The sequence below is a fragment of the Culex quinquefasciatus genome, chromosome 2 (assembly GCF_015732765.1).
Source record: "Culex quinquefasciatus strain JHB chromosome 2, VPISU_Cqui_1.0_pri_paternal, whole genome shotgun sequence".
NCBI classification, from domain to species: Eukaryota; Metazoa; Arthropoda; class Insecta; order Diptera; family Culicidae; genus Culex; species Culex quinquefasciatus.
In genome coordinates, this window is record NC_051862.1 from 88,323,647 (window position 1) to 88,467,825 (window position 144,179).

Consider the following 144,179-nt stretch of genomic DNA (forward strand, 5'->3'; position numbering starts at 1 on the left):
TCTTTAATCGCTCTCTATCCGAAGGTGTTTTTCCTGACGAATGGAAACTAGCAGCAATCACGCCCATTCACAAATCTGGTAGTACCATGGCTGCGGATAACTATAGGCCAATCTCTATCCTGTCCTGTCTACCCAAGGTTTTTGAGGTGCTTATCCACGAGGGAATGTACTCTGCCGCACAGGTAGTAATTTCCGAGTTCCAGCACGGTTTTGTCAAAAAACGGTCCACGGTATCCAACCTGATGGCGTACGTCAGCGCACTGAATGAAAACCTCGAAAAGTTCAAGCAAACTGACGCGATCTACTTCGACTTCGCCAAAGCGTTCGACAAGGTACCCCACACGCTTATTATCGCTAAGCTAGACCGGCTGGGGTTCCCAAGGTGGCTTACAGCATGGATCCGTTCGTACCTTTCGGGACGGTTTGGCTACGTCCGCCTCGGTGGCGCTCAATCAAGGAAATTCCCCATTCCATCCGGTGTCCCCCAAGGCAGCCATCTGGGTCCGCTGATTTTCATTCTTTTCGTCAACGATATTTGTCAACAACTCCAGTCACAAAAATTGTTGTACGCGGATGACTTGAAGATCTTTCGTACCGTAACCTCCGCCATTGATTGCGTGGCGCTTCAGCAGGACATCGACAAAATTCTGGAGTGGTGTAGCCTTAACGGAATGAAAGTTAATCCTAGCAAGTGCAAATGCATTTCGTTCACACGGTCGTCCGCCCCAATTCGTTACAATTACAGTTTCGACCGTCACGAACTGGACCGCGTCAGTTCCATCAGGGATCTCGGTTTGTTGATCGACAGAAAACTAAACTTTTCCGAGCACGTTTCTGCGACGGCGGCGAAGGCGTTTGCAATGCTTGGGTTTCTCCGCCGTAATACTGCTGAGTTTGAGAACATCAACGCACTGAAAACACTCTACATCACAATGGTTAGAAGCATATTGGAGTACGCTGTACAGGTGTGGGCGCCTCACCACGCTAATCAACGTGACCGTTTGGAGAAAGTCCAACGTCGTTTCACCCTCTTCGCCCTTCGTCGTCTACCTTGGAGAAATGGTGTTTGGTGGTCAAGCTACAGCGACAGGTGTGCACTACTTCGGATGCAATCGCTCGAACAACGCCGTGTCTTACTTCAGCGAATGTTTGTCTTTGATGTCCTCTCGGATCGCATCGACTCCCAGCAGATCCGCGATGAAATCAACGTGTACAGACCAGTGCGACAGCTGAGGAACCTGCCCATGCTGAGAATTCCAGTCCATCGCACGCTCTACGGCCACAATCGACCAATTGACAGGTGTTGCCGCTTTTTCAACGAGGTGTCCAACGAGTTCTCACCTGGCCTGCCGAGGAAGAATTTAAAGCTGAAAATCATCAATCTGTGATATATTTGTTGTCAATGTTTTGTATGATTTTATTTTTTAAGTTTAGTTTTAAGGTATTCAGTCTGTGCGATTAACTCGAAGACGGTGTAATAAAAACCGGATCGAGTTGGATCAGGTAGGAATCGTTCATCATTGAGCGAATTCTTTGTGTCAGAATTATAACTGTAATTACTTTTGAATCAAACTCAAATCAAATAAGGCATTCAAAAAAAATCAAACAAACATTAAAACTGTCAACAAGTGCCCCATCCAATTAACAACAGTTACCTGTGATGGAATGTCAGCAATGATGATTAGTGACAGTGATTGCTAACTAATGGGAAGGGTACCCTTGAAAAGCAGTTGAGACAGAGATGATCACGTGGGTTGGGTTGAGGCGCGTGTAGATCATTCAGAGTGTCTGTCAGCTGGACTGATTTGGTCACCTGAGATGTGACTTTTACTCCAAAATGGCGAGCTTTAGCACACAGATTAAAAAAGTAAAAGGCCTGGGTGTACACAGCAAAAAATCCGATGGTAAAATCGCATGCAAAAGCATGCACATCACCTTCGTCAAAATAAACACTTAATATTACACACTGCATGTACATTTTTTGCAAACACAAAAAAAAGTTGCAACCGATGGGATTCAAACCCAGCACCAACAGTAAGGACTGGTGCCTTAGCCCGGTCGGCCATCAGACCGATGAAAATCTGTAAGGATAAACGCATATATGAGCTTGACATTTCGGTCAAGTAGGTTTCCCATACTGATGGGCTACATATTTCAGGGTGTAAAATCACATAAAATTGCATAAAATAATGCAACATTTATTTTACACCCGTGCCTTTTACACGCAGCTGGATTACTACTTTATTTGCTGTGTAAAATAAATATTGCATTATTTTATGCAATTTAATGTCAAGTTCATATATGCGTTTATCCTTACAACTTTTCATCGGTCTGATGGCCGAGTGGACTAAGGCGCCAGTCCTTACTGTTGGTGCTGAGTTTGAATCCCGTCGGTTGCAACTTTTTTTTGTGTTTGCAAAAATTGTACATGTAGTGTGTAATTTTAAGTGTTTATTTTGACGAAGGGGATGTGCATGCTTTTGCATGCGATTTCACTATCGGATTTTTTGCTGTGCAAAAATTCTGTTAAGCTTTAAAATAAATTCATTTAAATTTTGTTGACCACATTTTCAATAATTTTCAAAAATTAGTGGGAAAGTTAATAAAACAAACAAGTATTTTTTGTTTTCTTTTTTAAGATATGTTGAACACAAACTTTTGAAGATGTTGATCCCAATGTAGATCAATAACCAAGAGTTCTTTAACACAACAAAAATTAAAAATATTTTTTAAACCATCTCGTTTACCTCCAGTCCTGCAAAATATTGCTCACATGATTAGCTCTATTTTGTTATTCCTTCGCCTCCAAGGAGGGATCTTTTCATTATCACCTCAACGCGTCTTTCCTAGTCACTACCCAACATCTGCAAATCGTCATCCGACGTCATATCTTTGACTTTTGCGACGACAACAACAGCAGCATCATCTGGGCAACGCTTCGGCGCTCGACGCCAAATAGCGGAACAACTACCAACGACGTACCGAAATGTAATCGTCATCGTCACCAGCCAACGTGGTGTGGCTCAAGGCCATGTGCTAAAGTGGTATTTGTTGGGGTAAGGTGACCTGTTTTGGGTCAAGCAGGTCTGATGTTTTGATTTTATAAGAAACGTCAAAGCAGGAGTTTTGCGAAAACTTTTCAGAGCGAAAATTTTAGGTAGCGGGTCCGATACAAGCTTTAAATGTCCGCTAATTGACACTTTATTATCACGTCCAGCTCACCCAGCTTCGGCACATGTGTGTGAGTGAGATCACTTGTCACCGAGCCGCCTCACCGTGAGCACGGAAACGACTGGAAATTTTTGCAAGCAAGTTTACGCTTCGCACACAATGCTTCCGCAGACCTGCTGCAACTCCCCTGCGTTGTCCCCCGGCCTCGTCTCGGGGAAGCTGCCTGACCGTAACGGCGGCGGCGGCGGCTCCACGGTGGCTGATCTGTTCGTCATTGAGGGGCAAATTATAGACCAGCCGCGACAAAACGGTGGTTTTTGCGAGGGAATTGAGGTGGTGTTTTTTCTCGGTTTTTCTACTACTATTAACTAGTTTAGCAATGAAGTATGAACTTAGTTGATCAAGTGGAGCAAAGAAGACCGAAGTTCTAAATTAATTTCATTCGTTATTTAAAAGCTAAACAAAGGAGAAATTAACACAACCAGCCTAATCATCTGATGTCACGCAAAAAATTCCACAACGTAGTATTTCTAACCCCCCAGAAATCAGATGTGTTCAAAGATGCGATGGAAAGATACGGCAAAAATATTTCCAGTGCAACTTTCTCCGAGTGCGCATGCTTCGTAATTTTGTGAATGTGGATCTGAAACGTAAAGGGACCTGAATGTGACGTTTTCCGGTTTTAGTGGAATTTTCCCCGTTCTTGTCCTTGTGCGACTTTAGTGTCAGTTCCGGAAAAGAATTCTAGGAGGAAAAATATAAAATTTGTCTCAAATAATTAATTTTTTAGCTTAACCAAAAGAACACAGAAGTTTGAAAATAGTAGTTTATGCAACAAGTTGCAAAAAGAGGATTTTTTCAGCACGAGTCGTACATTTATCCAACGAGGTTCACCGAGTTGGATAAATACGAAGAGTGCTGCAAAAATCAAGTTTTGCAGCGAGTTCCATACAACATTTTTTGCAATTCCAAAAAACACACACTGAGTGAAATTTTAAGTCAAATTTTCATGTATTTTGTCAATAAATCGTTTCAATCAAAAAAATGTTGAAAAGTGTTACTTTTCGAAATAAGTACTGAAAAGTGTTGCTATTCAATTCTGTTATTTTTGGTACAGAAAAGTAGGCTATTTCGTCGTTCAAGAATGACAGGAAAAGTGAGTAGTTTCACGACGGAATTGCAAAAATATATTTTTTAACCATCCTTGTCGTTGATTTTTAATAACTTTTTATTCTAAATGTATCAATATCTCTTGGCAGTGTGTCCAGAGTTTCAGAATGTCTTCCAAAAATTCAACTTTTATCAATAAGGTTTACACGTAATTATCTTAAATGTTTTCAATAACATCCAACACTACTGATTACAGATTGTAGATTATCCAAATACATATCCAACGACAAACAATAAAATAGTTCTAAAAAATCATTCAAATTTGTAACATCCGAGTTAAAACCCAATTATGTGACGATAAATAACTGATCGGAAAGGTACACTCTTATCCTTACAAGTACAGGAAAACAATTTTTCAAAAACTCTATGACACATCCATTTTCTACACAGCAAGAAAAGTAGTAATCCAGCTGCGTGTAAAAGGCCTGAATGTAAAATAAACATTGCATTATTTTATGAAATTCCGTGTAATATTACACCCTGAAACATGTAGCCCACCAGTATGGGAAACCTACTTGACTGAAATGTCAAGCTCGTATATGCGTTTATCCTTACAGTTTTTCATCGGTATGATGGCCGAGCGGGCTAAGGCGCCAGTCTTTACTGTTGGTGCTGAGTTTGATCCCGGCGGTTGCAACTTTTTTTTGTGTTTGCAAAAAAATGTACATGCAGTGTGTAATATTAAGTGTTTATTTTGACGAAGGTGATGTGCATGCTTTTGTATGCGATTTTACCATCGTATGTTTTGCTGTGTAAGCAATGATAAAAGTCAATAGAGGAAATCAGAACATCCATATCACTTGGGGACTGTTTTACAATATGAATTTTGTGAAAAGTAACAAAACAATTTAAACTGTCAAAATGCATATCCGCCCTTTTCCAGTGTTGCTCCAGATTTGAAGGCAAAAATTTTGGATTTTTTTCTTGGGATTCACAGAAAAAAAAATTCATTGTAATATTACATCTGGAAAGGGGTACATCTTTTATGTCAGAAAAAATGTGTAATTTTACCTCAGAAAATATGTAATTTTACCACTATTCTGGTGTAATGTGGCATTTTCAGTCAAAATTGAGGTAAAATTACATCATAAAAGAGGTAATTTTCAACCTTCTAAAATTACACCTTCCATTTTTTTTGCAGTGTATTTCTACATCTAGAGCAACAGATTTGTTCTGATGAATATTTTCTAAAGGGTTTTATATATTTATCTATTTTTAATGCCTTTTTATAGTTATTAGTCAAATAAGTAACTTTTTTAAAAAGATGTTAGACCACATATTGGAAAAGACGTGAAACTTCAAAGCGAATCTCCAAGAAATCTGTTGATTTTATGACAATCTTTTTTTTGTAGTTTTTTATTTCACTAAAACTTTCAATGCCCATACAATCTCCATACAATTTTGATAAAAAAAAAACTGCTATGTAAATAGCACTGTATTTGGCAACACTCGATCTTGGCAACAATTTCTTTTAAGTATTCCGTTTTTGGCAACATCTGAATTAATTTGATATTTTTGGTCTTCTTATACTTTCAAAACATAAATTAATTAGACAAGAATTTCAATCTATTATCACAAATCATTTTTTTTACAGTCAAAGATTCATCTAATTCGTTCTAACTCGACGTTTTTTTATGTTGCCAAACAGGAAATCTTGATTAAAATCAGTTTCAAGAAAAAAACTCATTACTAATATCTATTATTTTTTAAGATTTCCCTGTTGAACATCCTGTTTGGCAACATAAAAATTACGTCGAGTTGCCAAAAAAATTTATGTAAATAATCGAAAATCTGTGTCCCTGGAAGAAATTTACTGATCGAGTCGGTGTCTTTGGCAAAGCTGTGGGTATTGGTTAGAACTATTCAGAAAAAAGCTACAATCTGAGAAAAAATACCCATTGCTTAAAGTATTTTTTCATCACAAAAAGTTCAAATCCCAAAATCCATTTTGTTATTCAATTTTGTTTTATTTCTTAGGAGACAAAAAAATCATCTTTTGAGTATGACTACAAAATATTTTTTTAAGAAAGTGCAATGACCTTACACATAACATAAACATTAATTTTCAAGTTATGTCCCCCAAGCATCAATTTTCAAATGCTTGTATATCAAAAAGTAATTTTTTGCAATTCCACTGTGAAACTGTCAACTTTTCCTGACCTTCTGGAAAACCGAAACGGCCTACTTTTCCCTACCAAAAATAACAGAATGGAAAATTAATACCTTTCAATAACAGTGCTGAAAAGTTCTACTTTTCAGCACTAAAATGGGTGCTGAAAAGTTGAACTTTTCAACACTAGTATTGAAAAGTAACATTTTTCAATATTTTTTTGTTTTGAACGACGAATTTAATCAACACATGAATGTTTGACATATAATTCCGCGTTTTTCGAAATTGCAAAAAAATGTTGTAAGCAACTCGTTGCAAAACTTGATTTTTTCAGCACTCGTCGTATTTATCCAACTCGGTAAACCTCGTTGGATAAATGTACAACTCGTGCTGAAAAAATCTTCTTTTTGCAACTTGTTGCATAAACTACTATTTCGATTTTTATAGTTTTTTTGTATCCTCAAAATTTTTACATCAATTTTAAAGTTTATATATTAAAAAAAATATTTCTAATGTTTTAATATGAAATTAATTTGAATTATAATAAACCTTTTCAACGACATTCAATGATTCATCATTAAATAAATACAAGAAAGATCACCTAAAAAAACAAAAAAAAATAAGTAAAAGAAATAGAAAATATGGGAACACTTCCCCTTTATTTGTTTTGTTTTTCATTGCATTCTTATTGGATGTAGTAAATCTGAGTGATATCAATGTGTTTAACAAATCCAATGTAGACTGCCTGACTGAAGCCTTAACCCACATACACACTGATGAATGCTCAATCCTAGAGAATCCTTCAATCTTTCTGCCAAAAGATAGCGATTCTATGACTCAATTTTCAAATCAAAAATACATTTAATCACATAAAGCCCCGAAAGCCGTTGCACTTACCTACAAAATACCGAAGCTAATCCTTCCCGACACAAATACATCAGGGTAGAGGGTTCAATCACTCGACTTCCTTGTCTCCGAATCCGACGAGATATATTCACTGCGCGCGCGGCTTGGCTTTGTGTTTCAGGGCTTTGAAACTCTTATCACCCCGAACCGAACTCCGTGTAAACACTTTCGCCAAAACAACGCACAAAAAAATAACTCAGACGATAACACAAATTTCGCAAGCCTTCGTTAACTATGCATAGCAACCAATTTCTTTTCCAAGATTAAACACACTGTTGTCTTCCTCGAGATTTGCTTCAAAAACAAATGAAAACACACTATCGGTAGGTATCGCCAACGTCACATATTACGGTGCTGGCAACCCTGCTGACTGCACTTGACGGATTTGACGGCTTGATGACGACGACGCACTGACAGGTGATTTGCACAAAGCTATGTTTTGGTTTCCTTCTTCTTCTCCCTTCTTCGCTGATGTTTCCTAATACACACAGGTGATTTTTAGAGACTTGCGCTGCTCTCCTTCAGGTGCAATACATAACACAACCGTGTCGAGGGGCTTGCCAATTCGGTTGCTTTGACCAAAACTGGCTGCACACTTGCTGCGGGCTGCACTCACACACCGCCACTGACGCAACCAAGCTGTCACCACTACACGCGAGCGCTTTGCTCAGAGATTTTGCAATGCCGTGCTGTGCACAACACTATGAAGGCGCCCTCCTCCTTCACACCAACACACACAGACAAACACACGCTCCACTGCTGACTGACTGACTGACACTGACACTCTCCGACGAGGGGGGTTGCGCGCTTGTGTAAGAAAGTGAAGGATGAAAAAAAGACGGAGAGACTTTAAACAATGGCTGACTTGGCTGCAAGAGCGATATCGCGCAGTCCCGACCAGGGTGAAGTCGACCTGGTCGAAACTTTCCAGCGGGATTTGGGGACCTTCCCGGTCACTCCCGGCGCTCTAATAAGAATCTTTCGAACGCGCTGCGGACGCACTATCGAATGGGCCGACTCTCGGGTCGATAGCCGCTGGTACGAAATTCAGACTATCGAACGACACGGGATCCGCTTCGAAAAGCTACTTTTCATTCGTGCTTCTAGAAAAAGACTGAACCAGTTCGATTCTCAGCTGAATGGCCAGACCGTAGTCGTCGTCGTCGTCATGTATATGTACGGACGGGAGAGACCAGACCATAAGCATAAGCAAACCAAGGGGTTGCCCCACGGTTGTGTGGTGGTATGCATCCATTTGCCGAGGGTGTGTGAGTGCGTCGAGTGTACGCGCATGACACTGCAGGACGCAGCCACAAATATGGTGGCCTGTCAGAAAGCCGGATAGCAACAGTGTTGCCAATTTTTAGCGGTGAAACTTGTCAATAGATGGCGGAACTTCGTCTTTCCACGACTGCTCCCGATTTACAAATTATGCACTGAGGAAAAAGAGTGTAAGATTTTCATAAGTCTACATCTTATGTGCTGCCTGATTTGAGTATCCACTAGCCTCTCGCGATTTTCATAGACAATCTTATGACCGTCATTATAAATTCATATGGTTATAACTAAACTTTACTTATGTATTTGGTCCACTGTTGATAGACTATGGATTTCATAAGAAATTCTTATGGAATTCATCTGTAATTTTTCAATGGTTTTCGCGTAAGATGCTAGTGTGAAATTTTTTGATATTTCAAGATGGCGAAAGGACGGATCGAGCAGACAATTTTGAACGCTCGCGAGTCCAAATCGCCCCGTAATTCTTTCCGGTAACTACTTCACAAAGCTGCCGCCGCTGCTATGAGTTTCCCAGACCTCCAAGACTCAGATAAGTTCTGTGGCGGGTGTTTCGTGGGTTTTGATTCGAAGTTGAATATTTTGTTTTGGTATTTTAGGTAACATCAATGGCTGTTGGTTCCGTCGGCGGCCCTCCTCAGCATCCTCCAGAAGGATCCGGAGAATAGCATCGGTGAGGACAGTTCCGAGCAGCGGTCGAAGGGGTTTAAGTTTGATTGACGCGGTCATGCCGAAGGTGTTGGCCATCCGGCAGAACATGCCGAATCACCAGCATGAGACGATTAAACCGGAAGCATCGGAAACCAATGGGACGACGAGCAGCGGAGGAACAATGAGGCGACCACGAATAAGAACGGAGAAAACATCTCCTCGAAGCAAAAATTAAATGAAGTTAAAAAATAAAACACATTAAAAATTTAAATAAACTTTTGTTTTCATTCAATTAAAAATCAGAAAAAATGGGTATAAAAAACAATGTATGTTAATATGCTCTCCATGAGCATTGGCATATATTCTGTACACAATTCCATCTATGAATGTCATAAGATAACTCAATGGAAATCTTAATTGACGGCTTTGTCAAATTTTCCCTCCCAGCCATAAGAAAATCTTATGAAATCCGAATAAAATCCTGATGTCGAAAGGTCATAAGACGTTCTTATGGATTTTGCCAGTACTTTTTTCTGAGTGTGATTTTATTGTCTACACAATAAATCAGAAGTAAAGGTAAGAACAAGATTGTCCGTCAGGCCTGAACGCAAACGCAAAATTTTGCGCCTGTCATCATAGCCTGCCAGTCATCGACCATTGAACAAAGCAACCCCAGCAGATTGTTCGACTGACAGTTGATGGAAAAATCGAACTGGCACAGCGTTCTGCGTTCACCACTGCGTCGAACGGACAATCTTGTTCTTAGCTTAAGTCTCAAAAAGGGTTCTACCCTTTATCTGTCAACACAAGGTAAACAAACCCTTTTTGAAGTAACCTTCTACCCTTTTTTCAAGTTTACCGGTGGCAACCATTTGCAAAAGCGTAACGACGGGTAAACTTAGTCACCACTAGATGACACCGCTGTTCTCACAGCAGTGCATTTTGCCCCGACCACGCTTATTGAATAACATTCAATTAAATTTTTTTTTTTTAATGTTTTTGGACTCATTTATTTATAGAATAATCAACATTGCACAGTAGTCCAGATCGCAAAATTAAGTGGAAAATGGATTTTCCGAAAAATGGTGACGTTTTGGAGCTTTGGTGTCTTCAGAAGATTTGTTGCAAATGGAAAGGGGCAACTTTTGGTTTGATTCCAAATAAGGGACCATCCATAAACCACGTGGACACTTTTTGGGAATCTCTTACCCCCTTCGTGGACAATTGTCCATACAAAAAAACTTTTTTGTATGGATCGTGGACAATCGCCAAGTATCATTGTAAATTTCTAAAACTTATGAATAAACATTTTTATACTCTCATTGTGTCATAAATTTTTCATCGAAATTAACTTGAATCGGAAAAGGAACTGCATTTCCGGATTCTGTAAATATTTTTTTTACCTAGGAAAAGAAAAAAATATTTAAAAAATATGAAAAGAGAATTCAAAGATTTCTTTCCAATTTATATGTTTAGTTATTTTTACATTTCTAGTATAATCAATTTCTAAGAAAAGTTTGAAATGGAAATTGGAATATAATGAATATTTTTGAAAAATTCAAAGTGCACGTGTTTCTGGGACCTCAAACTTCATGCTTCTCCTCGAGTTGTGCCTGTGCAGAAATTTAGTTGGTTGGTGTTAAAGATCTCTTTTAAGGTTATTAAAGTATATTTTTTCAACAGCTCCAAATTCAAATTAGGTGACATTTGGTCAAAAGTTGGCTGACATATGCCAATTACGCCAATGAAGATAACGAGTTCACAGCAATTGAAAACAAGTAACAGTAAGTTGCTTAATTAAAATACAGAAAAAAAAATCTAAAATGGGTGCAATTACGATAATTCTTCAAACAAAACCCCTTATTCAAGTTCCATAAGTAATAAAATTTCCAGATTTGTCACTCTTATCAAACCCATCACTGTCCGTTCAAGCACCTGTTCACGCCCGTCTAACGGGGTGGAAGAATACCAAAAATCCGAAATTGCACTCTAAATAACCGATTATAGGCAGGTTTATAAATCAGCTGATAGCCCATTTCATTCCGAAAAAAGGTAGATAAGTTTCGTTATTAATCAGTATTGAAATGCGGCGTGCACCGATCAGACGCATTTGAAGGTTAGTTCTCGTGTTCGGTTTTTGGTGAAAAGTTTGCCTCGTTACTTTTATCAATCGGATAACAATTTATAAATTCAGGTAAGATATTCAAATGCCCCTAGGGACATAAATTTTCATTTATTTTTCAAATATTTAAATAATAATAAACCATGCGTTCGCTCTGACTCATTCGATTTAAAGTATTATGATGGAGACGCACAGTTGTTCAGACATGGAACGAATTTACAAAAATATGAAAAAAAAATCATGCTAATTTCAGTTTTGCATTGACCCAGATTCTACGTTCAATCACAAAACAAACTCTAACTGTTCAAGTATCAAGTGTTTGCGAATTGCAAAAAAAAGATAAGGGATTGAATTGATCCAGCAATTGACACTGTACTTCATATCAGTGAGTAATTTTAAAGGCGTTTTTAAACTTGTCGGTATTGTTGACCATGGCAATGTGTCAAAATGGAAATTGGTAAAATATTTTCTGATTTTTTTATGCTCATCACTATGACAATCTTAATTTGCTGTGACTGGCGACCGATTAACTAATCTTATCAGCACTGCTAGTGTTTTGAGCAATGTAATCTTATCGTTATCATTTCCATTTGCATTGATATTATAACCAATTCATTGATAGTAAAGTTCGTTTACATTTGAATGAATACTTTAATACAACTATTATAATTATAAAATCCACAATCTCAAATCACGTGTTGTGTCCTATGTTAATTATTTATTAAATTTATAAAAAAAACTCTCTTGTTAAGAGAAATTCATTCCCGATTCACTTTTACAAACAATCATCATTGTGCTACTGAGGCTCCCAAATGGGCTACTGATTGCCGCTGACAATTGGTTTGTTGATTGAGATATCGAGTGCCTCTGCTGGCAATAGAAGGAGTAAGTGCGGTTGCACCATGTACTTGGTACTTGAGGCCAGAGTGTGTCGTCGGTCCTCAAAAGTTAAGACGCGGACATGGTCGTGGCTTCCGAAGGGACGACGACGCCTTCTTAAGAAGGTAAACACACGTTTCACTAATTGAAAACGAGAGCAGTAGATTGTAGGTGTCAGATTATGCAATGATTTGGTAAAGCAATTAGGTGAGTTTGAGTTGAATTCAATTAAATTTTAATGAATAAAAAAAATTAATAATGCAAATAAAAATAATGCTCAAGATTTTTATTTGCATTATTAATCTTTTTTATTCATCAAAATTTAATTGAAATCAACTCAAACTCACCTAATTGCCCTAATGGAATCGGTAAATTTATTGGTGAATAATATTTATTTCTATTTTCAAAAACGTTACTTAATCCACCGGAAGGTGGTTGCTGCCTTCCTCCTAAAAGCCTTGCAACCACACACTACGAAAGCTTTGGCTAACGCTTACTTAGTAGAGACACTATACATCTGAGTGCTGCCATCTAGGTATGATAAATTTAATGAACCATTTGAAAGCACTGCAGTGTTTGTGTGCGTGCACTGAGCGTAAAGTTCCGACAGCTATCCGCCGGAGCTTTCAAATTATGTAAATAATGACCCTTTTTAGTATCAACCAAAACAGTTTTTCGAACATATCTTTTAAAGTACTGCACAAAGCCGGATGAAATTTAAAAAAGACTTAAAGAACCTGAAGGCAAATCCAAAAACATAGATCCGGACAAAATCGGTCGAGCCAGTTCCGAGAAAAGTGAGTGAGAAAAAAATTCTACGTCCATCCACACGCACAGACATTTGCTCAGAATTTGATTCTGAGTCGATATGTATACGTAAAGGTATATCTGGGAGGCTTATTTAAAAAGTTCAATTTTTGAGTGATTTTATAGCCTTGCCTCAGTGAGGTGAGGAAGGCAAAAATAGAAAATTTACGTAAAAACTTGGTCGTCTTCAAAAAGCAAAAAGGAAAATAAGGTTGTCTTCCAAATAGCATAGAATTTTCAAATGCCGTTACATTTAAATATTAGAGGGGGTCATCCATAAACTACGGGACACTTTTTAAATTTCAGTCAGCTACCTTTGAACATTGTTACACTCTAAAAAGTTAGAAAAAAAAACAGTAAATTTTAAAATGATTTTTTTTTCTAGATGAAAAATTGACCCTTATGGTTTAATACAAGTTTGAACAGTACATTAAATCTCCCTTATAATGACATGTTCCAGATTTTTTGAACAGGCAGAGCTTTTAATTTTTTTTTAGTGTTTTGTCGATGCAAATATTGTTTTTTTCGGAATTTTGAGTAGATGGAAATTCTCGTATGTTTGGCAGATTAAACACTCGCTCCTAACTCGGTCCAAATAGCTGATTTGCAAAACCATGTATAGAAACAAGCGTGCTCACTTCCTATTGAGCTATTAATCACTCGATTTCAGTTGAAAGCGATTTTTTGGAGCTGTAATTATACGTCAAAGTGCTGATATGGCAACATTAGAGGCACGATTTATTTAGATGCTGTTCCCCTACGCCATCAAATTGAGCGTCCAATTTTCCATAAAAGTCCTTTTAACACCTAATTGCCACCTCATCACCTTTTCAGGCTGTAAATTATTGAAAAACATAACAAAAAAATGGACCTCGGATTCGTGATCAGGGACAAAATTTACCCCATAGGACAAAGCTTCACGCAAATCGAAGAGAGGTCGGGGCAACGGCTGCGTCAGTTGGCGGAGAAATACCCAAAAATACAATTACAATGTTAAAACTATTGAAAGTTAAAACTAAATATTTAATCGAAATAAAATCAAAGATTAGAAATTTCTCGATTGAAGATTGCTAATGTTTTTATTTTTGTTAAGAATACATGTTTTAATATCTAGTAACCAATCAAGTTTCAATTTCTACACTAACAAGTTTTTTAAAGATTTTAATAACCTTCCTGAAGTAAATTCATGCACAGTTTTGGAGCTCCTCAGCCGTGCGCAAAGTTTACATTGTTATATTTTTTGTTGCAAAAAAAAAAAATAAAATAAAGAAAAAGATCAGCATTCAATACCAACATAAAATAAACTATGTGCGTGATTTCAAACACATGATGAATCAGTGACCAATTTAAATATGTCTTGTCATGCTAAAAAAAATAGAATCACATAAGCGAATGTACTGTTTACGTACATGCAAACACAGTTATAAAAATCAGGAAAATGTTTCCATGAAAAAAAAGTTATTGATTATGACACGAGTTAATAACAGATAATAGAAAATAAATAATAAACAAACATTCTATAATCAAAAATATGAATTATCGATCTTTGACAACTATTTTTTAACAGTGTCAAGCCGATTTTATGGATGAATGATATTTAATTTTCATCTGATCTTCACCGGATTGCTTGCTGTGCTTGTCGAAAGTCAGTTTATAGTAACACTTTGTGTGTACTGGACGTTTATAGACATCAAATGTAAGTTTGGTTTGGTATACCAATGTGATAATTTTCAGTTAACGGTGCACACCAACCTGAGTCTAGTTTTTTTTAGTATTTTTTGTAAACGGTAAACGTCAGTATGTTTTTTTTACTCATCACCCAAATAACAATCAACCAAATGATTTATAACAAAATTTTACTATTGAACCCAGATTAAAATTCAAAAATGTTTTTAGCTAAACGTATAGCGTGTTAATAAAATCAGCTAGTTTTATACGAAGAGGTATACACTCAACCCCGGTGGTTGGTCACTTTTTCGGTTGTCACTTTTTTAGTTTGTACCTCGTTGGTCTAAGTCAAACTAAAAAGTGACGAACTGTCACTTTTACACGGCGCCTACGAACACTATCAAAACAAACGTTTGGTAGTGTGTGTGTGAACTCCGTATAAAAGGGTGTCAAACTAAAAGTGACCCCGTTCGTTTGACAACAGTTGATGTCAAACCATCGGGGTTTTAGTGTACTGCACTGCCCATGTTCACATAAATGTCCCATATGCAAAAACAGCAAGCTGAGAAAAACGCAAGGGAAGTTTGTCCCACACATAAGGCTACGTGTTAAGTTTTCGCGAAAAAACTGGATTTCCTCTTGATTTCTAAAACAAAGTACTGGATGTTATAGGCGCTTCTGAAAAAGGACGCGATTTTGTACTAAACTGAATCAATAACTCAAAAGTGATGAAAATGCATAGGGGAAATTTATGCGATCATGGGCAGTGCAGAACGTTCATTTCAAGATATAATAAGTGTCAAGGGTTGTAGTTCAAAGCGTCAACAGTCGATAGAAACCTTGTTTTCGAGGAAAATGCCAAGCAAATAATGCCAATCTTGCTTGATAAACTTAACAAAACAAACAAGTTTATTTACATAAAAGAACAGTATATAAATTACACGACTCATTATGAAAGTTTTTTCCATGTTCCAAGTTCTTGAAAAAATGTGAACCTTGAAACTATATAATTGCCAGAATTACATTTTAGTTCATAGCTGTCTAGTTTGAGTATAAATGCCACGGTCCCTTTTCAAGGAGCCAGGCGCCTCCATGTAATCATTATAAGCCAGAGAGATTCAATGGAGGCGCTCGGTTTTGCCTTCCTCACCTTACTGAGGAAAGGCTATAAAATCACTCGAAAAATGAACTTCTTAATTCGACCTCGTAGACCTACCTTCACGTATATCTATCGATTCAGAATCAATATCTGAGCAAATGTCTGTGCGTGTGTATGTCTGTAAGTCCGTGCACCGAAAAAAATGCACTCGATTATCTCCGGAATGGCTGAACCGATTTGAGCCGTTCTGGTCTCATTCGATTCGTCTTAGGTTCCCACAATACCTATATTAACTATTATGAAGTTTTGTTAAGTATTTCAAAAGTTATGCTAAAAAAACGATTCTGGATAAAGTTTGAAAGATTGTAAAAAGGGTGGTTTTTGTAAGGAAACCCGTCTGATCATACATTTTTAGAAAGGTATTTGAAAGACCTTTCCAACAAGCCCAAAAGATTGAAGATCTGACAACCCTATCAAAAGTTATGAGCACCTAAGTGCTCGTTTGTACACATTTCAGAGGCCGGATCTCAAATATGTTGATGAAAAAGTTGTTCGGATCGATCCGAGATCTGGCTCCCGGGATTTTGTTGATTTGAAACTCCCGGGAAAAATGAACAGGTATATTTTTTTACTGCCTTAAGGCTTAAAAAACTTTAAAGTAATATAACTATTGAAAGTGAACAATTTTCATGAAACAGCCCCCTCTAAAGGTGTTGTTCTAATATTACGTTTTTGGGATTCTAGACCCCATTTTTTTTCTGTCTGAGTAATCTACCACTGAAACCTGATTATAGGTCTATTGTAGGATTGCCCAATGTTACTGGTGTTGAGCCTTTCTGTTGACTTCGCACGCAAACACCATTGTATTGGGTGAACGCGTGTGTCGACCAGCCGAAAAGCCGTAACTCTTGTAGACCACCTTCCATGCGTTTTTTCTTTATATTGTGCATCGCTAGAACCAGAGCAGTATTGTATTGCTATATAAGCTCTTCTCAGCGCGCGGTCAAGTTTCTTACACAGCACCGCTAGGTTCTGAGCACAACCTTTGCACCGGGCGATAAATGCTAGGCGATTATTTGCACTCGAAAAACGCTTGGAAGGTTGGGCCGGGGGAGCCAAGGATTTGAACCCGAGTTTTTTTCACAAGCAGGAATTTGCGTTGTAAAGCAACCGCCTTACTCGCACGGCTGCGGACCCCATACTCCATGTAGATATGTTGTAAGAAGTAAAATTTAGATAAAATTTGTAGGTTTGACATTCTTACTACAGAAACAAATATGTACATAATTGTGAGGAAGGCACCAACCACCATCGGTGGATTAAGTAACGTTTTGCCTTCCTCACTGAGGTAAGGCTATAATCCTGCTCTAAAAATGAACTTCGTATAAAAACGTCGTAGACCCACCTTCATGTATACATATCGACTCAGAATTGAAAACTGAACAAATGTCTGTGTGTATGTGTGTGTGTGTGTGTGTGTGTGTGTGTGTGTGTGTGTGTGTGTGTGTGTATGTATGTATGTGACCAACAAACTAGCTCATGTTTCTCGGCACTGGCTGAACCGATTTGACCCGAACTTGTTGCATTCGACTTGGTTTAGGGTCCCATAGATCGAGTTTTATACAGATTGAAGTTTCGATAAGTAGTTCAAAAGTTATGTATAAAAATGTGTTTTCACATATATTTGGATCTCACTTAAATGTATGTAAACGATGTCCGGGCCCATCATCCGACCCATCGTTGGTTAGGTTATCAAAAGACCTTTCCAACGAGTCCAAAACATTGAAGATCTGGCAACCCTGTCTCGAGATATGGCCACTTAAGTGATATTGATATACTTTTTTGAAGCCGGATCTCACTTAAATGTATGTAAACTATGTCCGGGTCCGTCATCCGACCCATCGTTGGTTAGATTATCAAAAGACCTTTCCAACGAGTCTAAAACATTGAAGATCTGGCAACCCTGTCTCGAGATATAGCCCCTTAAGTGATATTGATGTACTTTTTTGAAGCCGGATCTCACTTAAATGTATGTAAACTATGTCCGGCTCCACTATACGACCCGACTTTAGTTAGGTTATCAAAATACCTTTCCAACGAGTCTAAAACATTGAAGATCTGGCAACCCTGTCTCGAGATATGGCCTCTTAAGTGATATTGATGTACTTTTTTGAAGCCGGATCTCACTTAAATGTATGTAAACTATGTCCGGATCCACCATCCGACCCATTGTTGGTTAGGTTATCAAAATACCTTTCCAACGAGTGTAAAACATTGAAGATCTGGCAACCCTGTCTCGAGATATGGCCACTTAAGTGATATCGATGTACTTTTGGAAGCCGGATCTAAAAAATAGATGAAACTTGTGTACAGCCATTGTTGTGAGGAAGGCTCCAACCACATAGGTGGATTAAGTTAGTTTTTGAATGATGCTATAGCATTTATACCCAAAATAAGCTTTGTTCACTACTTGCATTAAACTGAAATGTAATTCTGTAGATTAGAGCTTGATCAGGGAGCCCAACTCTTAACAATCGTGGCGAGCGATCAAGAGAGAAAAAATGACTTTCACAATGTAGAGTTGTGTTATAACTTATTTCTAATATTACCAATGTCATCTTTTTTCAGGTCTGGCAGCTAATAAAATAAAATTTAAAAATGGACTCGGAAGAACAGAAGGACATCGAAATTATCAAAACATGGCTCACTACTCAACCTCATCTTCCAGAAGTTAGCGGTAATTAAGCATAAGCATAAGCATAAGCATAGGTGCCCACCCGCAGTTGCTACTCCGTTATTGACCAGGACCTCCAGAAGTTACATCCACGAGCCGTGGAAGATGAGTGGGTGCTATCTTTCCTCGCTTCGCAACTTCTCAAAGGCCCCTATCATGCTGATCAATACCGGCGCCGGCCACGACCAGTGGTAGAGTCACGGGGAAGTGGATGGGAATGTTAGTCCGATACTTGAGTGATAGAGACCGCCCAATCGACTGCTTCTCCGACAAAGTATCACATGAGTTTTGAGGGGTTAGTAGATGGGTATGAGGTCAGGATTCACGAGTGGCAGTGATGTGACCATGAGCATTTTGTTTATCGGTTAAAAAATTTAAATCTTAGGCAGCCGGCTGCGGAAAGATAAATTATTGATTAGTTAGAAAGTTTTTTTAATCGAACGCGTGCCAACCGAGCAGTAGTGCTATGGACTGGACTTATTAGTATATTTTTAATAATTGTACAATTTAGATAACGCGTGCAAATTTCAAAAATAGTAAAAAAAAACGCTTTACTCTTCATAAAATCGATAGTTTGATGAGTTAATACTAGAACTGCCAGTTGGAATAAATTATTACGATCCACGATTATCAACAAAAAGAAAACAGGACACTACGTAACCGATTCTAATGAAATTAAAACAATAACTTAAACGAACTAAACCGGCGGCGTGCCTTCCAATCAACGATGATAAAAAAGGACTTATGAAAAATAAAATATCAAATGAAAGGTTCGGAAAACACGTTGCAGAGTAACCGCGAGGTCTCGCTACTCACAATCGAATAAAAAAAATGCAAATACGCGCGCTAATGGTCTATCCTATATGTCAGCGCGAAAAAAAAAGCAAACCAAAAAAAGAACATTTTAATCGCGCGATTCTTTTTCAACTGACGACGATTCTGTTTTCGCTCCACTTTGTGTGCCTCTGCGGCGCACACACACACCGCTGAAACCTAAAGAGAAGGAAAAAAATTGATAAACTATGAATAATGCGAAGAATACAGACGGAGTTTTTTTATTTATATTTTAGTTGTTTGATGTATTTTATTCTCACAGCGTGCAATCGGATGCTGCTGTCAAGAAAATTAATAATAAATTTAAAAAAGAAGTTAAAGGATTAGTTAATGGTATGTAAATCAAAGACAGGCGACTGAGGAATAATTTAACTCACTAACAAATCACTAACAAATCAACGAATAATTTGAAACAAGACTGATTGAAGATCTACATGTATTTTATGCTTCCTGTCCAGTGCAAAATTTAGTTACTTAATTTTCAAGTTAAATATATTATGATTGAGTTATCGAATTTTAAAGTTAAATGCATGATGAATGACACCAAAAGAACAAACTTTTTCTTGGAACAAACTCACCGGGATTCTGCGAAGAAGGCATCACTGAATTAGTTCCGCCACCGACCACCGTCAAATGTAATGGCGTGGTGGATGAAACACTGGCACAAAGCGTCTATGAACTGTCACCTTTCGTCACACCGGCACAGCTGATTCCAGTTTTCAAGCCCGCGGTAATCCAAGACGCACGCACTCACACAGACACAAGCCAAGTAGATCGAGAGCATAAAAAAACACTGCTTCCCTTCTCTTTGGCTACACCAACACACACGGCTTGCAACATAACCGAGGCTCAAAATTCTGCAATTTATGTTTTCTTGCTTAGCTCTCCCTCTCCCTCTCTCTCTCAATTATGTTTCGCTCACACACACTGACACAACTCTTCTGAGAAACATTTCCATTTTTCTCTTTGTGGCCACTGGTAAACCTGCTTGTGGAGTTTTTATGCTCCGCTCTCGCAAAAATTATATCTCTCTCTCTCTTCCGAAATTTTCATCCGCCGAGGTACTGCTTCTCGTACCGCCATCTTGGAAATAACAAATCAAATTTCACAATTTTGCAATAAAACACCAGAAACTCTAGAAAATTTTCACTTCCATTATGTTATTCCGATTTATAAGCCACTCCGAACTTCGTTGTCTGGTGCCGTTCGTCGAACACTCAGTAAATAGCCCCGATACCCCTTTCGAAAAACAAGTTTGCACTGCAGAAAAAGAACACTTCACAACGTTCTGATACACCAAAAACACTTCAAAATAATTAAATTTCACGATCAACTCAACGACACAACAAAACTAATCGTCCCGTGAACCAATTTGACCAAAAATCCCGAAAAATCACTTCAAAAAACGAAAATATTCACGACGCCAAGACCGTGTCCCGAAAATGCGTGCTCTCTCGGCCGATGCAAAACTCGCTCTCCTCTTCCAGAAGTTAGCGGTAATTGAAAAAAAAAAACAATTTTTTAAACACCTAAAAAATGGAAAATGTCTCTAAATTAAGTCAGGTACCAATTTGCGAACCCAAGCTACGTAAATTTGAATATTCTGTACAAAATAGATCCCTATAGGACGTGCTTAAATTGTTTCCTGGGTCTTGATCACTCTTTCGTTTCATTCGTAGAACAACCCAGATCGACAACGCGATTGCACTTATCTTAAAATAATGTTTAGCTATTATACAAACGATTTTGAAAGTATGTTTATAAAAAAATACTTTGGATATATTTTAGTACCAACAGCTCACTACTGCAAACCGCTTTCAGAAAGCCAAAAATCTACAGAACTTTCTATAGTTTCTTAAGGGATTAGTTTTTTTTACAATTTCTAAATTACTAATTAAAAACTTTCATCCCAAACAGACATCGACGTGCTCCGATTCCTGCACTCCAACTATTACGATGTGGAGGAAACCAAGGTGACCATCGAGAACTTTTACACGATGCGAACGCGCTTCCGGGACCTGTTTAGGAATCCGGACCTGCTCTGCGACGAGCTGCAGAACGCGATGGCCATCGCGGACTTTACTCCCCTGCCGCAGGCCACCCCCGAGGGCTACAAGGTGGTCATATTCCGGCTGGCAGACACCGATCCGAGCCACTTTTCCCAGAAGAACCTGCTGAGATTGTGAGACCAGATTTTGTTTTGTTCAAAGTATCAATACTAATTTTTGTAACTTTTGCCAGTTTCTCAATCTGCATGCAGCAATTTCTCAAGGAGGACGGAATGGCCAAGGGTCACGTCACCATCAACGACATGACCGGGTTCAGTTTGGGTCACATGAAACGGTTGTCTCTGTTTCCCACGAAGAACTACATGACCTTTATCCAGGAGGCGGCACCGATTCGTCTCAAAGGGATGCACATGGTCAACATTGTGCCGTTTGTGGACAAGGTTATGACCCTGGTGAAACCCCTCATGAAACGAGAGCTGTACGAAATGGTCCACCTGCATCAGCACAAGGAATCGCTGTTTCCGTTCGTACCGCAGGAATGCCTGCCGGCAGAGTACGGAGGGAAGGCTGGGACGTTCAAGGAGTTGAGAGGTTAGTACAAAAGTCAAGTTCCATAAATATGTTTATTACAAACATTACGCTTTTAGATAACTTCTACGCAAAGCTACTAGCAAATCGAGAGAATTACATTCGTTACGAACTGGAAAATCGTGTGGATGATAGTAAACGTCCCGCTCAACGAGGGTGGTTCAGTATGTTCCGAAGATAGGACAACTTATTAAATTATTGGACTTTTGGCGGTAAATTTGGAAGGAAAAAAATGGCAATTTAAATCTATTCTGGTATTTTACAATAAAACGATACGAGCAGGGTTCACTGAAAAAATTTGACCCCCTTCGATTACACTGACCTTTTTTTTATTCTTTGTCCTCTATACCTATACCCTAACTGGCTCAATCGGCCTTGCCATCACGGAGCCGTGCGTCTACCCAAGTAACATTTTTTCCAGGAGTTCTACAAGAGCTCTTCAAGATAGCTACAGCATAGCAGTTTGGACCGCGGTAGGATAAGATTCTCTTCAAAACTTCTTCAGGAGTTTGGAAGAGTACTTGAAGAAAGTGTTACTTGGGTATTTATAGATCCGAGATCTATTGTTCTTCGTCTTGATGGATGTTGATGATCTCCTGGAGGTCTTGTTGGAAGAGTCTTCCTTCCTTCCTTCACGCGTTGTGGTGTGGTTGGTTGGTCATCTTCCCGTCCATTCCCCACTCACCCACCGCTAGTTGTTGTAGTGGGGGGAGTGGCATGAGTGTGTGTGTGTGGTAATTAATTACCGTGTATCTGTTGCTCCCAGAGGGAGCAGGGGGTTCTGGTTACCACCGAAAAATCGGTGGCGAGGTGACCGGGCGGGATTCGATCCCTGATCGTCTGCTTGAAAGGCAGATCGCTTAACCATTCGGCTAAGTACCCGGACAATTACACTGACCTACAAACATTGAAAAAAACACTGCGCAGGCTCAAGTCGAGGGGAAGCATGGGGTCCCAGAAACACCTGTATTTTTATTTTTTCAAAAATATTGAAACAGGGCCGAATGGTTTTTCTCCAAAGTTTGTATGAAGAAATAGTGCTGTTCGCTACTCCCACATATTGCATGCAATTTTTGGTTGTATGCAACAACGACGAACCGCCACAATTCTCCGTACAAACATTGCATAAAAACCATTCGGCCTTGTCTATTTTTTTTTAAATTCAAGGTGCACGTGTTTCTGGGGACCCCAAAGTTCATGCTACCTCTCGAGTTGAACCTGCGCAAAAATTGTTTGTTCGGTGTTATAATTCGTTTTTTTACTTGTTTTAATTGACACAAAATTCCCCTTTTTAGCAACAATTTTGAAAAAATAGTTTTTCTCAGTGTAACTCCTTTAGCTATTATTCATTTTTTCGAAGATATCTTAAAATGTATTGATCTAATTTTCAATGTCAAAATGTGTTATGTATAAAAAATCAAGATTCTTATGTTTCTGTAAAACCATCCACCTGCAAATGATAGCATATTTGATGAAGGTTGATGTAAATCGATGCCAACGAGTGGAAATAATCCGATTACCGATTTAGCTCTTTTGTTGACTCTTTTCAAAGCAAGAAAAGACAAAACTAACAATAACTATTACAATAACTTAACTTTTATTAGAACTTAAGTGTTTGTATTACTATACTAAAAAGACCAATTCGAAGGCCGTAAACTATACCGATAACTAAAATAATGATGACAATCGTGTCCTTCGAAAAACGTTTTATGATTTCTAAGTGAGAAACATGCAATGTGAATACATTCTCAGATTCCTTGTTTGCCTCCCGTAATAATTATTGTTGGTTAAACCAATTATCAACCAATCGACAAATCTAAATTAAGTAGCCCCGCAAATCAGCCAATCCAGAACGCTACGTCACAAAGCAGACATGGTCACCAACTGAAGTTATCTAATTAGCGGACCAACAGATTGATAGAGCTGCAGCCTGAAGGTAAGGTGCTGATCGGCCTCGCGCACCTCCACTGATCATACCCAATTCAAATAGCTAGGTGTTGCTTGTTGCAAAATCTAAATCCAAAATAAAGAAAAAAGTTTTGCCGTAGCCTTATCTCTGCTCGCGCGACAACAGCCGCTGCGCTACTAATCGCCAAGTCGAACTGAAATCACATGTGTTCTCGACGAGGTGTCAACTCAAACCAGAACAGCTAAATTCTTTACCCAAAGTAACATTTTTTCCAGGAGTTCTACAAGAGCTCTTCAAGATAGCTACAGCATAGCAGTTTGGACCGCGGTAGGATAAAACTCTCTTCAAGTACTCTTCCAAACTCCTGAAGAAGTTTTATCAATTTACTAACATCAATTTACAAACATTGAGTCCAAAACCTCCCTACAAACATCTATACCACTAGGTGACGTAGAGATCTCCGCGCATTCTAGATAGATGTTTACTAACATACCTTCCCATCCCCGAGGTTAGCCAGGTACCGGCCAGGAGCCCCTTATCTTACTGGATTGTATTACACACTCATCTAAAGATGAAAACATGGTAACTCCCGTGTTGGAATATTATAACCGGATGAGAGTTTAGTGCTATCATACGTTTAATTACAGTTAAACAGCAAGATAAGCGTTGTGCAGCCATCCGAAATTGTGCGACCTTTACTGCTAGTGCTAAAAAATTTAAAAAAAAAACTAAAAATTGCTCACATTTGCGAGAACCGTGACTTGGTTTGACTTTTCTCATAGGTTTTGCAAATTACTGTTAAAAAATTGATATTTTTAAAATCCTAATGCATATCTTTTCGCAACAGCCTAAAACACCAAAATTTCCAGAGGATTTCGAACATGTCAAAATTAAGCCCAAAAATTGCTGTCTTGTTGGTCTACAGGGCAAAAGTTAAGTCATTTGATGTACTATAAGCCTACGGAATTAATCTGGCAACCCTGTCTCAAGTTATGGCCACTTAAAAGATTTTTATGCACTTTTTTGAAATTGTATTTAAAATATGTCCGGATCCATCATCCGGCACACCGTTTAATAGGTAATCGAAATACATCTCCAACGAGCCCAAATCATTGAGAATCGGTTGTCTCAAGTTTTGGTCACTTAAGTGATATTTATGCACTTTTTTCTTGCTGATCTTAAGAAAAACTAGATAAAAATTGTGTCCGATCTCATCGAATCGCCAATTGTTGGAAGGAAGGCATCAACCACATAAGTGGATTAAGTTAGTTTTTTTTCTAATTGGCAGTTTTTTTTCTATCAAATTCACAACACCAACACTTCAAACTTACGTGGAATTTGGCCAAAAAGGCTTATTGTTCATGGAAATCCCTAACTTTTGACCAATAGCAGTATGGATGTTTAAGCCTGTTGCAAAAAGATATTGAAACGCATCTTAAAGTGCTTCAAAATACCTTTCGAATGCAAATTAAAAAAGTTTGAATTGATGAAATTTTACGGAAATGCGAGTAATTTTAAGATTTTCTTTTATGTTTTTTTGGACCTCAAACTTCATAGCCCGTTTTTGTCGTAGAGGGCTCATATTTGGCACGAATTAATCTCATATATAGACAAACAAACGCTGAAAGATTCACCCAAATCGAACCACCTCGATACGACCTCTAGAACAAACCCAGCAAAATCTATTTTTTGATCGAGTTGGTGTCTTCGGCGAAGTGGTAATTCTTGCTTAGGAATTGTTAGAAAAAATATTTTAAATAATCTAAACAAAATACCAATTTTTTCGACTTTTCACACGAGATAGAAATTTCTCCAAAAAAAATATGTATGTTTTAGGTGGCAAAATATGCCAGCTTTGAGCTATGACACAAGATGGTCAAAACTCATTGGACAGTGTTGTCAATTTTTCGAATAAAAATTATTTCTTTCATTTAAAGATGCCAATTGATTGAATGTAACTGGTCCAATCTTCAACGTCTTTGAAGCAGAGTTATAGGAGTGCTTTTTTTGAATATTTATTTTTTATATCCCCACGTTTCTTCCTCCCCTGTAGATTTAGAAATGTATTGCTGTTTCTCAAACTCAATCCAATTCAACGAATCATCTTTGCGGTTAAATTATGGCGCACTGCAAATGATGATAATGACAAGAAGATGCTAGGCGTCAATCAACCTGAAGCATTCGCCATGATGTTCTCGAAAGACTGGCTGCGGTAGGGTTAGATTAGATTAGATTAGATTATTTTCTGTGAAGGTTTGTTTGTTTTTTTAACGTTTTTTATCTGTAGAAGTCATGTCAAGTGAAGCAAAATTGGACGTAGAATCAAATGGTGTTATTAATCTCTAACATTCAAAATAAATATCTTGAGAACTAAAAATAAAACATTGAATAAAACTGGAAAACCTATGTAATTTTTTGAGGAAAGCGATGGTGAGGTCAAACCTTTAATTAAAATTGGCGATCAACGTGAAAATTAACAATAAAGTTTTCATTGGCACAACAAACACTGACAAAAATTGATTATTGGAAAATACGCTACACCCATTGATTCTACGTCCAAATTTCTTTAAAATGATTCCTTGCTCGACTTTGTACGGCTTGCGGTTTCAGAGTAATTGCAGTTTGAAAATCGAAGTGGTCCGACTTGCACTAAAATCAAGATTCGTGCTTGATTTGATGGTATCAACAGCCCCATTAAATTTGATCTTGATCCGAAAACTTTGGTTTCGTAAGCTGTGTAAGTTTGAGGTGGAATGACCCATATTGGCAAGTGACATTTCAAATTACCAAACGTCCTTTCCATAACACGATAGCTTGGAAGGCACACCGTCGAGTAGTCTTCTTTGCGTCTATGCGTGACTTCTTTCCTGCAGTCCGTCGAGTGTAACGGCCATTTTAAGTAGCCACCCTGTCCGCATGCAACAAACTCAATCGCGCGCGCGCGGACTTTACAATCCGCACAATCAGCCTCGCGCTTGCTGGCTGGAGTTCCGCACAGATAAGTTTCCCACCGATGTGTAATCGATGCGGATTCCTCTTGGACGGAATACTACCTACCAGAAGGTAATGAACATGTGCCACACGTCAGAATTCGACAGCCGCAGCAGCTTATCAGTTATTAGTTTATCGGGCTGTGCGAATCCATCGATCGAACCAGTCGAGTTCGGATATTCGCCTGGAGCGGATTCAGTCAGTTGTGGCAGGAGTTTAGCGTCGAGCAGTTGTTCAAAAATGGGATCTCAGTACAGGATGTTCGCGCTGGTCGCGGCGGTTCTTGCGCTGTCCGGAAGTGTCGTTCTCGGTGGTAGTGTATTCGAAGGAAGTCAACAGGAAGTGGACGTCAAGGTGAGGGACTCCGTCAATCAATCGCTGAAGACAGCGGAAATCGTTATCTTGTCGAAATGTGACCGAGTTGTAATTTGGACTTGGCTTCTTCTTGCAGACGTTCCTGGCGGAAATTTGCGACAGCGGGTCGCCGTTGATGTCCGTGACGGTCAAGTCGTTCAGTGTGGATCACATCGATCGTACCTTGGCGCACATCTGCAAGGAAGGCGTCCACGGGAGTTTGCTGCTGTGGGTAACGGCGGAGAACTTTGCCAACGCGCCCGAGCTGGACACCGCGGTGAAGTACGTTGGCAGGGCAGCTGCGGCGGAAGAGTTTGCCGGATATTGTGCGTACGATGTCGTCAGTGGGAATTGCACAAACGAGCAAGGAGTTGCGGTGAGTCATGCGTGGTGGGAATTTCGGGTTGAGTAGTGTTTTTTTTTCTTATCAAATTTCCATGGTTGTGTATAATCACAATTTGGTTCAACATTACACATGCAATTTAACATTGCGACACAAATAATGATTATTTTATTTAAAGCTTTATCGATATCTGTTCCTCCGATAAAATCCAAAATATAGATAACAGTGCTGAAATACTGCAATGCAACAAAATTGAAAAACCTTCTTTGCTTACAATTGTTCAAGGTTTATCATTTTAATTTATTTTTGTAAATAACGAAATAAATGTCTAAATTCGTGAAGCCAGAAAAAAAACTTTTTTGCAAACAAAAAAACTATTGTTTTTTTATGAAGGCTTGTATTCAATAGAACGAGTTGTGGCGCTATAACCACGGCAAATAGTGTCCAGGGTATTCGTGGAAACATAATGTCCCATTAGGGTGTAATATCAAAATCGATTTTCCAGCACAGCACTTTTTCAGTTCCTTTCGGGGTCCTAAACAACTCCCCAAAGTTTGGGACCGATTGGTTTAGTCCTCACTTTGCGCAAAGCGATTCAATTTTCCATATAAATTTGCATGGAACATTTTTTTTTTTTGCATTTTGATATTTACCAAATCCACGTTTCATGCTGTGTCAAAACTGGACTCATATTCGGATGCTCTGGAATGTGCTCAACAACTTTGCCGAAGAGAGTTTGGTGCTAACTTGCTCTTGAAAGAAGATATAGCTTCCTCAAAACTCGTCTAAAACGTGATTTTCGAGCAAAAAACACGTTTTAGACGAGTTTTGAACATGCTGTATCTTTTTTTAGGGCACTAAACCAATCGGTCCCAAACTTTGGGGAGTTGTTTAGGACCCCAAAAGCAACTAAAAAAGTGCTGTGCTCAATAAATTTGGACAATTTTATTTTTTTTCCATACAACCATATTACACCCTAATGTCCCATCCCAGAGGGTCCCGGAGTACCAAACCTTCTTAGCATGGTGCTCCCTACGAATACTACCAAAATCTCGGAGCGTATGGTGGTGTGCCCCACGCTTCTTCTTCCCCTGTCGATTCAGAATTGTGTTGTTGTTCGAACACTTAGTGCTCAAACTCAACCCAATTACGAGTCATCTCTGCGATACGGCTTTACGCAGTAGGCCTGGCCGCTTTAACGCTTGTGATGTTTCAACGCATTCCGGTGCAATGGAGCACTACAAATGTTAATAAATGACAAGAAGAGTGCTAGGCGTCATCTAACCTAAGGCACTCTCCAGGATCCCTTCGAAAGATTGGCAGCGCTAGGGTCTGATTAGATTAGATTAGATTAGGATCAAAGGCTTGTATTCAATATTTTAGCAAAAATCGAAGACAGCCTAAGCAAAAAAAATAGACTCTGAAATATAATGAAAGTACATAACAAATAATAGTTAATCTGGCCTCTACAAATTTAGTTTTTTTTTTTTTAAAAACGAAAAAAAAATTAACAAAAATTATATTTTAAAAGCATTGGCAATACCTAGTTATTTTCGAAAACCAAGTTTTGCATGAAACTTCGAGTCTTGACAGGTAAACTTGTGCAACTTTCATACTAAGCAAAAACAATTATGTTGTGCTTTGGTTTGCATTACTTTGAATGCAAAAAAGACAAGTGTTCCTTGTAATTCCGCATTTTTTTTATTTTTAGGCCCTTTTGAAACAGTAGCCTCGATTTTAAAATTTGCAAAATATTTTTTTTCCAAAGAGATCAGAAAATTTTACAATTTTTTCATTGTTTAATATCAAATTATCCAACCCGTTATTAGTTGGACAATTGAAAGACCTAAAACATCCAAATGAGCATAAAACATCGCAGATCTGGTACCCCTATCAGAAGTTATGAGCTAAATGCTCAGTGATATTTTATTAGTTGTCAGATTGTTTAAAAAAGAAATTAAAAATTGATTTTCTGGTTAAAACAATTCTGTACATACAATCTAATATTGTTTTGAATGAGAAAAAAGCGGGGGACATTGATAGGATTTTCATTTATTTTTGGAATATTTTCCAACTGTTAAGGGTTTTCTCAAGACAATTATTCTTTAAACATGTACTAGGGTAGAGGACCCAGTTTTCGCCCTGCTCCAGTTTTCGCCCACCTACTGGATTTAATCTGTATTTAGCAAACTCATACCGTTTTTTGGTTGAATTTATAATGCAGGTTTACATATTCATTCATTTCTAGTACTAATTGAAACTTTCCTAATGAATATCTTTTGTTTATTATGTTTTATAAGCTTTTCAAAAAGCCTTACTGCAGCCGCCATATTTTTGTCAATTTAGACTACAGCGGGTAATAATGTTAATGAGGAAAACAACTCATTTTGTCCGAAAATAATGCAAATGAATAATTAATTAGTTCACTGTATGTCTGAATTTCATGAAAATCTAGTGATTTACCTGTTTTAAACGTTTACCAAAGGTTATTTCAATAAAATAAAGAGGGCGATTTCTGGGGTCATGAAAAAACATGAGATCCAATTTTCGCCCAGGGCGAAATCTAGTATTGTGTTTTCAGATTTTATCTAGAACCAGTTTTCGTTTACCATAAAAACGAATCTGATCGCAGTGAAATGTGCTTGAAAATATATTTGGAACATTCTAGATTATTTTTAAAGGTTAAATAATCATTTTAATTACTTTCATTCATAAGGGGTTTTGGTTCAAATGTTGTAAAAGTTTACTGGTACATAGGAGAACAAATTAAGCAGAGGATGGAGAAGTAGTTACACATGTGCTTTAATATTTTTATTAAGAGGTACTCGATGTTTTATATTGAGTCAATTCGAGAGCAAATGACCCATAAGGTTAAAGCTCCCCTAACAAAATCCACAACAACATGGAGCTAATTGTAACTGTGTGCCCTTATCTTGGGTGAACAGGGACACATGAGTTCTATCACAAATTTTGATTCAGTCATATTTTTTAATGAGAGTGAGAACATGTTTTGGTTTTAGTTGTAATAGACAGAGAATCTCAAAATAAGTAGGATAATATCTGAAAAAAAACTCCTAGGATTTTTTGAACCTCAATTTATAATATGTACGTCAAAATATGTGCACATCAATGAAATTTAGCTTCGGGAACATGTTGTGTATCAATAAGTGACCATATTTGCTTAGCTTTGTGTCATAATTTCATTTGATTTATTGATTTTTGTCGTGGGCGAAAACTGGTTCCAAGGGTGGGCGAAAATTGGATTTAGGGGGGCGAAAATAGGCTCTTCAGAGCACTTTATTAAAACGCAAAATTTTATAAAAAATGAACATGTAATTGTAAAAACCTTGTGGAAACTTAAAATCAAATAGTTTATGAACGTTCTACAACAAATAGAACCAAAAACCATAAATTGTCATCAAATTCTCATCAAATTTCCTAGATTGCCACTATAAAGTGGGCGATTTCTGGGTCCTCTACCCTATTAGGGTGGGCCACACAAAAGAAAAAAAAAACGATTTTTCAATAGTGTTTAAAAAAATAGTTGCATTGAAAGTTCTTATTTTAAATACCGGGGTGACTTTGATAGTCAAATTTTTGAAAAATCAGGTTAAAGGTGTTCAAATTTTATTTTTACGGCAAATGTACCATCGCTAAGGTGGCTGATATAGTTTTAACACAAAAAAATCAAGTTTATATTTAGTTAACCAAGTTTATAATCTTTTTAACAAAATGCTTATAAATTTTAAGTAAAATTGCTAAAAAGTCAGAATTTTGCCTGAAATTTGTTAAAAAATAGTTTTGGTTATACAATTATCAATTAAGGGTGCACAGCAACCAAGGAAGTGGTTGTCTTATTATTCCGAAATTGTCAAACTTACGGACCCAATCCTGTAAGAATCTGATAGTAAAAATAGTAAAACTTTGTTGTAAATAACTACGAAGACAGTAATTTAGGGGATGAATAAATAATTATATCGATAGTTCCCGTAGTATTGAAGATACTAAAATGTCTGTAACAGAAATCTGGGTTCAAAAGCTATGGTTGATGTGTACCGTTAATATTGCATTTTAAACTGAATTCGAAGCACAAGTCAAAAGTTTTCACATTTTGTATAAAATTAGTTTTACTGAAAATGCCTTCAAATTTGGAAATTTTATTTAATTATGTTTCTAAAACATACAATTTTTATGATTTACTAACTTCGTTGACCTTCTCCTAGTGAAAAATTGTGCGAAGAATCCGAAAATGCATTCCGTTTTTTCCGATTTAAAATCATGTTCATTGAGAAAATCATGACACTTTGAGAATATGAAAATAATGGTATTCATCAACATTTTCTTAATTATAGTAAACTAATTTTTATACTTTTCAAAATTTAATGAAAACTTCTTCTAGGAGTACCTTGAACCTTTCTCTGCCCGGTCAGTATGATTCCATACAATTCCGTATGTTTTTTATTTGTACTCTTCATTTTGCGAAAAAATCTCAAACCCTGGCTGTCAAAGTCACCCCGTTTTACGGTAACGTTTTTAATTAAAATCAAAAAACAGTATTTTTGAAAACCTTTCATTTATAATAAATAACTTTATATCTTTGGTTAAGGTGTAACGTGCCATCATCAAATATGGCGAATTAAACATGGTTGTTGAACTGTCCTGTTTTACCTTCAAAATGATGGGTTTTTTGTTCCCCCTTTAAACAAATTTAAGACTCGATAAATGTGCAAAAAAAAAACACTTAAACTTCATGTTTCGGAAGATTGCCATGGATTTTGAACAGTTTAACACTTGTAGCCCCAACGGGATCAAAAAAGTTGGAAATGCCTTTTTTATTATAACTTAGAGCAATTCTCTACGAAATCGGTCTTTTTTCTTCAATTTTAATTTTTGTATTTTTTAATCCGGCTGAAACTTTTTTGGTGCCTTCGGTATGCCCAAAGAAGCCATTTTGCATCATTAGTTTGTCCATATAATTTTCCATACAAATTCGGCAGCTGTCCATACAAAAATGATGTATGAAAATTCAAAAATCTGTATCTTTTGAAGGAATTTTTGATCGATTTGGTGTCTTCGGCAAAGTTGTAGGTATGGATACGGACTACACTGGAAAAAATAATACACGGTAAAAAAATTTGGTGATTTTTTATTTAACTTTATCACTAAAACTTAATTTACAAAAAACACTATTTTTAATTTTTTTATTTTTGATATGTTTTAGAAGACATAAAATGCCAACTTTTCAGAAATTTCCAGGTTGTGCAAAAATCACTGACCGAGTTATGAATTTTTAATCAATACTGATTTTTCAAAAATCGAAATTTTGGTCGTAAAATTTTCAACTTCATTTTCGATGTAAAATCAAATTTGCAATCAAAAGTACTTTACTAAAATTTTGATAAAGTGCACCGTTTTCAAGTTATAGCCATATTTAAGTGACTTTTTGAAAATAGTCGCAGTTTTTCAAATTAGTGCACATGTTTGCCCAGTTTTGAAAAAATATTTTTGAAAAGCTGAGAAAATTCTCTATATTTTGCTTATTCGGACTATGTTGATACGACCTTTAGTTGCTGAGATATTGCAATGCAAAGGTTTAAAAACAGGAAAATTGATGTTTTCTAAGTTTCACCCAAACAACCCATCATTTTCTATCGTCAATATCTCAGCAACTAATGGTCCGATTTTCAATGTTAATATATGAAACAATTGTGAAATTTTCCGATCTTTTCGAAAAAATATTTTTGAATTTTCAAATCAAGACAAACATTTTAAAAGGGCGTAATATTGAATGTTTGGCCTTTGTGAAATGTTAGTCTTGATTTGAAAATTCCAAAATATTTTTTCGAAGAGATCGGAAAATTTCACAAATGTTTCATATATTAACATTGAAAATCGGACCATTAGTTGCTGAGATATTGACGATAGAAAATGGTGGGTTGTTTGGGTGAAACTTAGAAAACATCAATTTTCCTGTTTTTAAACCTTTGCATTGCAATATCTCAGCAACTAAAGGTCGTATCAACAAAGTCCAAATAAGCAAAATATAGAGAATTTTCTCAGCTTTTCAAAAATATTTTTCAAAACTGGGCAAACATGTGCACTAATTTAAAAATGAAAACTGCGACTATTTTCAAAAAGTCACTTAAATATGGCTATAACTTGAAAACGGTGCACTTTATCAAAATTTCAGTAAAGTACTTTTTGATTGCAAATTTGATTTTACATCGAAAATGAAGTTGAAAATTTTACGACCAAAATTTCGATTTTTGAAAAATCAGTATTGATTAAAAAATTCATAACTCGGTCAGTGATTTTTTGCACAACCTGGAAATTTCTGAAAAGTTGGCATTTTATGCCTTCTAAAACATATCAAAAAATAAAAAAAATTAAAAATAGTGTTTTTTTGTAAATCAAGTTTTAGTGATAAAAAGTTAAATAAAAAAATCACGACTGGCGTGCAAGTGAAATCGGGTAGTGTTTGTTTTACGGGGCGTGATTATTTTTGCCAAATTTCAGTTGTTTTTTGAGACGAGATTACCTTAAAAGTGGTTCAAAGTTTAATTATGTTGTGTTTTTTGCCCAGCGCGATGTAGATTCAGAGATACTTGATCTCTTTTTCGAGTTATTTATGCGAAAAGTTTTGCAAATATCGAAGTAGTTTTTGCTCAGGCATCTTGTTTTCCGGGCGCGTTGAAAAAAAGATCAGTTTTGCATCATTTGTGCTCGTGTCAGTTGCAACTTGCATGCAAGTTGCGAATATTCATAATCACCATTTCCCGCAGGGATTGTCAGATGCTTCAAAGATTTGACACTGCAGACGCTTGAATTGCTTTAGTGGTGTTGGTGGTGATCCGTGGTGAAGAATCAGCTGTTGACAGTTTAGAAATAGAGTTATCTAAGACCGCTCTCACGCACACTTCCACACCATTTGTTTTGCTGACGGGTACAAAATTTAACCTCAATCTTTTTCGTGTACGTATACGCAATACATGCGCACGTAGATAACTCTATTGCGGAATTAGATTGGACAGAAATTCCAATTGGAATAAAAAGTTCCGTTATCAGAAAACTGTACATACTCTGGAGTATTAGTAGTGAGTTTGTATGTAATGAGTAATTGTCCTTTGATAGCGTGAATGCTATTGTGTAAAGAATTTAAAGTCCATTCAGGGAATTTGAAACTGTAGTTTTGAAGTGCAAATTGTGAATTGTGAAAGCCTGAGGTGTTCCTTTTTAAACGGCTGAAGAGTACAGAAGAAACTAAAATTGGCCCTAGATGTGTTGCTTCGATCTAAGGGCGGATATATGTTATTGTTTATCGACAAGGCTACATGGCATAATGTCTGGATGGCGTCAAAATTAAGTCCCTGTTAAAGAAATGAGTGTTGTGCAGGGTCTGAAACATCAAATTGGTGAGTTCGTTCCATGTCTGTCTTCTTTTTATTGTTATTCCCGTTTCTTCTCTGTGAACTCACTGCTGCTCACTTTCAATAATTCAAAGACTTCTGATTAGTTGTTTTATGGTTCATTCATCGTCCGTTTCTGTAACAAGAGGAGAGGTTAAATTTTTAACCTAACTCAAATTAAACATCAATTACCCCAGCTGCTGTTATCCGACTCGTCCTTCTCGTAAATCTTTTGAAGCTCCATATTGAATCTTTCCTTATCGTGGGACAGCTCACACCAGGTTCTGTAGTTGTGACTATTGTATCGCGCAATGTTCTGCTTAATCATATCCCACATAGTAAAAGATGGGCGGCATGAGCGTAGGCGAGTTGCTCTGAATCGCGAGGCTACTCTTAGTGGGTGGTGGTAAGGTCGACGCTGCACGTGTCCCAACCAGCGCATCTGATACACCCTGATCTTTTTAGTAATTCTTTTTTTCTTTAGTAGTGAGTTCACAGATAGGAATAGGTGTTGAGTATCCCTGCAAAGTTTAGCCATTGACTGAACAATCTGTCTCTCGTAACCTCTAATCGAGTTTCTGCTGTATTTTGTTAACACCGCAATCTGGGTGCCATACAGCATAGAAGGGGCGACAACCGCCTCGTATATTACACGTGCAACCTCCCAACTAGGTTTGTACTTCCTAAGGAATCCCAAAATCATTTTGGACACCCGCACAGCTGTGCGGCAGCGCGTCCTTATGGTCATCGGTCGGTCCAGCTTTGGTGTTAGGTAAACCCCAAGGTACTTAATGGTACTTAAATTCAGAGACCATTAAGTACCTTGGGGTTTACCTAACACCAAAGCTGGACCGACCGATGACCATAAGGACGCGCTGCCGCACAGCTGTGCGGGTGTCCAAAATGATTTTGGGATTCCTTAGGAAGTACAAACCTAGTTGGGAGGTTGCACGTGTAATATACGAGGCGGTTGTCGCCCCTTCTATGCTGTATGGCACCCAGATTGCGGTGTTAACAAAATACAGCAGAAACTCGATTAGAGGTTACGAGAGACAGATTGTTCAGTCAATGGCTAAACTTTACGTCCGCCCTAATATGGTCACTTCCGGCACAGCGTCTCCAGTAGGCTGTCGTATCAATACTTTACACTTGTTTTCATTAAGGTTCAGTCCAACACAGTCAAGGTACTCGACCAACTTCTCCAGCAGAATCTCCAGATCAGGTAGCGTTTTAGATACTAGCATCAGATCGTCAGCGAAGGCAAGCAACATGGGGAAGCTGAGGAATCTCTCTTGATTGAGCCTTAACTGCGGTACTTCATCCTCCACGGACTCGAGGACGGCTTCCATTATGAGGTTGAAGATGTATGGGGAAAGGGGGCACCCCTGTTTTATACCGCGCTTCCGCACAACGGCCCTTGACAGCTGCCCCTGCCATAGTACCTGCTGTTCCTCATTCTGGAAGCACTCCAACACCCGATTAATAACTCTCACGGGGACGCCTTTGCCTACAATGAGGGAAGATGATGTGAAAGATGAATCAAACTAGTTTGGGGGTAAAAGAGGCGGAGAGAGGGTTTATTTATCGAATCTTAACTACATACCCTTGAGTATAGCAGGCAGGGAAGTCAGTGAGACCCGGTCAAACGCCTTTTTAAGGTCGAGAGACATCAGCAGCAGCGGATCTCCTTGGTTCCACGTCTCTTGCATAACCCTTTGCAGTACATGTAAATGGTCAATCGTAGATCGCTCTGGGAGGAAGGCGGACTGGTGTACTCCAAGTGGACCAACGTAGCTTTGCAGCTTCTTGAGTAGCCAAATGGCGTATATTTTGTACGCGGTGCTGCTGAGACAAATCCGGCGGTAGTCATCAACACTGGTAGGCGAGGATATCTTCGGGATGGGCACTACAACAGTCTTCTTCCAGTCAGCGGGATGCTCGTTTTCTCTCCATATCTGGCATAGTAACTGGTGCAGGTCTTCGAGGGTTTGTTGGTCGGCGTATTTATAAAACTCGGAATGGATGCCATCAAGGCCGGGAGACTTGCCATTCTTTGCACTAAGCACGATGCTCTCAATCTCGTTGAGAGTAGGTGGATCCGGTAGCGGCTCGTTTGAGTCCTCGCTTAGGAGTGGTGGGATCATGCAGGGCTCATTTGTTTCTTCTACCCATTGATTGATGTGGATCTTTGGTGCTCGGCGTCGGTTCGTTTTTCTCACTTTGTACCTTTTCAAAAACTGGTAAGTCTTGTTGATCCTTTCTCCGGCGGGTACTCGTGAGAGATTCTCAAAGAATTCGATTATCTGCCTCTCTTCGTAGTCTCGTACTCTCCTCCTAAGTTCTTCTTTGGCTTCTTCTAATTTGAATGCCCACTTAGGGTGCGCTGATCTACCTGCACGAAACGAGTAACGTTTAACCTCTCCTAGCGCTACCCGACAGTCCCGATCTGGTGGTATGGAGCTTTTACACTTTAGAACGGCAGTAGCGCTTCTGCGAATTTTGTCGCACATCTTTATCCAAGAGTGTTCAATAGGTGAGTCAGGTGGGGAAGGGGCATGGTTTTTTATCAGCTGTTCATGAAACATTTTCTTGATGTTCTCATTTTTCAACGTTGTGACTTCGAGGCGGGTTTTTTTAGCTGGTTGAGGCGAGGAAAGCGGAGCAGAAATTGAAGGTGTTTTACGATCTAGAATATCACAGGAGAGGATTTTGTGGTCCGTCGCCACTTCCGGCACCAAGCACTGCAGTCTTGTCAAAAACAATTGGCTTCTTAGGGAGGTTAAAACATGGTCCACTTGGCTGCTAGTCTTCCCGTTTGTCCACGTCGTTTTGAAAGCAGGATTAGCGTTAACTTGAGTATTCCGCACACACAGATCGTGGAGGTTGATAAAAAGTCTCATCTGCTGGCCATTTTCATTAAATGTGTTGTGTCCGGCGTATTTCCCAATGAGTAGCTTTTCGTTGTCGACCAAACCTGTGCTACTTAAATGGCTGTTAAAGTCGCCCGCAATCAGCAAACGTCGTACATCAGGAAGTTCGCTCATTAATGCCCCCAATTTGGCAAAAAATTTGTCGTTCCGTTGGTTTGGTCCATGCACATTCATCAGAAACAGCTCTTTTTTTGTGCCTGATTCCTGTTAGGTAGAACAAAGTTATGTTAAGGTTAGTCATCAAAATCCAGTTTTCTTTCCTTTTTACTCTCTGTCCTTACCGTAAACCCAACTTTGTGCATCTGGACATACGGCGATCGAGTGGATATTGCAGATAGAGTTATGGATGTCCCCTTCCTCACTAGCACGGCTAGTCCCCGACGACGATTTGTTGCAGTTTTGCCCAGGTGCCAATCGTAGTTCTTCGTTGCAGTTCTTTCACACTCTAAATTAACTTCCTGTACGGCTGCTATGTGGATACGGCGCGACGACAGGTAGCTATCCAGGGAATCCCGCTTAGCAGAAAGGCGGCACCCATTCAGATTGAGGGTCGCGAATCGTAGGCCTCTACTCCGGTCAATTTGTATTTCCTCTGCAATGGTACTCTGAGTCGCACTAAATCCGCCACGTACAACTGCGCGAGCGAGATCGTAGGGATCTGGAGGAGGGCAAGTGTGTGTCGGGTCAGTTTTGGGCAGTACAGTGGAAGAGGCAGCCGTATTCCCCGTCACGCTTATAGCAGCAAGATGTCCTTCTTCGGCGGGATCGTACCGTAAGGAGTCACCGTTAGGATAGCGCACGTAAATTCTCAACCGTAGAAGGGCCGCCAGCGAAACGAAGGTCACAGCATCTCCTTCGATACTTCCAAGTCGGATTCGGAAAGTGAAATTCTTCCGCTCGGTGGTACCGACACCGCATTCCGCCAAGAACGGGGGGCCACGTGTATCCGCATCCTCCGCCACCAGCCATCGGAACACGTTCAGCTCAGTCTCAGTCGGGATCGCTCCGGTAAGCTGAATGATGATTGATTGGAGTAGGGACGGTCCTGCTGGTCCGCAGATTGGAATGGCTTGGATGGGTTTAACTAGGTTTCGTGGCCGGACGCAGATGATACTGTCGTAATGATTTGGGGTGCCATTACCACCGCGGTAAAATACCCGGAGTACGGGTGGTTCGGTGGGCGATCCGAGGGGCGAAAAAGTGACCCTGCCGGTGCCCTGATACACTTGTATTTTCACCTTGTAGCGGTTCGAGATTGCGGATAGGCATTCTGCTCCACCCCAGTAGCCCGGAGTCTCCAGGTTGGTCAAGTAGGTTTCCACCTTCTCAGCGGCAGGCGCGTCACCGGAAACAAGTTCAACAGCGTAACGCGAGAGATGCTCTTCATAAAAAACGAAGTTTTCGCGGATCTCGTCAACCGCGTCCTGCCGAAGGTTACCGCAGTAGATGTTAAACAACGGATTAGCGGGAGTCATCCCGTTCAGCTGGTGCACTAGGGCTCCAAACAAACAGTTCCCATCTGGTGGTATACAAAGCAACCAGTGGAGGTTGCCGTCAGCGTCGTGATCTTGATCCACCTGAAGCTAAATTGGACAGGATAGTGTAAATTCGGTCAGAAATTAGGAACGCGTACATACCGTCATAATCTGCGAGTTAAATTGTAATTTTCGTAAATTTTGCAATATTTTTCTCCGCGCGGCCCTAATTCGTCGTACTTTTTCTTATAATCACGTGACAACTTCCAAGTTTTTGGTTATGTAAGTGAAAGGACCTGATGCCATTGATTTCGGACGTATGAATCATACTAATACACGCGAAAATTTCCTATTAGAATTGTGAAGGAACATTCAAGTAGGGATGTCGTAGTCGTTGTGAGTGTGTATTTGTTGGAATGAATATGTCAGAATGAATAGGATAGGGTTTCCTGTGCAGGTGATTCGATAACAGCCGATCATGGGAGTTTAGACGTCGCGCGTCCAAGTAGCCATCGCCATATTGTGTGCCGTCGCGGGTGTATGGTACCGATCATCTTAACCATCGTAATGGACTTATTTCCGGTGAGAAAATTCCAATCGTTATCCTTATTTCTATTTCAAATACAATCAAGTTTTTGCTGCTTGATGTACGTCGCGATCTCGTTCGTATACTTTTCTCGGTCGTCCTGATCGGTCGTTAGTTTGAGTATTTGCGTGTTTATCGGTGTAAGAGAAGGACCATCCGGTAATGTTTGTTGAGATAAGTCGTTTGAGGTTTCAAGACACTCCTCCCTGTGATTATACAAATTCCCACCTAATGTTTAAAGTATGGCCTGATAAATCATTCATATACGTAAATCATTTAGCATCAACTCGTGTTACCAGTGTTACGCGGAGTTTAATATCTTTCTAAATAATTAAACATAACATTGGTTTTATCTTTCCACAGCCGGCTGCCTAAGATATATACCATTTATATAACTCCATATCAAATAAACGGGAATTGTCTCAACAGCAGCATCCGATTGCTTGCCTTGAGAATAATATATAAACTAATAAAACTATACGATTATTTGGGTCACATCATCATCTTCTATGATGAATCCTGACCATTACCCTTCCCTACTAACAAAATCCCAAGTAGAAGTAGTTTTCCGGCACACGCGGGGGTGTGGATATCGTATAGAACCCACCCTTGGTAGCAGCCTGTGCTAACTAACATTCCCGTCCCGTTCCCTCGAGATCTACAAACTGACATGGCGGGCGCCGTTGGTGGCCAACGACTGTGTCCTATTCGCACCAGCTCTAGTTTTGATGATCGTGATGTTTTATCTTTTCGGCGCATTCATGCATGCTGTTGATAAGGGAAACACCACTAGATCGTTGAAGCGTATGATTGGTTGTGCTGATAGCATATAACGGTCCTGTTCAGCAACGGAGAAGGACAACCATGGGTGGTCTCTCATGCTCATGCTCATGCTCAAAAAGTTAAATAAAAAAAATCACCAAATTTTTTTTACCGTGTATTATTGTTTTTCCAGTGTAGTCCGTATCCATACCTACAACTTTGCCGAAGACACCAAATCGATCAAAAAATTCCTTCAAAAGATACAGATTTTTGAATTTTCATACATCATTTTTGTATGGACAGCTGCCGAATTTGTATGGAAAATTATATGGACAAACTAATGATGCAAAATGGCTTCTTTGGGCATACCGAAGGCACCAAAAAAGTTTCAGTCAGATTAAAAAATACAAAAAAAAATCGAATGACCGAAATCCTAGAGAACTGCTCTTAAGGTAGACGCCTCTGTTTTGGATCTACCTTGTTGGAGGTGATTCTTGACATTCTTCCGGATCGAATGCAACAAGAATCATCCTAATCGGTTGAGTTTTTGCCGAGATACAGCCGGTTGAAGTTGCATTTCCAACTTTTTTGACCCCCTTGGTGCTTCGTGTAAGTTTTGACCCCGTTGGTGCTACAAGTGTTAATGAAGAAAAATCGAAGTACAGTCATCCCACATATTCGGAACGGTTTCCAGATCGGCCAATGTTCAAAAAATCATAGCAAATCGATAATTGAACTTAATGATTCGTTTTTACCTTCATTTGAAAGCTTTTCTTGCGATCTTTCGAATGCTGTATCGAACATCTGCAAATTTTAACTTTTATATGATGTTTTTGAAGAATTACTTTGACCCTTGAAATCCACAAATTCGGAACACTTTTTTCTTACGAATGTAAACAAACTTTGGATCTCTCCAGGAGTACATATTTGTAACAAAATAATGACTTCACACACTGAAACCAATGAAACTCAAGCTTAGTGATGTTTTAACCATGGTCTGATAACTTTTTTTTGTGAAAATAACAGTTAAATTCAGGTGTTCCACAATTGTGGGAGGCACAATAACATCCCACAATCATGGAACAGGCAATTTGGAGACAGTGTTTCGCCGCTCTGGACAAAATAGTCTTGAAATGAGGTTTTTCGTTCAAAAAGTACTACTTTTACTAGTGAAATAGTAAGAGAATGTCCAAATGAAGGTCCTAAAAATAGTAGGGTCGACAGAAAAGCTGCATTTGGCATGTTATTGACAAATTATCACAAAAGTGTTCCGAATTTGTGGGTGTTCCGAATATGTGGGATGACTGTATCTTATTGTTACCCATGGCTGAAAAGAGAGGGGAACAATGAGACAGCTCTGGATTCTGGGTGTATTCTAAAATTTGGTCAAATCTAATGAAAGGACATTGTAGCCCAATTCATGCTCTACGAAATGACGAAAGAAATTTGGAGAAAATAGGCAGCCTATGAGCGAAAGTGTAATTTTTAATCATAAATTTCATTAAAAAATGGTTCCTCAAATCATTAATTTATGTTCATTCCTTACAGCCAACCTCCACGGTCATCCTGGGCGAAAAATACCCCGAACGGTACGAGCTGCGCGACATGATGTACAAAAAGTGGACCAACACCACCCGGCTGGGTTCTCCCATTCTCGCGTACGCAACCCTCAAGAATCGGGACGCCACCTACAAGTACATCGATCAGGACATTTCCTACCTGGAGGATACCCGCATCGAGTACCAACTTCCGGCCACCGTCATGACTGGCCTTCCGTTGGCCGTTTTCCGGGGCAAAACGCTGGCCTACAAATCCATTTCCGGTGAAACGTACTACGGCAGGTCTTTTAAGGTAAGTTTGCCCATAACTTTTGGCAGGGTTGCCAGATCTTCATTGTGATAAACAAAGATGTTATTTTAAAATGTTTGTTTTTACGTGAAGATTAATTTTCAAACTAACAAAATTGCTTCGCAAAAAACTAATTGGTCAATTTCGCCGGAGGATGTTTGCGCGGCGCGTTCGTCACTTCTTATCATAATCACCGGCTGTCACAAATGTAGCACGCGAGTGCTAATTCTATTGTGGGTGGTGAAATATCTCGGGTGGAGCTGACTCGTCGTTTGATCAAAACCGGTGCAATCGACAGGTCAATAAAAAAAGTACCCAAGTGTGACAAGATTGATAGCACCTTGCTCGAGGCTTTGGGGGTGCCATCAATTAGCACGTGGCACGATCGCTGGTGACGATTTTGGGTCAACAATTGGGTTTTTGGAATTGCCAAGATACGACGTGTTTCTAACCAACAAGAGCTTGTTGACATCGTTCCTGGTCGGATTTCTTTCAACGAGGACAACAACAACAACAGCTGACGTGGGAATTTCGTCACAAGCGGGGGTTCAAAGTTCCCGAATCAACTGAGGGAATTAGCACATTTCGGAAAGGTGTTACTTGTCCGCTCAATTTTGCGATCAAATAAATACAGAATAGGTTTGGGATAGTCTAGACATAACAAGATTGAAATTATTCTTAATATCTTAATTTTAATTTGATTGAGTGAATCAAAAGGAGCTTATAGATTGAATACCCATCAGGCGAAATAATGATGAAATATGTTATTGACTTTAATAATTTGCCGCAAAAAGCTTGCTGGTGAAACAAATTCAAAAGCATTCCAGATGACTCTAAGAACTTACTAAGCATTAGGATCAGGAACCCCTTCAAAACTCAGATGATACTTTATCGGAGATGTAGTCGATTGGGCGGTCTCTACCACTCAAGTATCGGACTAACATTCACTTTCACTTTCCGGGACCCTACCTTTGGTCGTAGCCGGCGCCGGTAATGACTTTTTCACTTTAAAGCAATAACATGACATGACATAACATACCATAATTGAATATAGTACTTTTAGAATAAGAAAAGCTAGAATTTGTCGATAGAAATAATTTGTTTTGTTTCATATCAAGCTTAACGTTTCAAAAGAGCTAAAACACTTATTTTGCACATTTAAAAGTGTTAAGCCTGATTCCAAATTTATTTTTATTTCAAAAAACTTAAAATGTCACAATAGTTTATTAGTTTTAATATCAAAAACAAATTTATAATTTCCTAGAGCCAGTTTAAAAATGATTCATGCCTTCGGAGACAATGAAAACACTCTTTTTCCTTATGTTTTAAATTTTAGAATGCTGTATTCAAGCAACCCGCAATCCGATCCACTAAGTCTAAAAAGGAAAATTTTCGAAGCTTTTCGCAAAAACAAAAACTATATAAAAAACGTATTTTGGAAATTTTAATGATATTTTTTTATCATTTTTTTTTTTCAAGATACAGATTTTCTAATTGTATGACCAGTACGTAAATTGTATGGAGGGAGACTTGTATTAAAATTATTAAAAAATTAAAATTAATGGTGCAGTAACTAATAAAACTTGTGTGAAATTTTCTGAACTTTTTGACATATTTTTTTCAGATTTAAAACACGACTTTCATTTTAAAAGGGATTAAATCCAAGCTTGAATCATATTATTTGGCGCTACAAAAATATCAGTCGTGATTTAAAACATCGGAACATATTTCTTTAAAAAAAAATTGAGATAATAATACACAAGTTTAACTTTTTAACATAAAAACCCTGGTCAATTGTTTCCAAGATATCATCGATTGCTGATTGAGTGTTTTGGTAGAAATTAGAACACGCAGGGTGACGACTCAAATCCCTTTTTCAATTTCTCGATTTTTTTCTGACTTTTCCAGAAACTCAAATAATTAGGCATTTCTCGTTTCGTTTCGTTTTACGGAGCAAGGTGGGGGACGCGGCCTCAAGTCAGTCCAAGTCCGGTTTCTTGTGGAAAAAAGGGTAGTGGCCGAACTAGTATTGCATACCAAATGAACACCACCGGAAGATATAGGGATCGGGAGGGGGGAGGTGAAAGAAAATTAGTGTTGATGTGAGTAGTAAGAACTTGGATGATTTGAGCAGTTACGGTAATCTAAGTTTAACACTGAATAAAGACAATCTGAAATTGTGATTCAAAGTAAGAAGGCCCGGAATAAATTAAATTATTAGTTAATTAAATAAGAAAATGTAACTAATCGGAGATCTATACAAAGGACACCTATGATGTATTTCAAATTTAAAGGAAATTTAAAAAAAAAAACTGGAAACCGAAAGATGAAAACTAACTTGTCTATGGAATATAAATCTTGATGCTTTTTTTCTGGGCCCCGTCCTGTCGCGTATGTCAGTAGTCTTATCGTACATTACAACTAGAAGCAGATGTGCAAATGAAATAGTACACTTCGACCAGTTTAACCATTGATTAAAGTCCAATCTATTATTTACGGAAAACAAACATTTATGAACAACCTAAACTAAACTTTCTGAAAGAAACTTGAATCTCAAACTCCCAAATGCCAAACATTCCTTTACCTTGTTTTTAACCCAATAAACATAAATGAACAGTTCATACTTTACAAGTTGAACACTCGTTGTTAAGACGACTATTTCCGTAGTAACAGTTCAATAGGGCGAATCTGCATTTGTAAACAAGCAGTCTATCCCCTCTTACTTGACGTGAACTGTCACTTGAGCGAAAGGGATAGACTGTCTGTCCACAAATGCAGACGCGCTCCATTGAACTGTTATTACGGATTTCGTGCCTTCCATTTCATTAGGGCACAGAAGCTCTGCAAACAAGAGTGTATCCCTATCATACATTATGTAAACTGTCATTTGAGTGAGAGAGATGCATCCCTGTTCACAAAAACCATGTGTCCCTTTGAAATGTTAGGCTCCATTTGATCGTCAAAACTCCAGTAGATCCTCGATTCGCAACAATGGTCGATACAACCATAATCCGAAAACCGTTAGTTCAACAGATTAACGAATTTTGTCCGATATCATTTCATTACTGATTGATCGAGGCTCTATGGATTTTTGACTATTCCGAATGGTTAGCATACCACATAAATTGAAATCAGAGATTCTGAAAGCATTACTTAACTCACTTACACACAGATGGAGTCTGGAACTATTAAACAACCTAAAGTTACAAAAAATACTAACTATTCTGAGTGCCTTGCAACAAAACTAATTTATCAAAATACCAAATCCTAACCTAACACCCACTTTGAAAAAAACGAAAAAAATCACAGTGCCTAGAAGAGACCTCTCTTACTGTTTTGTGTAAGCGTTGCTGTGCTTTATGAATTTCTACCTAAGCTAACGACGTATCAAAAAGATTAAAACCTGTTCAAAGCAGATTTTACAAACAAGAATATTGAGATGCAAATAAAAAAAAATCAATATCTTGCAATTTTACATAGTACAATAGTTGTGATTTCTATCAACACAAGTATATAAATATAAAATAAATGTGTGATATATATCAACATCGGAAACCATCTTTGCAAATAGCCCTGAAACGACGGCAACGTGTGGCTCCATCTCCAGGGAACTCAAATAATTAGGCATTTCTTATCTAAAAAAATATTTGAAATTAAAAAATCTTTATAAAAAAAAAACAATATTAACCATTGAAAAAATATCTAAATGAATTATAACAATTTTAGTAAAATAAAAACCTTTATTAATTTTGTTGAGTGATTAGTGCGCTGGAAGTAGGGACGCGAAGTCGTGATTATGCAGGTTAATTTTTTTGTGTGCTTTTGTGTCGCTGTTCGTATGGGGTGAGTGATTGTGGTAATCGAATAATAGCATGACTTACTGAATTATTTGTGTCTTGAGCGTAATTTTCGTTGAGTAATTGGTGTTTTTTATGATTTTTTTTGGTGATCTTAATTAATTGTTTTGTGATTTTCAAAGCCCTTCCTATATCATCGTTGATCGGAAGGCACAGCGTCGGGTAAATTGTGTATAATTTTTTGAATAAGGTTTTATTTTTTATGGTGAAAAAGCCATCTCTATATAATGATCGAAAGACGCACTGACATTTTGGATTAATTAATAGTGGAGTGAAATAATTGTGTGTGAGTGACTTTGTGTATTAACCAAAAAGACCTTCCCATAGCATCGTTGCTCGGAAGGCTCGCCGACGGGTCTGTCATGAAAGTCCTCCCCATAGCATCGTGGCTCGGGAGGCATCGAAAAGCCAATACCTTATCCTACTAACCCAAAAAATAATAATAATCACGTGATGCTTGAAGGAGATGCTGTGGATTCAACGGTCTCAAGCGGTATCAACAAGTATATAGCGAAAAACTGTGTGCTTGATGAGTCTGCAACTTCAACTATCGGACTAACATTCCTCCCTTTCGTTGAACTGCAGGCTTCTTGGGAGGGCGCCGGTATTGACTAATAAAGTAGGGATCTTCAGAGGTTAAACAGTGAACGGATGGTTGGCTCCCACTGATCATTTTTGATTCATTGTTTAACTTCAGCTGATCTGTCAATAACGGAGTAGCAGCTCATTGGCAGTCAACCATGCTCATGCTCAACCTTTATTAATTTTGTTCAGTTGGTTAAACATTATTTTACAAAGTTCCATTTTTTCCAAGGAATATTGTAAATTTTTATACTGGATTTTTAATCAATGTAGATTTAAATAGTTGTCAGTATTAAACGGTTTTTCAATTAAAAATTCAGTTTGGATAGTTACCATGTTTTACCACTTATTTTATGCGAAATTCTTTAAACATATTTGCAATGGCTTAAATTTAAATCACCTGATTTTTTTTTTGAAATTTCAATATTTTTTTATGTTTTCAAAAGGAAAATAACGAACAACGATTGAATTTCATTCGATATTTAACTTTTCCAATAACTAAATTCAAGCTATATCTAAAGTAATTTACCCATACTCACAGAAAGTTCAAGGGAAACAATTGTAAAAATATATATATATATATATTGGAAATTACTAAATTAATTTAGTGTGGATCAATCGGACCGCGCACTGTACTCACAATCCAGAGGTCGCCGGTTCGAATCCCGCGGAGGGCGCTCTAAAATTCTTTGTGTAAATATGGGTATTCGGCACCGTCGCTTCGTGCCATACTATCATACACTTAGGAGCCCAGGGCGGCGAAGTCCTTGTAGATTAAAAGGAAGAATAATTTTCTGAATAATTGGCTGAATTGGCTAATTTGGGGTCGCTGTTTTTAGATTTGATATCAAAGCTCTTAAAATAGACACTATTTGAATTGATAAACTTAACAAAAGTAGCCCCAACCTTGAAATACATACAATTACCAACCCCACTTCACTTCATTGATAACACATAATCAGGTAGAAAAAGGAACGACGTCACGCGTCAAGTATTTCGCATCGCCCGATGATCCAGTTTGCGCCATGTGAGTGTCACACACAAATCATGGAAGAGTTTTTTTTATCGGTTTCGTTTTCTTCATACTTTTACTGCAGTCATTATTTGCGGATCGAAATGCTGGTTATAGATAAGATAACAGCAACAAAAAAGAAGTCAAACGACGTCAACCCCTTCCACTGACCTACTCGGAACCGTTTTGTGAAATTTCTTGTCGTGATTGATGGGTAACGAAGATAAAATTGGGTGGAAAAATACAAGGGAGTCGGAAGCAAAACAATTGATGTCACGTTATTAAAGTGACAGTGAAGTGCTGTCACTTTTTATACCACTTTTACTCTTTTTTACATTTTGGTCAATAACGACGCCTACCTTGTCAGAGAGTAGAATGTTAGTAACGCTTACCGTTTCTCCTTTTCGCAACCCATCTGCAGACCATCAACGCTGTCCGCTACATGAGCCCCCACACGGTCATCAACGTAACGGTCGTGGGCAGCGAGGATCGCGCCTACCGGGAGTTCCGCGGCAAGCTGGTCACCGTGTACACCGACGAGGAGGGTTACAGCTGGGCCAAGTCGCTAGCGTCCATCGAGGGAGCGGTAAGATTCCATCAAAATCATGAAATTTGTAAGAGATTTTTAACGTCTGTCATCACTTCCAGTCGATCGAAACGTCACTGACGGAGACCCACCCGGAGTACGGCGTGGTCACCAGCCTGTACGACGAATCTCAGCTGCTCCCGGGCGTTCCGACCCTGTCGCCCAACAAACCCCACACGGACCACAAGTACAACGACCAGCTGGTGACGAAAACCGAAAATCTGCACATCCACATCAACGACCGCGAGCTGAACCAGGTCTACCCGGAGTTCCGTAATGTGGCCATCGGTGCCGCCATCTTGTTCTTTTCCGTCGTCGGAATCGCCCTGCTGGACATTGTCCGTCGGATCATCAGTATGCGTCGGGCGAAAAAGTTGAAAACCGGAAAGTACAGTCGGGTCAACGGAATGTAGGAAGGGAGACGTCAAAAGGGACTTTCTTTTGGGTTCTACCGAGAGTAAACATGCGGTTAGGATACTCTGGCGCCAGGTGGCGCATGTGTGACCAAAATTAGAATTTAATTACAAACGAATATTATTGCCATTTGCTCATCCCACAAAGAAAAACTTACTTCATTAGGTTTAGCTTGTAATAAATATTTGCACATTCAAGGTTATTTAACGCCATCCCTTCGACAATAACTGACTCGTTGTTTTATTCTACCGAAAGAAACCCAGTCGTTTGACAGTTTTTAACTGAAAAGGGTAATTTTTAGCAATGCGCTCACAAACACTACAAATCCTCTCAGAGCATCCACCGATATCTTCAACCCCATACAAAATTTGCGTAATTTATGCGTGTCGAACCGACGTCAACTAAAAATGGATCGATGTTGAGCAAACTAGTATAAATTAGGCCAAAAAGTTAAAAATATTATCAATAAATTGGAACTTGACCTCTTTTTATCAGAACGAAGTAAAAAAAACTGTCGAACCACCGGGGTTCTACCTTTATCCCAAAAACATCCCAACTTAACCCTGCTTGCTCAACGGCTGAAACACGCCCTCCTTAACCCACGAAAGCCCCGACGAGGGTGGCGTCGTGCCGACCTCATTCACCCGGCCCTGCTTCATCGATTCCAGCACCGGCCCATGCACAGCCCCGTCAAACTGCTCGAACACAATGTAGTTCCGGTCCTGAACCGGTGCCGGATCGTACACCTTGGCCTGACTCAACCGCACGCACTCCTCGACCCGCTGCAAAAAGTCCGCCCGGCTCTGCTGGAAGAGTTCGTGGGCCACGTTGTTGGCCGTCAGTTCCGCCACCGCCATGTACTCCTCAAAGTGGGCGAACACGTACTGGATGAACTTGAGCACCTGCCACAGGTGGTTTTCGCCCGATTTCCACTTGGCGAACGCCTCGGACAGTTCGAGCGTGCCGTTGTACGGGCACACCAGCGGGTGGAAGGTTTCGCTCTGGAAGACGACGGTCTGGCGGTGTGGTAAAAAAAAAATATCGGTTGTTCAGAGAAGTCGAAACAATACCGTATTTCATTTGTAAATTCATTGTTTTGCCCATAGTTGTTTAGTTATTCAGAGTAGTTAAGTTCGCAATTCCTATTTGTAATATTCAGTATAAGAACGGGCCTTGGCCTATTTTATGCACCAGGTTCGCGACGAACACGCACTGTCCTTACACCTACATCTCACCCTTGCTCTGAGTCAGTACGAGCAACACGCTAGAACACGCTTTGAGTGTAGAAAACCTAGATGTTCGGGTATCAAAAGATCGGAAATTGTATGCCCTTTCCGATGACATAGGATGACTTGTCAAACGTGGACCGGTTCGGATGCCGACGGATTTTTTTTTACGTGATTACGGGTTGGTACGAAATTTCAACGAAAAATCAATTTTATCGACCACCAAAACGGTGTAATATCGTTTCCAAAATGTTCATTTAGCAATTTTATGGTAATAGACTGGGTGATGAATAGAGAGAATGCGTAACGTGATTTTCGAATGATCCCACTTTGTTTACATCTACAAAATAGGAGGCTGTTCAAGCACAAGCATGACTTTTTTTCTTACTGGCAAATGAGCTTTATAATCAGTTTTATAATCAGTAGTAGGTATGTGTTTTACTTTGTCTAGTTTGAGACATTTTTTGATGGAAAATGGTCGCGTTTCGACCGGTTAGAAGAGATTTTTCTTTTTTAATGGTGACGAGGCACTGCGCGAGAGTTTCATTCTGCGATGTCGCAGATAATTCGTGCTTGCCATTTCATTATGGCACATAACTTTTTTAACCAAGAGTGTGTCCCTTTCACACCTTAGGGCTTTTGTTAATTTGATTTGGTTAACCGCGGTGGATTTTCTTGAAATAATTCGAACTGTCAAAAATCCACCAAAGCATCTACCACATTGATCGCACAAAAATCTGTGGTAGAAAAGTATCCACCGGTAGATGCTTTGGTGCATTTTTGACAGTTCGAATTATTTCAAGAAAATCCACCGCGGTTAACCAAATCAAATTAGCAAAAGCCCTCTTATGTAAACTGTCATTTGAGTGAAAGGGATACACTATTGTTTACAAAAGTTATGTGCCCTTTTGAAATGTTAGGCTCCAAATTCCCTGGCTGATTCCTGGAGCTCTTCCTGGTCCAGCGAAAAAAAATATTGCTAATTCTAGCGAAGCTGATCAATTAAACATAGAAGATTTTCACTAAACCAGGTTTTCAAACGGAATCAAACAATAAAAAATAAAAGCTTTTGGATGGATACAACCGCATCGACTGCATGAACATCTTCCATTCATAATTTTAAAAAATACGATCTCGCCTTCAACTTTCTTAAAATTTCTCACGGCGTGTTTTCTGGGCAACCTTAAGGAGAAAAAATAGTCATCGCTATTTTCAAATGTGTCTTATATGAAATTTACTCAGCTTTCCAATGCTTCTAAGAGCGAAATGTTTCATCGGGAAATTTCTGAGATATCTCTATTTTAAGTTTTTTGGTTTTAAATTTCTATATTATTTATTAGAAACTTTATACTAACAGTTCAGAAAACTTATCAAATGATGTGTTTTATTTGTCATTTACTCATCAAAATGTGCAAAATAAGACAAGAAACAACTTTGTGGAAGGTTGCAAACCGCTAAACATTTTGAAAATGAAGTTTTAACCGATTTTTTGAATATGTGGGATTATTCAGAAATTAAAACTCGAAATTGAACTGCAAACTACTGTTGCAAGCTTTAGGAGAAATACTTTTCATTTGTATAAAATGATTGTTTTAGTTTTTCATATAAGACACATTTGAAAGCAGCGATGACTATTCCTGAAAAGTTTGTTCTAGAAATCACGCCGTGATTCTTGACATCTACTCCATGTCCTCAAAAGCCACTCATTTATTATTGCTGCAAAAAAACATAATGATCGATAACAATACTCCCGAGAATACTTCCTACTTTTAGCGAACAATAAATTGGCTCCACTTTGACAGTTCAAAATTGAGGCCGTTTTGCAAACCACTATTCAGCGCCCAGGTAGTATATTGACACTTACACAGAAAAAAAAGTTTAATTTCAGAAGGTTGAAACTTTGGTTGGTTGAATAATATCTATTTTTATGATTAAATTTAATAAAAAATGTATAAAAATTTGAAACTAATGAATATTCACCAATTCTTGATGTAAAATTACACATTTTTTACACAAAATCTGTCACCACTTCCTGATGAATATTACCCCCATTTTTTCTGTGTAGTTGAAATTACAGTTTGCTAAATTAGGTTTAGATAAGTTTTGTATAGAATTTTCAAAGTCATATAACTCTTTTACTAAGTAATTAGTAAATTTTATATTCATTGCATTACTTGTTTTTGTTGGATTTTTTTTATTTTTTAAGTATATGTTATAGAAATCATGTTTTCATGAGCATTTTGATGCAAAATGTTCGGCATGAGTTTCTGAACAGATTATACACAGCAAAAAAAGTTGAATTTTGGAATGTTCAAATTTTGGTATGTTCAATATTACCTCTTTTTAAAGTAATATTAATTTAAAAATGTGTAAAAATGTGATCCTGACGAATATTCACCAGAAACTGATCAAAACTCATCATTGTTTTATGCAAGATTACACATTTTTGCCACAAAATCTGTCACCATTTCCTGATGAATATTACCATCATTTCTTTTTCTGTGTAGTACAGTCCAGACTCGATTATCGGAAGGCCTTGGCAAAATTTCACTTCAGATAATCAAAGCTTTGAAAAATCGAATCACCGTTCACGTTGTCGTATCTTTGAATGTAGATCTTATGTATGACCCCTAAACTACTTTAAAATGATTTAGAATTTTTGAATCCAAGATGGCGGTGATGAAATGTTGAAAAAAATTGACTAAAATGGGGTCGCCGAATTCGAATTTGATGTTAAAAATTAGAAAATTAAAAAATACGAAAAAATAAATTTGATTATCCGAAGGAACTTCGGATAATCGAGGATTCGGATAATCGGTCTGGACTGTGGTTGGTCACTTTTTCGTTTGACACTTTTTTAGTTTGGTTGGTCAAAGTCAAACTGACAAACTGTCACTTTTTATACGGCGCTCACGCACACTATCAAAACAAACGTTTGGTAGTGTGTGTGAACTCCGTGTAAATGGGGTGTCAAACTAAAAAGTGACCCCGTACGTTTGACAAGAGTTGGTGTCAAACCATCGGGGTTTGAGTGTACAAACTATATATTATATAAAGAATAAACAGTAAAAGACAAATAATAACTGTATGTTGAAGAATAAATTAGAAACGCGATGGAGTAGATGAAAAAATAAACAAAAGTTATTGAATAGAGATAATGTAACAAAATAGCTTAAATGATATAAATGACAGCTTATAGGACAGATGCAAAAATATTCAATTAAATAAATAAATGAAGAAGTTAATCAACAAAGAATAGGAAAATGATAAATGAGATTTGACATCGATGCCACATTGAAGGAAATTATTTGTTTAGGAAAACACACATTTTTTAAATCAGTATTAATTGGAAAAATAGAGTGAAAAATCAAAATAAAATGATGGAAACAGAAGCCGTATTAGAAGAGCAGTAAAACAAAAAAAAACAGAGGATATATGGTAACTGAAAGTGGAAAGGAGATATTCAGCGATGTTTCTGATACTTCTGGTACTTCCACAACAGTTGACTCCAAATGCTGCGAATCAAAACAATACCATCTACAATCACAAATTACTTGATTTTTTGTGGTTCATACCAAGTTGGGGTATCATCCACCCTAGGTCAGCTAGAAACCTGAGGCGAAAGGATCTAAGTGCAAAATATGTTAGATGCCCGGTCATGGCCCCTCTTAAAAAAATGAAGAGTTATAAGTTTGAGATCCAACATACATTAAAAATTTTAATATTTCCAGTACACTCAAACCCCGATGGTTTGACACCAACTGTTGTCAAACGAATCTATGACATTTCCCCGAAACCCATATTACCGAAGGGACATTTCCCCGAATGCCACTTCCCCGAAAAGACACTTCCCCTAATAGTCATTTCCCCGAATTCCATTTACCCGAATTTCCCATTTCCCCTAATCGTTCACATCCCCGAAAGTCATTTTCCCGAATAGGCCACAATCCCGAATGCCACTTACCCGATTAGTCATATCCCTGAATAGTCATTTCCCTGAATGCCATTTCCCCGAACGCGGTCAAGCGGAAATGCCCGGTGCCCAGGAGCGCGCGCGCATATTATAAGAAAATAAATGATAACAATTTTTATCACATCAAACCACATACAATATTTCTGGAAAGGTTCGTATTGGCCTTGAATGATCAACTTTCTTTTTGAATTCACTCAGAACAGACGTAGCATTTTAGGGGGGAAAGAGTGTTGAAAGGATTGGTACTATTCATTCATATACAATGAATATTGTTACAGACTTTTTGTTATATATTCTCAAACCAAATACTTTTTACTTATAGACATGATAATAATAATGCAATAGAAGTTTTGTTATTTTTTATGATTCAGAAAACATAACGTGCGATTTCCGTAGTACAGAACCCCGTTCACACTGATCATTTTATTCACATTGCTAGTTTTGGATTTGGCGAAAAGTATAATCAACAAAAACATTAACTAAAATTTGTACCAGCCTGAACCTATTTGTTCGATTTTTGGGTTCTTGAACACACAACAACTCGATTATCCGAAGGCCTCGGAAAAATTTCGCTTCGGATAATCGAACTTCGGATAATCGAAACTTCGGACAATCGAGGCTTCGGATAATCGAGTCTGGACTGTAATTGGGTCCTAAAATTAAGCTGATATTACTGTTCACAATGATAAAGCTTATTTTTAAAGTACAATGACCCTTTTAACGACCACAAAAGATTTAACATGGATTTTTAATTCAATTTTTAAAAATTCACTTCCCGGCCCTTCTTGGCAGAAAAGCTCCTGCTTGACAGATCGTTCCAAGGGGACCATAGTTGATCCATCGAAAAAATGTTGTCTTGTTAATAACTTTTTTTTTTTAAATAAACGTCATCAGAAATGGTTTTTAATCGTGTTTCTTACCGTTGCTCAAAAAAATTTACAAAGGGCTTTACTACCCAATTTACAACATTTAATCAACAGAATACCCGAAAAAGCTGTTTGTTCGGTAAAATTGAGAGAGAAAATAACTGTTAGTCATGGAAAAAGGCTTTAGCGAAAATAAAGATTAGGGAATATGAAATTCGGGAAAATTTAAATTTAAATAAACGGCAATTAGCGTAAGTGTCACATCGGGGAAATGGCATTCGGGGAAATGGCCGATTAGGGGAAATGGCATTCGGGGATAAAGCCGATTAGGGGAAATGATATTCGGGGAAATGGCATTCGGGGATGTGGCTGATGAGGGGAAGTGGTATTCGGGGATGTGGTCAATTAGGGGAAATGATTTTCGGGAAAATGGCATTCTGGGAAATGTCATTCGGGGAAATGAGCTAGACCCTGTCAAACGAACGGGGTCACGTTTTAGTTTGACACCCCTTTTACACGGAGTTCACACACACACTACCAAACGTTTGTTTTGATAGTGTGCGTGAGCGCCGTGTAACAAGTGACAGTTCGTCACTTTTTATTTTGACTTTGACCAACCAACGGGGTACAAACTAAAAAAGTGTCAAACGAAAAAGTGACCAACCACCGGGGGTTGAGTGTATTTTCGTAAATGTTGATAAAATCCAATTCCCTTTGCCGCTTTTAAAAGGTCTTTAGATTCACTTCAAAATATAGCATAAAGGACCGGGATTGGTTTGACCCTTGTTCATAGCTTTTGCAAATTACTGTTTAAAACAAATATGTTTAAACCCCAATAACTTTTTGCTACTGCTCAATAAGGAAAAACTCTCAAAGATACTGCGATAATTGACAAAGAAAGAAAAATGTAAAAATGATTGATCAAACTTACCGGCACCGCCGAATCGTTGGGAAATTTATCCGGCAACGTAAGCGTAAATCTGAACACCCCGTTTTTGTACGGACCACTCCGCACAAAGAGCACTCCGAACCAAACTGGAATGAGATACAGAAGATTGTTGGGAATCAGAAGTTGAAATTCCCTGGGAAGGAGTATCCATTCTTACCGAAGCTGTTCTCATGCGACGGAATAACGTAGATTCCTCCGAGATCTTCACTTTGCAGTCGCTTGCTGAAAGAAGGAATAAAATTACCAAATTTCAACTAAATACAAAATTGGTTCCGAGAAACTTACTATTCTGTAAGAATTTTGTACTCTTGCAGGACGGTGCCAAGCAGTTTGTCGTAAGAATCAAGCGTCATTTTAGATTTTGTTGAAATTCTTATTACAACACTTTACTAAAACATGTAACTATACTTAGTTTTAACAATCTTTTCACAAGATTTTAGGATTAAAATTAAAAATTTGCTAAGCAGCAAAAGATTTCATGCAAAATATTGAAACCAAAACATAAACAAATATGACAGCTCCTGGATTACACCGCAGTTACACTCTTATGTGAAATCAGTCAGGTTTGATTAAACCCAAATTTGGAAAACGGCTTTCAGTTGATTTCAACTTTAATTTGTTAAGGTGAAGCCGTTGATCATTTTCGAAGAGAATTGATCATCACTCTAAAATCTAGGGGTTTTTGCCTTCCTCACCTCACTGAGGCAAGGCTATAAAATCACTCGAAAAATGAACTTCTTAAATACGACTCTAGATATACCTTCACGTATACCTATCGACTCAGAATCAAATTCTGAACAAATGTCTGTGGGGATGTGTGTAGACTTGATTTTTTTTCCACACGATTATCTCAGAACTGGCTGAACCGATTTTGGCCAGATCCGCCTTATTTTGTTCGTTTTGGAGTCCCCTAAGACCCTATTAAATTTTATTCTGTTTAGTGAAGAACTTTTAAAGTTATGCCAAGAAAAAGTTTTTTTGTAGCTACAAAAAAGGGTGATTTTTGCATAACCTCAAAGGCCGGGTCTTTTTGCTTTTTTGACTTTTTGACCACGCAGGTGATTTGCAGCCACATTCCCTTGCATGCGTATCGCCCGGTTGCCACATTGCTTAAGCAGTGTCTGCGTCTCTTCTGGAAAAAATCTGTATTAATTATGTTGCTGCATCATTTTGTCTCGACAAAGATTTACACGAACTTTTTACTGAAATATATAACTCATGAGACTTTTCACCTTTATTTTGAAGAGTTGGTAAAAAAAAGAATTGAAAATTGCTGTTCAAGTAAAATCAATAATTAAAAAAAAAAACAAATGAAAAAAAAAATAAAAAAAACTTTTAAATTAATTTGTAAATACCACCTAAAATACAACATGAATGCGAGGAAGGCACCAACCACCTTAAGGTGCATTAAGTAACGTTTTTTTAGGTCCTATAAACATATGAAAGACAATAGTTTATTGGTCCTTTTCAAAAAAAACTCTGGAAATGCTCTGTATCTCATTAAATTTAACGAATTTCTGCACCAAAATGAATCAGCATGTACCGGTTGTTACCTTCTTGAAGCCACTGAAAGAGTGTTTGGTCTAAATCAAATGTGTTTCAAAATTTATATACCGTAAACTGGGGTCAATCGGGACACATGGGGCGAATTGGGACAGCAGTTTTAACCATGTTGGAGCACAATATTGTGATTTTTCTGGTTGGTTTCGGTTAGAACAGACTCAGACCAACAAAATGTGTACATCCATTTCCATATTTAAAAGCTTTAAGTGCTCAAAAAATGCTGTCCCTATTCAGACTGTAGTCCCGATTCGCCCCAGATTACGGTACCTAATTTTGTGATACAATCATTAACGTCCTAGTTGGCAATCATTGATTTATGACGATTTCCATAACTTTGCAAGGAATGGGATAATCGTTACCAAAAGGTATCAGCATGTGTAGTGCACTATTCTAAACAACTTGTAGAAGGAATTTTGTCAAAATATTGATAGGGGCGCAAATTTTATATCTTTGAACGAAAAATCATGGCAATGATAGAAGTCTTCACGAATTTGATTTTTTTTTTTCAAATGACAATTCTGGAGTTTTTTTTTTAAATAAATCAAATTTTCCAATCATAATAAACAATAAATCAAATTTTCAGTTTTTGCTTTTTGGGTGTTTTAAAACCCCCTTGAGTCAGGGGTATTAAAAACACCCAAAAAGCAAAAACTGTAAGTTTGGTTTATTCGACCTTTTAAAAAAAAACTCTTGAATTAAATTTGCTTATTGATTTAAAAAAATGATTTTCAACTAATTTTAATGCTCAGTTTAATATGATTCTGATGAAACATGAGTAAAAATAACTCATAAATGTGTGTTACTTCGGCTCAGAGTGTACCGCTACCAACCGCACGAAACCAAAAGATCGCAAAGTGACGTCCCAAAAAGTTGTTTTGTCATTGCTCGTGAGTCGCCGAAAAAGTTGCATTGTCCGCACGAATTTGAGGCCAAAACCCCGCCGGAATCTGTGAGAACCTGTTCCGACCGACCGAGGAAACTAACCCGCAACCAGGATGCCGTCGGAAACGAGCGTCACCAAGGTGATTGTGCACCCGCTGGTGCTGCTGAGCGTGGTGGACCACTTTAACCGGATGGGCAAGATCGGGAACCAGAAGCGCGTCGTCGGAGTGCTGCTCGGCTGCTGGAGGGCCAAGGGCGTGCTGGACGTGTCGAACAGCTTTGCCGGTAGGTTGTTGGGGTTGGTTTTGGAAGGTTGTAATGTTTGTTGAAACGAGGGCTAAAAATGCATCAAGTGCCCAGCGGTGTTGAGCTTGCTGTGGGGAAGTTGGGTGACAACCCCGAGCAGAAAAAGTTTGAAATGAAAATTTCTCATTGCAGTTCCGTTCGACGAGGACGACAAGGACAAATCGGTGTGGTTCCTGGACCACGACTACCTGGAAAACATGTACGGCATGTTCAAGAAGGTGAACGCCCGCGAGCGCGTCGTCGGCTGGTACCACACGGGCCCGAAGCTGTGCCAGAACGACATCGCCATCAACGAGCTGATCCGGCGCTACTGCCCCAACTCGGTGCTCGTCATAATCGACGCCAAGCCGAAGGATCTGGGTCTGCCGACGGAGGCGTACATCGCGGTGGAGGAGGTGCATGACGACGGCAGTCCCACGTCCAAGACCTTCGAGCACGTACCGAGCGAGATTGGCGCGGAGGAAGCGGAAGAGGTGGGCGTGGAGCACCTGCTGCGGGACATTAAGGACACGACGGTCGGAAGTTTGTCGCAGAAGATCACCAACCAGCTGCTCGGGCTGAAGGGACTGAACTCACAGCTGCGCGAAATCAAGAACTACCTGCTGAAGGTCGGCAACGGGCAGCTGCCGGTGAACCACCAGATCGTGTACCAGCTGCAGGACATCCTGAACCTGCTGCCGGACATTGCCCAGGAGAACTTTACCGACACGCTGTACGTGAAGACGAACGACCAGATGTTGGTGGTTTATCTGGCCTCGCTGGTGCGGTCCATCATCGCGTTGCACAACCTGATCAACAACAAGCTCACGAATCGGGACGCGGAAGAGGGCAAGAAGGGCGACGACGGAAAGGACAAGAAGAAGGAGGGAAAGGACGGCGAAAAGGAGGACAAGGATAAGAAAAAGGACGACAAGAAGGAGGAGAAAGAGAAGAAGTAAAAAGAGAGAGTGAGTGTCTGTGGAGTTGCTTTTTGGCTGCAAATCAAGTGTAACGTTTATTAATTACATACGAATCGTATAAATACTAATACTAATTCTCAAATCTGTCTCACCGGCTTGAAATGCTTGAAAGAAAAAAACATTCCATCTTCCTAAACGCCATTCAAATTGAGCTGCTCGGAGACGGACAGTTCCGGCGCCAGCGAGGACAGCGCCAGGTCGGTCCACTTTTGCTCCTGCTCGGACAGGGTGAGGTGCGAGTCGCCGTTGTCCGCCTCGGGGTCGGGCAGCTTCTCCGAGGGAACCATAATCTGGTCGTTGGGCAGTTCGTCGGTGAGCCTGAGGTGGAACAAGCAAAAGACGTGAAACAAGCAAACGAGGTGAAACAAGCACAAAACACCCACCAGGTATCGTCGATCAGATCGATGAGGTAGCCGTCGGATGGAGGCTGAAAAAAAATGGTTTATTTTGTTTAGGATTGTCAGTTTGTGGTCACCTCTCTCATTCAAGGCTTTGGACCGCTAGGTTCAAGCACAAACTTGCAATAGAGACTCTAAAACTAAACATTATTTTCTCAATCTAATTTAGTTTAAAACTAGTTAAATGATTAGGAAAATGATTCTCTTTTTGGTACAGGACCATCTTGGGACCATTCATTAACCACGTGGACACATATTTTAGAAATCACAATATTTTTTTATTCTCTGAGTGTTTTTGAAACCTTTTGAGTAAGGGGAAAACAATTCCCAGAAAAGTTTCTTTTGAGAAAAATATTTGGAATTCCCATAAAATTTCAATATAAATGAAACCTAAAAATTTAAAATTCAAAAATCAAAATTAAAAGTGAATAGAAATTTCATTAACTGCAAAAAAGTGTAGCCTTTAAAATTTTGAATTCTTTAGAATTTGTATTTTTTGAAAGTTTAGAATTTTTTGGAAATTTTGACATTTTTTTATTTTAATCTTTACTTATTTTTAAATTTTAGATTTTTTTTATATATTGGGAATTTTAGGAGTTTGGAAGCGTTGTAAAATTCCTTTTTGTTTTTTTTTTATTTTTGAAGTGTCGTTAAGGGAATTTTATTTCCTAAGATGACGATGAAATATGCTACAGGAGAGCAGTTCTCTCAGATTTCGGTCATTCGATTTTTTTTTTGTATTTTTTAATCCGGCTGAAACTTTTTTTGTGACTTCGGCATACCCAAAGAAGCCATTTTGCATCATTAGTTTGTCCATATAATTTTCCATACAAACTTGGCAGCTGGCCATACAAATATGATGTATGAAAATTCAAAAATCTGTATCTTTTGAAGGAATTTTTTGATCGATTTGGTGTCTTCGGCAAAGTTGCAGGTATGGATATGGACTACACTGGAAAAAAATGATACAAGGTAACAAATTTTTTGGTGATTTTTTATTTAACTTTTTGTCACTAAAACTTGATTTGCAAAAAAAAACACTATTTTTTATGTTTTAGAGGACATCAAATGCCAACTTTTCAGAAATTTCCAGGTTGTGCAAAAAATCTTTGAGCGAGTTATGAATTTTTGAATCAATGCTGTTTTTTCAAATAATCGAAAAATTGGTCGCAAAAATTGTTCAACTTCATTTTTCGATGTAAAATTAAATTTGCAATCAAAAAGTACTTCAGTGAAATTTTGATAAAGTGCACCGTTTTCAAGTTAAATCCATTTTTAGGTGACTTTTTTGAAACTAGTCGAAGTTTTTAATTTTTTTTAATAAGTGCACATGTTTGCCCACTTTTGAAAAAATATTTGGAAAGCTGAGAAAATTCTCTATATTTTGCACTTTTGAACTTTGTTGATACGACCCTTAGTTTCTAAGATATTGCCATGCAAGTGTTTAAAAACAGGAAAATTGATGTTTTCTAAGTCTCACTCAAACAACCCACCGATCTTTTCAAAAAAAAATATTTTCAAGATTTTTAAACCAAGACTAACATTTCAAAAGGGCCAAACATTCGATATTACGCCCTTTTAAAATGTTAGTCTTGATTTAAAAATTTTGAAAATATTTTTTTCGAAAAGATCGGAAAATTTCACGAATGTTTCATATTTTAACATAGAAAATCGGACCATTAGTTGCTGAGATATCGACATTAGAAAATGGTGTGTTGTTTGGGTGGGACTTAAAAAACATCAAATTCTTGTTTTTAAACCTTTGCATGGCAAAATCTCAGCAACTAAGGGTCGTATCAAAAAAGTTCAAAAGTGCAAAATATAGAGAATTTTCTCAGCTTTTCAAAATATTTTTTTCAAAAGAGGGCAAACATGTGCACTAATTAAAAAAAAAATAAAAACTTCGACTAGTTTCAAAAAAGTCACCTAAAAATGGATTTAACTTGAAAACGGTGCACTTTATCAAAATTTCATTAAAGTACTTTTTGATTGCAAATTTGATTTTACATCGAAAAATGAAGTTGAAAAATTGTTGCGACCAATATTTCGATTTTTTGAAAAAATTAGTATTGATTCAAAAATTCATAACTCGCTCAAAGATTTTTTGCACAATCTGGAAATTTCTGAAAAGTTGGCATTTGATGTCCTCTAAAACATATCAAAAATTCAAAACAAATTAAAAATAGTGTTTTTTTGCCTATCATGTTTTAGTGACAAAAATTTAAATAAAAAATCACCAAAAAATGTTTTACCGTGTATCATTTTTTTCAGTGTAGTCCATATCCATACTTACAACTTTGCCGAAGACACCAACTCGATCAAAAAATTCCTTCAAAAGATACAGATTTTTGAATTTTCATACATCATTTTTGTATGGACAGCTGCCGAATTTGTATGGAAAATTATATGGACAAACTAATGATGCAAAATGGCTTCTTTGGGCATACCGAAGGCACCAAAAAAGTTTCAGTCGGATTAAAAAATACAAAAAAAAATGGAATGACCGAAATCTGAGAGAACTGCTCTTTTGCGAAAAATATTTGGAATTCCCATAAAGTTTCAAAATAAATGATAACTAAAAATTCAAAAATCAAAATTAAAAATGAATAGAAATTTCATTAACTGCAAAAAAAATGTAGCCGTCAAAATTTTGGATTCTTTAGAATTTGTATTTTTTTAAATTTTAGAATTTTTTGTAAATTATGACATTTTTTTTTTCATTTTGATCTTTAATTTTAGATTTTATTTAAATTGTTGAGAATTTTAGGAGTTTGGAAATGTTGTAAAATTTCGATTTGTTTTTTTTTTTAATTTTTGAAGTGTAAAGGGAATTTTATTTCCTAAGATGACGATGAAATATGCTTGCAAATAATGTATAATACAGGAGTGGCCAACCTTTTGGCCCTGCGGGCCTGATTTGATTTTTCTGAAGCTGTGTCGGGCCGGAAGTAATGTTCGATTATTGTTGAAAAAGTAAACAATTTTTTCTCATAAAATTAATTGAGTTTTTTTAGTAAACAAATTAATAAATAGTGCTGCAAGTATGATTAATTGTTGAGTAGAAGACTGCGCGCAATCAAGAAGGCACTGTGTGTCGGCAGCTTGGTTACATTTTATTAGTTGAATAAACTTACTACCGATTGGACGTGTTTATAATTCACTGCGTTCTCATTACTCCAACAAGATTAATATATTTTGATTAAAAAAAAAATAACTTTCGAAAATTGGTGTTGATTATTTTTTATTTGTTCAAAATTAAATTTAATTAAATACTCTGATATCATTAACTTTTTTGAAACTTTAAAATTTAATTAGTCGTTGCAAGTTTCTTAAGTTTAATTTCCTTAACACAAAAATATAAAAAAAAATAATGAGGCATGATCAAATTAATTGAACCGAAATTTGGATGCAAATCTTCTTTAAAAATAAACTTTTAGCGTTGTTGTGCACCTTTGCTCAATTTTTAAGTTATTCTATAAACACAAACATTTAAACAGTGTAGAGAAATATACATTGAATAGTTTTTAATTCGTTATTCCTTGAATTTCAAAGTTTATGAAAAATTCCAGGGTGGCCACTCAAGTCGAGAAAGTCGGGAAAAAGTCGGAAATTCGCTTAAATTCGCCAAAAATCGGGAAAAAGTCGGGAATTTATGATTTTTTGTCAAGAAGTCGGGAAAAGTCGGGAATTCTGAGCATCCTTGTTTGAAAATTGTTTGTTAACTCTTGAATAATTTTGTAATATTTTGTACAATTTTCAAAATTAATTCACTTTTTTTCTGTTTTAGTAACTTACATTAAATTTAAGGTATATTTGAGTATGGAAAAGCTGTTTAATACATTCAAAATCTTTCTGAATATTGTTCATCAAACAAGAGGTAAAGTTCGCAATTCGCAATTCGCAATTTTCAGTGTAAGAACGGGCCTTGACCGATCTTATGCACTAGGTTCCCGACGAACACGCACTGCCCTTACACCTACATCTCACCCTTGCTCTGAGTCAGTACGAGCAACACGCTAGAACACGCTTTGAGTGTTCGTGCCAGGCATGCACACCTTCTTTTCCGGTTACGCATTTTAACTCGGCCGGGGGTGGTACATTACGTAGGGTTTGATGTAAGTATAAGCGCCTAACCATTTATAGTGTGCCTATCAATTTTCATTAAAGCAAGTACTGTTTTATTTTTAGTTTGAATTCAAAAACTAGTTGTTATTCTACTGTGTACTGTTTTCTCCTGATATCTTCCCTAATGTTGAATCGTGTTAATCTGTTGCTATTTCTTCTGTCGCGGTGTTTTGTTACAATTTTTGGTCCTAAGCATGTTATAAAAGTTTATCAAAAATACAATAGCAATATTTGTGTTAATCCTTTAACCATTCCATAAATTGAGTAAGGGCTCAAACCTCACTTGTTTGAAAAAAGGTGAAGATTGAAAACAATAGTCAGTAAAAGAGAATTTATTTTATAAAAATCAAGTATCAATAGTAAGAGAATGATGAGCGTATTTTGAAGAATAAAAATGAGAAGCTAGATGTATTAGATGTAAAATTAGACAATAGTTAATAAATAGAGATGCAAAACAAGCTTAGATTATAGTAATGATAATTTATAGGACAGATAAAGAATTATTCAAACAAATAAATTCGCAATAAAATCAAAAAAGATTAGGCAAATGAACAATAGACTTGATATTACTAGTACATTAAGGAAAAGTATATATTTAATGAAAAACACAAAGTTTTTACAGCAGTATCAATTGATAGAAAAGAGTGGAAAAGCTTTGAGAGATAAGAGAATCAAAAGTTAGTAACATTAAAATCAAATGTTGGATATTAAATAGAAGAATCAGTGAAGAATTGGGAATCAGAAGAGCAAAACAAAAATAGGAGATAGGTGGTAGCTGAGAATGAAGAGAAGAGAAACCCCGTTGTGCGATGTTTCAGGTACATCCACAGCAGTTGACTCAACATACAGCGAATCAAAACAAAACCGTCTACAATCACAAATTACTTCCCTTTCCCACATTGTCGCGCCCTTTTTTTTTAGCCGTCTCGACTCTGACCCGCGGTGGTCAAAGGTTTACGATCCGTTTCCACAGGCCACCAGCTAGGTCATCATGAAAACCAAGCCAACGTGGAGGTAAGAAAATAGGACACTCGCAAGGAACCAGAGCTATACTGTTCTGATCAAGATAATTAGGATGATCTAACAGAACTACGGATGTAGTTAGTTACGCTCCTTCCAGGATGTTCCTTACGTGGACGTCAACAGAAGAGCACGCAACAAGGTCAAAACTTCAAAATAGAAGTCTAATCAACTGAAAACAATCTTAAATGCATTTTTCTGCATTGATAATCATATTTAGCATGTTTGGGCTTGTTTAAAATTGTTTTGATTTTTTATGAAATTCCTATGTACAGCAGCGCAATTTTTTTTTTCGCAAAAAATTAAATTATCGTCAATATTTAATTTTTTGGAAACTAATGATGGCAAAACAACTGGACAATACACCTGTCCTGCATGCATTTGCATTGCATTTTATGCATTTTAAAACAATTTTTTCATTAAAATGTTGAAAACTTGGCTCAAAATTTCAATTGTTTATACTTTTATTGTTTTACCCCCATCGATAAAAAATTGCATCGGCCTAAGTAATTTAAACTATGTTTTTTTTCAAATGTTGCTCTTGACCTTACTTACCATAGATAAAGCTTGATTTTCAGTTTCGGAATGTCGAATAAAATCCAACATTGAAAACCTTTTTTATCGTTTTGAAAACATAAAGAAAATTTTGCAAAAAAAATTCCTAGAAATTTTGAGTTATTGCAATTTGCAAAATTGTTTAAAAAAAAATGTCTTTTCAATCATTTTGCTTAAAATAAGTGGGAAAACATAAAATCATATCAAACTGAATTTTCCTTGAAAAAAATCAGTTAAATGCTGACCACTAGATAAATTAACATTGATTAAAAAATTCAATGTCGAAAATTTCAAAATTAAAAAGGGAAATTGGCAAAAACATGTCTTTCTGTACATTTTTAGACATTAATCTAAGTTTTTTCATATAGACATTTCACATTTTTACATTTGTTTTTTATTTTGTCAAACATCCATGTACTCACAATGTGCTCCATAAACTCACCGTTCAAAACCAAAAAAATAAAAAATAAAAATGATGCTTTTCGATAATAGTGTCGAAAAGTTCAACTTTTTTTTCAGCACTCATTTCAGTGCCGAAAAGTAGAACTTTTCTGCCCTGGTTTTTAAAGGTTTTAATTTCCATTCTATTATTTTTGGTGAGGGAAAAGTAGGCCGTTTCGTTGCTCGAGAATGTCAGGAAAAGTAAATAGTTTCCAACGGAATTGCAAAAATGTTTATTTAGAAATGATACGAAATTCATAACGAATGTTTGAATTTGAAAAAAAAATCATTTTTAAAAAATACAAAGGCTAAATCAAAATAATGAGCTAAATAAGCAAATTTTTTTTCTGAAGTGGCTGTGACTTTGGCAAATTTCAATAGATGTTCGTTACGTTTCAGCCAGGATATATTTTTTTTTTTCCAAAAATTATGCAATGTTGGAAAATTTTCTCCGTTTTGAATGAAGGTTTGCAAATCGTTTTCCGCAAATTTCTTTTGCCAGGAATGGGCTACGGGGAAGATTTTCAATAGGTTTCACTAGAAGCTCAGATGGATCAAACGCGACCGGAAGTGTCGGAATTCGTTCAGTAATTTCCGAGAAAATGTAGTGACATTTTTTGGCCATTATTCAAGTGAATTTATATGGCATTCCTCATAGCAGCAAAGCTGGTTCTGCCGAAATCCGGCTAGAACAGTGGAACATTTCTGCTAGAATGCTGTAAGAATATCCACCTCTGTCAAGCTCAGAACAATCTTGTTCTCAGTTTAAGAACTCTGCTAGAATCTTGCTAGAACGTCGTGACCCTCTTAGGTCGTAACTGGGTGCTTGGGACGTGAGATTCAAGTGCCTAAAAACAGTCACGCCAGAAAGCTTGCGATGGTAGCGCGCGACATCATTGCAAAATATTGGATTGACACCGCAGACAGAGCCCTCAATATGAAGTTCTGATTTGATACGTTGAAAACTTTAGAAAATTGATTAAATATGCAAAAATCTTACTTCACTATCCATTTCACAGGAAATTTGGTAAAAATTAGCTCCGAAACCGAGAAAATTTAATTCACCAAGCGACTTCAAATCCAATCAAAAACAAACTTTCAAAAGTGACGTTTCTCTCGAAGAACAGAGAGGAGTTGGCTTAACAGGTCGAATGATGATAAATTGCGGTGTAACGTTTGACAAGCCCCGTTGCGTCAAATATTTGAGGTTCTTCAACAAGTTCATCCACTGTCAACAAATCAAAAATCGATGAAACAGCTCAAAACATCAACAAACGTGCTCTTACGCACAAGTTTTTTTTTTTGAAATCGTGCATTTAAAACCTATAAATCGCTGTTTAATCCATTTTTTTTTTGATACTTTAACCTACCAAACTATTTTGAAAAGTTAGCGACAAAGTTTTCCTCCCAATCGGGGTCAATTTCTGCCGGATAGCTTTTGTTTCTGTTACAAAACCTCAACCAAAAATGCCGTTCATGAAGGGAAAAGCCCCGGTTCGCCGGTCCATCCAGTATCTGACCGCGGGCCGGTTGGCGCTCAAGGAGAAGATCAAAGTCTTTAGCGTAAACTACAACACGTACGGCGATCACCACGAGGGCGCGAGGTAGGTTGCAAGATCTATGGTGGCCCACGAGAGACCTCCCGGTTGATTACGTAACTCAATTCCGAATCTTTCTTCTTGCAGGGACTTTGTGTTTTGGAACATTCCCCAGATTCAGTACAAAAATCCGAATGTGCAGGTTGTGACGTTCAAGAACATGACCCCGTCGCCGTTTATTCGGTGCTATTATGGTAAGGGTTTCTTTCAGTAACTGAGATAAATGTAAAGTTTTAAATATTATTAATTTTGTAGAGAATGGCAAGCAGATTCTCATCGATGTCGACAGCAAAAACCGTGACGAGATCATGCAGCACCTGATACAGGTCGTGGGGAAATCTTTGTATGCATTCAACAGACACAACATTAGCAGTAACAACTAAACAATTTTCTTTTTCCACAGCGAAACCCTCAAGGCGGAATCAAAGCTCGCGGAAAAGCAGGACAACCCGGCCAACTTTGGCATCGGTTGCGCCAAGCACTGTATCTGCGAAGTGCCCGGCCAGTTGCCCTGCCCGGGAGTCGTTCCGGTGCCGCAGCACATGCGCGGCAAGTACAAGTTCCAGAAGGAGTAGAAGTTCTTTTCCGTTCTAGATTGATTGAGAGAGTTAAAAAATTCGTTTTAGTTCACGTTGCTTGAGAGTAGTTTGTAATTCCAGCAACCTTAAGTTTGTCTCAGAGTAAAAAAAAGTCGTCACACACGCAGATCTTGAAAAGTTGTATAAAACCGCCGGAAAGAAACTCCCCCCGCGCTCACTACTTGAACCGCGTCGACTTGTACGGTCCAGGGCGCGACCCTCCCCGACCCGGCCCATGATGCCGATGTTTCATCGAATCCGACCGCTGCTGCTGCTGGTTCGGCGCGTTCTTATTATACTGATATCGCTCGATGATCGGTCTCTCCCCAACCACGCTCTTATTGATGATCAGATCGTCCGACCTGCTCTCCATCATCTTCAGCTTCGCCTCCAACGCTTGAATCTTGGTCTGCTGACTCACAGGTCCCCCGGCGCCCGCCTTTGACCCCCCGGCCAGCGCCGGAATCTGTATCTTTGGCTTCGCCCGCTCCATCTCGTCCCGGTTGACGTTCTTGGCCCAGCGCACCACCATGTGTTTGTCCCCGATCTGCTTGCCGTTCAGCATCTCCAGCGCCCGTTCCGAGTCCTGCTGCCGGTCGTACGTCACGAAGGCGTACCCCCGCGGATAGCCGGCCATCGGTCCGGACCGGTGGAACAGCATGTCGAACTTCTCAATTTTGCCGCATTTTTGCGCAATTTTCAATAGTTGGTACCGATTGGGGCGGAACGAAAAAAGCGGGAAAAGGCGGTTAATATTCCTCTTCTAGGGAAGTTGAAAGTGAGAGGGGAAGAAAGAAAAGCAACTTACTCGGTAATGCGACTGTCCAGGTTGCCCAGCCAAAGCCGTCGGTCGTCCTGCGCTGGAGGTTGCTGAAGGACAAAGAGTGAAAGTGAGTTACAGTTATTTTGAGTTTGACGATTTTAAGACGCAATTAGGCGACTTACCTCGGTCATTTTCAGGTTTTTAATAGATTTATAAATTAGTGAACACAACTAGTTGGTATAAAACGGTATTTTGTACAGTTTTCCGATTAAAAAACGGATTTTTCGCAAATTTGATACAAATTTCTGTTGATATGAGTGAAAATTTTCGCGTAAATAATTAACTTTGACAGTTGGACTGACAGTTCATTCTTCGAGTGGGATTCTACCCTGTGGTCGAAATCGGCTACACCGCAATTGAAAAAGTCGAGATTTTTACAAGGGGAAAGACACATTAATTTTATTGAAGTTCTGAGCAATCGTATATACAATAGGGTGTAATACACGGGGTTGGGCACAAGGTGGATCCGTAGCGCATTGGATTTACCTCGGGATTTACTTCCGTAAATATTCCGTAAATATCGTAAATATAGGTAAATATTATTCACCTGCACGATATTAGGCACAACATTTTGTTCAGTGTGGATAATGACAGTTAAGAACTGTCACTTGTTTGTTTCCTTCGTTAACAAACTGTCACCGCTCCAATATTTTTCGAGCTTGAGGAATTTTTTTTTTTCACTTGCGGAACCGATCCTCGCAACATCTCGCAACAACCTACCCCGCAATCCACCAGCAATCTGTGCGAGAAGCCCAGTGCGGATCTGCGCTCCGACCCAGAAATTGCCGACAAGACCATCGACTGCCTCGGACTTGGGGTGAGTAATCCTCACGAGGTGGTCACTTTACATATATTGCTTATATCGCATATGTTAATCCGTATGTGCATCCATATTTACGGAGATACGCGATTCGTTCATAAAATTTATTTCAGTGTGGTCACGAGCCGTGGTTGTCAATGCAGAAGCGCACGCTGCGGTTTGTTTACAAACAAAGTTCATAACATAACCAATCTTCATCAACTCTGGTAAACAAGTTGGCTCGTTATTTTGTGACAATCGTCAATCACCTGTACTCGGACGTGCAAATCCGTACCGGTAGCAACCCGGTGATCCGCGGGAACAAGATTTGGGGTGGTCAAAACGGTGGAGTTCTGGTGAGAATCAGAGGTCTGGGCCTGCTAAAACAGAACGAGATCTTTGACAATGCTATGGCCTGCATGTTGATCAAGACTAGGTAATCGAACGCAATGCGAAACGTGACGGAAACAAGGTCTTTTGCGGTCGGGACGGCGGTATCTGCATCTTGGAATGTGATTTCAACCCAGAGCTTGACGGATTGGCTACCGGCGTCGAGATTACTAACAATGCAACCGCTATGATAGAGTTCAACCAGATCTTTAACAACAAATTCGGTGGCCTGTGTCTGGCCAGTGGTGTCCAGCCGATCACCCGTGGCAACAACCAAGTAAGTTCAGTGCAAAACCGATCAAAGAAACCCAACTCATCATTTGTTTCGATTTTACAGGACGAGGTGGAAAAGGCTGTATCCGGGAGGTAATTTCTGTACAAGATCAGTTCGCACACGTCCTTTCCGATGTACGACTTTTACCGGTGCCACACGTGCAACACGACCGACCGGAACGCGATCTTCGTCAGCTTTACCAGGACGTGTCACGCGGCTTTTAATGTTTGTATTTTAAGTTTTTTTTTTGTTTTTTTATTGTTATTTTTAATGAAATACATAAAATAAAACCCCCCTCTGCCTCCACCCTCCTGCGGCTGCGCGTTAAACGTTAGGTACGGTTCCACCGCAAACGGCACTAGTGAGTTTTGACGGGGTCATGCGTTTTGAAATGTGTATACGGTTCACGGTGGCCAGCGCAGGAAGCTTGTTGAAATCCTTGAAAAAAGGGTATACATTTAGGTTGTTAAATTTATATTTTTTGATACAAACATTCAACCGAGATCCGTCGTAGCAGAATCTCCTTTTGCTCAAAACAACGGGAAGTTGCGGTAATGTTGCAATGGTAACTACAAATTGGACGGATTTCTCCTACAGTTTATTGTTGTATACATAACCACCCTTGATCGGGCCCAAAACGGAAGCCGCGTTGGGCACCATATATAACGGGCGGGGATTGTCTAGAGGTTTTGCCAAGAACCAAGTCCACTTATAAGAGCCAGGCCGATGACGGCCGCGGACCGGCAAGATCTAAATTCATTAAAGCCCGACCCGGCTGCTCAACTCAGGGCAGGTGGAAAAGGTAAGGGTGCCACCGAGTCACCGTCAGCAACCGACACGTGGTATGAACCGAGATGGTAAAAGATTTCCCGGAACATTAACTGGTGACCGTCATCGGCCTGGCGCATATAAGTGGACTTGGTTCTTGGCATAACCTCTAGACAACCCCACCCGTTACAGCCTTTAGGTTTTCTGTTGTTCCTGTGACGCTCCACTGAACTCTTGTAACTGAAATTCATTCGCCCGCTGCGGTCGTTTCCCGGCAAACGTGAAAGCCGTGCTGACACTAGGCGAGGCCGCGGGAGTTTAGACTCGATTCGGTGGCACCAAAATCCTTGACGTATTCGGCGGTTGTATCAATTACGACACTAACTGCGTTTGATTCTTGCCTCAGGTGCTGTCGATTCTGGTCCAACCTTCGAAGAGCACCGGAAATTTTCCTCGAGCCAGAAAAATAAATGTGGAACAGTGACAGTTTGTAAATGAAGCAAACCAAAAAGTGACATTTCATTTCTGTCATTATCCACACTGAACAAAATTTCGTTCCAGTTGTCGTGCATGTATTCAGATCAACCATATTTACCTGTATTTACCAATATTTACCAATATTTACGGTAGTTGATCCAATGCGCTACGGATCAACCTTGTGCCCAACCCCGTGTAAATCATGCAGAACTTGGTTTTTCAAAACTTCAGAACCGATCAAACTGGCAACACTTCCGCTACACCGCAAAAATGTTCATCCGCACGCATGCAAGCGGTGCAAGCAAATAATCGACGAAGGGGTTCATTCTGGAAAACGTTCTCTCGCTTCGCGGATGACAGCTCCTGTCAAAACTGGTCGCGCGAGGTGAAAGCAGGCTCCTAATCATTTTCCATCGCGTGTGCGTGTTGCTCGCGTTTCGCAGATTTAAAACGCAAAAAAGTCCCCGAAAACAATCCGTTCGCGATCCGGTCCATCGTTCCGGCGCTACTTCCGCGGGTCGGGCATCGATTACGGGCGTTTGTGAGTTTGGACGGTCGTCGGTTGTGGGGGAAAAGTGCGTGCAAAGTTCGTCGCAACTTTTCTTCTTTTTCGGCGGGGTGTTCCGAAGAAGAACACGAAGAGTTGCTAGAAGTTGAGGTTAAGGACTCGCTCTCTCGCGGGAGAAGAGGTGTCACTTTCGTCCGGAGGTTTTGGACGTTTTGTTATGCGTAAAAGTGCGTAGATTTTGTTGATCTACTGGTAGCAGCTGGCAGTGCAAGAAGTGAAAGGTTCGTGAAAGTTGTACGGATTGCTAAGAAAAATTATTTAACGTGGTTTGTTTTGATTGTAGGACATACACCACACTCAGGATGGCTTCCCCGCTGGACCAGGCGGAAGTGCTCCGAGGACGCGACTTGGCCAAAATCTTCCAGGTGTGGGAAGAGCGGCACAGCGTACCCGGCTATGATCCGGAACCGGTTGTGACGCGGTAAGTGAAGTGGTGAAATTGAGCATCATATTATTAGCCTTTTTTGGGAAAACTTTTCGTTTCCATTTGCGTTTGCTTGCACGGACATGATAAAACAAGAACAAACGCGCACGCGAACGTCACACGTTGCTCGAAATTTGTGATTTCCTCGTTTTGATTAGATTTGGCGAAGAAGACTTTCAAGGTAAAGATTACCTCTTGGAACGACTCTAGAATAGGGCTTCTCCACTTCTACGAAGGAAATAACAATAAGGAGCAATCTGTTGTAACGCAAAAAATTACATTTATTTTTTTTAAATTCCGATACATCCTTGCCCTGATAAAAAGTCTAACTAACAAGATATCATTGCCAAATAAAATAACTATTACGATTACTAATATCACTATCTTTGGATATATAACAAATTAATTTTGAAATTTAAAAAATCATCTATTCTAATAATTTAGAATTATAAAATTCAATCATTTTTAAATTCCGGTTTTCTTCAAATTAAAAAAAAAATGATTCCAAAATTCTAATAAATATTCTAAAAAAAAAGAAAACATTATTTTATAATTTAAACTTTAACATTTTAAAATTCTAAAACACTTAAACTGTAAAATTTAAAAAATCTGGAATTCCATAATTTTGAAAGTTTTAAATTTAAAAATTCGGAAATAGAAAAATTGAATGTATTTTTTTAAAATTATCTGCAATTTATTTTATTTTCTAATTCCATTTATAAAATTCTTCAATTTGAAGAATTGAAAAATTATATTCTATTTTTTGTGATCTTAAAATTTCAGAATAATCTAAAAAATTTAGATTAAAAAAAAAATTGAGACTCTAGAATATTTAAATTTTTAAGATTTTTAGAAGCCTGGATTTTTAAAAATTTAAAACTACAAAATTTTAAATACGTATTTTCCTTGGGCATGAGTAAGGACCTCGACGCCGTTAGCAATGTTGGCTTTAAAATAAAATTTCGTGATAATATCACTTCCCCCCAGCCAACATTTTTGCCATGCGAAGCGGGCCTCGACGCTGTGTCTAGGTTTAATTCCTAGCTAGGAGCCATCAGTGTCTTAAGAGGTGGTCCCAAGGCCGAGTAGGAGTTCATGAAGCAAATTAGTCGTCTCCCACCCCTTTTAAATTGAAAAATGAACTCTGAAACCAGCGCTTACTCACAACAGAAACAGAGGCCTCTTCTAGGCATTGTAGGATAGAATAGATTTTGAAATTTATTTAAAAAAATATTATTACGTAGCATTTTGATATGTCAAAATTTCCATAGAGTCTCGGTCAATCAATAGTGCGATGATATCGGACAAAATTCGTTAATCTGTTGAACTAACGGTTTTCGGATTATGGTTGTATCGACCATTGTTGCGAATCGAGGGTCTACTGGAGCCTTGACGATCAAATGGAGCCTAACATTTCAAAAGGGCGCATGGGTTTTGTGAACAGGAGTGTGTCTCCTTCACTCAAATGACAGTTTACATAAGGTATAATAGAGATGCACTCTTGTTTGCAAAGCTCTATGCCCTAATGAAATGAATGGCATGAAATAGTCGTCTTAATTACTAGTGTTCAACTTATGAACTGTTCATTTATGTTTATTGGTTTTGGAAGCGGCAAGACTGGTTTAAAAACAAGATCCTTTACCTTATTTGGCGTTATAATAAAACATTCGGGGATTTGAGATTAAATTTACTTTCAGACAGTTTAGTTTAGGTTGTTGATTAAAGTTAGATAGTTTTCCGTCGATGAATAATTGGACTGAAATGATTAGTTGATTTGAACGAAGTGTAACATTTCATTGGCAGATCTGTTTCTAGTTGTAATGTACGACAAGACTATTGACGGACGTGACAGGTCGGCAGTTAGTTTTCATCTTTTTTTCTGTAGTATTTTTTATTTCCTTTAAATTTAGAATACATCATAGGTTTCTTTTGTATAGATCTCCGATTAGTTACATTTTCTTATTTAATTAACTAATAATTTAATTTATTCCGGGCCTTCTTACTTTGAATCACTATTTCAGATTTTCTTTATTCAGTGTTAAACTTAGATTACCGTAACTTCTCAAATCATCCAAGTTCTTACTACTCACATCAACACTAATTTTCTTTCACCTCCCCCCTCCCGATCCCCTATATCTTCCGGTGGTGTTCATTTGGTATGCAATACTAGTTCGGCCACTACCCTTTTTTCCACAAGAAACCGGACTTGGACTGACTTGAGGCCGCGTCCCCCACCTTGCTCCGTAAAATGAAATGAAATGAAAATTTTAAATACGTATTTTAAAATTCCAAAATAAAAAAAAATATTTAAAAATTCTTGAATTTTACTTTTAAAAAATCCACTCTAAAAAAACTTAATAAGGAATTATATATAAACTTAAACGTTTGGAATGTTAGAGTTTTAGAACTTAAGATTTTCAGAAGCTTATAATTTTTTAATTTTAAAACTACAGGATTTTAAAAATTTCAAATAAAATTTCTGAATTTTAAAATTTTTGATTCTTAGAAACTACGGAATTAAGAATAATTTTAGATTTTTTAGTGTTGTGAGGTCTTCTAAGTAGAATTTTTGAACCCTAGATTTAATTTTTTTTAGATAAAATTCAAGAATTTTAAATTTTTTTTTAAATTTTTGAATTTTAAAATATTTTTTTTATTTTAAAATTCTTAGATTTTAAAAATCATAAAAATTTTAATATTCTAAAAAAAAATATTTTCTAGAAGGCCAAAATTTTTAAATTCTGAAATTCTAAGATTACAAAAAATAGGATATAATTTTTCAAAAAGTTTAGATATTCAATTTTCTAATTTATAAAATATCTAAAATCTTAAACTATGAAATTCAATTCTAAAATTTAAAGATTCAGAAATTTTAAGATTTTTAAATTCAAAAATTCTTAAACTCTAAAATTTTATGGTTCCAAACTTATAACTTACTTTTAAATTTCTTAAATTCTAAATTTAAGAATTTAGGATATAAGAATTTTAGAATGTAAGAATTTTACAATAAATACAGACTTTAAAAACATAATTATAAAAAAAATAACTTTAAAACTTGTGAATTTATTAAAAAATAATCCTAAATTTTATAATTTCAGAATTTTAAAATCTTCAGATTTTTTTTAAATATTTTATTTTTTAATCTGTAGGAGAAATTCTCGTATGTTTGGCAGGTTAAGCACTCGCTCCTAATTCCATCCAATTTGCTGATTTTCACTATTTTAGAAACTTGCTTGTTCACTTCCTATTTTTATCACTCGATTTCTGTTGAAAACGCTTTTTATGAGCTGTAATTGAACGTCAAAGAGCTGTTATGCCAACATTAGAGGCACAATGGAATTAGATGCTGTTCCCCTAGTTTTAAAATTCTAAAACTTCTTAATATCTTAAGTATACAAAATTATAAATCTTTAAAATTCTAAGATCTAGCAATTCTGAAATTTTAAAATTTTAAATATGAAAAATATAAATGTTTTTTTTTTTAATTTCAAAACTTCAAAATAGGGGAACAGCATCCGATTTCAGCGTGCCTCCAATGTTGGCAGGTCAAAACTTTGACATTCAATTAAAGCTAATTAAAAGCGTTTTCAACTGAAATCGAGCGATAGCTCAATAAGAATTGAGCAAGCAAGTTTCTATCAAAAGTTTTGCAAAATTAGTTGTTTAAATTCTGAAAATCAGCAAATTTGATGGAGTTAGGAGCGAGTGCTTAACCTGCCAAGCATACGAGAATTTCCCAGAAATTTTACAACGCTAGTTTTTGACCTGTAGGCCTTCTGAACTTTTTGGTCTCAATTTTGTCATATTTGGAATCCTCCTAAAATTTCACGTTTGTTAGAAGTATTCTGCCGTTCTACGCATAATCGTCCCATCAAGTATTTTCTCACATAGAATCATTAGTTTAACGAAGCATTATGCCTTGTTTACCTGTTGTATAGCAAGAGGATCACAAATAAGGGTGATAAACTGCTAACTGGGGCGATTAGGGACACATAGGGCGAATAGGAACCCATGGGACAATTATGCGTAGAAACACAGAAATCGGTCGAAAAATTTCAATCGCGTTTTTTTTCAGTTGCACTTTTTTGAACATGGGACAATTATGCGTAGAACGGCAGTATTGGAGTTGTAAATTTGATTGGAAAAATTGCCATTTAGAATGAATTAAAATATTTTTTAATAATTTCTTGGGTTAGGGGTAAACAGGTTTTCGCCTACTTGATACAGCATTTGACGCATTGATCACAGAGTAAATCTGGAGCAACATTTGAAAGGGGCGGTACGACATTGCTCTTACGGCTTACTTGTAATGAAAGGCCGTAAGTGCAATGTCGTACCGCCCCTTATTCAAATCAAATTTACATCTCTAATACTTCTAACAAACGTAAAATTTTCGGAGGATTCCAAATATGACAAAATTGAGACCAAAAAGTGCAGCTATGTAGGCCTACACGTCAAAAACTAGCGTTGTAAAATGTTTTTTGTAGAAAAATCGAAAAACTATGAGAAAAACTGCGATTGGCCAAAAAGTTATTACCGTAGTCTTATACTGCCGTTCTACGCATAATTGTCCCATGTTCAAAAAAGTGCAAATGAGAAAAACACGATTGAAATTTTTCGACCGATTTCTGTGTTTCTACGCATAATTGTCCCGTGGGTTCCTATTCGCCCTATGTGTCCCTAATCGCCCCAGTTAGCAGTTTATCGCCCTTATTTGTGATTCTCTTGCTATACAACAGGTAAACAAGACATAATGCTTAGTAAAACTAATGATTCCGTGTAAGAAAATTCTTGGTGGGACAATTATGCGTAGAAGTTCAACGATGGGACAAACAGACTTGGTGTTGTTTTTGATGAATTTCCGAACAAAGTACCAGATTTTATGTGTTTTTCTTAAAGTACACATCAGACTAAACTTAAAAATGTTATAAAGTCAAAATCGTCCAAAACTGACATGGGACAATTATGCGTAGAACGGCAGTATAGTCCATATAATTACATATCTTTTGACCTATGGAAGTATGGGTGTTGGAGGCTGTTGCAAAAAAAAATATTAAGGTTTAAAAAAAACAATTTTTAACAGTCATTTGCAAAAGCTATGAGAAAAAGTCAAACCGATCCTGGATGTCTATGGCCCATTTTGAAGTGCTTCAAAAGACCTTTCAAATGCATCTACGAAAGTTGGAATTGATGAAGTTTTATGGAAATGCGAGCAATTTTATGATTTTTTAGGTTTTTTGGACCTCAAACTTCGAAGCCCCACTTCCCTTTGTCGTAGAGGGCTCATATTTGGCATGAGTTCATCTCATGTATAGACAAACAAACGCTGAAAGTTTCATCCAAATTGGAGCACCTCGATACGACCTGTTACACATTGGTGAAAAACTCGCTCTTAAGTTTTAAAATTCCAAAATTCTGAAATTTTAAATTTGTTTAATTCTAAAATGCTGCTCTAGAATTTCAAATATAATGCTACGAAATTCGGAAATTTTTAAATTCGGCAATTCTAATTTAAAAATTTGAAAATTCTACAATTCTTAATTTTTAAATTCTTTATTTTTAAATTATTATTCCAGAGTTCAAACACCCTGGGCCTTGTCAAGTCAAGGGGCATGATTTGATCCTAGTGCATTAGTTAAAATTTGGGTATAAATTCTTTCTTATAAGCACTATGGACACCACTTCATGCTACGAGAACTCGCTTTGCCGCAGCCCCAGGGCTTAAGCGTTGACCGATAAGCTGTCTTCGTGAACTAGGTAGTTCTCCGATAGTGAAAATATCACAATTGCACAAGACACCGCTGCTTCAGTGACTTTTTCACTATCACAATGTGGGATTTAGGTCGGGACTTCAGGATAGTACAATTGATTTGTTGCTTAGCATTAGCATTCATATAAATCTGTATTCTTTCAAAATCTATTTAAAGTTAAAGTTAGTTGCAATTTTCAAGTAAGAGTAATGTTGTCAATAAACTTTGATTGATATAGAATACTAGGCATTCTTTTATGTCAAATTGTCCATAGAGTCTCGATCAATCAATAATGTAATGATATCGGACAAAATTCGTTGATCTGTTGAACTAACGGTTTTCGGATTATGGTTGTATCGACCATTGTTGCGAATCGAGGAACTACGGATCTTTTGACGTAAATGGTCATTTCTTTTTCGAATCGCGATTTCTATCCTATTTGTATATCAGTTCATAAATTTTTATTGTTTTTGATAGAAGTAGTACTACAACAGTTAAAGGAATGTTTAGTTTTGAACATCAAGTTTAGAGGATTTTAGATTAAAGTTTAGATTTTTAATCCAAAGTAGTTAGCAAATGAATATTTGGACTTATATGAATAATTGAATAAGTTGGACTTATGAATAACACACAACTGTGCATTTATTCTAGGGTCAGATCCATACAGCGTCAGTGTTTATTTGGTCGAAGTGTACTTATTCATTGGCAGATCTGATTCTAGTTGTAATGTACGACAAGACTACTGACGGACGTGACAGGACGAGGGCCCAGTTTAGAGGTTTCAACATCAACGATGTGCGGCTAGACCACCCTCCCAAAAAAAAAAAATATATATATAAAAATAATAATAATAATAATTATTCCAGAGTTCAAACAAACACTTTGACAGCTCTGAGTGCGGCACTCGGTTTGGAACTAGCCCTCAAACGAACGTACCATTAATTTTAATTTGGTTTTTAACCCTTACAGTCCGAACGTCTGATGCGAGATACCGAAAAAAACATTAAAAATGCTGTATCTTTGGCATCTTTTGACCAAATAAGTTCGTTCACCCTTCAAAAGAACCGGACAAATCTCTTTTTTCAGAATCTACAAAGAAATCCGGAATCGGTCACTTGGCCACGGAGATATTCCGGAACCTAGTGGGGTAGGTTTTTGTCCGGGTATGCAACCCAATCTACAAATCATGATTATTATCATAAATTCTTCAAAAAAACCATCCCAATTTGCTCCAAGACCTGTTCTGGACATATAAGGCATATTCCTTTGATCCCGGACCATCGGATATGAATTGGCCACCCTTCCGGAACCGACTACACAGGAACGGATGTCGAATTCTACATCAAGTCTAATATGGCTTCCGACATGTCAAACGGCACTAAATTTGGCTCAGGAAATCAAATTTGACATCCTCAGTACGTTCTGGTGCCATTTGGCTACCCTTCCACCAACCCGGAATATCCGTAACATGGTTCCGATGGACCAATTTCGGTAATTTCACGAGCACACTTTCCGACATGTCAAACAACACTGAATTTTGCTCAGGAACTCAAATTTGACATCCTCATTACGATCTGGTGCCATTTGGCCAGCCTGCCATCAACCCGGAATATCCGTAACATGGTTCCGGTGGACCAATTTCGGTAATTTCACAAGTACACTTTCCGACATGTCAAACAACACTGATTTTTGCTCAGGAACTCAAATTTGACATCCTCATGACGATTTGGTGCCATTTGGCCACTCTGCCACCAAACCGGAATATCCGTAACATGGTTCCGGTGGACCAATTTCGGTAATTTCACGAGCACACTTTCCGACATGTCAAACAACACTGATTTTGGCTCAGGAACTCGAATTTGACATCCTCATTACGATCTGGTGCCATTTGGCCACCCTGCCACCAACCCGGAATATCCGTAACATGATTCCGGTGGACCAATTTCGGTAATTTCACGAGCACACTTTCCGACATGTCAAACAACACTGATTTTGGCTCAGGAACTCAAATTTGACATCCTCATTACGATCTGGTGCCATTTGGCCACCCTGCCACCAACCCGGAATATCCGTAACATGGTTCCGGTGGACCAATTTCGGTAATTTCACGAGCACACTTTCCGACTTGTCAAACGGCACTGATTTTTGCTCAAGAACTCAAATTTGACATCCTTATTACGATCTGGTGCCATTTGGCCACCCTGCCACCAACCCGGAATATCCGTAACATGATTCCGGTGGACCAATTTCGGTAATTTCACGAGCACACTTTCCGACATGTCAAACAACACTGATTTTTGCTCAGGAACTCGAATTTGACATCCTCATTACGATCTGGTGCCATTTGGCCACCCTGCCACCAACCCGGAATATCCGTAACATGATTCCGGTGGACCAATTTCGGTAATTTCACGAGCACACTTTCCGACATGTCAAACAACACTGATTTTTGCTCAGGAACTCGAATTTGACATCCTCATTACGATCTGGTGCCATTTGGCCACCCTGCCACCAACCCGGAATATCCGTAACATGATTCCGGTGGACCAATTTCGGTAATTTCACGAGCACACTTTCCGACTTGTCAAACGGCACTGATTTTTGCTCAAGAACTCAAATTTGACATCCTTATTACGATCTGGTGCCATTTGGCCACCCTGCCACCAACCCGGAATATCCGTAACATGATTCCGGTGGACCAATTTCGGTAATTTCACGAGCACACTTTCCGACATGTCAAACAACACTGATTTTGGCTCAGGAACTCAAATTTGACATCCTCATTACGATCTGGTGCCATTTGGCCACCCTGCCACCAACCCGGAATATCCGTAACATGGTTCTGATGGACCAATTTCGGTAATTTCACGAGCACACTTTCCGACTTGTCAAACGGCACTGATTTTTGCTCAAGAACTCAAATTTGACATCCTCATTACGATCTGGTGCCATTTGGCCACCCTGCCATCAACCCGGAATATCCGTAACATGGTTCCGGTGGACCAATTTCGGTAATTTCACGAGCACACTTTCCGACATGCCAAACAACACTGATTTTTGCTCAGAAACTCAAATTTGACATCCTCATTACGATTTAGTGCCATTTGGCCACTCTGCCACCAAACCGGAATATCCGTAACATGGTTCCGGTGGACCAATTTCGGTAATTTCACGAGCACACTTTCCGACATGCCAAACAACACTGATTTTTGCTCAGAAACTCAAATTTGACATCCTCATTACGATTTAGTGCCATTTGGCCACTCTGCCACCAAACCGGAATATCCGTAACATGGTTCCGGTGGACCAATTTCGGTAATTTCACGAGCACACTTTCCGACATGTCAAACAACACTGATTTTTGCTCAGGAACTCGAATTTGACATCCTCATGACGATCTGGTGCCATTTGGCCACCCTGCCACCAACCCGGAATATCCGTAACATGATTCCGGTGGACCAATTTCGGTAATTTCACGAGCACACTTTCCGACATGTCAAACAACACTGATTTTTGCTCAGGAACTCAAATTTGACATCCTCATTACGATCTGGTGCCATTTGGCTACCCTGTCACCAACCCGGAATATCCGTAACATGGTTCCGATGGACCAATTTCGGTAATTTCACAAGGGTACTTTCCGATATGTCAAACAACACTGTTTTTTGCTCAGGAACTCAAATTTGACATCCACATTACGATCTGGTGCCATTTGGCCACCCTGCCATCAACCCGGAATATCCGGAAAAAATGGTTCCGGTGGACCAATTTCGGTAATTGACAAATCGGAAAGTATCCGTAAATTGGTCCATTAGAACCTTGTTACGGACAATCCGGGTTGGTGGCAGGGTGGCCAAATGGCACCAGAACGTACTGAGGATGTCAAATTTGAGTTCCTGAGCCAAATTCAGTGTTGTTTGACATGTCGGAAAGTGTACTTGAAAAATTACCGAAATTGGTCCATCGGAACCATGTTACGGATATTCCGGGTTGATGGCAGGGTGGCCTAATGGCATCAGAACATACTGAGGATGTTAAATTTGAGTTTCTGGGCAAAAATCAGTGTTGTTTGACATATCGGAAGGTACACTTTGAAATTACCGCAAATGGTCCATCGGAACCATGTTACGGATATTCCGGGTTGGTGGCAGGGTGGCCAAATGGCACCAGATCGTAATGAGGATGTCAAATTTGAGTTCCTGAGCAAAAATCAGTGTTGTTTGACATGTCGGAAAGTGTGCTCGTGAAATTACCGAAATTGGTCCACCGGAATCATGTTACGGATATTCCGGTTTGGTCGCAGAGGCCAAATGGCACCAGATCGTAATGAGGATGTCAAATTCGAGTTCCTGAGCAAAAATCAGTGTTGTTTGACATGTCGGAAAGTATGCTCGTAAAATTACCGAAATTGGTCCACCGGAACCATGTTACGGATATTCCGGTTTGGTCGCAGAGTGGCCAAATGGCACCAAATCGTCATGAGTATGTCAAATTTGAGTTCCTGAGCAAAAATCAGTGTTGTTTGACATGTCGGAAAGTGTACTTGTGAAATTACTGAAATTGGTCCACCGGAACCATGTTACGGATATTCCGGTTGATGGCAGGGTGGCCAAATGGCACCAGATCGTAATGAGGATGTCAAATTTGAGTTCCTGAGCCAAAATCAGTGTTGTTTGACATGTCGGAAAGTGTGCTCGTGAAATTACCGAAATTGGTCCACCGGAATCATGTTACGGATATTCCGGTTTGGTCGCAGAGTGGCCAAATGGCACCAGATCGTAATGAGGATGTCAAATTCGAGTTCCTGAGCAAATATCAGTGTTGTTTGACATGTCGGAAAGTATGCTCGTAAAATTACCGAAATTGGTCCACCGGAACCATGTTACGGATATTCCGGTTTGGTCGCAGAGTGGCCAAATGGCACCAAATCGTCATGAGTATGTCAAATTTGAGTTCCTGAGCAAAAATCAGTGTTGTTTGACATGTCGGAAAGTGTACTTGTGAAATTACTGAAATTGGTCCACCGGAACCATGTTACGGATATTCCGGGTTGATGGCAGGGTGGCCAAATGGCACCAGATCGTAATGAGGATGTCAAATTTGAGTTCCTGAGCCAAAATCAGTGTTGTTTGACATGTCGGAAAGTGTGCTCGTGAAATTACCGAAATTGGTCCACCGGAATCATGTTACGGATATTCCGGTTTGGTCGCAGAGTGGCCAAATGGCACCAGATCGTAATGAGGATGTCAAATTCGAGTTCCTGAGCAAAAATCAGTGTTGTTTGACATGTCGGAAAGTATGCTCGTAAAATTACCGAAATTGGTCCACCGGAACCATGTTACGGATATTCCGGTTTGGTCGCAGAGTGGCCAAATGGCACCAAATCGTCATGAGTATGTCAAATTTGAGTTCCTGAGCAAAAATCAGTGTTGTTTGACATGTCGGAAAGTGTACTTGTGAAATTACCGAAATTGGTCCACCGGAACCATGTTACGGATATTCCGGGTTGGTGGCAGGGTGGCCAAATGGCACCAGATCGTAATGAAGATGTCAAATTTGAGTTCCTGAGCAAATATCAGTGTTGTTTGACATGTCGGAAAGTGTACTTGAAAAATTACCGAAATTGGTCCATCGGAACCATGTTACGGATATTCCGGGTTGATGGCAGGGTGGCCTAATGGCATCAGAACATACTGAGGATGTTAAATTTGAGTTTCTGGGCAAAAATCAGTGTTGTTTGACATATCGGAAGGTACACTTGTGAAATTACCGCAAATGGTCCATCGGAACCATGTTACGGATATTCCGGGTTGGTGGCAGGGTGGCCAAATGGCACCAGATCGTAATGAGGATGTCAAATTTGAGTTCCTGAGCAAAAATCAGTGTTGTTTGACATGTCGGAAAGTGTGCTCGTGAAATTACCGAAATTGGTCCACCGGAATCATGTTACGGATATTCCGGTTTGGTCGCAGAGTGGCCAAATGGCACCAGATCGTAATGAGGATGTCAAATTCGAGTTCCTGAGCAAAAATCAGTGTTGTTTGACATGTCGGAAAGTATGCTCGTAAAATTACCGAAATTGGTCCACCGGAACCATGTTACGGATATTCCGGTTTGGTCGCAGAGTGGCCAAATGGCACCAAATCGTCATGAGTATGTCAAATTTGAGTTCCTGAGCAAAAATCAGTGTTGTTTGACATGTCGGAAAGTGTACTTGTGAAATTACTGAAATTGGTCCACCGGAACCATGTTACGGATATTCCGGGTTGATGGCAGGGTGGCCAAATGGCACCAGATCGTAATGAGGATGTCAAATTTGAGTTCCTGAGCCAAAATCAGTGTTGTTTGACATGTCGGAAAGTGTGCTCGTGAAATTACCGAAATTGGTCCATCGGAACCATGTTACGGATATTCCGGGTTGGTGGCAGGGTGGCCAAATGGCACCACAACGTACTGAGGATGTCAAATTTGATTTCCTGAGCCAAATTTAGTGCCGTTTGACATGTCGGAAGCCATATTAGACTTGATGTAGAATTCGACATCCGTTCCTGTGTAGTCGGTTCCGGAAGGGTGGCCAATTCATATCCGATGGTCCGGGATCAAAGGAATATGCCTTATATGTCCAGAACAGGTCTTGGAGCAAATTGGGATGGTTTTTTTGAAGAATTTATGATAATAATCATGATTTGTAGATTGGGTTGCATACCCGGACAAAAACCTACCCCACTAGGTTCCGGAATATCTCCGTGGTCAAGTGACCGATTCTGGATTTCTTTGTTGATTCTGAAAATAGAGATTTGTCCGGTTCTTTTGAGGGGTGAACGAACTTATTTGGTCAAAAGAGGCCAAAGATACAGCATTTTTAAGGTTTTTTCGGTATCTCGCATCAGACGTTCGGACTGTACACTCCATTCTTGTTCATGGTACAACCGCAATTCGGTAAATTTTTGTTCATTTTGACAGGTTTAACGATTTTTCAAAAATAAAAAAAAAATAAATAAATGTTAAAATTTTAAATTTGACATTCAAAATTATTTTTTTAAATTCACAAATTATAAAATTCCAAATATTCTTTTTATTAGGTCCTTTTCGGTGTTTGGACCTGGAAAAATGAGTCACGATAAGATCATAGATCCTCATATCTTTAAATTTCTTGAAAAATGTTAGAGTTTTTGCATATTCTTGAAGCGGCCACCGGAAGCCGGTTCCGTAATGGCCAGATTGGGTCTGAACACAACGGCATGTCCTTAGAATGTAATACCTTATTAATTCGTGAAAATTCAAGTACAACAGCCCCACCAGAAAAATGAAAAGAAAATCGCTTTACGTCTTTAGTGCACTGCGGAACACAATTTTGAACAAAACTGTCCTTTTCAGAGCTGCAAAATACATCACGGATGAGTTCACTGAAATCACTCAAAGCTAATAAAACGCTCTTCTCCCAACTTCCAGGTTAGCGGAAATCTTCGAGGAGGAAACCGAGGTGTACATGCGCAAGGATCCGGACCCGTTCGACGAGCGGCACCCCTCCCGGACGGACCCCAACAGCGAGCTGGGTCGCATGCTGAAAACCCTCTTCCGGAAGGACCACTTTATGACCCGGCTGGTGAACGACTACCTGCGCGACAACTTCTTCACCCGCCAAAACATCCAGCAGTGCTCGCAACCGCTGAACATCGCCGCCTGTCGGTTGATCCTGGTCATCATGCCGGGGCTGGAGACGTCGGCGGTGTTCCAGGCGGAGTTTGACCACCTGATCAGCCGGTTGTACGGGTGGGCCGAGTCGAGTCCGGAACCGTTGCAGAGTTACGCGACGGGACTGCTGGGCGCGGCGATGGAGGTGCAGGAGATTGCCGTTAGCTTCCGGGAGCAGAACATCCGGCTGTTGCCGATCATGCTGCGGCGGTTGCACGTGCTCCAGCTGGCGCACAGGAATCGAGACAGGTTGGCGGAAGCTGGGGAGGGCGTGAGTAGTACGGCTTTTCATCGGATGTTCCAGGGAGAGGCCACGCTAATTTCGCAAAAGTCTTCCGGGGAGATTAAGGAGGAAGCGCCGCCGATGGAGGACGAGGAGGGGGAAGAGAAGCGACCTTTCGCGCATTTGGGACCGTCCAGCTCGAGCGAGACGACGGTGGCAGCGCCGTCCAACGGCGCATCTCCCACGGCGAACCTAAACACGCTGTTCCAGAACGAAAACAGTCAAACTACGCAGGATAACCGCGCCACCCACCGGAACATGATCCCGATCTTCCCGGCCACGATCGCCACAAGTCAGATGTTGATCCTGCGATACCTCACCCCAATGGGCGAGTACCAGGAGTTCCTCCCGCACGTCTTCGAGCACAACGCGATGGCCCTCATCTTCCGCTACATTGAAAACCTCGAAGCCCGAGACACCTGTCTAGCGTTCGAAGCCCTGAAGTACCTGGCCTCCCTGCTCTGCCACAAAAAGTTCTCCCTCGAGTTCATCGCCAACGGCGGCCTCGAACGCCTCCTCAAAGTCCCACGCCCCAGCCTCGCCGCAACCGGAGTCTCCATCGCGTTCTACTATCTCGCGTACTGCGAAGACGCCATGGAGCGAATCTGCCTGATGCCGCAGAAAATCATCACCGAACTCGTAACGTACGCCCTCTGGCTGCTCGGTTGTGCCCACGACTCGGGTCGCTGCCACGCCACCATGTTCTTCGGGCTCAGCTGCCAGTTCAAAACCATGATGGACGAGTTCGACAAGCAGGACGGCCTCCGCAAGCTCTACAACGTCATCTCCGTGCTCCCGATCCTGCTCCCAAACGACGATTACAACCTGAACGACGACGAAGAGTGTGCCGCCCGGCAGGTCGTACGGCACGTTTGCGTCGCGCTCAAAAAGTACTTCGAGAACCATCTCTACTACAAGTACAGTCAGGTTACGCGCCAGCAGTGCCCCACGGGGACGTTGGCGGGACCGGTGTTCAAGTCGGTGAAGAACTCGCCCGAGGTGATTAGCGATCAGATCAAGACGCTGCAGGAGCTGTTGCCGATGAAGGCGCGCTGGTCACCGGTGGATGAGTTTTTGGACTTGGGCGGGGTTAACTTGCTGTTGAGGATCATCGCGCTGGCGTACGAGTGGAACTACAGTGGACGGTGAGTTGATGGTGGGGTGCGGGGTGGCTACTCGGTTTTGCGGTTTGCAATTTTTAGGAACGACGCTTAGCATGAAAACTCGGAACATGGAATGTACTGGCACTTGATTGTCCCTAAATTTGTACTATTACAGCGGAATTTTCTAATGTCTGCATTCCAGGACATTTGGGATGACCCAGAATTTCATAAAAATGGATACATGTATTACCAAAGGTTCCCAAGTGACTTTTTGTACTACTCTAAAAAAATGCGTGCACATGGTTTATGGATGGCAAACAATTCAAAAAATTTCAATAATTATTAAAAAAAAAACAAGAAATTTTGTAAATTATAAGAAATAAAAAAAATCAAGAGCTTTATAAAAAAATAAATCAAATAAAATTTAAAAAAGGACCGGAAAAATATTTTTTCAGGAAAATACAACAAATTTAAAAAATTATAAAGTTAAAAATCAGCACAACAATAAAAATTAAAAAAAAAAACAAAAAAATAAAATACTCTTAAAAAAAATAGAAATCTAGATTATTTTAAAGGGCCTTTAGGCTATTGTGTTTCATATGATAATGGGACCTTATTTTTTAAACTCAAGAAATAGAAAAAGAATAAATAAATTAAAAAAAATATTAAAGATCAAGAAATAAATAAAAAAAAATATTTAAATTCAATAAATGAAATAATTTTTAGATTTAAAACTGAAGAAATTAAAAAACTTAGGAAATTAAAAAAAAGAAATTCAAAAACTTCTAAAAATTTAAGGAATTCAAGAATTTTTACCATTTTAAATTTGATTAAATAAAAGAAATTAAAAAAAATCAAGCAATTAAGGCATTACAGAAAATAAAGAAATCCAAATTCAATAATTTTAACAGTTTTGGCATTTTAATCAAAAACAATAAAAAAGCAAGAAAATTTAACCATTGATGAATTAATAAATTAATAAAATTACAGAAAATAAAAAAAACTGCAAGTTCAGATAAGAAATTTTCAATAAAAATTCAGGAAATTCAAGAAATTAAACAAATTTAAAAAATTTAATAAGTTCGATATGTTTGAAAATTCCAAGAAATTAAAAATATAAGAAATTAAAAATATTTAGGAAGTTACAGAAAATCATGTTAAAGCTAAAAATAATGACAAATGAAAGAAATTTATAAAATTCTAGAAATTCGGAAGCTAAAAAATCACAGAAATTTAAGAAAAATCAAGAATTTAAAGAAATTAATGAATTTTACGTATTTTAAGAAGAAATTAATGAATTTTACGTATTTTAAGAAGTCAAGTAATTTAAGAAATTCAAAAAACATTTAAAAATATTATTTTTGAGAATTTTAAGAATATCTAGAAAGTAAAGATTATGGAATACTTAAAAAATCAAGAAATTTATGAAAAAGCCTAAAACAATGACTAATAAAAAAAATATAAAGTTCTAGAAATTCGGAAAATTTAACAAAAAAAGAATATACAGAAATTCAAGAAACTCAAGTAGCTAAAAATACCAAAGAATAAAAGAAATTCAAGAAAATTAAAGAATCAAATTAATAATTAATAAAAAAAATTTAAGGGATTAAATAATTTTAAGAATTTGAAGAATTAGAAGCTAATCAATACTTTTAAGAAAATCAAACAATTAGGTTTTACACCGTGACGTCATTTGACAGCTCGTGTGCACTGTTTACATGGTCTTCGTCGATTGTCGAAAAATTAATGGTGCTCTGGTGCAACCATGGGCGTTAGAGGGTTAATGAACTTCTTAAAATTCAATTGCTTTTATTTTTTTGAATTTCTGTGTTTTTTTTATTTTCTTGAGTTTATTTTTAAATTTTTTGAAATTTCATATTTTTTTTTAATTTCTGGAATCAAGTCCATGTAAACAGTGCACTCCTTTCTAACCTCCAAATCGAGTCGACGTAAAACCTAATTAAAAGTATTTCAAAAAATCAAGAAATTAAAAAAATGAAGAAATTTTTTTTAAAGAAATTCAGGAAATCACAAAAAGATCATGAAACTAAAAAATTCTGAAATAATAAAAAAAGAATAAAATTTTTCAGGAATTCAAGATTTTTAAGTAATTAAAAAATAAAAGCAGCAAATTAGAATAAAATCAATAAATTCATAAAATGCCAGAAACATATATTTAATTTAAAATTTAATCAGAGATTGAGTTAGGGAATTTTGAGTAATTAAAAATAATCAAGAAATCTATGAAATCCAACAAATGCAAAGTAAAAAAAAACAAGAAATTTAAGAAATTCCATAATATCTAAATTTTTTAGAAATTACAGAAATTCTAAAAAATTACTCAATTCAAGAAATTCCAGAAATTTTAAAAAAATTATGAAATTTCAAAAAATTAAATAAAAACTCAAGAAAATAAAAAAATTAAAGAAATTCAAAAAATAAAAGCAATTAAATTTTAAAAAGTTCATTAACCGTCTTATGCCCATGGTTGCACCAAATTTACATCAAATTTACATTTCTCGAAAACTATTGAGTGAAATGAACTAATTCTTCCTGCACAGTGTTTATTAGGATGTTTACTACATCCAATTCAAAATTTTATCCAATTTGGTCAAGTCTGTAAAAAATGGCAAGGAAAACGTAAAATATCTTGATTTCGCTCTGGGCGAAGAAGATTGAAAAAACAAAATAAAAAACGTTACTTAATCCACCTTCAGGTGGTTGGTGTCTTCCTCTCATTTATAGTGATTTTGCAGTTTGCAGCACCTAAGAAGTCCTAATAAAAATAAGTGATGAGTAAAAAAACTGACTACCTACAGACTTTTTGTCAAGATTATACAGACACGGCCTTTGAGGAAAATGGCATCCCTCTACACGGCTTTTTCGTGGCGATCAGATCCGACCAGTTGAGGTTATGTGAATTCAGACCATTTTTTAAACTGCTTGTAATTTAAGATAGGTAAGTCAGATTTTGTAAATTCTTACTCCACCTAAAAGGTCTTCTCATATGCTTTCTAAAAATATGTAACATGTGAGGGTTTCATGAAAAACCACCTTTTTACCATAATTTTAATTTAATATGAAACAGTTTTTTAACATAACTTTTTAAATACAGTATTTGTTCGGTAACTGGGCTGAGAAAGTAGCCCAGTCACCGAATGCTGCTCGCTAACTGGGCTGAACGAAATATTACGACGGGACCACAATGCATAATATTTTCTTGATGAAATATAAAAATAAATGTTACTCAAATTTATTTACAATGCTTACTTTTCATATTTCTTTAATTGTGACTTGAAATCAAATAAAAGTTTGAAAAACGTTGTATATTTATTGAACACGATTTTTGCATCCATTAACCCCTCGGTCATTTTGGTTTGTTTTGGTATTTTGACGTTTGTCTGCTTTTTAACTGGGCTACAGCCCAGTTATCGAGCGCCCAGTTAAAAAGCAGCCCAGTTAAACAACGCTCAGTTACCGAACAACTACTGTACATGATAAAACTGCATGAATTTAAATTACAACTTAGGGGACGTTAAGACGGATCGATTAAAACCATTCCGGCCAAAATCGGTTGAGCCTGTGATGACATATTCCGGTGACATTGATTTGGTACACATGCTGGTGATTCTGAGTCGATATGTACAAATGAAGGTAGGTCTAGGAGGTCTATTGGAAAAGTTCATTTTCCGAGTGATTTTATAGCCTTTCCTCAGTAAGGTGAGGAAGGCAAAAAAACTCAGAATTTAAAAAAAAATAATAAATTATAGAATATTGAGATTTTTTTTAAAATTATTAAAGAAATCGAAGAAAATTTTAAATCCTAGAATGCATTTTTTAAAATACTGAAATAAAAAAAATCAAATTCCAAAATTCGAATTTTTTTTGCGTAGGCCATAAACAGTCAACTTTCAGTAGATGCGACCAATTTCTCCCGAAATACGCTGGGCAAAAATTGGGAAACCAATAAGTTTGAACCAGTTTTGCTCTTTGGCCACTTTTGAGTCACAAAGATCAACTTCCGGTCATTTAGAACCGATAGCGGTTGTTCCTTATATCGGTTCCGCAAGTTCAAGAACTTAAACTGATTTAAACATTTTTGCAATCATCAACCATTACTGCAAACATGATAAAAATGCTTCTTGGTCACCAAAAAACCCGAGCCGCTGCCCAGTGCGGCCGACCCGGATGTTCTGGATACCGATTCCCATGAGGACACTTTTCAGAACCAATCACATGTGTCACACGACACTTTGAACATCGTGGAATTGGCCACATATTTAATTTACAAGTCTTGTCAAGTATCTTCGACAAGGTTCTGTTGAAATTAGGTCACTACGAATGCTACGGGTACACGGATTACCGGTGGCCGAATCCGGAACCGTATTTGCAAAACTATTCGTGCGGCATATCAAATTTATTGATTTTGAATGGGGAGAATCTTTGAGATGTTCATTAGTCCTCTGAATCGATCTCACGATTTTCAAGTAGATTTATGATTTGTTTCCGACGACGTGCCATCTGAGCTAACATGCTAAGGGGTGGGCTTAGTTTAGCATTATTTCAGAGTTCTTACCATATAATACAAAAATCCTTTGTTCATAAATTGAAAAAAGTAGCCACCCCGCAATTTTATTCAATGCTTTCCACTAATCGCAACTTAGTTCTTGCAGCGGCGAGACGGTACGGGCGGCGCTGGACGTGCTCAACATTGCGTGCGTAATCCCCCGGGTGCACGCCGTGTTCTGCGAGCGGATCGAGTTCCCGGAGGAGGGTTCCGCTGCGGGCATCAACATCGTACTGGGAGCGGCCGAAGGCGAGATTGTGGCGGACGCCGAGGTGCAGAAGTCTGCGCTGGCAGTGCTGGTGCACACGGTTTGTGCGCCGCTGCACAGGCCTAGCGGATCGTTGGCGCGGTTTGGCTCGGCGAAGAAGCGGATGCCAAACAAGAACTCCGAGGAGCTGCTGCAGAAGGTTTGGGAGAGTGTGCGTTCGAACAACGGGATTATTGTGCTGCTGTCGTTGATGTGCGTCAAGACGCCGATTACGGACGCGGATTGTATCCGGGGGATGGCGTGTCGGGCGTTGGCGGGGTTGGCGAGGTCGGAGACGGTGCAGCAGATCATCGGGAAGTTGCCACTGTTTGTTAATGGGCAGCTGCAGAGTTTGATGCGGGATCCGATTCTGCAGGAGAAGCGAGCCGAGCACGTTCAGTTCCAGAAGTACGCGCTGGAGTTGATGGAGCGGGTGTCGGGGAAGACGAAAAACTTTAGCAACCAGATGGACACCTCGCTGGCGGACATTCACAAGGCGAATGTGGTCGCCCAGACGAAGATTCAGTTCAACGAGCAGCAGCTGTACCAGCTGATCCATCAGCACTTGGTGGCCCGGGGGTTGAGCGAGACGGCTTCGACATTGGTGAAGGAGACGGGAATTACGATACCTACGCCGATTCAGCAGCAACACCAGCAGGTCGCCAGTCTGGCCAGAAACCTCCACCACTCTCCGTTTACGTTCCGATCGCCGAACGCCTCCATCATCCAGCGATCCCGAATTCGAAGCAAAACAACCGAAGCTACCTTCAATCACTCCACGGCCCAAGCAAACCTACAAGCGGCCCTAGCCGCGGCCAGTATAGAATCCGCCTCAGGAACAACACCATCTACGGAAGCGCCCTCAACGGAACTACCCCAAGAACCAACCCCAACCGAACCCTTCACCCCGATCCGCCTGATCAAGAAGACCAACGCGGGAAGCGTCAGCGCCGGCGGTCCAAGTTCCTCATCCGCCACCAACACAACCCCCTTCGCCTCATCCTGCTCCGCCTCAGCAAGTCGGTCCCTCCAGAAGCAAATTTCCGCCACCGTCGACACGGCCTCCTTCCTCGTCCCCGCCTCAACCTCGTCCAAACCCCCCGGTCCGGAACCCCTCGCCGTCACCCTGGACACGATCATTACCGAGTACCTCACCAACCAGCACGCCCTCTGCAAGCATCCGATGTCGACGTGTCCGCAGTTTGACCTGTTTGTGCCGCACAAGTGTCCGGATCCGAGGCCGAACCGGGCTTCGGGGATGAGTCAGAACTTTGCGGCGCGGTTCTTCAAGCGGCACGCCGGGTATAGTTCGAGGAGGTTCGACCGGAGACTGGTGCATTCGAACTTTTCGGCGTCGAGGGTGCTGAGGCCGCAGGATTCGGAGTTTTTCTTTACGTGTTGCGATTTTACGGTAAGTTGTGTGTGTGTTTGCTTATTTTTTTATGCTTAAATTTAAAAACTTGCGCGTTTTTAATTTTTTCTTATTTTGTAATGAATTTTCCAAATCTTAAAATTGGTAAGGTTTTCCGTAGGTCTAATGAATCTTGTATTCCGTGTATTCCGAAATTACAAAGAATTACAGAATTACAGAAAATTCCCAAATCATAAAATTACCTATCAGATTTTCTTATTCTTAAATTTTAAAATGTTTACATTTTTTCATAATGCTTATTAGTATTGGAATTAGAATAATTAGAATTTGACAAACTTTTTGATTTTTGGACCAACGAAATTACTATTATTTCCAATTTTGAAATTCAGTTTACAATCAGTCTGTAATCACTGGTTCTCAAAATTTCAAAATGTGCAAATTTCGACCAAAAAAAAATCATTCGAAAAAAAAAATCTAAATTCGCTACATTCCAAAACTGGGAGCTATGGATTTTTTATCTCAACAAAAAGTTTGAAAAGTATACTAGAAATTAGAAAATCTCTGTTTTTTTAATTAATGCAATTTTAAAATTTAACATTTTGAAATTTATTAATACTACACTTTACCATTAGATTAGAAAAATAAATAAAATATATTTTTGTGATTCTGTGTTTTTGAATAGTTGATTAGGAATTTTAAAATTCGGTATTCAATTACTAAATCATATTTTTCTAATGATTGAATTTTAAAATTCTTAAATTACGGAGTTTCTCAAAAAGCAAAAACTGATAAGTTTGTAGTCTAGTTAAAACTTCAGAATTTTAAAATTATCGTATCAAAAAACTTTTCAATTTTTAAATCTGCAAGTTTAATTTTTTTAATTGTAGAGTTTTCGATATTTTTTTTGCATTTTTAGAATATTTTGAAATTTTTGTGTCTTAAATTTTCAATCTTGTTTTCAATTTAATTTTCGAAGTTTATTAATTTATTTTAGAAACTTCTCCATTCTACAGTAAACATTTTTTTTCAAGGTATTTTTAGATGTTTGAATCTAATTTTTGCAATTTAAGAAATTAAATTTTTCGTATCTTGGCGTTTATGAATTTGAAATTCTAATTCTGATATGTATTTCAAAAAATTAAAAACAATTTAATTTTTCATGCTGAAATTACTTTGATTTACAGAATATGAACTTATTCTTAACCTTTTTTAAATGTTCCTTTTTTGAATTTTGGAGATTTAAATTTTAAATTTACGTTTCTCAAAAAAACATTCTCAATTTCTGATTTTTTATTGTTTTTAGTCTTATATATTATTTAATAAATCCAACACTTAAAAAAATTGAATTTTTGGATCTTTGAAACTTAAAAACCTCCATTTTTTAAATTTTGACTTTTTTTTGGTCTTTAAATTTTTGAACTCTGGAAACCTCAAAAAATATAAATTTACAAAATTTAAGTCAAGGTTAATTCTAAATAGTTCAAAAGTTTAAAAAAAATCATGATTGGTAAGTTTATGAGTAAAAACATTTCCAAAATATATAAAATTAGAAAAAAAATGAGGATTCAAAAAATCAAAACCTAAAAAAAAATCATTAAAATATTTAAAATTCTATTATTTTTCTGTTTTTTTTCATTTTGATGATTTTGTTCATTTTAAATTTAAACTTAAAAAAAATATTTAAAATTTTTTTTTGGTTTTTTTGTTTCTATTTTTTTGTATTTTCGAATATTATTAAAATCAATGTTAATGTTTTCTAATTGTTGGATTTTTTTGAATATTTGAATTTACTTTAAAATTTCAAAGCTAAAATTATTAGAATTTTTCATATTTTAATTTGTGTGTTTTTTGAGTTTTTTTTTAAATATTCTATGATTTTTGAGCTCCCAAATTTTCAATTTATAAAAACAACCAGTTATAAATTTTTGAACTGTCTAATTTTTGGATCTCAAAATTAGAAAATTTCCAAAATATCTAAATTTTAGATTTTTTATATTATTTATTGAGGTTTTGCAGCGCGACTGTGTTCAAATGTAGGTGTCGCCAAAATGAGGTTACTTGCCAAAAATCGTATTTCTTTCTGCCGAATTGAAGAACAAAATCGCTTATTTCTCATGATTCCCTGCATCAATCTTAATGAAACTGGTTGCAAAAGACGAGAAAAAATTTTGCTTTAAAATAATGAACATCAATTTTTTGGCGCGCAAAAATTCGTGAACTTTTTCTATTAAAAACATGTTTTGGAACACGAAAAAATGAGTTTCCCCGTATATATAAATGAAATAAACAGTTATATAGTTGATAACAGATGTGGTGACATATATCCAACAATTTTCATTGATTTTTGACAGACTTTCTTGCCAAACAGTCCAAATTACTATCTTTTTCTAAATATACAGTTTTCTCATAAAAAATCAAACAAATGTTGGAAAGTTATACACCAAATTGTTGGAAATAATTTTTCTCAACCGAATCCTGCATAAGTTTTATAAAAATGTTGATTATGAAGGAAAAAACACATTTTTTCAAAAAATCATATGTTTACGCTATTTGTTCATAGGTGGCGACATGTGTCTTTGAGCTTTGCTGCAAATCCTCTATAAACTTTCTAGTTTATTTGATTTTTTGAACATATTAACCTTAAAAACCTTTTTTTATTTTTCCAATTCTCCAGATTCAATATTTAAAATTCCTCAGATCGACATAGAGAATTTGCAGCAAAGCTAAAATGCACATGTCGTCACCTATGAACAAATAGCGTAAACTTATGTTTTTTTGAAAAAAAATGTGTTTTCAGCTTCAAAATCAACATTTTTTTAAACTTATGCCGGATTCGGATAACAAAAATTATTTCCAACAATTTGGTGTACAACTTTCAAATATTTGTTTGATTTTTCTATGAGAAAACTGGAAATTTAGAAAAAGATAGTAATTTGGACTATTTGACAAGAAAGTCTGTCAAAAATCAATGAAAATTGTTGACTGTACGTTAACACATCTGTTATCAACTATATAACTGTTTAAACTCATTTTTTCGTGTTCCAAAACATGTTTTTAAAGAAAAAGTTCACAAATTTTTGCGCGTCCAAAAACTGATGTTCATCGATTTAAAGCAAATTTTTTTTTCTCATCTTTTGTAACTAGTTTCATTAAGATTGATGCAGGTAATCATGAGAAATAAGCGATTTTGTTCTTCAATCCAGCAGAAAGGAATACGATTTTTGGCAAGTAACCTTATTTTGGCGCCACCTACATTTGAAACACAGTCGCGCTGCAAAACCTCAATCCTCTTTGAGGACTGTTCTCTCTGTGTAACACTATAGACCAACAGCCGTTCCTTTTCGGAGAGAAAAGTCTCTTTCACGGAAATACGTCGATTTTTACTCATCAATCATTAAAACAAGTTTTCTCGCAACCCTGAACATGACGAAATCCAGGCCGCTAAAATCAAATCTCCAAGCAAACCCCTAATTAAACACAATTTCTCATCTTCACGTTCGTAGCCCTGCGCCACCAAGCTGATAACCGGCTCGCACAGCGGCGAGGTCAAGATCTTCAACCTGAGCGACAGCAACGAGGAGTTCAGCTACTCCTGCCACGAGTCGTACGTCAACTCGATCAAGTGCAGCAAGGACGGGCGGCTGCTGCTGACGTCGTGTGCGTGGCGATCCCCCATGTCTGCGCTGTGGAACATTGAGAATGCACGCTTCACCCAGAAGCTGCAGTGGGACGAGGAGGAGTACATGGAGTTTCCGAACGTGCGGCAGGACAAGGTGCTGGCGACGACCGGGGAGGTGAGTGTGCTTGGCGACGATGTGCCTTCCGAGCTGGGATGCTAAGACGATTGTTTTTTGTTCTTTGCAGGTCGCCTCAATCTACGACATCAACACGGGTCAGAAGATTCTGTCGCTGGTGCCGAACATCTACAACCAGTACACCAAGAACCGGGCCACGTTCTGCCCGTCGGACGAGCTGATCCTGTCGGACGGCGTCCTGTGGGACGTGTCCTCCGGCAAGGAGATTCACAAGTTTGACAAACTCAACCAAACCATTTCCGGCGTGTTCCACCCGAACGGACTGGAGATCGTGTCCAACACGGAGGTGTGGGACCTGCGGACATTCCACCTGCTGCGGACGGTTTCCGCGCTCGACCAGTGCCAGGTCAAGTTCTCCCAGCAGAACGTCATCTACGGGATCTGTCCGGAGGTGGAAACCGAACCCCACTCGGACAATGTGTTCTTCGAGTCGAGCTTCAAGGTGCTGGACGGGTACGACTACTCGAGCATTTCGACGGTGGACGTGAAGCGGAACATTTACGATCTGGCCATCAATGGGTACGGGTCGCAGATTGCGATCGTGGAGAACCAGGGCGGGTTCAACTCGGTGCAGGAGTCGGTGGTGCGGATCTACAGCGTCGGCAGGAAGAAGAACACCGAGGACGACGCCGAGGAGGAGGAGGAAGAGATGGAAAACTCCGAGGACAACTCGATGTCGGAGACGGAGTCTGTCGGTGAGTGTGGCTAGAGCTGCTTCTTTTCATGATTCATCTTGCGTGTGATTGTGTCTGTTTGTATGTGTGTGTAATTGACTGTTTGTTTTTTGCTTTTGGACGGACGACAGTTTCTTCTCTCTTTCTTTTGCTTGTAGGTCGAACCGCCGTGCGAATGTTCCGACAAATGTTAAGACTATTTGAAGACTGATGAGTTTTTATTTTTTCAATCATTGTTAGAGCGGGTCTAACTGATAACGTTTTGTTACGATGCTTTAGAGTGTAATATATTTCAAAACCAGTGCTCTAACTCGGTGGTGGTTTATTTGTTGTTTTTTTTTAAATGCAAAATTATAGATTAACTATAATGAAAATATGAATTGCGAAATAATTGAAGAGCTAAATGAACTGTAAAAGAAATGTTGTCTTCTAGAAAAGTGCGAAAGGAGTCATCAATGAAGAATTGTTGAAGTGTGTTTCAGATCGTATAGTTGGAGAAAGACACTCCCCGCTGAGAAATTTAGCGCCCCGATAGGCCTTTGTAAGACCGATTTTACTCAACCATCAGAGTAATCGGGTCGTTACATTTCTCAGTGGGTCACGGTCATCGTTGCGTGCCTCGAGTTGTTTGACGGACGAAGGTGGAAGAGACCTCCGAGACGGAAGATTTTCATCTCATCTCCGGAAATCGGAAGCGGAAGAAGTCCCCTGAGGTCACCGGAGCTGTCGTCGTACAAGGAAAAGTGGTGCAGAATCTGCTCAACAACAACAAGTTCAGCCCGCTAGTGGAAAACAAAATCAACAACAATGCCAGTTCAGTAGGAGGAGGAGACGCCCCGGTGGTTCCACCACCGGGCCAGTCGGCAAGTAAACAAAAGCAGGCTTGTGAAGATAACATCGTTGATTACACGGTTTGGAACCAAGGTAACCAGCTTCTCTGTCGAAGACTTTTGCAAGTTGCAAGTGCACTTCAAGCAGTACAAAGTGTAATTCTACACCTACCAACGACGAAGTGGACGATCGCAGCGGGTCGTTCTCCGCGGTCTCCCGGATGTGGATCCGAAACAAGTCAAAAAGTTGCGGAAAAGGGACTGGACGCTTTGGAAGTGAGTGCCATCAAGCAGAACGAGCAAACCACCGTGGACGAAATTCCGTACATCATCGTCTTCCCAAGGGATACACTACGCTGAAAAAGCTTTCTGCTATGAAAATTATAGCAAGCACTATCAATCAATCCATCAATCGAAGCGTCGAAACCGAAATCGCCAGTACGGAGTTTGCTCTGCTGCCGGGCACAGTTCCGAAGGATCGCTCTTGACCCGCAAGAAGCAGTAAAGGAAGCAGTGGCTCCCGAGATGGTGGTGCCTCGAAGGAGGAAGCCGGGGAGGTGCTCTACAGTTAGGCTGAGCTGGTGGCGCATTTTCTCCGAGTACATCTGCAGGTTCAAGACCTTTAAAACCCGCTTGGACCAAGTAACCCTCGTCAGTTACATGATTTCGAAGTACGAGAGTACAGTAGTTCAGGGTTGTTACGGACGGCGCGGATCGCGCGGATGGCGCGTTTCGCGCGGATAGCGCGGATTTGGCGCGGATTTGTTGACTAATTTTGTTTAGGCGCGGATTTCGCGCGGATGGAAATTTTGATAAATAAATAGATAAATAGATTGAATTACTTTGAAGTTAATAAGAAAAATATTATCAAGAATTACGAGAATTTGTTTTTTCCCTTGAGTGCAATTTCAATTTCTTATTAATAGATTTTTTTGAAAACTAAAAGAAGATTTTTTAAATATTAAATTTAAAACAATTTTGCAAACAAATAAAACGGAAACCTCAAAAATTTCAAATAAAATTTAAATTCTTAGATTCTTAAATTCCTAAATTCTTAAATTCTTAAATTCTTAAATTCTTAAATTCTTAAATTCTTAAATTCTTAAATTCTTAAATTCTTAAATCCTTAAATTCTTAAATTCTTAAATTCTTAAATTCTAAAATTCTAAAATTCTAAAATTCTTAAATTCTTAAATTCTTAAATTCTTAAATTGCAGGCCAAGTGCGAATGATGCTGATGATACCTCTTCAGTTGACGCTCAGGCGAGGAACATCCTGGAAGGAGCGTCACTGACTACGTCCGTAGTCCTGTTAGATCATACTTGATCAAGACAGTATAGCTCTGGTTCCTTGCAAGTGTCCTATTTTCTTACCTCCACGTTGGCTTGGTTTTCATGATGACCTAGCTGGTGGCCTGTGGAAACGGATCGTAAACCTTTGACCAAAGTCAAAGTCGAGACGGCTAAAAGAAAGGGGCGCGACAATGTGGGAAAGGGAAGTAATTTGTGATTGTAGACGGTATTGTTTTGATTCGCAGTATGTTGAGTCAACTGCTGTGGATGTACCTGAAACATCGCACAACGGGGTTTCTCTTCTCTTCATTCTCAGCTACCACCTATCTTCTGTTTATTTTGTTTCACTGATTTTCTAACGCGGCTTCTGTTTACTATCCTCCATTTGATTTCGATTTTACTCATTTGATTCTCTTATTTCTCAACGCTTTTTCACTCTATTTTACCAATTGATGCTGCTGTAACATACTTTCTGCTTTCCCTTAATTTGGCAGCGATGTCAATTTTGTTATCATCTGCCTTTTCTTTATTTATCTATTTGAATAATTTTTCATTTGCCCTATAAATTGCCCTCAATACAATCTAAGCTTGTTTGTTACCTCTATTTATTAATTATTGTTAATTTATTTATCTACTTCATAAATTACTATCTTTCTTTTACTATTGATTCTTCAAATAGTATATTTCTTTCACTGTCCATTGTTTTCAATCTTCACCCTTTTCTTCAAACAAATGAGGTTCGAGCCCTTACTCAATTTTTGGAGTGATCAAAGAATTAACACAAATATTACTATTGTACTTTTGAAAACTTTTATAAAATGCTTAGGACCAAAGTTGTAACAAAACACCGCGACAAAAGAAATAGCAACATAAAAACACGACTCAACACTAGGAAAGATTTCAGGAGAAAACAAAACACAGTAAAATAACAACTAGTTTTTGAATTCAAACTAAAAATAAAACAGTTTTTGCTTTAATGAAAGTTGATAGGCACACTATAAATGGTTCGGCGCTTATACTTACATCAAACCCTACGTAATGTACCACCCCCGGCCGAGTTAAAATGCGTAACCGGAAAAGAAGGTGTGCATGCCTGGCACGAACACTCAAAGCGTGTTCTAGCGTGCTGCTCGTACTGACTCAGAGCAAGGGTGAGATGTAGGTGTAAGGGCAGTGCGTGTTCGTCGGGAACCTAGTGCATAAGATCGGTCAAGGCCCGTTCTTACACTGAAAATTGCGAATTGCGAAATTCTTAAATTCTTAAATTCTTAAATTCTTAAATTCTTAAATTCTTAAATTCTTAAATTCTTAAATTCTTAAATTCTTAAATTCTTAAATTCTTAAATTCTTAAATTCTTAAATTCTTAAATTCTTAAATTCTTAAATTCTTAAATTCTTAAATTCTTAAATTCTTAAATTCTTAAATTCTTCAATTCTTAAATTCTTAAATTCTTAAATTCTTCAATTCTTCAATTCTTCAATTCTTCAATTCTTCAATTCTTCAATTCTTAAATTCTTAAATTCTTAAATTCTTAAATTCTTAAATTCTTAAATTCTTAAATTCTTAAATTCTTCAATTCTTCAATTCTTCAATTCTTCAATTCTTCAATTCTTCAATTCTTCAATTCTTCAATTCTTCAATTCTTAAATTCTTAAGTTCTTAAATTTTTAGAAGAAAATATTTTAAATGAAATTTGTTTCGGAATGAAATCTTAGTGAGGAATTTGGAATACAATCTGTATTAAAATTCATAGATATTGAATTTTTAGAATTTCGAAATCTAAAATTTAATCATATTAAAATTTTGAATTTAAAATTCATTTATTGAATTTTTAAATTTTGTTTATATTGGTTCATAATTTTCTATTTTGTTTATATTGATCATAATTATTGTAGTGTCCCTCTGATTTGCAAGAAGATTTTTTTGTGACACTTTTCTTGAAGTATCTTGAGGTATTTTTTAAAAGGATTTTTTGCTTTCATTTCTTCAAACATAAAACGAGTTTCAGTATTCTATTAATACTTTCCGTATTAGTTTTTTTCTTTGGAAATAACATTTCTTGAATTTTGGTCTTAATTTTTTTATATGGCGCGGATTTCGCGCGGATTGAGGTTTCGGTCGGCGCGGATTTGGCGCGGATTTTTTTCGACTTTCCCGTAACAACCCTGGTAGTTGTTCGGCAACTGGGCGTTGTTTAACAGGGCTGCTTTTTAACTGGACGCTCGAAAACTGGGCCGTAGCCCAGTTAAAAAGCAGACAAACGTCAAAAAATCAAAACAAACCGAAAAAATCGAGGGGTTAATGGATGCAAAAATTATGTTAAAAACCCGATTTAATCCCACCAGGGGTGAGATAGAGCCTTTCTTACTAAAGAATTTAACTTCTTTCAATTCATAACATCGTCTTGATACAAAAAACCTGATGATGAAAGCAAGGTATTATTAATGATGTGTTTTCCAAAAGAAATTGAAAACGCAATTTTCACCAAAACAATATTTTTAATCGTACAAATTCTCAATCAAACAAGCGTTTATGACAAACGCGAGCATAGCCAGCTTCCCATGCGCCAGTGACGACGCACACCGCGGTTTTGGTTTTCTAGTTTCGGTACGAGCCCATAAACCAAACAAAGCAGGGGCAAAGCAAAAACGAGGTACAAGTGAACCGCGTATGACGCACGGTGCAGGGAAGCTTGCCATTTAGCTTCTACGAAAGTGAGAGGATCAGAGATAGCTATTTTTACAACCGCACCACTACACACTCAATCGCAAGGACCTTAGGTAGAAAGCCATTGGCGTCGCAAGCATTGAAAACATTGAAAACGATATAAACGATACAAAAGAGTATATCTCGAGCCACAAAATATATGCGCCAGAAGCTCAACTTGACAACTTGTCGACTTGGCGACAAGGCGTCGAAAATCGATGCAGTGTGATTTTTTAGCGATTTTTCCGATTAAAATTCATGCTGAATCGTAATATTTACGAAGATGAAAATGATGTCCAGCCATAAAGTAAGTATTTTAAAAATGTCATAAAGTCAAAATCGTCCAAAACTGACACGGGACAATAATGCGTACAACGGCAGTTTAGGACCTCAAAATCTGAAGAATAACTGAGGTGGGTTAAGTAAGGTTTTTAAAGTTATCGTTTGATCGTACGTGCGTGTGTGCTTTGTGAGCGTGTTAGGCTTTTTTCTCTCGCTCTCTCTCTCTCTTTTTGTTGCCATTACATCAAACTAGGACCCCTCTGGATCACCTCCTCGATGGGTGGTTTCGTTTGCACAAAGAATCTTTCCGCATCCATTCCATTCCATTCTGCCCATTCCAGTGTTTCACGGCGCTCGCGGAGAGAACGGCGGACAGCGACGCCGGCGGAGACGGGGCATGCGTATCAATGTACTCGATGATGATGAAGATGATATTTTCCAACCAGGTTCGAGCGGCTCGTCCAGCGACGACGATGACGACGACGACGATGATGACCAGGACCAGGACGGGGACGATCAGGAGAACGAGGAAAATGATGGCGAGGAGAGCGACGGCGGGGCCAACAATAACGACGACGAGGATGACGCCTCCTCGTGGACCACGACCTCCGACCTGGAGGACTTTCTAATGATGTAAGAAGAAGGTGCCGTAAGTGTCGTGTAGATAAGCGGAAGCAAACCCCTCCCCCCTAATTAAACACTAAGCAGAGCTTTAAGTTTGAAATGTGCTGTGTGTCATGCGCTCGAGTCCAACCCGCACACGTCGGTAATCCTTTTTGCGTGTATCGACCCACTTTCTTAGAGAGAGAATTGCCCTCTGCAAACGGTTAGAAGAAAGCAAACACAGAATTTCTTTGTTTCGAAATTGCACCAGCGAAAAAAACCCTTGTTTTACCTTCTCGAGCGAGCAAAGACCACTGCCGGTTAAGTGAAGTCCAAAACGAGTTTGTACCTATTGGAGAAGTAAAAGTTTTTGTACATTTCTTATAGTTTTTCTTTTTTAAATGAATGAATAAATTATATCGTATTTAAGCTTGACTGGTTGGTGTTATTGATCCGAAAAATAAATAGAACGTAGAATTCTAAATGTCCAAGACCAGCAGCTGCCCATGTTCGCATAAATGTCTCACAGCAAGCTGAGATAAATGCAAGGCAAGTTTGTCCCACACGATTTTGAACAATACTGCATCATTAACTAAAAAACGACGAAAATGCATATGGGACATTTATGCGATCCGGGGCAGAGCATCAGGGTAAAATAAGGTAAGTATAACGTCTCAGCTCAAATTAAATTCATGAGCTGATTCCGTTTGGTATCAAAACTATGTGTACCTACGAGGTCCATTTTGAAACCATGCAGGCCCATTTGATTGAGAGTCAAATAGACTTGTTCACTGCAATAAATTTGTTTTGAGCATTTAACATAAATTTTAAGGTTCCTTTCTCTTTTCGTATCTTTATGAGAGTAAAAGGCTTTTTTGTTGGAAATATTTTAAATCGTGATCTAAATTTATTGAGTCATGTTTTGACATTTTTTTACTCTCATAAACTTTTTTATAAGGAATTTAGTATAGGTTAATTTGCATTATCACAACAGCCCAGGCTCGATTATCCGAAGGCCTCGGAAAAATTAAACTTCGAATAATCGAAATTTCAGATAAACGAATCAAGAAAAAAAAAAACGTCTAAATTTTGATTGTTGAGCATTAGTATGACCCCTAAAATACAGTCATCCCACATATTCGGAACACCCACAAATTCGGAACACTTTTATGATAATTTGTTGTCAATAGCATGCCAAAAGTAGCTTTTCTGTCGACCTTACTATTTTTAGAACCTTCATTTGGACATTATCTTGCTATTTTACTAGTAAAAGTAGGACTTTTTGAACAAAAAACTTCATTCCAAGACTATTCTGTGCAGAGCAGCAAAACACTGCCTCCAAATGGCCTGTTTCATAATTGTGGGATGTTATTGTGCCTCCCACAATTGTGGAACACCTGAATTTAACTGATATTTTCACAAAAAAAAAGTTATCAAACCATGTTTAAAACATCACTGAGCTTGAGTTTCATTGGTTTCAGTATGTGAAGTCATTATTTGGTAATAAAGATATACTGCTGGAGAGATCCAAAGTTTGTTTACATTCGTAAGAAAAAAGTGTTCCGAATTAGTGGATTTCAAGGGTCAAAGCAATTCTTCAAAAACTTCATATAAAAGTTAAAATTTGCAGATGTTCGATACAGCATTCGAAAGATCGCAAGAAAAGTTTCAAATGAAGGTAAAAGCGAATCATTAAGTTCAATTATCGATTTGCTATGATTTTTTGAACATTGGCCGATCTGGAAACCGTTCCGAATATGTGGGATGACTGTACGCTAAAGTGATTTAGAAATTTTTAATCCAAGATGGCGGCCTATATGGCGGTGACGAACTATTGAAAAAATGCATTTTAATATTTAATAGGTAATCAACTATTCAAATTTGACTAAAATGGGGTCGCAGAACTCGAATTTGATGTTTAAAACAAGAAAAAGAAAAAAAAAGAAAAAAAAAAGGTTTTGTTGGTGATTTGATTATCCGAAGTCCCACACAAACCTTCGGATAATCGAACTTCGAATAATCGAGTCTGGGCTGTCAAATATATAGTAAATTTTCAAAACAACCTTTGAGTCATAGGTTTCCTATGCAGACCTCTTGAAATTTAATCTAACATCCAATCATTTTTCGGAGTAAATAAGAAAAAAATCAAGATTTTGTTTCTTCAAAGCATTTGCATTAAATGAGAGGCAAAGCTTTAATTCTATTGAAATCATTGATAAAAATGATTATTTAAAAATACTGATCACATGATAAATGAACATTGATTTTAGGAACTAAACAAAGAAATCCACAAAATTTAAAAGGAAACTAACTCTCTGGTTGTCAATCTTCTCGATCTCAACATTTCTCCATCTACCGATGAATTCTTCAGTGTCTTCAAACTGCACTTCGATTCTTCATTCGTCGATATTTTCTCTTGCTTGAAGGTTAATAATTTCACTTTTTTATGGCATGCAGAGGCATTTCTCCCCTGTTTGAAAAATGTCGCACGTCGTACGAGCTGTCGCGCGGTTTTGATTTTACCGTTTCGATATCGATTGGTCGAAAGGACGACAAACGTACGACAAACACTTGACATGACCGACATTGTTTTTCCATCGATTTTCCTTCAATTTGAAGTCAAGATTTTCGTCGACGCAGTTTGACAGTTCTCTCCACCCTGACTGAAAAGTCCGTCAGACGTCCGTCGTTTGTCGTCCGTGCAACCGTACGACGTCACACGACAATGTCGTGCGACTTTCGCGCGAATGTCATACGTTTTTGCACCAAAATGTCGTATTTGTCGTGCGATCGATGATCGAAATTGTACGACATTGTCGTACGACATTCGACCGACGTCGCACGGTTTTGTTATTTAGGATGTCGTGCCATTGTCGTGTGATGTCATTTCGGGTTTTTAGGTTATGTTGCAGTAAAAAATTGATATTTGTTTTATTTTTATTTATTTTTAGTTGCATTTTTACTGTAAATTGTACTTTTTCACTCGATTTAAAATACATTCATTAATTTTTCTTGTGTGTCGCGACCTCCACGTAGTTTTTGGCGTTGTCTTCCGGTTGGTCTTTCATCTTGGCCGGAAGTTTTTGGCGTTGTCTTCCAGGTCCGGAATTTGCCAGCCATCTTTTCGAGCCGACGCCAGCGTGCGAGGCAGCATCTTGATCAAGATGGACTATTGCTCCTCGACTAGTCGCAGATACGGCGGGGTGCGGCGCCACAGTTTATGTCCCATGGATTGATGGCCACCGGAGTACGGGACAACGTCGGTTTACGCACTTCCGGAGCAGGTGTTTTTGCGGTCGTCACAGCTTCCGTTCAACAAACTGCGTGGGACAACACGGAGACGCTGGGTTGTTAGCAGGATCAGGATTGGAATATTTTTGGTTACCTGAAAAAAGATAACGTCATTCGGCTGAATTCATATCCAAATCATATCTAGAGTTTTGTTGTTGAAACAAAGGGAATCTCAGGACAGATATCATACTCAAAAAATCTGTGAAAATTCATAAATAATTAATTAGGGATATTCAAAAATTTAACTTTCAATGTAAAATTTTGAAAAAAAAAAAATTAAGTTAAAATAGTAGTTAATTAAAACTTATAAATTTTTAAGAAAATAAAGATAAAAGAAAGTTTAAGACAACAAAAATTCTAACATTTTAAATTTCAAATTGAAAATCAACATCAAAGCATGGTTTTTCTCCAAAGTTTTATGGAGAAAATCCATCTGGACCTGTTTAAATATATTTGATTTTTTTTTTAAATTTAAAGTGCCTGTGTTTCTTTAGACCCCAAAGTCCATGCTTTGAGGAAGCTAAGAACTTAAAAGACTTTAAACAATTTTAAAATGTTCGAATGTTTAAATTAATCGTACAAATTTAAAATATCTGAATAATTTAAAAATTTAATTTAAATTTAATTTAATCTTTGATATTTTTGAAATTAACAAATATCAAGAATTATAAGAATACACTCATAACCCGATGGTTTGACACCAACTGTTGTCAAACGAAAGGGGTCACTTTTTAGTTTGACACCCATTTTACAACAGAAAAAGTGACCAACCACCGGGGGCTGAGTGTAATACAATATAAAAATTTAAGAGATTAAAAATTGTAGAACCTAAGTATTTCAAAATCATAAAAATTAAAATTTTTAGAATTTAGAGTTTAAGATCTTTAAAATTATGAAATAGAATTCTTAAATTCTAAAAATCTTTAATTCTAAAATTTTAAAATCCTAAAATTCTAAAATTATTTTTTTTAAATCCTAAAATTCTAAAAGATTCTGAAATAAAAAAATTTGAATTTTAGAACTTGAGAATTTTGAAATTTTAGTATTTTGGAATTTTGGAGTTTTGGAATTTTGGAATTTTTAAATTTTGGAATTTTTGAATTTTAGAATTTAAGAATTTTAGAATCTAAGAATTTTAGTTTAGAATTTTAGAATTTTAGAATTCTAGAATTTTAGAATTTTAGAATTTTAGAATTTTAGAATTTTAGAATTTTAGAATTTTAGAATTTTAGAATTTTAGAATTTTAGAATTTTAGAATTTTAGAATTTTAGAATTTTAGAATTTTAGAATTTTAAATTTTAGAATTTTAGAATTTTAGAATTTTAGAATTTTAGAATTTTAGAATTTTAGAATTTTAAATTTTAGAATTTTAGAATTTTAGAATTTTAAATTTTAGAATTTTAAATTTTAGAATTTTAGAATTTTAGAATTTTAGAATTTTAGAATTTTAGAATTTTAGAATTTTAGAATTTTAGAATTTTAAATTTTAGAATTTTAGAATTTTAGAATTTTAGAATTTTAGAATTTTAGAATTTTAGAATTTTAGAATTTTAGAATTTTAGAATTTTAGAATTTTAGAATTTTAGAATTTTAGAATTTTAGAATTTTAGAATTTTAGAATTTTAGAATTTTAGAATTTTAGAATTTTAGAATTTTAGAATTTTAGAATTTTAGAATTTTAGAATTTTAGAATTTTAGAATTTTAGAATTTTAGAATTTTAGAATTTTAGAATTTTAGAATTTTAAATTTTAGAATTTTAGAATTTTAGAATTTTAGAATTTTAGAATTTTAGAATTTTAGAATTTTAGAATTTTAGAATTTTAGAATTTTAGAATTTTAGAATTTTAGAATTTTAGAATTTTAGAATTTTAGAATTTTAGAATTTTAGAATTTTAGAATTTTAGAATTTTAGAATTTTAGAATTTTAGAATTTTAGAATTTTAGAATTTTAGAATTTTAGAATTTTAGAATTTTAGAATTTTAGAATTTTAGAATTTTAGAATTTTAGAATTTTAGAATTTTGGAATTTTGGAATTTTAGAATTTTAGAATTTTAGAATTTTAGAATTTTAGAATTTTAGAATTTTAGAATTTTAGAATTTTAGAATTTTAGAATTTTAGAATTTTAGAATTTTAGAATTTTAGAATTTTAGAATTTTAGAATTTTAGAATTTTAGAATTTTAGAATTTTAGAATTTTAGAATTTTAGAATTTTAGAATTTTAGAATTTTAGAATTTTAGAATTTTAGAATTTTAGAATTTTAGAATTTTAGAATTTTAAATTTTAGAATTTTAGAATTTTAGAATTTTAGAATTTTGAATTTTAGAATTTTAGAATTTTAGAATTTTAGAATTTTAGAATTTTAGAATTTTAGAATTTTAGAATTTTAGAATTTTAGAATTTTAGAATTTTAGAATTTTAGAATTTTAGAATTTTAGAATTTTAGAATTTTAGAATTTTAGAATTTTAGAATTTTAGAATTTTAGAATTTTAGAATTTTAGAATTTTAGAATTTTAGAATTTTAGAATTTTAGAATTTTAGAATTTTAGAATTTTAGAATTTTATAATTTTATAATTTTAGAATTTTAGAATTTTAGAATTTTGGAATTTTAGAAGCTTAGAATTTATTTTTTTTAGAATTTTAGAATTTAAAAATTATTTTTCCTAAGTGTTTGAAATAAAAAAAATGCTTCTACCTTTTTGTAATCATTTTTTCAAGAGTTTTTTTTTTATACAATTCTGAAGTCCAATAATCATAACACCCAATATTAGCCCTCATACTTTCCGTCTTCCAAGCTCATTCCCGATACTTTGAAATGCTCCTCTTCCATCATTTCAATGACTTGAAGCAACAGTTCTATTGATAAAAACTTCCGGTGGATCAGAAACACCGTCAAGAGATGATTATTCTGTACCCCTTTTTCTCTTACCTTGGGTAGAACTTTTGACACTCGGTGTTTCATCCTCCTTCTCCTTTGGAATGAACCATATCCTCCATAAGCTCGGTTCCTTCCGATCCCGTCTTCCGCCACGAAGACCTGGCTCGCCGGATTCATGCGTCTCGTCCTCCTCCTCCACCGCCACGAAGACCGAATTCCGAATATCTGGAACATAAGAAGCTATAATTTGGCCACTTGACCACTCCGGCCGGAACTTTCCGACAGAAAAAGAAGCACAACTTACCTATCAACCGGTCAAAATCCTTCCGAAGCCCAACATCAACAATAACTGGTTCGATTCGGTTGCAATCAAGTCCAAACAAGATCAGCTGAAGAGAACTGTCAAACTGTTTGCGTCGACGAAAATCGTGACGTCGAATTGAAGGAAAATCGATGGAAAAAACAATGTCGGGCATGTCGAGTGTTTGTCGTACGTTTGTCGTCCTTTCGACGAATCGATATCGAAACGGTAAAATCAAAACCGCGCGACAGCTTGTACGACGTGCGACATTTTTCAAACAGGGCAGTTGGACTTGTTTGGACTTGATCAAATCAGAGAAACTTTGAATCGATTCGAACCAGTTTTACGTTGCAGTAAGGTTTCGTGTGGATTTTGGCCGGTTGATTGGTAAGTTGTGTCCCTTTTTTAACGGAAAGTTTCGGTCGGAGTGGGCGAGCGGCTTTATCATAACAATATATTCCAGATTTCCTGATTTCGGCCTTCGTGATGGTGGAGGAGGAGGAGAACGGGTCCCATCGTTGCTCCAGCGGGCCTTGCCGGAAGATGGGAGGGAAAGGAACCGGTCTGCGATCGAGGAAGCGGATTCCGCTGGAGGTGGCGGTGCGTGCCATACCCAAGGGGGAGGATCAAACGGCATGTAATGGATGAGGCGGCGTTTCTGATCCGCCGGAGGTTTTTATACGGTGAGTTGTTTTTGAAACGATAGAGGGGGCAAGAGTATCGAATTCCTTTCTCTATGGAGGGGTGTGCCTCTCATTTGAAAAATAAATGAGGACGATGAAAATGTGCGTGGGGGAGGGGAGGGGGGTTGAATTATCAAAAATTCTAAACAACAAAATTCTTTTTCTTTCATTTCTCAAACTTTTTAATTGTACAAATAAAGTATGATTTCGTTTGAAAAATAAATAAAATTAAAATAATATACTTATTACATTTCATTAATACAATTCAATTCTGTTTATTTCTTTAGTTATCTTGGTTATCTTTTAACAATAGTTTTTATAATAAATTATAAAATTATAAAAGTATAAAATTATAAAACTATAAAATTATAAAATTAAGAATTATAAAATGATTAAATTATAAAATTATAAAATGATTAAATTATAAAATTATAAAATTATAAAATTAGATTCTACAAATCTTGAACTCCTAAAATTTCAAACTAATTATTCTTTAAATTCTTGATTTTGTAAACTATTTTTAAAAATATCAAAGAATTTATTTTTATTATAAAATTATTCTGAAATTTTAAATTTTAACGATTCTAACATTCAAACATTTCAAAATTGTTCAAAAGTTTTAAAATTTATTGCTTAATTACAAGGACTTAAGTGTCCCAAGAAACACATGTACTTTAAATTAAAAAATAAACAAGATTCTCCATACATATGTTGATTTTTATCTGAAATTTAAAATGCTTGATTATTTTTGTCTTGAAGTATTTTTTTTGTCTTTTTTCCTAAAAATTTTCATGTTTAAATTGGCTACATTTTTTATTTTTATTTTTTAACATTGAAAGTTGAATTTTACAATTAACGTTATTAAATTTACAGTTCTTCAGAGGTTTTTGAATATTCCACATTTACATAATTTATGAATTTTCGCAGAATTTTTGAGTATGATATCTGTCATGAGATTTCTTTTTTTAACAAAACTTTAGTTATGTTTTGGATGATTCAGCCGAATGACGTAATCTTTTTTCAGGTAACCAAAAATATTCCAATCAGATCCTGCTGACAACCCAGCGTCTCCGTTTTGTCCCACGGAACGGAAGCTGTAACGATCGCAAAACACCTGCACCGGACACTTCCGGTAAACTGATGTTGTCCCGTACTCCGGTGGCCATCAATCCGTGGGAAATAAACGGAAGCAAACTCGAAAAGATGGCTGACAAAGTCCGGCCAAAATGCCGAAGTGACGAGATGAGCTGAAAGGCCAACCGGAAGACAACGCCAAAAACCACTTAAAGATCGCGATACACAACATCTAAAATTAATGAATGTATATGAAATTTAGTGAAAAAGTTTAATTTACAGAAAATATACAATACATCTAAAAATAATTTAAAAATAAAAAAAATGTCTATTTTTACTGCTACCTAACCTAATAAAAACGAAAAAACAGCACACGACAAAGGCACGACAACCTAAATAACAAAACCGTGCGACGTCGGTCGAATGTCGTACGACAATGTCGAACAAGTTCGATGATCGATCGCACGACAAATACGACATTTTGGTGCAAAAACGTATGACATTCGCGCGAAAGTCGCACGACATTGTCGTGCGACGTCGTACGATTGCACGGACGACAAACGACGGACGTCCGACGGACTTTTCAGTCAGGGTCTTTGCAAAACGAAGCTTTGAAGGATGTTTGACATTTATTTGTTTTTGTTTGCTGGACTTTTCTATGATTCTCACCCATAGTATAACGAAAAACAAATATTCAATCGAGACTTCATTTTGCATCGTTCTGTGAAATGATGATTCTATTCTTCGATGGTCGATGGAATATTGAATTGTTTTTTTACGTTATTGTTTTTTTAAGGAACGCAACGTTCATAATTTTCAAACGTTTGTTGATGATAAAAATGAAGTAAAATCAAAATTAGATTATTTTCAACTGGTTGCCATCCTTGTATTTTCAAATAAAACTGAGGACAAAATCTTTATGTTTGGCAAATAAAAACAATGCCCTGAAATTTTATGCATTGCTTTTAAGGCCGTTGCAAATATTTTAGTTTATGTCCCTCGGCTCTGACCAAAATCGAGGGGGAGGGGCAAAAAATAAAAAATTGAAATTACAAGCCCAGGTTTTAACATTTGGGCGAAAAATTGTTTTAAAATGCATTTTACACTCGTCCTGTTGCTTTCCAAACATTACTTTTCAAAATATCAATGCATTGATGGATTTTTTTCGCAAGAAAAAAAACATTTCGTGGGACTGTACATTGGTTTATTTCATGAAAATGTAATAAACTTTGACAAATGTTTTTGCAACGGCCTAAATACCGATTGATTAAGTTTTCTTTCTGAATCGAAATTGTAGGTCCTTTTTCCAAGTATTTTTATAAATATTTAGTTCAGTTCTTTTTGCCTTCCTCACCTTACTGAGGAAAGGCTATAAAATCACTCGAAAAATGAACTTCTGAATTAGACCTCCTAAACCCACCTTCATGTATACCTATCGACTCAGAATCAAATTCTGAGCAAATGTCTGTGTGTGTGGTGGGATGTTGATCAAAAAATTGTCACTCGATTATCTCGGAACTAGCTGAACCGATTTTGTCCGTTTTGGTCTCATTCGATTCGCCTTTGGGTCCCATAAGTCGCTATTAAAAATTATGCAGTTTAGTTAAGTACTTCAAAAGTTATGATAAAAAACGGTTTTGACTAAAGTTCGGAAGATTGTAAAAAGGGTGGTTTTTGTAAGAAAATCCATCGTATTATACATTTTTAGAAAGGTATTTGAAAGACCTTTCCAACGCGTCCAAGACATTGAAGATCTGACAACCCTATCAAAAGTTATAAGCACTTAAGTGTTATTTATGCACTTTTTATAGGCCGGATCTCAGATATTTTGACACATAAGTGTCCTGCAATATAAAGATCTCACTTCCTGTTCAACTTTCGTTGGGTTTGGTCGTCTTTCGAGCTAGTTTTGCGCGTTTTTGACGGTGTTTTGTTAACTTTCGCCGACGGCCATGGCGGCGGCCGCGACGGTGGAGAGTGAGTGGACGGAGCACAGGGCTGAGAATGGAAGGTCGTTCTACTGGAACGCGGCCTTGAGGAAAAGTGTGTGGGAGAAACCGGACGGGTTTCAACCCAAGCCGCAGGCGGCGACGGGTATGGAAGTGAAAGACTCCGAAGGAGGAGGAGAGGACGGGGGCGAATTTCGTCCCGTGGTCAAGGTTCGCCGCAAGAAGGCTAAGGAGGAGATCAACGTCGGCGATGGCGGCAACGACGGCGATGTGGAGAAACTGCTCAGCAACAACAAGTTCAGCCCGCTAGCAGCGGAGAGCAACAACAACAACAATGCGTACCCAGCAGCAGAAAAAACCATCCCCGTGGTACCAGCAACTGGCAAGTCGGCCGGGGAGAAGAAGCAGCCCCCGCTGGTGGTGAAAGAAACGAGCTTCGCCCGCCTTGCGAAGGTGATGGCGACATGTGATGTCCAGCCGGAACACAAACTGACGCGGTACGGCACAAAAATTACGTGCTTCTCGAGCGACGACTTCGACACGGTGCAAGCCCACCTGAAGAAGAACAAGGTGCAGTTCTACACGCACGGAAGGCGCAGTGCGAGACCGCACCGGGTAGTAATGCGAGGTCTCCCGAACGTGGAACCGGATTACATCAAGGAGCTGCTCAAGACGGAACATCAGCTGGACGTCTTGGCAGTACACGCCATCAGGCGGAAGCAGCAGCTTCCCGCCATCGATGAGACGCTAAGGGGCACACCAGTCTGAAGGAGTTGAGTAGCAAGGTAAAGAAAGTGGGACCAGTCGTCGTCCGGTGGGTGGCCTACCGGAACAAAGAACCGCACGTGACCCAGTGCAAGAACTGCTTGCAGTTCGGTCACGGAACCAGTAACTGCCATCTCAAGCCCAGGTGCAGCAGCTGTGGGGGTGCCCACAGCACGGATAAGTGCAAAGCAGAAGAAACCGAAGCCAAGAAGTGTGTCAACTGCTCTGGATCTCACGAGGGTCTGGACCGCAGCTGTCCCAAACGTGCGCAGTTCATCCAGTCGAGGCAGCAGGCGTCCACGCCGAAGCTGCCAGCATGGAAGAAGAACAAACAGACTCCGGCAGGAGCTGCGTTCACCGCGGCGGATTTTCCTCCGCTACCTGGAACGGTGCCGTCCGTTGCACCGGAAAATAAACATCCTCGTCCCGCAGGAAGAAGTCTAGAAGATACTGGCGCCGGCGCCGGTGCAACCCCGAAGGAGCAACAAGGCGAACGGAAGCTGTACAGCGAGTCGGAGCTGTGGGCCATTTACCGAGAATACAGAGTACGCTTGAGGCAGTGCAAGACACCCGAAGAACAGATTGATGTGATCGCACACTTGTTGACACATGGCGGAGGAAAATGATCATCTTCTTCAGTTACTTTTTTTTTCTTTTATAATTTTGGTACCATTGACCCTCGGTCCTAACCTGGTCACAGCACCTAAAAGGACCTAATGAAAATAAGTTATGAAAAAAAAATATAAAGATCTGACTACCCAGTCTAGTGGTATGATAGCACCCTTTAAATGTGAGGAAGGCACCAACCACCTAAGTAAGGTTTTTATATATTTTTTTATTTATATTTTTATTGAATTTGTTGAAAATTGTTTTTTTTTTACAATTTATTAAGAAGTTTGGTTTGATGGACTTTTTTTCAACAGTTTTTTTTTCACATTTTTGAGTAAGAAATGCCTATTATTTGAGGAACCAAAGAAGTAGGAATTCGAAAATGCGATTTGAATGGCGACCCTGTTTAATCAATTTTGGATGATTATAATAACGATTAGGGTAGAGTAGTCATCAATGAGACACGGGGAACAATGATAAAATGGCTCTCACAAGACGTAGTTTCAATCAATCAGGCTCATATTTGGGGGAAAGGTGTGTCTACTAGATACACGTCTGCTATAATTGTGGCTTTGGTTATGGATGCTCCCTTGTAAAGTTATTCATACATGTTTGATTCTGGGGTGTAAAAGTAAATTATGACTAAAAATTACATTTTCGTTCATAGGCTGCCATTAACACAAAAACAAATGTTTCTCGAAATTTCTTTCGTCAATGTCCTTTTATTGGGTTTGACCAAAATTTAGAATATACCCAGAATCCAGGGCTGTCTCATTGTTCCCCACTCTTTTCTACCCATGGGTAACAATGAGACACTTTGATTTTTCTTCATTAAACTTTTCAAAATCTGTGGAAATCTTTCAAAACATGAATTAGAAGTGATTTTTGGCATATTTATTGAGTTTGAACTTCATTTAACCAAACATATAAAGTTATTTGATAAAATATATGGATTTTACAAAATTTTAATACTTTTTAGCATAACTTTTGTAAATTGAAGTTTCATGTTGACAAAATTGCTTGAAAATATTCAAAGCAAGTCACCTGCAATGGAACAATATAAAAGCATGATGTTTTACTAGAAAAGTATTGATTTTTGTAGAGTGTCTCATTGATCCTGCCAAGTGCGTCTACAATGAGACAGTTGAATAACTCTGACTGTAGACGTCAGATCGATCTCATATTTTGGTCAATGTTAGAACAAACTAAAAGAAAGAAAATGCAACAAAAAGTTCTTTGAAATATGCTAAAGAAAAAAAAATACAAAAATCGTTGAAGTTTAAAAACCAAAAGTGTCTCATTGATGACTACCCTACCCTATCTTAGATTTTCATAAGAGTCATTTCGCGCCAACTAGCACATCACTCGAAATGCACTTTCTATGATCATGCTTGAATTTGGTGGAGCTATTGATACTATCAAAACATGTAAGAATACCGATTTTGAACTAAATTAGACTACCCCTTCTTTTTTGGCACCGCCACAAAGTTTTGCGATTTTGAAAAAAAATCGCCAGCTCCTGTAACGTCCAATCAAGCTCATATTTTGGATTTGGGCTTTGTATACCCACCGAAACAAACCCTTGAATGCCCACCAAAAAGTCATTTTTGTTACATCGTAGCGTTCGTAATAAATCCTTCTCTTTGTAATAAATTGTAACAGGTTGAGAATCGCTGCTCTACAGAGAATCCTATAGAGATTTGTTGAAAGCCGGCCATAAAAGTTTTGAGTAAAACTCATGGCATATTCTTATCTAAAAGTTTCGAAATGATTTAATTTTGTTTAACATTTATATTTTCTATTGAAACTTTGGTTTTGTTTCTTCAGTGAATATTGGAATGAAAATGGTTCTCAATTTGGCTAATATAAGTTTAGGTGAATCTGAGTCAAGAGCATATTTTATGTAGTGTGAGTTTTATGTTATAGATTCCAGAATTATTTTATTGAACCAACACTCCATATTGACCAGCAATTTTTTTTAAACTACAGGATTTTTTCGAAATAATTTACAATTAAAATTTTATCTCGCACACTTTCCACACATTTTCCTGAAAACCGTGCACACGCCCAAATAAATCCAGTAGCAGCAGGTCACCGGAATGACGATCATAATCAGCCCATCACTTTCGTTCTCCGAAACGGAACCCTCGAGGCCGTGCTTCCCGTCCTTGGACGCGACCAACACTACCGGCAGGTTCGTTTCCTCCCCCGCCATCGGAGTCCACTCTTCGACCGCTTCCTGGCTGATCATCAGGTGGAAGTGATCGTTCAGGCAGCTCGTTGAGGTTCGTGAAGTTGACTCGACGCTGCTATTTGCACGAATCAGGTTCCATTCTTGGAGGAAAATTGTTCCGTTGTTGGCTTGGAGGTTACTTTGCCCTTTGACGTTCCCAGTAGAATCTTCATCGAGAAAAAATAGTTGCAACGTGTCCAACTGAGGTTCACATTTGATGACATCAATATTTTCGTACTTGAATTGAACCAAATAGTTGGTGTCACTCCGTAGTAAAGTGTACTCTTGGCAGCAGTTTTTACTGATGAACCGAATCAAGATCCAGCTAAATTGGAAGCTCTGCCAAAGCTGTGTGCCCAAATCCAGTCCGGGAGCGTCGGATTGGTCATCAATTCGAAGGGGAACGCCAACCAGTTCCGAGCGGATATTGTAGGATCTTTCCACTTGAGGCAGATTCTGACCATTGGTGAAACTAGTAAAGAGCATTGCTAGGACAACTGCTCGTGACAACGGCATGGTGCCTTCTTGGCAATCGAGAACAACTTCTCCTCTGGAATTATGTTGCGTGAAAAAAGTGGTCCCTCGAGGGAGTAATCAGGGCAATCAGCGTGAGTTCACTTTACGAAAGAATTCAGCGGAAAGTAGTTACAGTAAACATATTTTGAACATTGACTTTGATGTCTTTCTGAATGATTTTTTCAATATGTAGTGCATCAATCAATAATAGCGTTATGTTATTCATTCTGATAAATTCCGACCTAAACAGTAGTGCAATTTTTTAATTTAATCCTCACATTTTGATCAAAGAAGCCATTTTACATCATTGATTAGGCCATTCAATTCTCCATACAATTTTGGCAGCTGTCCATACAATAGACTTTTAAAATATTCAAAAATCTGTGTCTTGAGGATGATTAATTCTGATCAATTTGGAATATATTCGGCAATCTTGCAGGTATTGCTTTGGACTTCTCAGAAAAAAATAAACTCTTGATAATTTTACTCGTTTTTTTTACCCAAAAAAATAATTTAGCAACATTATCACTATTTTTAGTAAAAGTTAATTTGGCAGTGTTGCCAATTTTTGGGCATTTCAAAATGTTAGGGCTGTTTAAACAGTATTAAAATAATTTTGTTATATTTTATTACGATACATTGATATTTTGACATTCAAAATTGGACGCATAGTTGCTGTGTTTTCGTTACTTAAAAATACGACGCTATTTTGGTGATGTAGTCACGCATGTAAAAACAATTTTTACAGTAGCTATAACTGGAAAATAGGGCACGTTATCGAAATTTCTGATAAGTAGTTTTTGATTGCGAGAGCAATTTCCGCAAGATTGAGCCAATTTTTGTTTAACTTTATGATTCAGATGAAATTTTGTGTGAATGTGAATTTTGGCAGTTGTCCACTCAAAAGTGTTATTATTTTGTATTCGAATTTGTGTATCATGATTTGTTGATCGATTTCGTGGCTTCGGCAATGTTGGAGGTAATGCTTAGGAATTCTCAGAAAAAAAGTTACATCATTTATTTATTTTTTTAATTAGACTTTCTACACGAAAACATTTATTGCGTGAAATAACGAAATTCTTATTTTTTGAAGTTCAACCCTCTGCGGCAGCGGATGTCCGCTTGAGCTGTGATACTAGAATAAGAAACGCATCCTTTCCTCTAACTATCCCCCACCTATTAGCTATTTCAAAGGTTATTTTGTAACTTTTTTCCTTCAGTAGATTTACTCGATTCATTAGGCACCCGCAAACTCTGTTCCCAACTTTGAATTAATCAGCTGTTGAAAGGTAGTCCACATCTCAGCTTAGGATAGTAACTCCACACAAGTAATGTTTAAACAACGAAATAAATTAAATGAAATAAAATATTTTTTGAAGTTCAAGATAACAAAAACATGAATCTTTTGAGCTATGCCATAAGTTGGTCCAAATTCATCTGTCAGTGATGCCAATTTTTCAACAAAAAATTCATTATTTTCGAAAAAAATAATTTATTTTTAGATGTAAAATTAAATTTACAATCGAAGAGTACCTAACAAATTAATTCAATATCCATTATGAGGTCGAAAATGAGTGTTTTTATGCTTTTTCAAATGAAAGAAAAAACAAACAAACTCGTGTCTGTTTGGGTATGTCAAATTCACTTCGGCCAGTCTCCCTATTAAGGATCTCTAATTCAAATGCATTGAGACACCACAATCGTTAAAGCGGCCAGGCCTACTGCGTAAAGCCGTATCGCTGAGATGACTCGTAATTGGGTTGAGTTTGAGCACTGAGTGTTCAAACAACAACACAATTCTGAATCGACAGGGAAGGAAGAAGCGTGGGGACACACCACCATACGCTCCGAGATTTGGTTGTATTCGTTGGGAGCACCATGCTAAGAAGGTTTTAGGTACTCCGGGACCCTCTGGGATGGGACACTGTATTTCCACGAATGCCCTGGACATTATTTGCCGTGGTTATAGCGCCACAACTCGCTCTATTTGAATCTGAAGTGAACATCATTGGAAAAAAGGATGAATGATTTTCCGCTAACGATCAGCTGATTTCCAATGATTTTCACATCAAATTGGTATAGAAAATATGTGTGGGTCAAATGAAAAGCATGTAAATTTATCGTGTTGATTTTTTGAGACACTCACGTGAAATAACATTTGAGATTACTATGTGGATTCTTTCAGTGATGATGAAACGAACGCAAAGCGAGGTCAGAACTCATACAAAGCCGCATGTTCTTTCCATCTTTTCTCTCTCTTTCTCTCTTGTGCAGTGCTATGTACTAACAGTTATCATTTGAACGCTGTCATGGTGAAAGTGATCGGAATTTCGGTAGAATGTCAGACGATCGTACCACAATCACAACATTCTAAACGGGTCCGAAGACCAAATAAAAAATGTGTTGGAATGGTGTACCGGATTCGAGTGGTAGAAATGACAGTTCTTTCTTATATTGTAGAAAAAAGCAAAAACTGCTCGAATGGAAGTGCTCCATTGAAGTTTGATTTAGGTGAGGTCACCTTTAGTTCAAGCTGGAATATAAGACCTTACAAGAAATACTCTCAAGGCTACGTTCGATTGATTTCATGTAAATCAATGGAGCACTTCCATTCGAGCAGTTTTTGCTTTTTTCTACAATGTATTCCTTATGGGAAAACTGACATTTCTACCTCTCGAATCCGATGCTCCATTGGGAATGTATGGTTCGATCGAAATTTAGAATAGCCTTGTATTTAATGTGTTACACAAAATCAGTTACTGATTGGTTCGAAAATCCATTAATTTGTTATTCTCTGATGAATTTCGAAAGACAAAACTATCGAAAAGTGATTCTAATTTCACCTCTATATGGCATTAGTTCCTGCCTAGAACGAAAGCAACCATGTTCGCACTCTTGACATTCTTGCTCAACTGCAATCTATCTTCAGCAACTGTGTTGAACTTTGATTCATCAATGATTAACCTCTCTCCCGGATATCCGGACCTGTCTCGCATCAATCATTTGCTTTACGAGCCAAATCTTGCGCCAGCCAATTACACCACCGGAAACAGTGTACCGCCAAATTATCTGCTCGAGAGTCGCTGGATCTTGCTCAACTACACCCAACCGGAATGTTGCCAGGAGTACGCCCTGCTAAAAACAACTACCGGGGACATGCTCGTAATGGCCCAAACGCGGATTGCCCTCCAAAATCTTCCCCAAGCTTGTGCTCCGAAGCTGCTGTTCCTCAGCGTGGAGTTGGTTTCCGTCGTCAATCAAACGGTGGTGCTGGCCAAAAACGGAGCCGAACTGCAGTTTAACCTTTGGAATACGGTTGGACGAACCGTTCCGGAAGGAAACTGCCGGAGATCGGTGCTAATGGACAGTCTTGTGAGTGGAGGAGCGGTTTTGATATCGTATGAAGAGGTGTTGAAGCCAAGCAAGGAACAAAGTCTCGTTTCGCATCTGATCATGGTCATGTGGATTATTGTGCTGTTTTTCTGGCTGATGCATGTTGGGAACTATGTTTGGAAGGTTTACGATGAGGATTAGGATTTGTAATAGAATAATGGAGCTGTTGCACTGTTGTGTGCATCTTAAGACTTTCTTTTTCAAGTATCATAAGGCAACACAATCGGGAAAGTTGTGAGTTCGATAAAATGTCGGCAAAAAGTCAGACGACTTTTCGTATTTGCATCAACCAAAAGGTATGAAAAATACACGTGCATTACATTTCTAGATACTTTTCCTTTTTGAAAATGAAAAATGAAAAGGCTATTTCGAAATAAATAATGTATATGAATATAATGATTTTTATTTATTTAGGATTTTAGTTTGTAAAGTTTATAATTTTTCATCACTCCCATCTCCATCGCATATCACGTGGCAAGGAATGTGTCGATGCTTCACTTTTTAGGGGATAAAGGAAATTCTCCAAGTTGTTTTCGCTAAAAGTTTGATGGTTTTTGGGAATAATACACATGTTTACGGATAACTTCCGGACTCAATGGTGTTCCCAACAATGTTAAGCGGACACTTTTCACTTCCCCGTTCTCGATCAATTTTAGCATCCACCTGACCTTGTCAAAAGTTATTCCGGTGAAGATGTCGTCATGAACTCCCAGGACCGATCTGAACAAAAGTGGAGCTGATCGTGGTAATTGATGAGTCCCGCGGCTGTTGTCGTTGTGTTGTCCAACCAGTGTCCAAACAGTTGCTTGGTACGCTTCAAATCGATTCGATCACCTCGCCGGTTCCGCAAGATCCAGATTTTTTTTTAATTTATATTTATTCAGTTTTCTTTTCCATGTACATTCATTCAGTTAAAATATTATTGAGTGTCCAATCACAATCGATGACTTTTCACCTCAATTTTAAATACTAGCAACTTTTATTTATTCATGAAATATTGTAGCTTTTGCTATTCAGTGATTTAAAAGTAGGAGGTCCTACATGTACAAAAGGGAAAAGGGATACCTTAAAACTAACTTATAAACTTAATAAAGAGCGGATCAATGCAGCTGAAGACTGCAATGATTTTTGTCGAAATGCATCAATTATCTTATTGGACATAACATCCAAAGTATCAACTTCGGCTAATTGATGAAGTTCACTGGTGCTGAAGCAGGGAGGAAGTTTCAGAATCATTTTCAGAATTTTGTTCTGAATCCTCTGAAGTTTTTTCTTCCTGGTTAAGCAACAGCTTGTCCAGATCGGCACAGCATAAAGCATGGCAGGTCTGAAAATTTGTTTATAAATTAACAGTTTATTCTTGAGACAAAGTCTAGAATTCCTGTTTATAAGTGGATACAAACATTTTATATATTTGTTACATTTAACCTGGATACTTTCAATCTGATCCTTATAAGTAAGGCTACCAACTCTTGCTGAGAAAAAATCCGTACACTTTGCCGATATGACACCATGGTGTAACAAAAACTGTCAATGAATTATTTAGATAAATTAAATTTAATAAATTTGAGAATTAAAAATATAAAACTGTGTCGTTTACACAGCTAACAAATTTCACAAAATGCTATCAGAGTGCTTATGACTTGCATGTTTAAAAGTATTCATAAGATAAACCGTGATTTGAATCAAATCAATATGTTTTTCATTTTTTTTGTTAAACGTTTAAAAGTTTACGAAATGTCAAGTTTGCTTTTACGAATAATATCGTTCTTAGTGTTTTCACGAACACTTTTCCAGAGTTTTTTTTATTGAAAAGGTCCTATAATATGCGAAACACAACAGTTTATAGGACCTTTAAAAAACTCAAGATTTGTTAATTCAAATGTTCGAATGTTTTCACAAGTTTTAGAAAGCCCTTGGAAATGGATAAATATATTTAGTAAGGATTCCAAAAAAACAATTCTAGGGTTTTTAAAGGTCCTATCAACATATGAAAGACAATAGTTCAAAAACTCTAGAAAGGAGGAAACCCCGGAAAACTCTCTCTTTTTAAATCAATCTCACAGAAAAATAAAAAAAAAATCTAGTTAACAAAAGCTTTGACCAAATCAAAAAGCAATTTAATGATTTAAAAGTTGTTAAAATTCCGTACAAATCCGTATTATGCGTAAAATTTCTTACAAAACTTCCGGCCTGTTAAAAATCCGCGAAGAGGTTCGAAAATCCGTATGGTAAGGAAAAAATCCGTTCAGTTGGTAGCCTTACTTATAAGTAAGGTTTTTGTCAAAAGCAAGTCCAAGATATTTCACTTGATCCTCCCACTTTAAATTTACCTCATTCATCTTTATAATGTGATGACTTTTTGGTTTAAGAAAATCAGCCCTTGGTTTGTGAGGGAAAATAATAAGTTGAGTTTTTGCAGCATTTGGAGTAATTTTCCATTCTTTCAAATAAGAATTGAAAATATCCAAGCTTTTTTGTAATCTTCTTGTGATGACACGAAGGCTTCTGCCTTTGGCGGAGATGCTTGTGTCATCAGCAAAAAGTGATTTCTGACATCCTGGGGGCAAATCAGGCAAGTCAGAAGTAAAAATATTGTATAAAATTGGACCCAAAATGCTTCCTTGGGGACGCCAGCACGTACAGGTAGTTGATCAGATTTGCTATTCTGATAACATACCTGCAGAGTACGATCCGTCAACTAATTTTGAATAATTTTCACGATATAAATCGGAAAATTAAACCTTTTCAATTTCGCAATCAAACCTTTATGCCAAACACTGTCAAATGCTTTTTCTATGTCTAAAAGAGCAGCGCCAGTAGAATAGCCCTCAGATTTGTTGCTTCGAATTAAATTTGAAACTCTCAACAACTGATGAGTAGTTGAATGCCCAAGGCGAAATCCAAACTGCTCATCAGCGAAAATTGAATTTTCATTAATGTGCGTCATCATTCTATTAAGAATTATTCTTTCGAATAATTTACTAATAAATGAAAGCAAACTAATGGGCCGATAGCTTGAGGCTTCAGCAGGATTTTTATCCGGTTTCAAAATCGGAACTGCTTTGGCATTTTTCCAACTACTAGGAAAATATACCAAATCAAAACATTTGTTGCAAATTTGGACCAAGCTACTTTAAGTTGCTTCAGGTAATTTTTTAATTAAAATGTAAAAAGTGCCATCCTCACCAGGGGCTTTCATATTTTTAAATTTTTTGATAATAGATTTTATTTCATTCAGATCCGTATTAAAAACTTCATCTGATGAAAATTCTTGTTCAACAATATTCTGAAATTCTATTGAAATTTGATTTTCCATAGGACTCAAAACATTCAAGTTGAAATTATGAGCACTCTCAAACTGCTGAGCAAGTTTTTGAGCTTTCTCCACATTAGTTAATAGAATATTATCACCATCTTTTAAAGAAGGGATTGGTTTTTGAGGTTTCTTAAGAACCTTTGAAAGTTTCCAAAAAAGTTTGGAATAAGGTTTAATTTGTGATCGTCGCGTTGGTTTCCACGTTCGCTCATGGCAGCGAGAGCCAGCAGGACCAGTCGAGCCAACAATCAAGCAGCTTTGTTCAAGACACCATCAGTTTTATCTCGTATTCTACGTCTTCTATGAACAATTTTGTCAACAGCAATTTTTTGGCCGTAGGTATCAATTCAGGATTTAGTTTTTGAGAAAAGTGATGTTCTGAGCACTTTCATTTCCAATTTGAAAAATCAATTGTGGACTTGAGGGTCAACAGTAATTCTAAGATAAAAAAAATACAATTTCCAAACTTAAATTGTCTTCAAAAAGCAGCGCAGGCCAACTATGCAGCGCCAGGTTGCATTCAGAAAGGCTTTAAAATCTGTGCAATGCTTTAGATTTTTTGTTGAATCTAAAATAACCCCTCAGTTGGCTATAACTTACAAACGATGCATTCTAGCGAAACATTTACTTTGATTGCAAATATTTCTTTATTTTAAATTATTTTAAGGCTGAATTCTAATTATTTTTGTGAACTCGTGAATTTTCTAGAAAATCATATCTATGTGAGTATATGTAAATAGATATTTGTAGGTAAATAGAGTTATTTAAAGATGGGTTTCCTGCAGGGCTGCGGAGTCGGGTAAATTTCAAGCGACTCCGACTCCGGCTTTCTGGGATTAGCCGACTCCGACTACGACTCCGGCTCCGGCTTCAGATCCAACCGACTCCGACTCCGACTCCAACTTCGGTCCGCCAACTCTAGCCGACTCCGACTCCGACTCCAGCTTTCAAAAAATGGTTGGCTCTGACTCCGACTCCACATATTTTTAAATATTTCAAAAGTTAGTTTACTATTATTTCGAAAACATTGATAAATAGGATTATTTAAAAACTCTTTAAGTGGAAAAAACGGAAAAAAAGTTTCTAGTTTTACAAGTTTTAGACGTTATTGAAACAGAAATAAAAAAACGCCAGTTTTGAAAACATTTTCAGAAGAACAGTTTGGTAGGTAAATTTGGACTTAAAATTTTCATTAACTTGTACTTTTTTACAGAAAGAAATAGATTAAATTTGGTCAAATTTGATATTAAAGGGTACATAAATATTGGCAAAAGGATGCAGTCAAAAATCAATTAAATATTTCTGACTACAAAACAAATATTGTTTTTTTTTAGTTATGATGATACTACATACTTGGGTAAGAGCTAATTAACAGGTTATCATTTAGTGATCTCTAAAAAAACGGCAACGCAGCGCATTCAACTTGAAAAAATAAATAAAAATATAAGAAGTTTTGTAAATTAATCTGTTTTATAGCAAATACTAAAAAGAATAAACATAATTTTTGTTGAATTTAAGATAACTCCGACTCCGACTCCAACTCCGGGTAATCAGAAATTTTCGACTCCAACTCCGACTCCAACTAATAAAATTTAGCCGACTCCGGCTCCGACCCCGACTCCAGCTGTTCGAGTTTTTACGACTCCGACTCCGACTCCGACTCCAGGCTTCCCAAATGACCCGACTCCACCGACTCCGGCTCCGACTCCACAGCCCTGGATTCCTGATCAATATGGTGTCGTCAACGAAGTTGTAGGTACAGTATGTAAAAAAAGTATTTACACCCCTTGGGCACTATGCACATTTTGTGATGAAACATGTAAAAAATTTAAAGTTTGACAGGAACCTAGTACTACGTTTTGTTCAGAAACTCATGCCAAACATTTTACTACAAAAAGCTCATGAAAAGATGATTTCTATAAAAAGTTATATAACAAATACTATTACGAAAATAAAAAAGGTACAAAAAAAAGTTTGTACACCTTTCGAAAAATTAACATAAATAATGTTATTTGTTGACAAATCACCATAAATCCAGTCTCCCAACTCCAAATAGGCATCCTTGACTGATTAAAAAAAGAATTTGGATTGAATATAAAGTTTACTAACTACTTAGTATAAAAGTTTATATAACTCTGGAAATTCTATATAAAACTTATCTAAACCTAATTTTGCAAACTCTTAATTCAACTAAATGTCAATATATTACCATATAATTGCTAAATAAACATTTTGGAGTGGGTATAACACCGTTTTGGGGGTATTTGTATCGATAGAATAGATTTTTCGTTGAAATTTCGTACCAACCCGAAATTACGTCGTAGGAAAATCCGCCGGCATCCGAAACGGTCCACGATTCACAAGTCAACCTATGTGGAATCGGAAAGGGCATAAAATTTCCGATCTTTTGATACCCATACATCTAGGTTTTCTTTAAAACCTACGTTTTAAAATACCTAAGCAAAAACGTTGTTATGGTTTCGTTTGAGCAACCTGCCAAAAATGTATGGAATTTCGTAATTTTTGTTCTCGTGGATCAAACTTACTTTTTGCCCAGGTATTTAAAAACGTAGGTTTTAAAGAAAACCTAGATGTATGGGTATCAAAAGATCGGAAATTTTATGCCCTTTCCGATTCCACATAGGTTGACTTGTGAATCGTGGACCGTTTCGGATGCCGGCGGATTTTCCTACGACGTAATTTCGGGTTGGTACGAAATTTCAACGAAAAATCTATTCTATCGATACAAATACCCCCAAAACGGTGTTATACCCACTCCAAAATGTTTATTTAGCAATTATATGGTAATATATTGACATTTAGTTGAATTAAGAGTTTGCAAAATTAGGTTTAGATAAGTTTTATATAGAATTTTCAGAGTTATATAAACTTTTATACTAAGTAGTTAGTAAACTTTATATTCAATCCAAATTCTTTTTTTAATCAGTCAAGGATGCCTATTTGGAGTTGGGAGACTGGATTTATGGTGATTTGTCAACAAATAACATTATTTATGTTAATTTTTCGAAAGGTGTACAAACTTTTTTTGCACCTTTTTATTTTCGTAATAGTATTTGTTATATAACTTTTATAGAAATCATCTTTTCATGAGATTTTGTAGCAAAATGTTTGGCATGAGTTTCTGAACAAAACGTAGTACTAGGTTCCTGTCAAACTTTAAATTTTTTACATGTTTCATCACAAAATGTGCATAGTGCCCAAGGGGTGTAAATACTTTTTTTACATACTGTAGTTAAGGTGAAGCCGTTGATCATTTTCGAAGAAAATTGATCATCACTATAAAATATTCTTTATTTAATTCAATTTAACGAATTTCATCACCAAAAGGAATCAGCATGTGCCAGTTGTTGCCTTCTTGAAGCCACTGAAAGAATTTTTGGTCTAATCAATTGTGCTTCAAAATTTATATAATTTTGTGGCACAGTCATTGACGTCTTAGTTGGCAATCATTGATTAATGACGATTTCCATAACTTTACAAGGAATGAGATAATCGTGACCAAAAGGAATCAGCATGTGTAGGGCACTATTTTAAAGAACTTGTTGAAGGAATTTTGTCAAAATATTGAAAGCGATGCAAAATTTATATCTTTGAACGAAAAATCATGACAATGATGGAAGTCTTCACGTTAAGAGAACAATTCAGAAATTTAGTCTTAACAAAAAACCAAATAAGATTTTTTTTAACAAAAAATGAATTCCAAAAAATATATTATTTTTATTCCTTTTAAATTTTTGACGAAATCCAGGGACTCAACAAAGAGCAACTTATGTGCCAATGAGAAGTATGGAAAATGGTTTGGTTTTCCATACTTCTCTTTGACTCATAAGTTTCTCTTTTTTGGGCCTCTGAATTTTGTCAAAAAATAAAAAAAATATCTATATTTTGGGAATATTTTTTTTTGTAAAAACATCTTATTTGATTTTTTTAAAGACTAGATTTCTAAATTGTCCTCTTAACCAACTACAACTTTGTTGACGACAGCATTGCTCAGAAATAAAATTTGAAAAATAACACATTACAAAAAACTAGAAAATCAGTTCTTATTTATTCATTAATACATTTTCCAGTTTATCCAGAAGAATTGGTTTTGAATTTTTTTAGACAGATGTTGAAAAAAAGAAACATTGTTGCAACAATTTTTTAAGTTCATAGGAGAAAATTTCTTCTGTCCAGAATCGATACACGTATAATTATAGGCTAGTCTTTGCATTCACGTAGTGGACACATTAGATGCAATTGATTTGAGGTCAATTTTTATGTAACATGATGAGACAAACATATCATATTAGGGTAGCGAAGATTTTCAAAAAGTTTATAAAATGTTTGTTCTAATAATGAAAATATCATCAAACTTATTTTTAAGTCAACCCATGGTGATTGATAACGTAAAACATTATTAAAAGATTTACCAAGTGTCAACTTAAAATTGTTCTGACCTTAATAGTTTGATGTGGACGCCCAGTACTTGGCAATTTTAATTGAATTTTCGAGCAATTTTAACTACCAAGCGTACACATCAAACCTTCTGATTGCGAGCATTTAGAAGTTTGTGCATGCTAAAAGTCAAAGCCATTGGGAACATCACAAGTGCAACCATTATTTCTGACGGAATTATCTGAAAATGATTCAAATAGAAACGTTTAAACCATTCTAACGACAACAGATCCGATCTGTGAGTCATAAACCGAAGGCTTTTATCAACTTCACGAATCGATTCAATCCGACGAGCAATGTCTCCGTGGACGGTTCTGCTGCTGCTGAGTATCCTCGGCCTCACCCGTGGAATCCTTCTCTACGGTCGCTGTCCCCGGTTCGATCCGGACCCGTACGAGCAGTACTACGTCGAACGGTTCGAGAAGATCCACGGCGGAGAAGTTCTGTACTTCTCCAATGTTCGGTTCGAACGCCTCTTCACTGGACCTCCGGCGGACGAGCGGTACGTATCGGAATACGCCATCCAGCTGCAGTACACGAATGAAACCGGTGAGGATTGCTTTTTGCCGTTCGAACTGGTCCGCAAATCGGCCAACATGTCCCGGGAATCGAGCCGCTGGCAGAACATGACCGTGATCAACGCGCAGATCATCACGGTGGTCAACCAGGAACACATGCTGGCGTTTTCTTGCGTCGAAGATGGCCACAAGAAGTTGGAGTACATCTGGATCTTGCGGAACCGCCGGGGCAACCGGATCGGACTGAAACGTGTCCAGCAACTGTTTGGACGCTGGTTGGACAACACAACGACCACCGCCGAGGGGCTCATCAAGTACCACTACCAGCTGGAGTTTTGCCCCGATCGGTTCTGGGAGATCATGGTGTACAGCTTCACCGGTGTGGCGCTGTTCATCGCGCTGGTTGCGGCGATCGTCTACTGGAAGAAGAACAAACGCATCGTGTTCATGTTCAGCCAGGAACAGATCGACGCCGAAGCTGAGCGGGAACGCGAGAAGGGAAAGTGTCCACCGACCGATGTTGGGATTACCACCGTGTCCAGCTTGTATCCGTAGATGTTTGATCGGATTGTGGAAACCATAATAGATTAGTGATACATATGAAGTTGAAATTATCAAATTATAGTGTTACTTTTGCAGTTGTGATTTTTTTTCTAAACTATGTGTGGATTTAATAATATGTGCTTTGTTGACAAAAAATTGTTAAAAATAAAAATATTTTACAAAAAATTAGTTTGAAACTTCTGCAGATGACTTGAACTTCGTTATTCTTTCCTTGTTTGTACTAAGAATACTTTGTCATGAATCTGTTGATCATCGTGCGTTTTAATCATACAATAATGTTCAAGGTTCAAAACTTAATTTACTAACCTAAATTGAAATAACCATGCCGGATCTTGGATCTATCTTGGTTGCAGTTCAAATCAAATTACACCAAGCTGCTGGAACTGAGTAACGTCAAGAGAGATCCAGAGTGTAGAATGGCAATTAAGCTTCAGTTAAGTATAACGCTGTGGCAGATTTTCAATAGGCTCAGTTTGTAGGTGTGTTCAGCAATGGGAACGAAAATAACCCATTTGGCTCAGGTGTTGAATATGACGCTGAGCGTAACGTGATTTTAATTTACTTTATCGTGGGAACAGCGAGGATGACAATGGACTTATATTAAAATTTAAAGGAATTTTGTTTCCCAATTATTTAGTTTAAATCTTAAAATAGCTTATAACAATCGAATTTCACAGACTCAATGATAACTCATTTCTAAAGTGCATTTCTACAACATGGATTTAGACACCAAATCGATAGGGAATATTAAATAGCCATAAAAGGTCATTCATTGAATGTTTACTACAAGAAATGTATTTTTGGCAGATACTTAAATCATGCCAAGATAGGTCAACAGGTCTCAAGCTTTATTTTCCTGATTTTTATGCTCGAGAATGTGTAAAAATGTTCAAAGAAAACGTTTGTAGAAATTAGATGGGTTAGTTCGACGTCGTCGTGCTATCTTGTCGCACCCGCCATTTCGACGTTCCGAGAACAAACGCGTCTTAATGTTTGACCTTGAATAAACAAAAACGAAAGCACGCAATGTAAACAATAACAAACACGTTATGTTTGGCTGACCATTATGTGCATTGTCCCGAAGTTTGGTTGAAGTTGGTTGCTGGAGTCCCGAGTTACAGATCAGTAGTGCGGTGCCTGTGTGGACGCTCAGTCCTGTTTTTTCGTGCTATTTTCCGTCTCTTTTGTGTCGCTGTTCGAGTGCATGGGGTGATTGTTGTTGTTGTTAATTACTTTATTTCCGGCAGCTTTAACCTTTCGGTCATTCGCTGCCCATGGGGTGATTGGTTATTATAATTAAATAATGGCATCAGTAGTGCGGTGCCTGTGTGGACGCTCAGTCCTGTTTTTTCGTGTTATTTTCTGTCTATTTTGTGTCGCTGTTCGAGTTGATGGGGTGATTGGTCATTATAATTAAATAATGGCATCAGTAGTGCGGTGCCTGTGTGGACGCGCAGTCCTGTTTTTTCCGTCTCTTTTGTGTCGCTATTTGTGTACATGGGGTGATTGGATTTCTTCTTCTTCTTTTTTTCATTTATTTTTTGTTCGCGCGTTCGTTGGCCGATGAATTTTGTTTTTTGTTCTTTTTATATAGTTTTCGATAGAAACGATCCGATTTTTGTTTTTTGAGACAAGCAAGTCGTATTGCTGGATTAAGTCCTTTCCATATCATAGAAGATCGGAAGGCGCGTCGACGGATATATTTTAAGGCTTATGATATAAAATAATTTTAATGAATGAAGCCCTTCCTACATCACCGTTGATCGGAAGGCACGCCGACGGAGAATTTTTGGAGAATCGCGGTCGAATTAATACTATATTTAAATCCCTAGATATGTATCCTTCCGCAGCCGGCTGCCTAAGATTTTTAAAATTTCAACCGATAAACAAATTGCTCATGGTCGCATCACCTACCACAGTGAATCCTGACCTCATACCCATCTTACTAACCCCTCAAAACTCATGTGATACTTTGTCGGAGACGCAGTCGATTTGGCGGTCCCATCACTCAAGTATCGGCTAACATTCCCATCCACTTCCCCGTGTCTTACCACTGGTCGTGGCCGGCGTCGGTATTGATCAGCACGATAGGGACCTTTGAAAATTGCGAAGGGGTGATGATTGGTTCCTACTTTTCATCTGTGGTCCACGGAGCAATGTTTGGGGGTCCTGGTCAATAACGAAGTAGCAGCTACGGGTAGACACCAATGCTATGCTATGCTAGTTGGTTGCTGGAGTCCCGAGTTACAATTGGGTACTAAAGCCCTGTGTCAATTTTTATGTACAACGAACGGTAAAAAAAAACACGATTAAAACCCATTTCTGATCACTTTTTTTTCATTTTAATGCAATTTTTTTGACAAGACAACATTTTTTGATGGATCAACTATGGTCCCCTTGGAACGAGCAGTCAAGCAGGAGCTTTTCTGTCAAGAAGGACCGCGAGGAGAATTTTTCAAAATTAATTGAAAAATCAATTTTAAACTCTTTGTGGTCGTACAAAGAGTCATTGTACTCAGAAAAATAAGCTTTATTGCTGTAAACAATAATATTAGCAATCTAAGCTTCATTTTAGGATCCAATTACAAATGTTTACGGTAGTCTAACTTGTACGAGCGTCAAAGACGTTCTGACCTGAATTCCCTTTGGCCAGTTGTCGCACTTACATCAATTTTTAACGAGTGACAAGATAGCACGACAAGATTGAAACTACTTTCATATGTAAAGTGACAAAACTGCACGTAGTTTTTTTTAATCAGGATTGAAATCGAATTTTGGGGATCTGCGAAGGTCAAAAGGTGAGGCATTGTGAGCTGCATAAAATGGCGAAAAGATTTCGAAAAAAAATTCCACGTGGTTCACAGATGGTCCCATATTTTTTTTTTAAATTTGTCACTTTTTGTTGACCAAAAATAAAATAAAAAGAAATCAAATGAGGTAAAGTTGGTCCTAAACGATCATATGATTTTCCTGACCAAGCACCCTATCCTACTAACCAATTTTCAGGTTCCTGGCGCGTGTGGGGTGTAAGCACAGAGTAAATCAGCTGCCCTAGGAACAACCTGCGCTAACTAACATTCCCGTCCTTTAAAATCGAGATCTACAAACTGACATGGCGGACGCCGTTGGTGGCCAATGACTGTTACCTATTCGCAACTGATCTAGCTTTAGCAATCATGGTGTTTTATCTTTTCAGCGCTTTCATACATGCTGTTGATAAGGGCCATCTGCTCCCAACGAGAAAGTATAGGAAATATAAATCTTGAAACTCTGAACATGAACGAAAAAATCAAAGTCGCTCGAGTCGGGGTTCGATCCCCCGTCCTTTGGATTGGTAAGCAAAAATGCTAACCACTATGCCTTCGCGACTTGGTGAGCTATGACTGGAACTAGGAATACTGTTACTATCAACTATATACGCGCTGGGTCCTTGTCCATTTGACAAGGGTTCGGAAGTTCTAAATAACGTTTGAATCCCATAGGGGGATGGCGTCGCTATTTTTAGACCACGTTTTCCACTTTTTCTCATCGAAACCGACTACTTTATCGACTTCATTTTGCTGGGCGAGATAGGACGCCGTCTATTTTTAGACGATGACTCAGCACTTTTCCACTCTTGCACTTAAAAAAACCAGATGGCAGCACGATGTAACGCCACGTCTCTATTGGTCCAAACGTTCTTCAGGACGGGGCTTGTCGATAAAGCTGAAGTACCTCGCGCTCGGCTAGCCAGCGTAGAAATGGGTCACCGAAGCTCGGCAGAGCTAACACCTTCCAAATGCCTATGCGAGGTATTTGCATGTATAGAATGTAGATCTAAAAATACATTGAAACAACTCAATTTGTAAGAAGCGACCGCGTAGTCCCGTTTGGTTGGTTGCACACACACACACGTATACATGCTGTTGATAAGGGAAACACCACTAGATCGTCGAAGCCTATAATCAGTAGTGCTGAAAGGATATTACGGTTCTGTTCAGCAACGGAGGGGCAACCATGGGTGATCTCTCATGCTCATGCTCATGCTCATGCTCATGCTCATGCTCATGCTCATGCTCATGCTCATGCTCATGCTCATGCTCATGCTCATTTGCATAGCACTTTTCAAAATAATATCTCATTATTGCGCAATTCTCACTAACTTGGACTTCGCACTAAATTATTGCTATCGATCGCACTATTGCGACTTGTCAGACTGGCTTGGGAAATTTTAATTTTCTCAAAAAATGATCAAAGCGAGCCGATGTTGCTCACCTGTCAACCGCAATTTTAAAGTGCGATTGTCCAGTTTGGTGGAAACTGCGACTGGAAATGTAAATAAACAACTGCTGGTTGCCTAGTTTTTGGAAATTTTGTTGTCAAAAGTGCGAGAGAAAAGTGCGGGCAAAATCCAAGTTACAGTGCAAGGATCAATACTGACGTTGCAAATTTTATTTCAAGTTGTTATCCCCCCTCAAAGACGCCCTAAAAATTAGAGGTCAAAAAATTATTGCTGAAGAAAGATTTTTATTGAAAAAACTTGTACTATTTAAAATACATTGTTTAACGTATATTTTTTATACGTTTGTATTTTGAATCAAATAAAACACATAAAGACTTTTTAAAAATTTTGATTTTTTTGAATATTATTTTCATTTATTTATTGATATCTGCAAATTTTCGGTGGTAGCATAACTGTAATAATATGTGTAAATCATCATATGATACTTTTTGCTTCAAACTGTTGAAGATTGGGCTTTAAATTTGAAATTTCACTTTGACCTGAGTTAAGGGACAAATAATTTAATTAAAATGTGTACCAACCTTAACAATTGAAAACGTTAAAAAGTGTTGAGCCCTCTACAAATGTAAGGTTTTGTTTGACAATTTTTAATTTCTTTTTTGAGCCGGGACCGTGGTGTAGGGGTAAGCGTGATTGCCTTTCACCCAGTCGGCCTGGGTTCGATCCCAGAAGGGCCCGGTGGCATTTTTCGAGACGAGATTTGTCTGATCACACCTTCCGTCGGACAGGGATGTAAATGTTGGCCCCGCACTAATCAAAAAAAGGTTAGGTCGTTAACTCAGTCCAGGTGTAGGAGTCGTCTCCCTGGGTCCTGTCCTGGTGGAGTCGCTGGTAGGCAGTTGGACTCATAATCCAAAGGTCGTCAGTTTGAATTCCGGGGTGGATGGAAGCTAAGGTGTAAAAAGAGGTTTGCAATTGCCTCAACAATCAAGCTTTTGAACACCTTGTTTCGAGTAGGAATCTCGCAATCGAGAACGCCAAGGCAATGCTGTAGAGCGAATAATTTGATTTTCGATTTGAGAAAAAAAAATGCAAATGCAAATAGCTTAGTTTGAGACAGATTTATCCATTAAAAAAAATTAAGAATCGCGAAAAAGTTTGCAAAAATCTACAGAACTACTCAAATCAGATGAAGCAAAATGGATTCTTCAGATCTAAGGATACTTTTAGAAAGATCGATATGCGAGAAGTTAAAATTTGGAATCGAAAGGGTGCTTACAGGAGAGTGTTCTCCGGCGTTCGTATGATCGCACTGACACAATTCTACAAAATTTACAACCCCCTGGCTTAAACATTCAAAGGAGGAGTCCGAGGAGGAGGGGCCCGGCCAGCAACGAGCGTGATGTAGTACCTTCACATTGCTACACGCGCTCTGGAGTATACCAATATTTAACAAGCAGAAGGTGTTTAGCAGCTCAAGCCGAAAAAAAAGCTCAGCATCAGCATCAGCAAGTCGGCAAAACGACAGCACAAGAAACACAAAAACAATCGAGAGTAAACAGTGAGGCTTGCTTGCTTGCAGTCCGAGTGTCGGCGGCGAGTTGAAGTCGCGCCCGGGACTGAAAAGTTAAAAATTCTGCTCCCAAGCATCAGTCTGCTTCCGTCGTCTGCCGCGATCTGGCCGTGATAGGGCGCCCTCCCCTTAAAAGCTCAACTTGGCTTATTTTTTTCGCGCGCGCGCTCGTTGTTTCACTACCGTGGAACTAGTTTTTTTGGCGGTGGCGTTGATCAGTCTGCTGTTGGATCTGTCTTGGCTTAAGTCGTGTGGCTTAATTTAAGCGCGCCGAGAACGTGTTAATCGATTTAAGCTGTTTTTGGGATATCGCGCGATAAGGTCACGATCGTGTAGTGTGCACCCTTAAAAAGTGTGAAGTGTCGGATTTTGTGGTTTGAATCGTAAACGCATTTTTATTTTGCAATATTAGAGGGAAAGCTACTCATTTTCAGCAGGTTTATCTAGGTTCATTGGTAATTTAAAAAAAAAATAACAGACGACCGTTGAAAATTGGTGGTTTTCCCCCACTATACTAAGAGAGTACTTTGCATGTTTACAGAGTGTTTGTTCTAAAAATAAGTGCCCTAAAGTGTGTGAGAGAAGAGCGCAGCAAAAAGCGTGTGTTTTGTTTAATATCGTGTTCTAATTTGCACAAATCTACACACTGACCTACAGCGAGAAAGAGTAAGTGAGTGAGAGTGAACATGCGGGAGGAAGATCTGATCTTGGCTCGAGCGATCGTGGCCCAGCAGCAGCATCAGCAGCAAAATGCCGTTTCCGATTCACCCGGAGCGTCACCGTCTCCGCTGCGCAAGACGCTGGTCACCAACCTGCAGGAGCGGACCAAGCAGTTCAGGTAGGATGATAGGCCAATTCAGAAGCTTAATAGTTTAAAGGATTTATTGAAAACAGTTTTCAAGTCAAATTCTTATTTTTAAAAATAAACATTTTAAAAATGTTCAGTTTTTGGTGTTTTGAACCCGTTCATAAATTGATTTTACACTGTTTGGAAAACCCTAATAACCCCAAGTACAAATCTAGTCAAGACTTGAAAGCTAAAACAAATAAACGAATTCCATTTTTCAATTTTTCATGGTCCAAAAAATACACTACTGGAGCTTAAAGAAATCACCCCGGTTCCACAAACGTTAAAATAGATTATATTCTGGGCCCCCTAATATTCAGCCATTCCACGTCAAACAAGCAGGATCCAAATCAAAAGTGCTCCGATTTGGATCATGTTTGACGTGCTTGGACAAAATAATTAGACCCGTTTTTTTTTGTTTGGAAACAGGGCCGTTCATTAACAATTCTCACAGGAACCACATTTTTCAAAATCATATCTCTGGAACGGCTATGCCTCTCGCCACGTATCAAAACGGTGAGCATGGGTTGTTCAAATATTATGTGCACAGATTTCCGGGATTTCAGACTCTCCCTCGCACTCCCCACTGTCAAGTTGCGTACAACATGCTGAAAAATCATAGAACAATATGAATGCCTCAATATTTTTAATTGAAAGTCCAACTAATTATCGTTCTTTTGAAACGTTGCGAGCTAAAATTGGTTCAGCTGTTCCGCAGATATGATTTTTTTGAAAAATGTGTTTTTTTGCGAAACCCGTTGAAAAAAGTATTTTTTTTTGGAACACTCTATTTTGGATATGAACATCCTATTCGCCAAAGCAAAAAAAAAAGTGAAAAAAAAAATTTGGCAAAGAAATTTCCATGACAAATTTGAGCAAAAGCGGATTTTTTTCGATCTGGATCCTGCTGGTTTGACGTGGAATTGCTGGATGGCGCTTAACAAAAATAAAACAATAAAATTACAAATAACCGCAAAGGATCTAATATGCCCAAAGTTTTTTAATGGCGGGCCAAATTTGAAGCTAACATGAGCTTGCGGGCACAATGTGGAAAATTGATTATATTTCCTCTTAGACTATAAAAGCGTCATCAATTGAAGTTTACTATATTTTTAGACATTTTCGTCAGTATAAAATAACACAAGAGGATTGTCCTGAATTTTCCAAGAGTTTTTTTTTCAAAAATGCAAATAATGAACAATTTTTTGTCAAAATCAAATCAGCAAATCCAAAAAAAGCAAAAACATATTATTCATATGCTGTTTATTGCGTTTTTCATGTCACATAAAATATTGGAATTTGGTTAGGCCATTCACACATATGAGCAGTTCTCCCAGATTTCGGTCATTCGATTTTTTTAGTATTTTTTTAATCCGACTGAAACTTTTTTGGTGCCTTCAGTATGCCCAAAGAAGCTATTTTGCATCATTAGTTTGTCCATATAATTTTTTATACAAATTTGGCAGCTGGCCATACAAAAATGATGTATGAAAATTGAAAATCTGTATCTGTAAAAAATCGAAAAATTGGTCGCAAAAATTTTTCAACTTCATTTTTTGATGTAAAATAAAATTTGCAATCAAAAAGTACTTTGTGAAATTTTGATAAAGGGCACCGTTTTCAAGTTAAATCCATTTTCAGGTGACTTTTTTGAAAATAGTCGCAGTTTTCCATTTAAAAAAATTAGTGCACATGTTTGCCCACTTTTGAAAACAATATTTTTGAAAAGCTGAGAAAATTCTCTATATTTTGCTTTTTTGAACTTTGTTGATACGACCCTTAGTTGCTGAGATATTGCCATGCAATGGTTTAAAAAAAGGAAAATTGATGTTTTGTGAAATTTTTAAACCAAGACAAACATTTTACAAGGGCGTAATATTGAATGTTTTGCCCTTGCCCTGTTATTATTGGTTTAAAAAATTTGATTTTTTTTTATAAATGATCGGAAAATTTCACGAATGTTTTATATTTTAACATTGAAAATTGGACAATTAGATGTTGAGATATCGACATTAGGAAATGATGTGTGAGACTTAGAAAACATCAATTTTCCTTTTTTTAAACCTTTGCATTGCAATATCTCAGAAACTAAGGGTCGTATCAACAAAATTCTAAAAAGCAAAATATAGAGAATTTTCTCAGCTTTTCAAAAATATTGTTTTCAAAAGTGGGCAAACATGTGAACTAATTTAAAAAAAATGAAAAACTGTGACTATTTTCAAAAAAGTCACCTGAAAATGGATTTTACTCGAAAACGGTGCACTTTATCAAAATTTCACTAAAGTACTTTTTGATTGCAAATTTGATTTTACATCAAAAAATGAAGTTAACAAATTTTTGCAACCGATTTTTCGATTTTTTGAAAAAATCAGTATTGATTCAAAAATTCATAACTTGCTCAAAGATTTTTTGCACAACCTGGAAATTTCTGAAAAGTTGGCATTTGATGTCCTCTAAAACAGATCAAAATAGTGTTTTTTTTTTTTGCAAATCAAGTTTTAGTAACAAAACGTTAAATAAAAAATCACCAAATTTTTTTTACCGTGTATCATTTTTTTCCAGTGTAGTCCGTATCCATACCTATAACTTTGCCCAAGACACCAAATCGATCAAAAAAATCCTTCAAAAGATACAGATTTTTGAATTTTCTTACATCATTTTTGTAAGGACAGCTGCCAAATTTGTATGGAAAATTATATGGACAAACTAATGATGCAAAATGGCTTCTTTGGGCATACCGAAGGCACCAAAAAAGTTTCAGTACGATTAAAAAATACAAAAAATCAAATTTAAGAAAAAAAGACTGATTTCGTAGAGAATTTCTCATATAATGAAAATGGAATAGAAACGATTTTTTTCAATGCATTTGTGTTTTCAATTAAATTTTGAAAAATATATTTAGAATTTGTGACATAAACTTATGTAAGGGCGTAATTTTTTTTGATTAAATGCAACTTATGATGATAAATCGTTGCGAAAGGACTTTTCTACAATTATCTCTTCAATTTCATTAAATTTTGGTTTGCCTGAATCATTTGTAATCTAAATGTCGTGAAATCGAATCCTGAGGTAGAGCAATTCTCTACCAAAACCGGAAATGGTTTTTATTTGTATTTTTTGATTTGGCTCAAACTTTGTGGGGGCCTTCCCTATGTCCAAATAAGCTATTTTATGTCATTGGTTCACCCATACAAGTCTCCATACAATTTTGGCTGCTGTCCATACAAAAATGGTATGTAAAAATTCAAACAGCTATAACTTTTGTGTGAATTTTCTGATCAATTTAGTGTCTTCGGCAAAGTTGTAGGTATTGTTGAGGACTATTGAGAAAAAAATAGGTACACGGAAAAAAAAAATTGCAGATTTTTTAATCAACTTTTTTTTCACTAAAACTCAATTTCCCAAAATATGTATTTTTTGATTTTCGAGATTTTTTGATATGTTTTCGGGGACAAAAATCCGCAACTTTTGAGCTATAGAGAAACATGGTCAAAAAATCTGCCGCCGAGTTATGAATTTTTGAAAAATAAGTGATTTTTGGAAAAAATCGAAGTTTCATGCAAAAACAAATTTGATGTTATTTTTTAATGCAATATTGAATTTGCAATCGAAAACTACTTGACAGATTTTTTGATAAAGAGCTCCGTTTTCAAGATTTAGCCACCGAAAGTTTGATTTTAGCGAAATATTTGCAGTTTTTCGATTTTAAAAAAAATTGACCATAAATGACCATTTCTAAAACAATTTTATTTGAAAAGTTCAGAAAATTTGCTATAAAATTGTCTAAGAGACATTGAAGATTGGACCTCGGGTTGCTGAGATAGAGCCGCTTGAAGATAAAGAAACACGGAAATTGAAGTTTTCTAAGTCTCACCTAAACAACCCACCTTTTTCTAATGTCGATATCTCAGCAACTATTGTCCGATTTTCAATGTTAAAATATGAAACATTCATGAATTTTTCCGATCTTTCCGAAAAAAATATTTTGAAAATTTTCAAATCAAGACTAGCATTTCAAATGGTCGTATTCAATGTTTGGCCCTTTTAAAAAACTAGTCTTGATTTAAATTTTTTTTTGAGCAAATTAAATCTTAGGGACCATCGAGGTAGAGGTTGTTCGAGCTAGAGAGGAGTATTAAATGATGCAGTTTGAAAGAAGACAATATCGGCAGATCGATGCCTCTGTACTCTATTGTACTAAGTTTGCCAGTTTTCCTATCTAGTTAGCATGAGAGAGCTCTGCGGCATCGAGATAACTAAAAAAATATTGAGATAGGGAAGATCAAGAAGCACTACAGCTACTGTATTTAAAGAAGAATATTTCGACCGCAAAGCAATTTTTCAGTTGGATCCAGTCTGTAGAATGTTGGCCCTTAAATTTTGTCCAATTTGGGTTCAATTTAGTGGTTAGTGACAAGAAAAACGAGATACTGAAGTAATCCTTATAACTAAATTAATAGAACAAAGACGATATATGTTTTATGTGGGATATTAGAATAGAACGAATCAATGTCGAATTCCCAGTGACACTTCTCTTTCATGCAAATCATGACCCGGCTAACGGAATGATGTAACGATTAAAAAATGTTCCTTATATGACATGGCACGACATCTCCTCACAATTATACCGTACTTGGGTGCTGATTGAGACACTGGCACGTGCCGGACTACTGATACATTGTTCAACAGTATTGATTTTTATGAAATTTATTTCTTTATTAGCCCCAAGGGATTGGTATATCGATGTTGTGTGCAACAACAGTTCCCTTTTCACGACTTTACACGATTAGTCGAACGATGGATCAGCTAAACCATCGCGCACAGCACCGGCTGACGGGATTGTTTATCGATGACAACAGATTGTTGTAGGTACTTTCTGACTTGGCTGACTTCAACAGGCCGGCCATTCTAAAGTGGTTATGCTGTGAGAAAACCTTGGCATTAAGAAGCCGGTCCAAAAATGTGTTTGCTCGCAGCTCAGCAACTCAGCTTCAGGTACTCCTCACCAGTTGAACCCTGAACATTGTAGTCACTGCGACGCCACACAATGACGCACTTATATACGATATCGATCCACGAGGGTCCACCTCTTTCGAGAGGGTCACTCCAATAGGTCAGGTGGCCCGACCTAAGCCAAATTAGCTGGCGTTGTACTGTTTTAATAAGACATCTATGAACTTTTGCAGGGAAAAAAAAGAAACAGAATATTTCAATCAACGTAGCATAAATCTCTTGCAACCGACCTAATCCATATTCAAGCATTGTGTAATGATATTCAATTAGTGTCTCTCTCGAGGACCAATGACCCTCGGCGAGTTGACAACTCAGTTCGACACTTTTAAGCTGCGAACAGAAAAAAGGATTATAACTTAATTGGGAGTGTTTTTTCGCTAACTAAGCGAGCACTGTATAGATCTAGCTTAAAACAAGTGGATTTGTGTCAATAGCCAATGGCGAGCCTCGACGAGATTTATGGACCTCAATAATGGGTTTGCTCGCACAGGTCAAAGGAACTTAGGCGGCATGCTGTACTTGAGCGTTGCTCTAGTTCTTTGGCGGCAAAAGGGAATGTTGTGGGAACTTAATTAATACTTGGAATGAGTGGAACGCCCTCTCGTAGAACTCGAAGCTATTTTTTTGTTCTCACAGAATAATTGAGCCTTTCAAATATCATGGAACTACAGTTCAATCAATTTTGGAATGTTGGTCCAGACTCGATTATCCGAAACTTTGATCATTCGATGTTCGAATGTTCGAAGTTCTCCATAGAAACACCGGAAAATCGGAACGGGAGCGAAAGACCCGTAGGGTTAAAGTTCCCCCCATAAAATCAACAACAACAAAAATCAAAACATAATTTATGAAATTTTTGAGTTAAAGTTTTTTCCATTCAAATGTTGAGACACCGATTTACAAATTCGTTGCACTAAACTCTCCTGTAGCTATTCAGACTGTAGTCCCGATTTTTCCCAGTAAACGGTAGTAACTTATAGATAATTTTTGAAATATGTTTCTACAAATATCATCTAAAACTTTACATTGACTGGTATCATTTTATTTGTTGTCGCTTCTTGTTTTTTAAAGACACTCTCAAAGAAATATTTGAAGCTTTCCTAGTCATGCCATATAAAAAATATATCAAAGAAATATAACTATAAAGCCTTATTTAATTTAAACCACAATAGATAAAAAAAGTTAGTTCATGTAAAATCCCAATGCACAACAAAGAACAAACAAAATCAGTTTCTAATTTCCTTTAAGCTATTTGAAAACTGACGTCCTTGTTTGGATCCCGGGAAGTTCCAGGATTCCAAAAAATATTTTTCTCGTTTCCCGGGAAATTCAAAACTTAAAATAGGACGCCCTGAATTCCAGTTCTACGACCCCATTGTAACCTTGGTGTTTAATAGTGGTTTGCAAAATGACCTCAATTTTCAACTGTCGAAGTGGAACTTATTTACTGTTCGCCAGAAGTAGAATGTATTGTTTTCGATCATTAAAAATTGTGTGTGTTTTTTATTTTGCGCGAATGAAAAAGCCTGGCTTTTGAGGACCTGGAGTTGAAGTCAAGAAATCTTAGGAAAATTTAAGGCGAAATCGTCTTTTTTGTAATTTTGAATGAAAGTTGTTTATGGAGACGATGCGGTTGTATCCATCCAGAAGCAGTCTTTATTGTTTGATTCCATTTGAAAATCTACTGG

The 144,179-nt window shown here is 37.6% G+C and overlaps 8 protein-coding genes and 1 long non-coding RNA gene across 14 annotated transcripts; 5 read left to right on the top strand and 4 right to left on the bottom strand.

Moving 5' to 3' along the window:
- The first annotated feature begins 11,371 nt into the window (after window positions 1-11,371).
- On the top strand, window positions 11,372-22,361 carry LOC6048284 (alpha-tocopherol transfer protein-like). 2 transcript variants are annotated; one of them, XM_001865189.2, is made up of 5 exons: window positions 11,372-11,498; window positions 18,508-18,616; window positions 21,365-21,629; window positions 21,689-22,047; window positions 22,104-22,361. In XM_001865189.2, exons 2-5 carry the CDS (start codon window positions 18,538-18,540, stop codon window positions 22,223-22,225), a joined length of 825 nt encoding a protein of 274 aa, XP_001865224.1. In that variant the 5' UTR covers window positions 11,372-11,498; window positions 18,508-18,537; the 3' UTR covers window positions 22,226-22,361. The 2 variants fall into 2 exon arrangements, with proteins under 2 accessions (XP_001865224.1, XP_038113882.1); XM_038257954.1 differs by lacking the exon at window positions 11,372-11,498 and adding an exon at window positions 14,775-14,808.
- Window positions 22,362-27,050: 4,689 nt separating this feature from the next.
- LOC6048282 lies at window positions 27,051-49,328 on the top strand. The gene is made up of 5 exons (XM_038254355.1): window positions 27,051-27,298; window positions 27,396-27,674; window positions 42,349-42,651; window positions 48,521-48,685; window positions 48,748-49,328. Exons 1-5 carry the CDS (start codon window positions 27,185-27,187, stop codon window positions 49,096-49,098), a joined length of 1,212 nt encoding a protein of 403 aa, XP_038110283.1. The 5' UTR covers window positions 27,051-27,184; the 3' UTR covers window positions 49,099-49,328.
- On the bottom strand, window positions 49,155-56,626 carry LOC6048278 (protein crossbronx homolog). The gene is made up of 4 exons (XM_001865185.2): window positions 56,399-56,626; window positions 56,271-56,335; window positions 56,096-56,199; window positions 49,155-50,115 (listed from the first exon to the last, which is right to left on the bottom strand). Exons 1-4 carry the CDS (start codon window positions 56,464-56,466, stop codon window positions 49,657-49,659), a joined length of 696 nt encoding a protein of 231 aa, XP_001865220.2. The 5' UTR covers window positions 56,467-56,626; the 3' UTR covers window positions 49,155-49,656.
- Window positions 56,627-58,510: 1,884 nt separating this feature from the next.
- On the top strand, window positions 58,511-59,909 carry LOC6048277 (26S proteasome non-ATPase regulatory subunit 7). Its single transcript, XM_001865184.2, has 2 exons — window positions 58,511-58,843; window positions 58,997-59,909. The coding sequence occupies exons 1-2, from the start codon at window positions 58,672-58,674 to the stop codon at window positions 59,800-59,802; spliced, it is 978 nt and encodes a 325-aa protein (XP_001865219.1). The 5' UTR covers window positions 58,511-58,671; the 3' UTR covers window positions 59,803-59,909.
- On the bottom strand, window positions 59,824-67,503 carry LOC6048274 (anaphase-promoting complex subunit 13). Its single transcript, XM_001865183.2, has 3 exons — window positions 67,363-67,503; window positions 60,207-60,250; window positions 59,824-60,141 (listed from the first exon to the last, which is right to left on the bottom strand). Exons 1-3 carry the CDS (start codon window positions 67,372-67,374, stop codon window positions 59,955-59,957), a joined length of 243 nt encoding a protein of 80 aa, XP_001865218.1. The 5' UTR covers window positions 67,375-67,503; the 3' UTR covers window positions 59,824-59,954.
- Window positions 67,504-67,604: 101 nt separating this feature from the next.
- LOC6048273 (probable 28S ribosomal protein S25, mitochondrial) lies at window positions 67,605-68,665 on the top strand. Its single transcript, XM_001865182.2, has 4 exons — window positions 67,605-67,966; window positions 68,048-68,154; window positions 68,216-68,303; window positions 68,364-68,665. Exons 1-4 carry the CDS (start codon window positions 67,830-67,832, stop codon window positions 68,533-68,535), a joined length of 504 nt encoding a protein of 167 aa, XP_001865217.2. The 5' UTR covers window positions 67,605-67,829; the 3' UTR covers window positions 68,536-68,665.
- On the bottom strand, window positions 68,577-69,649 carry LOC6048276 (probable RNA-binding protein 18). Its single transcript, XM_001865181.2, has 3 exons — window positions 69,484-69,649; window positions 69,347-69,408; window positions 68,577-69,251 (listed from the first exon to the last, which is right to left on the bottom strand). Exons 1-3 carry the CDS (start codon window positions 69,490-69,492, stop codon window positions 68,717-68,719), a joined length of 606 nt encoding a protein of 201 aa, XP_001865216.2. The 5' UTR covers window positions 69,493-69,649; the 3' UTR covers window positions 68,577-68,716.
- Window positions 69,650-72,431: 2,782 nt separating this feature from the next.
- LOC6048271 (protein mahjong) lies at window positions 72,432-104,706 on the top strand. Of its 5 annotated transcripts, none has more exons than XM_038251951.1 (7): window positions 72,432-72,858; window positions 72,921-73,058; window positions 86,264-87,934; window positions 92,557-94,117; window positions 97,582-97,872; window positions 97,943-98,588; window positions 104,020-104,706. In XM_038251951.1, the coding sequence occupies exons 2-7, from the start codon at window positions 72,940-72,942 to the stop codon at window positions 104,313-104,315; spliced, it is 4,584 nt and encodes a 1,527-aa protein (XP_038107879.1). In that variant the 5' UTR covers window positions 72,432-72,858; window positions 72,921-72,939; the 3' UTR covers window positions 104,316-104,706. The 5 variants fall into 5 exon arrangements, with proteins under 5 accessions (XP_038107879.1, XP_038107881.1, XP_038107883.1 ...); XM_038251953.1 differs by having other exon boundaries at window positions 104,125-104,706; XM_038251955.1 differs by lacking the exon at window positions 104,020-104,706 and adding an exon at window positions 98,726-98,877.
- Window positions 104,707-107,261: 2,555 nt separating this feature from the next.
- On the bottom strand, window positions 107,262-110,851 carry LOC119767595. The gene is made up of 3 exons (XR_005277608.1): window positions 110,759-110,851; window positions 110,506-110,679; window positions 107,262-107,666 (listed from the first exon to the last, which is right to left on the bottom strand). It is a non-coding gene; the product is annotated as an uncharacterized LOC119767595 (long non-coding RNA).
- Window positions 110,852-144,179: the final 33,328 nt, after the last annotated feature.

Bases quoted from the DNA above. Each gene is read 5' to 3' on its own strand.
- LOC6048284 (XM_001865189.2), top strand. From the start codon at position 18,538: ATGGACTCGGAAGAACAGAAGGACATCGAAATTATCAAAACATGGCTC. The intron at 21,630-21,688 runs GTGAGACCAGAT...AACTTTTGCCAG, and splicing joins CAGAAGAACCTGCTGAGATT to TTTCTCAATCTGCATGCAGC. The intron at 22,048-22,103 runs GTTAGTACAAAA...TTACGCTTTTAG, and splicing joins GACGTTCAAGGAGTTGAGAG to ATAACTTCTACGCAAAGCTA.
- LOC6048282 (XM_038254355.1), top strand. From the start codon at position 27,185: ATGGGATCTCAGTACAGGATGTTCGCGCTGGTCGCGGCGGTTCTTGCG. The intron at 27,675-42,348 runs GTGAGTCATGCG...CATTCCTTACAG, and splicing joins CAAACGAGCAAGGAGTTGCG to CCAACCTCCACGGTCATCCT. The intron at 48,686-48,747 runs GTAAGATTCCAT...CATCACTTCCAG, and splicing joins TAGCGTCCATCGAGGGAGCG to TCGATCGAAACGTCACTGAC.
- LOC6048278 (XM_001865185.2), bottom strand. From the start codon at position 56,466: ATGACGCTTGATTCTTACGACAAACTGCTTGGCACCGTCCTGCAAGAG. The intron at 56,336-56,398 runs GTAAGTTTCTCG...TCCTTCTTTCAG, and splicing joins TACAAAATTCTTACAGAATA to CAAGCGACTGCAAAGTGAAG. The intron at 56,200-56,270 runs GTAAGAATGGAT...ATCTCATTCCAG, and splicing joins GTCGCATGAGAACAGCTTCG to TTTGGTTCGGAGTGCTCTTT.
- LOC6048277 (XM_001865184.2), top strand. From the start codon at position 58,672: ATGCCGTCGGAAACGAGCGTCACCAAGGTGATTGTGCACCCGCTGGTG. The intron at 58,844-58,996 runs GTAGGTTGTTGG...TTCTCATTGCAG, and splicing joins CGTGTCGAACAGCTTTGCCG to TTCCGTTCGACGAGGACGAC.
- LOC6048274 (XM_001865183.2), bottom strand. The intron at 60,142-60,206 runs GTGGGTGTTTTG...GTTCCACCTCAG, and splicing joins GATCTGATCGACGATACCTG to GCTCACCGACGAACTGCCCA.
- LOC6048273 (XM_001865182.2), top strand. From the start codon at position 67,830: ATGCCGTTCATGAAGGGAAAAGCCCCGGTTCGCCGGTCCATCCAGTAT. The intron at 68,155-68,215 runs GTAAGGGTTTCT...TTAATTTTGTAG, and splicing joins GTTTATTCGGTGCTATTATG to AGAATGGCAAGCAGATTCTC. The intron at 68,304-68,363 runs GTATGCATTCAA...CTTTTTCCACAG, and splicing joins CAGGTCGTGGGGAAATCTTT to CGAAACCCTCAAGGCGGAAT.
- LOC6048276 (XM_001865181.2), bottom strand. The intron at 69,252-69,346 runs GTAAGTTGCTTT...CCGCCCCAATCG, and splicing joins CTGGACAGTCGCATTACCGA to GTACCAACTATTGAAAATTG.
- LOC6048271 (XM_038251951.1), top strand. From the start codon at position 72,940: ATGGCTTCCCCGCTGGACCAGGCGGAAGTGCTCCGAGGACGCGACTTG. The intron at 87,935-92,556 runs GTGAGTTGATGG...ATCGCAACTTAG, and splicing joins GAGTGGAACTACAGTGGACG to TTCTTGCAGCGGCGAGACGG. The intron at 98,589-104,019 runs GTGAGTGTGGCT...TGCCCATTCCAG, and splicing joins GTCGGAGACGGAGTCTGTCG to TGTTTCACGGCGCTCGCGGA.